Genomic DNA, 144,179 nt, shown 5'->3' with positions numbered 1-144,179 from the left:
CTGCAGCCTAGTATACAGAAGACAGTGTCCAATTTGCAACATGTCCAGCATAGGTCAGTGGCATGGCTAAGCCTTGGAAAGTGCCTTTTATACAAGCAATAAAGATCTTTGGGAAAAAATATCACTATAGCAAAACCCAAAAACAAACAGAAAAAAAAGAAAGATGGTAGATTTACAAGTTTTCTCTTCACCCCTTGATCTGCAACTCTTTAAGCAGGAGTACTTAGTAGAAAGAGTACATGTCACCAAAGGAAAATAGTAGTAGCTCAGCAGCTTAGGTATCCTGAGCAGCAGCGGTGTTTTGTAGTTTACACTCAAACTGTTCAGAAAAGCCTGGTTTATGTCCTCATCCATGCCTTCCCTAGTGCCAGATCAACAGTTCCTGTCAGATCCTTGCCTGAGAAGAGCAGAGATGCATAAAAGTTCTTGAATTAATAAGTCACATTACAGAACTGGGAGAACATGCCTGGTTTATGCTTCTTGTACTTTGCATGTGAGGGCAAGTTCCAGGAATGGCAGTTCCCTGTGACCTGCAGCTGCTCTGGCCTCTGGTACCACTGCCTCCTCCTTAAGGCAAACTTCACAACAGCACAGCAGGATAACTTGACTTTCTAGCCAAACAAAAGAAGGACTTGCCCCTCCCTCCTCCACACTGAGTATTTCTCTTTGGTCACACTGAAGGTCTCCTATGTGTTTGGGATAAGCACCAGCCAGGTCATGTACAACTGCACAGACACATCCTTTGCTCAGCAGTTGTCTTTATGTGCACATACTCTACTTGCTTCCACTGCCTTTTGCTAACCATCTTTAGTCCTTTAGAGCAAGTGCTATGAAACATATGACAAGTAACCTGTCTACACATTTCCTGCTTAAGCCTTCCTTTTAAAACACATCCACAGCAGAAATTATGAGTGAAAGAGAAGCAGATTACACAGATTTAGGTAAAGCAAAAATAGAAGTTTAGCAAAACATGAGGGTCATTCAACTGAGTGACCCTTTTAGCTTGTGTTTTTTATCTTTACTATCTAATAGCAAGACTGGAGACCTACAGCACACACATCATGCTGTTTTACATTTATTTTCCTTTGGTGTTTCTCAGCTGTATAATTTAAAACTTCTTTCTTTTGCTATATCTGTAACTACAACACATTCTAATATTTACAAATGGAGAGTGACTTGGCACCATATTGGGTGCAGTCTGTCTGCCATCAGAGAGACATTCTTCAAATGGACCTGCCCACTGCAAGAGCTGGGAGATCTGAACTGTTTGTTTAAAACCTAACTTCCTCTGAAAATAGCCATGCACAGCTGTAGGTCTATTGAAAACTGTTAAACAACTGGAGATTCAGACCAAAACATTGGTTAGAACCCTCTTAGGGAACAGCTAGATATGCCATAAGTGGGAGCAAAGGGTGCTCAAGGTGTGCAGAAACAGGCAGCCAGAAAGCAGAGCACTGTGCTAGGCAGCAAGCCTTAATCCTGCCGTGGAAAAGAGGTAGGAACCCAATTCTTGGGACTTAGAAATAAACATGGATTTCAGCTTTTTTCAGGGGTTAGAAATGCAGATGCTCAGTCACCAACAAACTTTGCCTAAGATATTTTTATCTCCTCTGGGATATAAATTATCCAAAGGGATAATTACAAAGACCTATGTTTAAGACTGAGAACATCCTAGCTGACTGAGAATTCTAGCTGAAAAGCACCTCTGAGACAAAGAATGGGGTATGGTGAAGAGTAGCTACAAACACCCAGTTCCCTCCAGATGCTCCTGCATCAGGGATTTATTGACAGGAAAGCACTTTTAGTACCGGTTCTTGCAGTGCAAGCACATAGTGCTGCCTGCTGCCATGGGCAGAGGTGGCCAGAAGCTTCCAGCAAGAAGCTCTAAGCCAGGACAACCACTTCCATTCAGCACCACAAAGATGGGAGGGAGAACCCACATGCTGGCCCTCCTTGCTCCACACTTCCTCTCTCATCACAAATCTGTGCCTTTCTTCCCATGCTGGAGCTCTGCAAATGAGCCTTGCAAGCAGTGTGAGAATAACAGGATGACACTGAGGAAATTGTTCTTGAGCATGAGCTCTGACCCTTCGGGCAGTGAATATGAACCACATGGGCTGGACAAGTCCCTGGCACATTAGCTGCCTTTGTGAAGTTATTTGCTGATTCAGAGGTGCGAAACTCTAAAAAACACTGTGGAAGCAATGGCACTGCTTGTGGTACTGAAACAGCATGGATTCCTCCTGGGCTGTTATGACTTCATAAATATTGACTTTGGATAAACCTTCTAACAATATTCTGGTTGAGGTGTTTTTGTTTTTTTTTTTTCCTCCCAATTGGATGCCCAGAGCTAATTTACTTAAGGCAACATACATGACACAAGAATAAGCCCTTTGAATAGTGATGCAATTGCTTGGTCATGAAATGAAAAAAATCTGGATTTTGATTGATAGTTGGACTTCACGCTGTTTGTTTGATTTACTCTGGATTCTTTGTCACCTCAGTGCTATTCCTGCCACCACATGTCAGAATACTACTGATTTTGGGTTGAAATACTGTTTTAAAGGGGTTTTTTTTTAAATATTAGACTTATCAGTTTTTATTTCCCTTCCACAGGAGCAATGCAATTTAGCCATGATTTTTTTTCTTCAAGAAATCTCAGCTACAACTAGCCTCATGCTATGCCTCTCTGTTTTCTTATCTGCAGCACCATGAAAATGAAAACAGCATAATTTATTTCCATGAAATCATTCCTATGCAGTACATCAGAAGTTGGTCTAATACACTTTAGGAAAGTTCTATTATTTATCACTCTGTGGCATGGTTGCTATTGCTTTAGTACACTGCTATACTGGTTGGCGTCACAACTGTCACCAAATGAGCATCAGCACACATTTCTCTCAGTGTTATGCACAGGAGAGCCCTGATCCAGTACAAAAGTGTCAGGATGCTGCAGTGAAGTGCATGGAGGAAGTGATTGTTTCCTTGCTTTGGAGACAAAATCATACATTTCTTCTGCTAGAAAAGCTCTTCAGTGTTAAATGTTCCTATGTGTTAGCCTGAATTAGGCCCAAGTTTATGTCCTTTATTCTCAACAGAACAGGTTGGGAGAAGAATCAAGAAAATAATGAGGGTAGACTGTAACTACATCTGAGAAGACAGGAGCTGAAATATGATTTAAGGCACTTCGATATCCTTTCCCTTGGCAATGGCAGGTAGAGCTTGGTAGACTACAGCAATATTTCCAGGAATGCAAATCAAGTATCAATGTCATTATTTTTGACCATTTACTCGAGTATGCACCACTGCTCCTATATCAGACACATGCATGGACTGAACTCACCCATAGATTGGAATAGAGATTGTTTCCAGACAGTTTTTCTCTTTAACATTACCTTCCTTCCTGATTTACTGATCCTTGGCTGAACTTAAAATCACCTGAAAACCATTGCCCCTGAGAAAATCTTTTTTCAAGTACTTGCTGAAAGTGTAACCTGAAGAACAACATGCAGAGATCCAGACTATGTGCTGTGGCTCTGATCAGACACTTGAAAGCAAGTCATTGGCAGGAACACTCATATCAGCTTCTTGTCATGCTGTCTGCTGGCAGCTTGATGTTCATAGCATAACATTTATATCAACAACTCAATCAGGATATTAATTTGAAGCAGAAGAGAGTTGTTTACCAAAAATAAATAAAGGACCTATGGATTATCTAAGTAGTGAGCTATGAGGTTTGGCTTTTTGTACAGTGAATGTGCTTAGATGCTTTTCCCCTGATTCACAGAAACAGTTGGACCACAGGCAACCTGTGTGCTGACCTGCAGGCAAATCTTGTGTCAAAACATTGGTCCGTACTGAAAATATTCCCAGTGCACGAGGAACAGCATGAAAAAAACCATTGTGGTGGCCCCCTCTCCTGTACCCCATGAAAATTATTACAAATGCATCATCTTTTACTCTCACTGGAGGGTGTGAGCCCTCATAGAGTAAAGATTTCCATTTTGCACTGAGAGGAATAAAAGTGCTACTGAACATCGTATACTGACTGAATTATTAGGTTATTAAAGAGAGAAAAAGACAGGACAGTGGAAAATGGGCATGTTCAATTTCTCCTTCTGAAAAGAAGGGAGGTTGGATGAGGCATATGCAGGCAGCATTTCAGGAGGGGTGTGTACAAGTTAGCCTTTTACATAAATGGTCATGGACAAGACTATCCAGCTGCTCTGTAACACACTTTCTACACCATGAAAAGTCATCTTTACAGCCAAATCCCTATGAGCACAATGTGAGCAAGATTTTACCCTGTCCTCTGCAGAAACAAGGAGTCATTCTGGGGCAAGAAACCAAGACATATTCTATATAACTCAGGAACAATTCCCTCATCTAATAAGCCTAGCCTAAGGTTTGTTCTTGAAAAGTTAATTAGCAGAGTGATGAGAAAAAATCTTAACAGAACTGAATATCAATTCTATGCTAGATATTCCACTATAAGTTAAGCAATATATAGTCTAACAACTACAGGATGCACAATTTCTAACTGTCTAATAGTGAACAGTTTAATTTGGTCTGATTAACCACAACTGCCAAAGACCTGCTGTACAAAACACACTCTTCCTTTTATTTCATTTTGGTCTCTTAAAAATCATTAAGATGCAGTGAATTTTTTAAATCCTGTCTTTTTTATGCCCCTTTATTTATCCCTACTTACAGTTATAAAATAAATTATCAGTATAGTCCTCTTCCTGCCTTCCTCCAAACACCTGACACCAGTAACAGGTATTTCATAGCAGGAGGAGTCTTTTCCCTGGGGTGGTGCAGCACTGAGCGTTGCTGCGCTGCTTTAGGAGCCTCCCTGTGCTCCTCTCCCAGGCTGTGCAGAGCCAGCTCTCTCCAGGCTGCTCCCTGGCCAGGCTCAGCACCAGGACAAGCTGTCAGCAATGAGCCTGGCCCAGGCAGAGCTGGAATCCCCACAGCCAAAAGCTGAGCCCTTTTGGCAATCCCTCCCACCAGGGTTTGTGTTGCAGCTCCTCAGCCGCCCGTTCTCTGCCTGCCCTCGGAAGTAGCACACTCTGGCCTCTCAAAAAAGATGTTGATTCTAAAACTTGAATCATATTTAACTTATTTGTTACAGTGAAATAAAGGGAGGAACAAAGTAGGTCGAGAGAAGAGGGCAGATAGTCAATTTAGAGATTAGCATGAGGACAGTATAGTAAACTAGAGTTCATATGTTGCATTTCTTTGTGCATGGTATAAGCAGAGCTCAGGTCACTTTGAGCAGATGGCCCACAGGCTCCAAGCACTTAAAATAAGGGACAAGCACAAAAGGATGAAGAGGACAAGGGTTTTTGAAACATCCCAGTATAGTTACTCTAACGCACATACATACTGCACAGCAAACCCAAACTCTGCTTCACTGATCTACCTTCCTATAAAACAAAATCCACATAACATTAGCATCTGTCCAGCAGGACAATTAGACATGTAATGGTGTATTATAGATACACACACACACAGAGCCTCAGATTGGGTAGTTTATCACATTCTGTAAAGAAGTAAACAGAAGTGCTGTCACAGAAAGCACTTTTCTCATGTGGAAAAGCAACCTAGAGACATTTAAAGAGTGAATATGCTCCTCACTATCTAAATATCTCTAATTCCCAAATTCTTTGAAGTAGGCACAGCTAATTTTTTTTCATGAAAAATATTCCTTATGCCTTTCAGCTGCACAAAGAAGTGTTGAGCAGATGTGTTTACAGGCACAAAAGAACAAAAACATAACCTTATAGCTCTGTAGCAATTTTTCTATCTGCAGTGTTTCTGGATATTCACTTTACAATTCCTGTAGTTTATTGCAGTTCTGTGGGGCTAATTAAAATCCTTCTACAAAATCAGATAAACAAGAGCAATGAGGGAGGGAATGTGTGTATTTTATGTTCTGTCTATTCATCTCTAATGAAGTCTGCCCCATGTGTACAATCAAACATCTGCAGAAAGCCTGCACTTCAACCAGAGCAATCACTACTTACATTCCAGCTCGAGTAGCTGGTTCTTTTCCTGAATTTTGTGTGCATGTATCCATGCAGATCCATGGTTTCAGCACATGTTTCACAAATGAAAGAAAAAAGTGAGAATTTACATGGCCTTTTATTAAGGTAAAAGCCAAAAACATCTTCAGGCCTTAAATTGTAAACAGATAATATCTTTGATACTTCTACTCTGAGATTTTATGGGAATGAAGAAATAGACTTTTTAAGTCATATGTAACAGTCATGTATTGATGTGAGAGCAATCAATATAATCAAATAAATCAATCTAGGTAACATTTGCCCTCTGTGTATGTATAGGATCTTTCAATAGATGAGATGACCTAAGCTGGAATCAAATCAGTGATGAAATACCATGTGGATTTTAGGCAGCTGGGTCAGAGCCTTACACCACAAGCAAGGAACAGCTTATATTCAGCTCTCAAGTACTCATTTTATGCAGAAATGGGCTTGTGATTGTATAAGAGCTCCTATTCCCCAGGGCTCAAAAGAGCAGTTTGTTTCCTAGTTCTGGTATCTCCACCTGTCAAGTCATTCATTTTGGTAACCAAGTGTTTCTCCTTCTGATGGAATCTGGAATTTTACTCTCCTCAGACAAGCTCTGAATGAAATTTCTTTAGTCACACCAAGAGCCTTGCCTCAGGACCTTGAGAGCTGTGAGATAATGTTTTATGCCAATGTCACCCCTGAGTTAAGAGAATCATACCAATAGGAAAGGCACATGTACTTTTGTCTGAAAAAAAAGGATCTGCCCAGTTCTCCATCCACCTTTAAGAGACCAGTGCAAAGAGCTATAATGAATGCTGTCTCTTCTGGTCTTATCTGTCAAGTCTGAGCTGCATCCATGGATGGCAAGAGTTCTGCACCCATGGGACATCACAGTGCTGTGGTTAGCACAGAACAGAGTAAAACTTCTTTATTGAAACAGCGTTGGTGGGCACATCAGCTGTGCAGCTTAAAAGGCAGGCTGTGTGTAAAGGAACAGAAAAAACTACAGTCACATAAAAGTAGCTCTTTTGTAAGAAATTATTAGATACTTTTATCTGAAGTTAAAATAGATTTTTCTTGTTGTGTGAATTTTGAACACTACTTTTAATAAAGTGTGATAAGGTGCTGCGATTCCCTTCATGCAGCAGGATATTACCATATTCTAAAATGACACAACAACCAGTGTGAGTTGTCTCTGCTTAATGCCTGAGCTAACAGTCTCTGTTTCTACAAAGCAACTGTTCTCCAGTCCAGTGTCTCAGGTAATACACAGTGATTTAGGTGCTTACATAACTACCAGGCAGCCTGGAGCAAAAGGAGATCTTTTCCTACGAGCTATCAAAACTGTTCCAGGTCACTTGGTCATTACTTTCCGTATTTTTATGTAGTTTAATTCCAGTATTTCTTTAGCAATCACTGCATCTTTTGCAGCATTTTGCAGCTCCAATCCAGAGACAGCTTAACCAACTCCCTAAATTCCATCTTGCACACTGAAGCAATTGGACATCTTGCCTACCTTATGTCATCTTTGCCCTGGATTCAATATCCATCTTTAAAAAAACCCAATATAGATCCATTTATTTTTCTTCAGTGGCCTTCCTCTTGTAAGTTTAGTTCAATTTTCTCTTGGAATTAGGGATGTAACTTCAACTCTGAGGAAACTGGAAAGAAGCCCCCTTTTTCTATGTTATATGGACACTGTGTGTACAGTCAGTGTCTAAGCACAGTTTGTCAGCACAAGTACTGAGAGCCAAATCATAACCTCCACTTGAAGGTGTGGACTAGATGAAAGGAACAGAAAATGCATTACAATGTCCAGAAATCTGTCAGAGGATGAGAGAGATTTGAAATCTTAACTAGCACAATGCTCTGCTTCCCATGCTCCGGGGCTCTGTGTGTTTGGGGATTCCAGGTTCCAGTGGGTGCTGCTGCTGCAGAGGCAGTGAAGCCAGAGCAGCCTGGCCCTGCAGAGCTGAGCCTTCTGACACGTCCTCCAGGTGATCTGCAGAAGGAACCCTGAGTCAACTACAACTGTTGTTCTTCTACCTGCACAAACTCATAATTCCCCAGTATGTGCAAGGAAGAATATGAAGCTGCTCAGCCAGGGCATTTGGGTTTGGATGAGACAATCCTCTGCACACTTGGAGATCTAGAGAATTTCCTGACAGATTATGAAATAATTAGTTGGCCAGAGATCCACTTCTGGGCCCATTCAGTAGGAAGACAAATTTTATTCCTTTACAATCTTTGACTGGAGCTGGACAGAAAAGCTGGGGGTTTTAATCCCTAGGGCAAAGCTGATAGGCTTGAGATAATGGATTTTCCAAAGATGTTAAAGTTACGGTGAAAAATTATAAGTTTCCTGTTTGGTTTTTTCCTATACTTTCCTGGTTTTCTCACTTTTGTCCTAATATTTCCTCTAAAAAGAAAGGAGCTGGGGGGAAAGGAGGTTGGGGAAGGAAGAGAGAATGAAAGTGATCCTCTCCTTCACTAGTTTTCATACATTTAGCACAACCCATTTAATAGAAGATAGTGACGATTGAGAAAATATGTAAGTGAAAAGCCAGTCTCTTTCTAATTGCTAAGAAGATAACCCAAACGTAACCCAGAGAAGTATCAAGATTCAAACTGTAAAGCACAATTCGTCAAAGTAATGAAATGCAAATAATCAGAGTTTTTAGAATTCCAAGATTACTGTTGGCACAAGGTAAAACCTAGTCTACAAGAACTCCTTCAGCAGCAAGCAGAAGAAAACCTACAAACTTTTGATAACCCAAAAAATAATGAGGCCTTTTGAACTTTGCTGACATCAGATAGAAATCTCTGGGGGAAAAAAAGGAAAAGAAGGAAGAAACCAAACCTAAAGAAAACCTAAATACACGATTCAGAAATATTTCTGCTTGATAGTCACAGTAGAGTGATGTACACCATATGAAAGAGTTTAGCGCTCTTCATTTGCTAAGAAAACTGCATCCTCCTCAGTTGTTTTACTGTGAAGATACAGGACAACCCAGCAAAGATCATCTGTGGAGCCTGGCACAGGGCGGGGCAGGATTAATGGTCATGTGCAGAAATCTTCCTGAGATTTTGCTTAGCTGAGTAGGAAAAAGATAAAACATGGAACTCAAGCTGCTCTAACAGCCTGCTCTCAGCCTGCTGCTGAGACTCCTCAGCAGCATATATGTAACCTGGAATAGCTTAAAAAATACACACTCTTCACAAATTTACTGGCCTGCACTTTATCAAACAAGGTTTGGAATATGTATTCATCAGAAGCTATGTCATTTCCCAAGGACAGCTTTTCACCCAAGGTCTGATGCTGTCTACAAGCTTCTGCCAGCTCAGCTTGAACAAACACTAGTCTGCTTGAAATAGAAAAAAAAAAAAAAATAGAAGGTCCTAGTTGAAAGCTTTCCAGGGTACCAACATCATCTGCCAGCTCTTGTTTAGTAGTCCCCATTATTTACTCCTGTGACACTTTTTCCTTTTTCACAACCTTCTCTCTCACATAAGGGCAAATGCTCAAAGAAAAATAAAATAGACATGTACAAACACACATATAAACACAGAAACAGAGGCTGCTCTTAATCTTGATGTTGCTGCAACCCTGGTAGTTTTGGAGAAAGGAGCCCAGACATATTTTGATCAGGAAAAGCTGATTAGATAAATTTGGCCTGATTTGATATGATAAGTTGTTCTAACAGTTTCACCTGCTATGGCACATGGCCAGTACTGGCCCAGGGTGGGTGTGAGTGTCACCTCTGGTTTGCTCACACTCCCTCCTCAGTATTTATTCCAACAGTCATTCCTTCACTCTCCCTGTTCTTCCAGGACTGTGGACACTCGCTGTGACAGGATCACAAACATATAAATGTGTGAGGCTTTAATTTTGGGGATTTTTTTACAGCATTGTTGTTGATATTTGTTTTGTTTTAAAACCCCAACCAACCAATCAAACAAAGAACCCAGCCGCCACCAAAAAACCACTGCTGTTGTCAGTCCATACATTTCAGCAGGTTTGTGTCCAACTCCCACACATGGCTTGATGCCAGTGCTCATTCACCCCTAAGGAAGGGTCACAGAAATGTTCAGCAATCAAGGGGGAAATAGCATCACTTATCCCCTCCTCACAGCTGCCAGGCCAGAGATGTGGAACTTGTTGTCAGGTCACACCATTTGAATAAGGCTTTCAAAACCAAACCACTTCTCAGCACTGGCCAAGCAAGCATCTGACCCATTTCTCCTGTACTCTGAGTTGTTATCAAAGTTATGATGTGTGAAGATAAAGCTGATCAAAAATTAGCATAGATTTTATGTTCAAGCCAAAAGTTATTTCTCAAGGTCTGTAGTAAAAAAATAATGCTAAATATCAGTTGAAGATTATTATATAATAAACTACATTCTGAAATATGACTTGAGAAATTTGATACATATTTTGCAGTCTCCCTAAAGAAAAATATGCTATAGGAGCTTAAGTCATCAAGTCAGCCCCTCAGTACCATTGTAAATTGTGCAGCATTATGCCCTACTCAGACATATAATAAAAGCCACTGACAGAAAACACTGATGGAGATGGGCCATTCCTCTGTCCACCTGAACTGTTCCTATACTACATACTGGTAGTACATTTTAGCTTTTAAGTTTCAAGGAACAGGAGCAACAGTTTAATTTTGCCAGTAAAACTACCCTGCATTTTAGGCTAACTCTTCTCCTTGTCTTCAACAGATACTAAATTCACTTCCAAATGATCCCCTTTCCTGGAACTGGCCTAGATATCATTAATCTAAGGAGAGAATTTTGTCACAGCTGGAGTTAGTAAGCATCAGCTATGGACAGCAAAAAGAAGTAATTCCTAAAAGCTCATGTGCAGACATTCTGGCACCTAAATGCAGACTAAACTATTTCTATACTGTCCTTTCAATCTCACTGCATTTCTTAGATTTCATCAAAATACCCATAATTTTCTTAATATTTTGATTTATAGGACTACTTGTGTTATTAAGTTGTCCAATAATTCTACTTCAAAGAATAACCAAACTCACAGAAGCTATGAATCCTGTAATCTCAGAACCATAGAAAATGCTCATGCCAGGGACTCTAGGGACTTCTGTCCCACAGCAGGGTCACATCTACCTGGCAATTGCCTGTTAGAGCTGTACTTAAAAGCCTAAGTGACAAAGATATTACACACTTCCAAAGAAATAATACATTATCCCTAAGGAAGCATTCAAGCTCTTTATTTATTTTCGTATCAAAACTGAAACCACACACATCATTCTTTCTACTTTGCAGTAGTTTTCTTGCTATTAAGGACCAAACTTTTGTTCTCTCAGTCAGACAATTTAGCTTTTTGAAAGAGCACTGTCACTATTGAAGATGAAAGAAACATATTTAGACCTTCTGGGAGCTCCAAAATACTGCTTTCTATCCTAGCACATTTGACACAGCTGTTTCTACAGCAAGCATTGTGTAGTGACCAAGTACAAATGACATAATTCATCTGGACCATGCCAGAATTTCAGAAGTGAATCACTGGCCCTTTTCCTTCTATGCAATTTAGAAGTGAAGATCTTCCAGTCTGTTCTTAGTTAGGGTTACTCGTGCACTGGTCCTTTGGTACAAGTCAGAAAAGCATATTGTATGACAGCACAGGGTTCTGAGGAGCAGCTGGAACACCTACGAGCTGCAGTTATATCTCCTTTCATTTAACTCCTACCCTTTTTCATTCTGGTCAGTACAAGGATCAGGACAGAGAAATCATGGGAACTTTGTGCTGGCCACCAGAGCACAAAAAGAATTGTTTGGACAGAAGTACAACAATGTATTTGTACACCCTGCAGTTAAAATTACATGTACATGAGTGAATCCCTCTAATTTTCCTATGTCATGATTTATGATACATGTCATCCTAAGAATGTTAATGATTTCAAGCCTTTCAAGAACCTAAACAACAAAGAATCATTACCCTGACTGTTTGTAATTGAACCCAACAGATGACAACTTCCCAACAATAAAATGCTCTCTCCGTAGCTATGAATATGTACAGCAAAAAGGGAGGAAAACTGTTCTCAAACCCTGTCCAGTGTTGAAACAAGCCAAAGTCACAGACAATATTCTGTAAGACCCAAAAACCAGTCACTGGCTTCCATTCCACTCCAGCAAGAATAAACCTTCTCACAGAAACAAGTCAACAATACAGTACAATACAGTAAAACTCTATCTCAACTGCATCTCAAGGAATTGCAACAAAGCACCCATATTGATCACTAAAGATTGCAATAGCACCAGGGAATCAAATTCTATTGCCCTGAAATTAGTGAGTAACTCACCTGCAGCACCAGGTTGCAATCCTTATTTATAATCTTTTAAAAACTGACCATCTATAACTCACTGCCCTAAAATACAGTGAAGCTTTAGTGTATTAATGAGATGAGTAGTGAGATGAACAGTGAGAACTGGCAGTATACTGAAAGGGCTGGGAAATACCCCTAAAACAAATGCTTGATATGTGCACTAAATTTAGGGAAGTTTCACCAGGAGTACTATTTGTATATAACATAAATAGAAATACCACCATGTTTCACTTCAAATGGGATTTTGAAATACAGGAATTGCTATTGTAAATCAGGCTATTAGTCCAGCCAGCCAGATCTGCTATTATTTTTCCTCCTACTGTGACTAATGATACTGCTTTGGAGAGGGGCACAAGAATCCAGCAGTTCTTTTGGCCTCGCTGACATCTGACAGTGACAAGTTTTACTGTTCATTGCTTTATTGCTCTGGCACAAAAAAAAAAAAGCCATTCTACGAGCAATGCTTTCCAATCTACAAGAAAGTTCTCGCCTGTGTGTTATAGAAAAGGTGAAAAGAAACACAGGTGGGCTATTTCAGAGCACACCAGGCAGGCCTATTCTCCTCAGCAGTCACAATCCTATTTCCCTCTTACGTGTGTCTTTCTGCAACCCGAGATCCCTTTGGTCCCTTTTCATTTCCTCATAATGCATGAGTGTGGCTGCAGCAAACTTAAAACTTTACACGCTCAGTATTACTTTCTGGCCCTTTCTTTAAACTCCAACACAGGTAGTTTGTTTCTCTGATTGTTGCTTAATATTGAACAAATAATTTCATTATTTTCATTGAGTCAATGATACTTCACCTTTTTCCTGTTTTCCAGCCAGTTTACACAACTGACTAAAATTATTCCTTCCACTGCATGTTATTGAGCATTTGACAATTGTTCCAATGTTATCATGGTGCCTGTGACTTCACATTGTGCATGCAAGTCTTATGCAGCTTTCTCTAGTGCTGTGCATTTCAGAAAGCATTTTGAAACTTCTATGCCAGCCCTCTGCCCCATTCAACTTTCTTCCCTGAGTTTCTTCAAAATGTCAAGTTTACAAGAGCCTTCTACACTAATCTTAAGACAGTCTTTTAAACACCAGCTTCAGTTCACTGCCAGCTGTCTTCATCCTTTTCCCTAGAGGATCTTCATTCTGTCTCTCATACTATGCAGCATTTATGGAAAATATAATGAGCTGTGCTACAGTTTGCATTCAAATTGTCAAAATATAGCACCATTCCTCACAACTTCAAAACTCAGAGGAAGTTTGAATATGAGCATTTTAACAGCTCAGAAAACTACACATAGTGATCTTTTATTCACAGCACTCCAGAATGTGTAAAGGTGTCTGCAGACTCCCAAAAAGCTCTGTGAGGGCAATCACTCCCTCTTGGCAGCTGCTTCACTGCTTTGTTATTAAGCAACTGGACTCTGCATCAACACCTCTCCAGTTATTTCTGTAACTTCAGATATTTTTCTTCTCTTTATCCTTGTTTACATCAGAGAAATTCCTTATTGCTGGTTCGGATGAATGCGACTGCAAACTAAGTGCAGACTGTGCCAGACTGATGCCAGTTCCCAAAATGGGTCTGAACATTTTGTCCTTGTATATGCTGGCAGCAAACCCACATTCATCTGGGATTCTGCTGCAATACTGCTGACATTTAATATCAGCAAGAGATAATTTTCCTAGTATAAACATGTATTTTTTCTTGCCAGATATTAAACTTGTGTCATTCATAATAGTAGGGAAAGCCACTTTGCCACAGAACCCATGGGAATATTTTTGACTTGAACTCATTTTGCCTCCCACTGTTGAAAGGCTTGAAAAGAAGTCAATGAAAGCCAAATTTCTCAATGGTTTTAATCCGTGCATTTCTGTTGATGGTGTTGATAAGGCCATACGTGAGCATGAAACATATTTTAAATTCACATTTCTCCTTTCATTAATGCAATATGTTATGGTCATCTTAATTCTAAAATCATACATAAATTCCTTTGGATTAGAAGTCAAAGCCCTATGAGTGCACAAAACCTCTGAAAATGCACTTGGGTGTAAAAGCCAATCCATGTTCACATCCTCAACCACAGAAATTTTTCAAGAAAACCCCTACACTTTTAAGACTTGTGATGTGATTCTGTAAGCAAAACTAAAATCACCACTGCAGACAATGATTCTACAACTACAGTAATTATTAATTCCATCTCACTTGTCCTAGCAGATGCTGAACAGGTTGGAAAACAGCCACTGCAATAAAAGCCTTTCTTCTTAGGTTCACAGTACTGATGTGGGGATAGTTTTAGCAGAATCAGGCATCATGTGAAGATGAGGTTGTAGTTTGCACCTGAAATGAATGTGTTGCTGTGTCCCATAGTTACTCTCCTCCTCCTCTGATATTTTAGCTCTGCAAACACACTGATTGGCATTTATCAAAAATGACTGCTTTGCACCAGTCTGAAACCTATGAGCAACCCTAAGTTATCAGTGGAAGGCCTGTATACAGTAGCCAGAAAACCTGAAGCCTGTCAAGCTTTGAGCTTGATCTGGAAATTCTCTTATAAACCTTTCTTTCTTTCTTCAGTACACAGCATTGTATTAGGAAAAACATGAGAGATTTAAAAAAAAAGTTAAAAAAATAAAATCAATGCACAGTTAAAACCTGCAAAGGAGAACAAAGGAATGTTGAGTTAATTTCCTTACCCAAATTTGTCACAGCTGCTTGGCTATTTTCAGCTACAAACAAGAATAAATAATCATGGTGAAATTAAAGCAACTGAGTTAATGATGACGTATACATTTTCAAAATCCATTACTAATAGATAAGTAAGTGTTATTTCAGGGAAACACAGACAAAAAGATTGTTTGTTTCAAGACAAAAAACCCCAACTTAGAATTGCCTAAACACTTTAAAAATTTGAAAGTATTTTTTTGTTGAAGAGGACTAATGAGAGGAACTATAAGACAGGACAATACAACTGGAAATCTAACAGGTCTCAGGAATTCCCCAGGTGCAACACTTGTTCAAAGCCCAGCTGACTGACACCTGATCAGGTTGTTCAGGGACCTGTTCCCCAGGCTACAGAAAAACCACCAGAATCCACTGTTCACGTGAGTTCTGGGAATGAGCTCAGTTCAAGGAAGTTCTTTCCAGCTTTACTACCACACATGAATGACTGCTTCCCCAGAATGGGAGAACTACCATTATCTAGCTGATCTGCAGTGGAAATACAAATATATATACATATATAAAGTCTAAAATTATTTTCTTCTTCCAACAAAGTATCACCACATCCTTGGGAACTGCACCAAGAGTACAAAATACTGGTACCTCTATAAAAGGTCTCCAAGTATAACTCTACGTGAGGAACAGCCTGCTTTGATAAACATGAAGATTTGGTAATGGTAATGACTGAAGTGGCAAGTACAGTGTAAAGATCAGAGGAGGTTAATGAGCCAAAATACTCCTCCAGTCTTGGTCAGGTAATTAGTGTGTAATCCTAATCAAGATATTAAAATACTTAGTTCACTGATTTTGGAATTGAGAGTCTAAATACTTTGAAACTTCAGGTGTGGAAGAACTGGCAATGTAGGAGAATGAAGCACAATGATACTGCCCCACAGCCAAGCCCCAAATATGCCATTAACAGAGTTTCTGGAATGCCTCACAGTAGTACCTGCAACAGTCAAGAATGTTGGTATGTTCATAAGAGTTCCTGCCTTACAGTCTCCACATGTTCACAGTTATTCCTTTAAAACTGCTGGGAGACTATCAAGAATATTAGAGATGTTTAAAGAACAAGTTTCACCATTATGGATTTGGCTCTTAATCTCTAGGACACTTGAAATGGAAGAAAAAATTCTTTACCTTCTTGTGGATCACTTTGAGTGGAATGCCAAACAGAATCAAATAATTTTTTTGTCTCTCTCCATTTCTTCTCTAAGGCTTGTCCAGTCTGATCCTGTCTAAGCAACAACAGAAGTAGTTGCAAAAGGACTGTTGGTGTTACAAAGAACTGTCACTATGCTTGAGAATACAATAATAACCTACTGCCCAGTGCCAAGATAAATGCTCTGTAAATCTTTAGCAGTTACCTGAACTATTGCTTGGCTCTAAGAACAATGGTTTTTTGGGAAAAAAAAAAAGAAATTATCACTAAAATTTTAATTACCCATTAGTCTCCCACATAATTTATTTTCCATTTCCTTGATTCTTACTGAGATCAGTGCTCTGAGTCATATTTCATCCACAAGTCTGGCATTTGGAGTATGCAAGCCCTTCCAAGGGAGAGTTTCAAAAGCTTGCTGATGTTTTGGTCCTGTGTGCTGTGCTCACAGGCTGCCTTTAGAGCTGCTCCCAGTGCTCTTGGACAGCCTCCTCCTGAAGAGAACCACGGTTCTCAGAGTACCCTGCCCTTGCCCAGGCAGCAGAAATCGCACAGACGTGCCTGATGCTGGACAAAACGTTCCAAGTGTAACAAAAAAACCCACCAGCATCTAGCATGCTTTTCATTCTGCTTCTTACTCCCCCATCCTGTAAAATATCAGGTTTTATAAGATAGCAGAACTACCGTGGAAGGACATGGAAAAGACATTACTATATAGAATTAAACAGAGCGGTGTCTGTGCACACGTATTTGTGCTTTTAAAGAAAATAGCTAAAATAATTCTTTGAGAGTTAAGAGAAAAACATTCTAACTTCTTAAAAACAGATTCCTTTACACTCCACTTTTCTTCTTTCACACCTTTCCTTCTTTTTTCACATCATTAAAACAACCAAATCAAACCAAACCAAACCAAACCAACAAAAAACCACAACCACAAAACCCCAAAGAATTCTCTGTAGGTTCCCTGAGGCAGAGAATAAGAAAATAGAGCAAACCTTTTCTTCAAATCCTGCAAGGTAAGAGGATTGAATCTTTGTTTTTGTAAGTGACAGCAGTCACATGAGCTTTTTTTGAAAGGGGGCAAAATAAATAGATTTATCTGGTATAAATATTATATAGTGATTTTCATGTCCTGTAAGAGGGAAAAATGCAACACAGTGTCCCTGAAACTTGCTGTTGCAGGGAAAAACAAAACTAACAAACAGAATTTTAAAAATCTGTGGAACCAGCCTCAGAATTTCAGGACTGGCTTTGCCTTTTTTTCTTTGCACTTCCAATACCCAATCTTATTGTCTTTGCAAAATAAAGGTAATTCTGTTAGTTTTGGGACAGGACCCTTATGAAGATACAGGTTCTCACACATACATTCAGATAAAGGCTTTAGGGTTACTGTGATTCTACTTTACCTTTTCTTATCTCCTGGAACTGGCCCCATTTACTCATTTTCTCATTTAGTTGTCCAAATGGGACAATAAATCCTTCTCGTTCATTTCTTGAAGCCTCCTGAGAAGCTACATATAAGTATTTAACAGTTATATATAGTTATTATTATATTTATCAGTTATATTTAACAGCTATATATAAGTATTTAACAGTTCTTGAAACTTTGCTTGGAACTTTTCAGGTAGAAGCTCTGGAGTGAAGAATTTGGAAACAGATGAAAATCAACAGTAAACTCACGGGAACGCTGCTAACCAAATCATCCTCAAGACAAACGCTGCAGTCCTGCCTTTTCCATCCAGTAGCCAGGCTCAAACAACTATTGCACAATAACTGCAGGTTTTAGGTGTATAAACCCAAAGGGGGTTTTCTGTCATTAGTTATTTCACTGAAGACGTAGCTTCAAATCTGGTTGTGGATTAAAAAAAAAGAGATTTATAAATCACACTGAGGTAAAAAGAGGTGGCAAAGAGGACGATTTATAATCCAATGAAAGAACTGTAAAGTAGTGGAAGTCTATGCATCAGAGTCCTCATATTTGCCTGAAAGAAAATTGCAATGGCTTCCAAGTGACGTGTCGCAGTCATTTGCCTATTGTGTGGTCTAACATCCCAAAACCAGTTTTCCTCTTTCTTTCACTAGGTTTTCTGAGTTTGTTCCACTGTCCTAAATGGCCTATATGTCTGTTTAATAACCGTCTCGGGTTATAAACTCTGCAACTGCTTGGCCCTGCTTCTAAACAAAACAAAACAAAACAAAACAAATCATTTTCTCAAGCACTGACAATAAATTTAAGGAAATAAGCTCTTCTCCAATCCCACCACAGAAGAAAATATTCTCTCTCTTGTGGTTTCAAATCTGAAAAGAGTAGAATAAATTTATATCATCCATGTTTACCATGTATATCAGAAAGTGGTTCCGCTTTGCTATTTTTTGGTGTTGTTTCTTCTTATTCTTGCAAAGACAAGTCTGAATGCAGGACTGGTTTTGAGTTTTAAGAAAGTGCTTACAATCCATTCTACAGTTAAAATGTCTTTGCTGAATGCCAGACTCTGCTTTGGTAATCAGTTTTACAGAACACATACCTGATGTGTGCATACAACATAGTAGTGCCCTGACCTGCTACATGCTTTTTTTTTTTAAGCATATCAATAGGAAAGAACTTTTCCAGCATAGAAAAGTTGCATACTGTAAAAAATGAACAATTGCAGCAAGTTATCCAGTGATTCATTAACTTAATTAAGCTAAAGAATCAACTGCAACACAGAACCCAAACAAGGAGAAGTGGATGTAAGTTTTTCCTTCCTCACCTTTCATGTCCACAGATTCATACATATAGATGGTCCTGTTTGATCAGGTTATTGAAGCAAAAAGGATTGCAAGTGATAGGCACCAGGGGAAAAAAACCCAACCCAATCAACCAGTCCAGAATTTAGGACTCCTGCAAGAAGTGTCTCATTTCAGACTTGGAAGTGTTGTAACGGTTTTCTGTTTAATGTTACAGCAGGAATGTAGATGAAGTGTGACAGGTTTTCTACCTACAGAATAAAATATACCTCAGAGATACTAAAAATCTAAAATCCCCACTCTTTGGTTCCTATCCTGATGAAGTTTAATGTTGGACTTCTCCTTTATAACACCAACAAGCAGAAGCAGTTCCCAAACACCACTAGCTTGAGCCATCAACGTAACATGCCTCCCACCACACATCAAGCTCTGCTGTGTCTAATATTTTCATTCTTTCTAGGGAATTAAATACTCAATATAGACAATTAGACAATTCTGCTAAATACCTGAGCTAACACTCAGTAGAGGTAAAGGCAGTAGTTCACACCTCCCACTATTGTTACAAGCTCTGTGCAAACTTCTGTCTGCATCACCTACATCCAACTTTACATACTTGAGGGTTTTTTTGATACTAGAACAGCTACAGTCTTAGTTTCTTTAAAGAAAGAATATCAAAGCTGAAACTGAGGCGAACATAGAAATCTCAAAGATTTATGTGGAAACCTCCTGGCCCTTTTCAATTCCAGATATAGATCAAGCAAATGAGACACAGACAGAAAGGAGCTCTCTGCAGCATTGTCTGTGCTTAGATTCTCATGAAAGCAAGACATATTTTTAGCTCTTGCACCTCCACTAATAATAAAAACAGAGCACTAGCAGTGCTGTATTTTTATCATAGTGTCCAAAAAGGCCTGGATGTTGTTGCAGAGTCAGCCAAATTTCAGCAATGTTAAAACCAGCTGCATTCTCCAGCTGTACAGTTTTAAGAACAAAATTATGGAGTATCAAACCCAGCAGCAACATACTTTAAGTAACTACATGTAATCCCACATTAAGATTGCTTCATGTTGATCACTGATTTTAATTGTAGCACCAGAGAAAAAGAGCTCAAACAGACCTCAATGCCAATGAAGTAGCACTTAAATACTTATTTAGTCTAGAAACTTCTGAAAATCTTGAGACAAACCCCCTGTACTGTATTGCAAGGACAATCCCCCACTTCAGGATGAAAATACAGCTTCCTTACCAGCTTGGTTAAACAAGACTAAAGATTTCTGTCTCCATATCAAGACTGTTGGCCAGACCACACTGAAATGCAATATGAGTAGATGTTGATGAGAATACAAAGAAATCAATCAAAAAATTTAGAAAAAAAAGAGGCCAGAAAAATGTATCAACCTGTTTGATCTATAGCCTAAAGCTCAAGTCCTGCCAGAGAAAATATCTTTTTATTTTTAATATTTGGAAGAGGCATAACGGAGTAACAGAAATATTTTCTATAAAGTAATTGGTCTGTTCAAGAAACATTTTAGGCTGGTTTGAAGATTCTTTGCATGTTTGTCCCTGATTTTCCAAGCCTCCACATCACTCAGTCTTTTCAGCTAGGATGCCTTTGATCTGCACAGATTTGACTGAAGGTCAGCAACGTAACAGTCTTGGCAAACCCTGAAATAACAGACTATCCTCTAAAATCCCATGTATGAGGAAGACCCTGAGCAATGCTGGCACATTAGGGAATGATCTCTTAGTCACCATGAAGAGATGAGTAGTCCTGTTCTGTCCTTGGACACTAATGTAAGCCAGCTCAAACCATGAATTTTCCCACCAAAGGGGAATAGGTGTCTCAGCTGGACCCTGTCCTGCCACGTATGTGGAAAGGGAAGAGTTGAGCAGATTTACATGTGCATGGCATTTACCAATAGAACGTTTTCTGCTCATATCTGAAGAGCACCAAGGAAGGATGTCTGCTGACAGCCAGCTGCTGTCACAACTTCTCAGCCACTTGCACTGCTTTTCAAATTAGGGCTAGGGGGACTCTATCCACTACACCGCCTTTTATCACTGCAGAAAAGATCTGCCAACTTTTCAGCAAAAGCAGCAGATGGGAACAAGCTGCTGCCCCAACAGAACAATTGATCTAGCCTGAATTTCTCTTGAGCTTATCCACTTATTTCACGTATATGAAAATGCTTTTCAATAAATGTATTAACCCCTTAAAAGCAGTGAGAAAATAACGACTCCTCTAGAAAGATGATGAGTGCCACAGACTTGCATGAAAAGTTCAAGCAGTTACTGGTTTTCATAAGAGGCAATGCTGGGAATGTCTGAGAACATCTCTGGTGGAGGACCAGGAAAAAGATCTGACATTGCAAGGATTATCGACACTGCTCATAAAGGATCTGTAACGGGCCTACCCGTTCTAAACTGAGACAGGTATTCATATGATACAGCTATTGTGTGTCCTTTTATACACTGATCACTGGGCATTCCTAAAGTAAATAAAGGAGTACCAAATACTCAATGGTGATGTAAATCCCTGAGCTGACACAGGCCAGAGGCATCCTCTTTTAACACAGCCTGCAGAAAGCTGTCTTCTTGGAATGCACTGGGAGAGCAACCAAAGAGAACAGTTAAAGAATGTTACGAGAAAAAGACAAATGTTCACTGAGGTTGGGGTGCACATATTTCTCACTCAGAATTACAGAGACCTGCCAAGCTCTACAGACTTGAAATCAAAGTTGCAATCCTGGCTCCCAGCTCACTCCTGCTCGTGTCCAGCTCTCCTTCACTTGCTCTGCAGGACTGTGGGCCTCCCTCCACTCCCTCCACTGTGCCCAGAGCCAGCTGGTTTGACAAATTCCCCATCTTCTAGAAGAGCCCTTCAAAAAAGCTGATTTCTGAATTTCACACTGCCACTACAGTCCCTCCCTATCTCATAGCCCAAACTCCTTTACTCTTGGCCACCTACCCATTCTTCCTCCCCTTTGCAACAGTTTCAGAAAGGTAAAAATAGGAAAACCAAAATTACAAATTTTGAGCTAGTTTGCTCCTTTATCTCCATTGCAGCCTCAAAAATAACCAGTTCCTCCATCTCTGTATGATAAGAATGTATCTAAACTTTGAAAGACAGCTGTAAGAATCCATGGCCTTTCCAAGCTCCTTCTAGGAAAGAAATACAATTTGCTACCAATGCAGGCAATCATTTCTCAGATCTGAAAGTAGATACAAATTTTCCAAGAACCACAATTTTCCAAGAAACACTTCCAGGAGATCACTCTGGAGTTTGCCCTTGCCAAAACCTTGATCCCAGTACCACAACTCCTGCCAAGAACGTGTTGTACCACTAAGGTCTAATAGTCTCTGATGTGAAGACTGATGTCACCACACAATGCTTGAACAAAGGAAAGTCCACTAGCATCTGACATCATACTACTTTAATCCAGAATTAAAACAAAAGAAGCAGTTATAGTCACCAAGCTCATCTCTACAACATTCCATAAATCCTTCTGAAAAAATGTACTTCATGAAAGAAGCAGTCTTGAGCACATCACAAAACTGTCTTTTGAACACTTGAGGAAAAATAAACCTTTGAAAGCTTTCTCCAAAATCGATAAAATATTTCATCCAAAATTTTGAAATAAATTTTACTGGAAGTGCTAAAGACAATTTCCAAGAACCCACTTAAAGTTTTGCAAGATTTTTAGCTGTAATGTAAACTGTCATTTTAAAAAAAGGAACATGCTGCAAGATCAAAAGCAAAAACTTGGCAACCTTGTAGATTTTCAAATGCTTCTGATTAGGAATCACTGAACTGATAACATTCTGAAACAAATGTGTATGAAGAAATCAAGAATATGAGACTCCTCTAAATCAACAAATATTTCAAAGAGATATTAAATATTTAGCACATAGGCTCACACAAAAATATGTACTTTCAGTGCATTTTATCTATCATAAATTCCATCCATTGGTGTAATGACCAATAAAAAACACCCCAAAACAGTGGCATGATTTCTCCCTAGGACATAAACTAGTGTAAAAAATAAAAGCAAATAAACATGACCTGGTGAGTGTGCTGGTTAATGAAATATGTGTTAGTGGCAGACAAGTTAGCGATTCTCTCATCTGCTGGTTCAATTGAAACGAGAGCAAGAAAAAAATCTTTTAAAAGAGCTGGAGCTGGAAAAAAAAATTCCACTGAATTTCACATCCCACGTGCTAGAAGTGTTTTCCTCCAGACTGACAGGTGCCTGTACCTCCAGCACACTTCCCAGCCTCTCCACAAAACACAGCGATGCCACTTCTGCTCTACACCCATGAGTAACACCCCTTGAGTCACAGCTTCCCTGGGCTCTTCCCCGCTGCAGAGGCTGGGAAAGGCCAAAGCTGCCTGTGCCTGCCTTCTGTGGGCCAAACACTGGAGCCACAAGCAATGGCTGGTGACAGTATTGTCCTTAAATTACAACAGAATGCACTGCAGCTTGGAAACAAAGGGTGGCTAAAGTGAGAGTCTCCTAAGTGGAGTATGGGAGGGGAAAATTAAGAAGTATTTGGCTTCTCATAACAGTTCTCACACCTCTAAAAATACACGAGACTGCTCACTCTGTGTAGGTGCCCCACACTTAATACACAGTACAGATGAGATAAACAGCACCTGGCTGGCCTAACGCCTCCGTCAGCTCATTACCAGCTATCTAATGCAACAAAGTGTTTTTCTTTCAATTTTACTCCTGTTAAAATGTAGGTCATGAGGGGATGATCCTCTTCAAGGCATGGCGTTTTATTTTATGGTCTCCTCTGAATACCAGTTTGGAGGAATTTGACCAGTGTAGTTAATAAGGAGGAGTCTCTGGAAAAAAAAATGAGAGCTAGTCAGTAGTAAAGGTCCACAGATGTCTTACACTAAATATTCTTAGCATGAGAATCTTTACAATTGACACTCATCTGCTCCACAGAAAGACATCAAACACATTCACAGGTCACATATTGAGATGCATATTATCAAAAGGCTAGTTTTTCCCTGCAACAGGACAAAGTTTGTAGAAGGGAGGTGCTGATGGAAGGTGTGAAAATGTGCAAAATTACTAATCTCAGATTGCAATGTATGTTGACTGCTCTGGAAACTGCCCTGAGCACACCTACATCTATTACTTTCCTGACACAGACTATAGTTAATCCCTGAGTGAGCTACAGCCAGCATCATCAAACACAGGCAAAAGTTCAGCACCAACAAAGAAGAAAGAGCAAATAATACAACTTTCTCAGACCACCTATGCTTCTTTTTTGATTTCTTCTTCTCTTCTTCAATGAGACACATATTCACACAAATTAAAAAACAATCTTAAAGCTAAAGGATCCTTCACATCTCTGAAGAAATTTTTCTTTTAAATAAATCTGAAAATACTGAGAATGCTACTCTGCAGAATGTATCAGAAGAATCTGCTCAACAAGTTGAACACCCATATTATCTGCAAATGACCTACTTTCTTCACAGTTGCCAGCACGTAACAATCTCTGTACAAGAGACAGCAGCTGCCTTGCAACCAGCGAGCTCAGCACCAGGGAAATGGCTGTGTCTAACAAATGAGATATCTTGGTTATTTTGACGTGTTTAACACATGCATTTCTGGCTTGTCACCCAGAACATTTAACATATTTTGCAACACTTTACTACTCACAGACATATGCTATTGCACTGCTTTGAGTGAAAAAGCAGTTATCTACTGTCTAACAATGTCTAGTCCAGTTCAGTCTCCTGCCCTATCCACATGGCACTCTCCTGCTTTGGTAAAAAATGCATTCAAATCAGCAAAGGAGAGAACCTGTGTGCCAGCCCTCCAGGTCACTTTGAATGTGACAAAAGGACTTAGTGATCTACATTTCACTGAAGTCTAGCATGACTTCAGGCATGCAGTTCTCATTTTGGAAGTCTAGGACACTCAGATTTGCCCCCAGTCCAACTAGAACCCATGCCTGTTCATCTTCAAGTGGGCTGCTTCTGTGGGCTCTGGCTGGCTCAGAACACGCTGGTTTGGGTCACACGAGAGGGAAGCAGACAACACGTGGGAAGGATGGAACTTGTCAGTACAAACCCAAGCTTTTGCAGACAACGCTTGGAAGATTATCTTCACAATCTTAACAGGGAAAGAAAAAAAACCCAACAACTTCACTTAACTGAAAATATGGAGATCTAAAACAAAGCAGATGTTTTACACTGTAGAAGTGTCTATTTTCCTCCAGCCAGTACAGGATCTAGATGAACTTCGAATCTATTCAAGATTCTAATCTGAGACCCAAGACACAACTGTCATTATCATATATATATTAAAAAATCCTCACTCAAATTACTGGGAATATTGCAACAATTTCAACAGCATCAAGGTTTTAGTTCACACAAGGTTTTAGTTCACACAGGTTATCTAGTTTGGATTTTCTTGTTTTGATCATGCATCCTGATAAAGAGCATAAATTAATGCAAATACCTTGGAGAGTCTTCAGCAGCGTGTCACCTTGCATTAGTACATCTGCAGAGGGGACTCAGCTTCACAGTCAGATGGCTGAGAGCTCCGACATGAGTATTTTACTCAGGATACAAGAGTTGTATGAAGCCTAATATACTCTATTGTCACTGCTGAATTAGAAACTGAGTAAAGCTGTACTCTGTGCTTCTTTCATCACTCTTCAGAATGAGTTCTTTATTTTATGAAGAAGTAGAGATCATTGAAGCCTAATGCAAATAAGCAGCAAATGTGCTACATATCCAAATAGAACACAAACCACAACACATATTGTATCACAGTATAATTTCTAAGAGTCGTATAATAGCTAATCAATGAACTCAGCATTTTTTATCACTGTAAAGTCACAGCTTCTCTACATATTGCAATGATTTCTTTTATTGAGTGTGACCACTGCTATTTGCATGAACAAGTAAGATGTCTGGACTGTGTGAGAATGTAGAGCAAACATCACATTCACAGTCACAATTTCTTCACCACTGTAGTCAGAATTAATTTTACAGTCTCTTGTCTAATGATACACTTATAAATAGATGGAAGCCATTATCATTCCAGGATATCTTCTTCTGTGCTGAAGCGTTAAGCTTTCAATACTACCTCCAGAAAGGTTTTGCATTATTACCTGTACTCTTGAAAGATTTCATTCTTGCTGTTTTGAAAAGGTTAATGCTGTTTATGTCATCCATGTCTAGAATTCCAGAAGGAATGAACTTATTTATGACCTGCTCAGGGTTCATTAAAAGTTCCAGTTTCAAGTGTAAAATGGAGTATTGCTAATTGCAGCTTTTAACCTCTGGAATACCCATATTACTCAAACAGAAGTGAAAGGAATAATTTGATGGGAAAATGTCCAAGTTGTGGATGTAGTGACATACCAGATGCCAAGCAATATATAAGAATGAAGATTGCACACAAGATTTTCCTTAGTATGCAAGTGCCTACCTAACTGGGAAGATTGCAACAAAAGATGGGATTAAGCATAGTCATGCCATTAACCAACACAATTCATCACCAAGAAATCTGATTCTGCTGTCTTGATTACATTATTTTATAGTGTACCAACCAAGCAAAGTCCACAGCAACCAGGAAGCCATCAGTCTGGATTTTCCAAAAAGCTGGATAGAACTACCATCCATGAGGGTCTCCTCAAGCCAGTGTGAGGTTCCCCTGTACAAACACATCTCCTGGGCATGCTGGATGCTTCTAGTGCTGGCTTTGGTATAAATATTCTAACTTTCAGTTTTCTACTTTTTCATAATCTCCGTGAACTTACATCAGTCAAATTTATTCCTGCTTGTAACACATCTATCCATAATTGTAAAAAAATCCCCACCAAACCCACACATTTTACAATTTGAGAAGAGTCACTTTTTCCCCATTAAGACTTTTCAGTTCCTCACCAGTGTTTCCTGATGTTTGATACAACAGGCAGAAGTGTCTGTCCACTCCATCTGTACAGAAGTATGGCATATAAGGCTCAACACACAGCCTGTAAAGAAATGCTGTTTTCTCCACAGCAGAGACAAGAGTTCCTCCAGATGAGCTTTTCCTTCCTCCCCTGAGAGCAAAAGCCTAGCCAAGCTTGCCAACAAAGTTAATACTTTGGTTGAATAAACAGTCCCTTGGATTCAAGTTTTAGCTCATGCTCAAGAAAATCCAGCTCGGAGGTGTGTGTAAGCAGATATCCCTCAGATTTCTGTAAGATTGTCTCAAGTCAGCGTAGCCCACACTAACTCTTTTTTTTATGCAAAAAATAAAGCAGTTCATATTTACTTTGGAGTAAAAGCCACCTTATCAGGCAGTAGAACGAAGCGATAACCAATCTCTTCTTTCCCACTCCTTGTTCTATACATAAGTAGCAAAACACCAAGACTTAACAAATCTCAAAAAATCTGATGCCTCCAATTAAAAAATAATTTCACTGGAACTGGGCTTCAAGATGTAGCAAAGTTTGTGTGATGTGGAAACAGAAAAACATCCAAGGAGTCTGTTTTCCCAATCAAACCAAATAGCTGCTATTGTGATTTTGACTCCTAATCTAAATCACGTATTTATGACTATTACTTAATAAGAAGAAATACCAAATATTTGCCTTAGCTTCTTCAAATAAATCAGCTAACAAAACCCAATTCATCCTGATGTGTCACTATGATAAAAAGTAGAAACTGGAAGCATCATTGTCACTTTTACAGCCCATAGCTCTGGTTTAAAAAGAGCATCCACCTGTCCTGAAATTATGAAATGTATGCACAGATTGTGGAGTCACTACGGTTCCCACAATAGCCTAACATAATGTGCAGATCTTTAAGACATTAGCCTTTTTATTACTGCCATTATTTTAAGTAGTTTACATGATAGAATACATTTGTAGTGGTGGAACAAGATAATTCACTTTTCTATAATGGAAAAGAGTTTTCAGCTCTTTCTGGATTCTGATTTATCCTTTGGTCCCAGGCAGTGTGGCAGTGTTACCTCTATGCTCAGTTAAAACCTTTTTCTTCCTCATAACTGACAGCATCAGCTTTTGGTTTGCATCAAGTGAATTTGTGCTCCCTGCTCCACTGTGGCAGCAAATATGCAGCTCTATTACTTTTTCAGATCCAGTATTAAAAGGAATGTATGAAATACAGCTCCTCATCAGTCTCCTTACTCAAGATCAAATTTCAGTTGCATAACAAACAGTGACTCTGCATGACATAATGGGGCCTTCGTGCGTGAGACAGCTAAACTGAAACTGAAAAAAATATCATACATCATTATCTGCTTTTGTCTGGACATGGAAGAAATTTGTCTCAGGAAATAAGTAAATTGCAGAAAGAATCCAAAAATCAATCCAAAAAGTTTATAAAATACTTAAAACAGTATCTTTTTAACCCTCAAGGTGATTTCTAGTTAACATATTTTAAAGTAATAGTTCATATCCTGTGCAGAAATCAGGCTACATGAGATGATCGCAGTCTACTTTGGATGAGATATAAGTGAAATATGAACAACATCAAAATTTGGTTTTATGCAGCATTTAAAGGCTTTTGAATAAGAAAAAAAATAACTGCTTTCAGACTGGAAAGTTTTATTAAAAGGTCCCCAACTTCAGTATCATTGCTATTTTAACTCATCAATTTACACCTGTAGCCACAGAAAGTTCATATACATGGCACATAAGTTGCAGAACATCTAAGAATTTGCTGCTTGTATGACCTTCACATTTTTAGGTACTTGGGAACTCCCAAATAAGCAGCTACAGGAATATATCTCATGAGTCTGTAAGATTTAAGAAATAATTTGTGTAACCACAAAAACAATGTATAGCATGCTAACAATTTCAAGATCCTCCATCTGCTAAAAATTTTATGTATTCTTAGGTCTAACATCACTTTAATCCATCACTTGTTCCCTAAAAAGAATTACTGAAAATGTAAGTTCCTTTTTTTTCCTACTGGTTTTATGTGAAAAGAACATATGAGCTCAACATTAACCTTTCCTTCATTTATAATAGCTGCCTACCTACCCTCACTTCAGCCATTTAGCAATCCTGTTATGAAACAGCTGCTATTAGTGAAAAAAGTCCAAACTGGCAGCATTCACACGCCACTGGGAATACAGAGCATTTTAAGATGTTTCTACAACTCCCCATCAATACCCTCTGATTCATTTTTTAAGAGCCTACCTTAAAGCCTCAAAGCAGGATTATGCTTCTAAAGCCTCAATATCAGAAAGTCTGGCTTTTCTCTTGATTTTCCCATGAAGGACTTCCTGTTCCTCTAGACCAATGCAACTTTCTTAAAACATTTTTTTTTCCACTCTTTTACTGCTGCTGAATCTGATTCAAAAGGGGCCCAACTGTTCCAGCTATATCATCAGGAGAGTTCTGCACTTTCACACAGCTGCTGAGCTTTCTGTCCCCATGCAGAAGCTGGAATTGCTCCACGCACCCCCTTGGCACTGAAATTATGTAAATGATAGATCCAAAAACCTATTGCATGTACATTTCTATACTGGCTCTTTCTCTAATGTAAACTCTCTTTTCCTCACATTTTGCAGAGCACTAATTTGTTCCTTTAATAAAATGCACCATAAAACTTGAGAGTGCAATTTTCCAATGGAAAGGAAACAGAAATCCCACCAAATAAACTAATCTTATTATAAATTCCGTGAAACAGGTCAAAAAGCCCAGATAGGTGATTGTTTCCATTAAATTCTATCAACTGCTGGAGCAGTTTCTTCAGGAATTCTAACACTTCCTTAGAATTTAAGTGACTTAACCTCCACCACATTCTGCAGACTGAAAGCAACTACCTGCAAGTCCAACAGGAACCCAATGGGAAATGGCATTGAACAGTTCCATCACTGTTAACCTGGCACATGCTCTGAAATGGGATTCTCTCAGACAACATCAATGCACCAGCTTGACCTGAATGCTGGAGATTGTACTCTCCAAAATACCTGGGACATTTCATTCCTGCTACTCAGTCAAGGCTCAGGGAGCTTGGTGTGTTCAGCCTGGACAAGAGTCAGCTCCCAGTGCCTGTGAGGGCTCCAGGAGAGCTGCAGAGGGCATTGAACATGGGCTGACAGGACAAGGGGGAATGGCTTTAAATGAAAGAGGGAAGATTTACATTGGACAAACGGATGAAATTCTTCCTGTGAGGGTGGTGAGGCTGTGGCATGGGTTACCCACAGAAGCTGTGGCTACCCTCAAGTGTTGAAGGCCAGGCTGGACAGGGCTTTGGGCAATCTGCTCTAGTGGAAAATGTCCCTGCCCCTGGCAGAGCATTGCAATTAGATGGCCTTTAAAGTCTATCCAACCCAGACCTTCCATGATTTTCTGGGCATAAAAGCTCATTAAACTGTATCTGCATCTCTGCTTTGACAGAAAATATGTTCTAGGCAGAGTTTAAAAATAAATTTACTTTTGAGTCATAGAAACCCTTACAGAAAGTTGTCTTTAATTTCTTTTTTATAAATGAGCCTCAGTAAAATAAGAACAATTTTATTAAAGTAAAAAAAGTGTACAAAAGTTTTGGATTGTTTTAGTTAAGATAAAATGGAACTAAAAAATCAATTTAAACTGCACAACTTTCTATCTGCATCTGAATGCTTGTACAACGTCTGAATGCTTACCCATGGCAATCAGCTGGATTTGCTAACGCTTCCTAAATTCAATTTCTGGACAGAAGCTGGCAAGCTGTTCCTTGTGGCAGTTACTGTATTATGGAATGGGTTTTTTTCACCTATTCAGCTGATTATGGGGCAAGTGCCTCATCTCTTCACGCAGCATTAAGGAGAAGTCTTTTCTTTGCACACACTACTCTAAAGTACTTCTTTACAGTATCTGTGAAAGGTAAAAGTGAAGAATTTATTTTTATTGATAATATGAAATTTTCACACAGTCACAAAAATGAATTACAACTGAATAGTAGTTATCAGTCTCCCTACCAAATGTAATACATGCATTTTAGCTCATTTGATCTTGGCAAACCTCAGAATAAGTTAATAATCACGAAACAAAATAAAATATATTAACATATTTTAGCAAAACAAAAATAAAGCTCAAGTGAGTATACCTTGGAATCACATTTTACCTATAACAATTCACACAACCTTATTAATGAAACTAATGAAAAAATTCGAAATTCACTTTGGGCAATTTGTTCAGTTGAGAATTAGGCCGATTAAATGTCAATATTCTGAGCACTCTCATGTGTTCTATAATCTGACAAACAAGAATAATAAGTCTTCATTGAGTTCAGGGTGTAAAAATAATTTATTGGCTTCCGGTCATAAAAAAATTAGCTACTATTCTTGGGTTTTTTAAACAGCAGCAGTCAAAAAAGTGACAATTGAAAAGTGTTCAATAAAAATAAGGCAAGCTTTGTAAATTTGTTCTTTAAAAATCAATGCTGTAGCACTACAGAATCAAGGGTAGCAGAAAAAAATAAATGAGAACTTCAGAAAACAATCACCAAGTCATTTCTGTGGTATCACTTTAGTTAGCCAAGCAAGCATTGGTAAAGCAGTACGAAAGTAAACTTTGACTTCAAAACTATTAAGAGTTAATTAAGATTTAAAGGCATCCCTTTGGGGGAGGAAGTGAAGCGTGCCCCAATGACGATAACTTTATATTCCATTGGTTTATGTTTGTAAAACAGGAGAGAACAGTGACCCAAGAGCTGCAAGACAACACGGCGACTCTACTGTTTGTGGTCAGCGATCCGCTGCAGGCAGAGCTTCATGGAGGAGTTTTTATTGCGGATTTCCACCACTGCGTCTCTGACAAGTTCAATGAACATCTGAGGCCAGAGCTTCTGCAACAACTCATTTTTCATATTGATGTCAGCTGCTTCTTTCACCAAGTTCTCAACGTATGTCTGGCAAAATGTTTTTCTTTCTTTGATTTCCTGCATGAGAGAAAAATTACACAATGGGTAAGAAAAAGGAAAAAAAGGTTAAACAAGAGCAAATCCAAAAAACCCTTTCAAAACTTGAATGAATTAAAGAACACAGCAATTAGCAGGCAGATGTTATCATGTACTTTCTCCCCTTGGTTTTAAGTTGCATGGCCCCAGTCTATGTCCAGCTTTTATAAGTGTGGCCACAGAATCTTAATGTATTCATAATATTCATACTATATTAAGTCTTTAATTTATCCAAAATTAGCTTTCAAGTAATTATATGAGGATCTGTTAACAGCATTACAATTTGTGTTGCTTTCTAGCATAGCAGTGAAAATACAGAAATTATTAAGCAATAAACTGCTTTTCCTTCTCTCCCTTCCCAGAATTTCATCCTTATAGTACACAGTTGAAAAGGATATGTTTCTCTACCTGCCCTAACAAGAACATTGTTGTAGAAAAACATGCCAGTACTCATTTTTTTCCACAGGCACTCTGGCAAGTGCTGGTTCCTAATGTCTATTACATTAGATACTGAAGTAAGCTGAACCTTTAAAAATAATAAAAAGATACTGTTATTTGTGCAACTACTAGCTCTGCATTTTAGTAACTCAAACTGTGTTAATCCCTGCTTCTACAAAGTTTCTATAAAATGCTTTAAGCTTTGAACAGTAAGTTATATTGGAGCTAAATATCTAACTAGTTTGGATGATGGCATTGTTAAAAATGTTAGATCACTCTTCAGGCCACCAGAACAAAAGTTTTCTTCAATGAATAATAAAGGTGAGAATATGCCTTCCAGCAGTTTCAGCTAAAACCCCAAATTATTAATTAAAGACCCACGACTGTCATCTTTAGCATCACACTTCTTCAGTCACATTTGTGATGTTACTTTACTGCTGCTGGGGAGCTGGATGAAGACCTTTTTGCCAGGATGTACTCCTGTGATACCCTGAACAATGCTACAGCAGAGGACAAGATGGAATTGCTGCACTGGTAAGAGAAAATAACGTATTTATTTAATGAACTGCACAAATACTAACCTTATTTTTATTTTATTTTATTATAGGGCTGATTCCATGGTAAAGGACAGGAATACTTCACTCTCTTACTCCATGCCATGCAAAGATTTAAGAGCTACTATCACAGCTTTTGAGCCTAAAATGTTTTCTTAATTTAATCTCTCCACACATGCAGTCACTGTCTCCTTTTTATGCTGTGGATCTGAGATAACAAAACCACAATGGAATAAGAGAATTCAGTGATTACTGAACCTGATTTAATTTCTTGCTCTAGAGGATTTATGTATTTCCACATAATCAAAAAGCAAACAATGGGACAAACACAAGAAGCAGAGTACCTACAGTTAGAACTCAGGATGATTGCTCAGAAGGGAGACTGTGGCTGAAAAAATCATATTCTCCCTGGGAACAATTTCCGTCTGTCCAAGCAAAAGAGTGAACAGATCAGAAACACAAACTAAAACAAGCGTGACTGATGCCCTTGTCTGAAACAAGCCAGCTTGCAATTTTATTAATAATTAAACCTAATACATTGCCTATATATTTTTTTTCTGTAGCTCACTTAAGAGCTAGGAAGCAGCTTTTTGTTACTACAGCCTGCACTATCTCACATGTTGTCTGAAAGGGTTCTTCGCCAATTCTTTCAGGGAAAATCTAACATGTGCAACATACATTCTTCTTCCTAAAAAATTTGTGCTCACTCCATATGGCTTGTAGGTGAGAATGTATTTCTGAGACTGTGGCACTGTTCAGGAATCACTTCACCAAAGACAGAAACTGAGCATTTTCCATTATTCTGAGAAAAAGATCAGTTAGATAAAATGTTTGATCAGACATGTAAGTGTGTTAAGCAGTGATCTTTTAAAACCACCATTCTCAATAGCACTACTGAAACTTGATGTACAGATCAATTCAATGAGCAGTAGCCTAAGGTTACCTAACAGAAAATGGAAGTATTTTGTAATGATATATTTTACCTCAAGCTTTTCCATGTGAAAATCCTTTGTCATGTAGTTCAACGTTGCTCGAGCTGTGCTTTCCCCTCCACTTCTTCTGTTATCACTACTTTCCTCACTCCCAACCCCAGATTTCTTCCCCTTTCCCTCCAGCAGATAATGGAATTGTTTCCTCCTGTGAAATGAGATTTACAATCCTAATTACCAAAAACTTTTAAGTGCAGATGTTTCTAGCTATTGTGAGGGGGGGGGTCTCCTTTTGAACATACACTTTAGAGCTTTGAAGTATATTGTATCCTCAAGTTATTCAAAATACATACGACTCTAGATGTTCCTTCATTAATTTGTCTCTAAACAATTGACTTTGATATCTATCACACAGCACTTCCTAAATAGGAAGTCTTGCAGTTTTGACTTTTATTAAGTATTTGTCTATAGAAGACTAAAAAGAGGGGGGTTTGGCACCCTTCTTTACAGTACAATTCCTAAATCTGTGAACCGTTAATTACCCACTATAAAATACCCACTAAAAATAACCAGTTCTCATCATGAAGATCCACAAGTGTTCAGCAATCCCAGTAAAAAAGGAGAACTGAACATGCAGTTCATTTGTGTGCACGTTCATCTCTTCAGCAGACTTCATACAAGTTCTGGGAAAACCTCCGGCTCCATGGACCAGGAGATGGTAACAGCTGTGCATTATGCAGAGGACCTATCTTCTAGAAGATGGTATTTGTCAAGTTATTATCTTTTTACCTAAAAACAATTTATCATAACAGTGTGCAAAAGAGTTAACCAACATGTTCTGGACAAGCTGCAGTTGTGTTCTTGTATTTCACCTGGATTCTCCAAACAATGAAAGCATGCGGGAATGCGGCAGCTCCGAAGATGCCACGTACGCCAGGATGCCAAAGAGCCTTTCTGCCTTTACAACATCACTTTCAGTAACCTGGGGGAGAGTGGGAAGGGAAGGAAAAAGAAAAACTTACATTTCAAAATTAGCACATTCATATTTCATTACATATGTACACTGAGAATTAACTGAAATTTATTATATAGAACACTGATCACAGATCTGTTGTGGGCACATCTCCAAAACATAGACTTGATTTTACTGGCACTTGAAATATATTTTAGAATAAACTAAATGAGGTACCAGTGCTTATTTTATTTTCTGTTATTCTGGATATTTTAATGTAGATACATGATGACCTGTGCTTCATGATAGTCTTTGTGAAATGAGGAATTTTATAAAGGTTTCTTACATTTATTTTCTGAAGGCCAGACATATTAATTCTGCTCCATACTGCATGCACTTACAAAAGGTCTACTGGAAAATTTCTGATTAAATTATGCTGGAGAAACAGAAAGATTCTGGGCATGCATATGTGAAAAGATAACTTACAGACTCTCTTATTTTGGCAGCATCATGGAAAAGGCTTTATAAAATAGAGGCTTTAGAGGGAAAAATTTTTCTCTGCATTTTTCAGCTCCTGAAAATAATTGTTAACTCACTGTATTTTTCTAAATGTCTACCATACTGTTGTTTCAATATTAAGTTCCAGCTGTCTCTTTAAACTAACTTGCAATGGTTGAAAATTTCTCAGGATTCATTTTATGTAAAATTGAAAAGTGTAAAGAAAGGGGAAGAGATTCATTCTTTGGTGGTGGTTACTATCTTTTGTTTGTCTTGGCTTGTAACCTCTGGAGACCATGGCCTGTGTTTCTCCTGCCCTGATGGCCAGACTATGAACTGACTTCTACTGCCAAAAGTTTGTTGGCACAGTTTCTGCACTCCTGGCTTTGTGCTGAGGGCAGAAGCAATCTTTATGACCACTAAATGTGACCTGGATAACACTGGACAATGAAACTTACTGACTTCTTAACTTCTGGATGAAATTTAACTTCCATTCATCCTATAACATATTTTGGGAACGCAACCCATTATTAAATCCACTTTCATACTCACAATATTTACTAAGCACTTCTAGACAAACTTTGTATTTTGCTCTATTGAAATGTGTGAATAAAATGGAATTTTGATCCACATTAATAGATCTTTGTTGTATTCTTGCTCAATGTTTAAAGACTAAACAATCTACACTTGCCTGAAGTATACTGCAATACCATAATGCAGGGGTAAATTCCGTGAAAACACAGATCAGGGAATTAGAACTGTAAAGATAATTCCATTTTTACAGTGAAATTGTTCACTTTCACTAAATTTTAAGTCTTACTTAGTAGCCTAGGAGTAGATGACCTTGCTGAACAGTCTGTAACAGAAGCAAGGTCTAAAACAAAGAGCACAGAAGGCAGCTAGGGAAACAAAGCCCAGTGCAGGCAGAAATGCCTGCTGGAGAAATAAGTGATTTTAATGTATTTATTTATGTTAAGAGAAGCATAAGGACCAGGTCAACAGAGACAGCAATGCTGAATACGCTCCCCAGCTCACACAAACTCATGCTCTCTATCTTCGTGCAGTGCATTGTTTGCTCCATTAATCACAAAAAGATTTAACGGTAGTATCACACAAATGTAAGGCTTTATGCCTGCTCCTTGCCAAGTGCACAGAACAGGCACCGACTGCCGCAGGGAAAGGGACGCATCTGTCACACTCTGTTCCACGCCACTGCGTGGACAGCAGGCTGGAGGGCCTGGTAACTTCAACTTGACAAATTAGAATTAATCTGAGATTACTACCACTGGGACAAACTTCAAGCAGTATCTCAAGACAATTTGCTTCTTCACAGTTTGTAAATGTAACAATTGGACAAGGACACACAATCATTGTTAGGGGGAGACCAACACTCAGCTTCTAGCCTGGAATATTAACTGGAATGGAGGGGGAAGGCTGGGGAGAAAATAATAATTTATTTAGTTTTCTACAGTATAAAAGTCAGAGTGATGCATTTTATTTAGTTAATTCAGTTAGTATATATTGTCTTTACTTTGCAGCTCTGCGTACCTCAGAGCTGACAGCACAATAGTCTCCACAAACATTGCACACAAGTGGTAATCAGAAGAGCAGAATAGGCACATTTCCCTTCCTGTCATCTGAAACTGCTACTTGGGGCTGACCTAAGGTCTGAGAATCACTTCAGGGGTTGTGTTCTTTACACTGAAATAGAATTTTCTATTACTCATGTTAATCCAATAGGTAACACACATCTGCAAAGCTGGATATCATGACTTCTGCTGCAGGGTAATGAAAACCAGGAATCAGAGCTCATCTCTTTCTTCTGCTTAGCAAAGACACTTTTCAAATGATTAATGACACTAGAAAAAACTTCCTGTATGCACATCTTTATGTAGTGTGGTCTGGCTGAAAAAGTTTGTTGAGGACAAAAGTGTTCTTGTCATACATATTTAAGATCTGATATGTCCTACATAAAATCATGCTGCGCTACATGTGCTCCATTTACTAAATTAGTCCCCATTTAATTTGTATTAAATACAAAATTTTCCCTCAGAGACTGAACTTGTTGACCTTGAGATTGTAACAAAAAGTCTACTTAAACGGTTGTGTTAGCTTCTTTCTTTCTCTTTAAAGATCAAACATGCAAGATTTAGCTTCTATTTGCTTTTCATCTGAATCACTAGTGTTGATTTTGAAAATATGATACAGTAAAAAAGAAACAAACTTTATATTTTTAAAATCAATTTTGAAAAGTATTTTTCCAGCAAAGTACTACATTTGAAGTTATTCCATATTTTTCATGGGATTACTAATTATCACTATATTTTTTTCCTTTTCAAGATACTGTGCTGTTGGAGTAAATCCTATTTGCATGCATCCTTTCCTTGTGAGCTAATTCATCTAAGCTCTTCACCCACTCTTATTCTTCTGAGCAACTAATATATGCTTTATACAACTAAAACCAAGTAAACCACAATATCCAGCTTCAGCTGGATCAGATAACAAGTATATCTAATCCAAAACATATGATGATGACCAAATTAAAATACCAGATCTAAATGCTAAAGCTGTGTATTATTTTTGCTCTAATTAACTTCCATAACATCTCTTAAACTTACTTAGCATTTAAAATTGAATGTGCATTCAAACATTGTGTTGCATTGTAACTATTTTCACCCCCTTTATGATCAAAGTCCAAGTATAAAATAGCTGTTTTATATGCTTGAATAAATTTACCTTCAATTAATGTAAAGGGGAACACAAAATACAAAGAACAACAATATTGAGTACTAACTTTATTTAAACCTAAAATGCAAACCCAACAACAAAAAAATCCCCACCCTAATGATCTTGTACATAGAAAGCAGAAAAAAATTTTAAAAAATCTATTTGACGGACTTTTTCTGTGACAGGATTAAAGCAGAAAATATGATTCCATGGTATTTTGTAAACTGGCAATTATAAATAATCATATATAGTAAACTACTAAGGAGACTGTCAAATACATTTTTGCATAAGTATTCAATGTCAGCGATGTGATTTTCTCAAAAACAATTAAAAAGTGCTTCTTAAAATCAAGTGAAATTGTGCAGTTCTTTAATAATAATTTGACATAATTTTATTAAATAACATTAATTTTAATATTAATTACACAAGAAATTACACGGTGAAGTCTACTTATAGCTTTCCCCTCTTAATACTGAGAAGACACTGACAGGCTTTTGCTCATTTCATTAGGAATTCATCTGCTCTTTCAAAAACAACACTAATTTATCCTGTAAGACCAATTATAAGAAGCAACGCCATCCTACCTTCACTCCATTTATCTTCTGCAGATTAAAATGGTTCAGTCTGAACAGAACATAGTATTTCCACAAAGTGAAGCTGACAACTGGATTTCCCTGAGGATCGACTGTCAACTGCTCCATGCGATGCATCTCAGCCAATGCATTGAACTGCTGCAGCGCCACCAGATTGGTCTCCTTAAACTTCAGGTGCTAAAAAACAGCCAAACCCCCATAAATCAAATAAGGAAACAAAGAGTGAACGCAGTGATTCCTATTCTGTGCCACTCAGATTTCAAACTGTAACAGTCATGTGTCTGATGAAGCAACTGAGCTCGTTTCATCTTAGCAGAACCCATCAAACCGAGTGCCATATTACATGTACTAAGAGATGCCAACGTTACATGCCCCACACAATTTATAAATTCTTTACTTAAAGCAGGAACATTTTCAATATTACAAAAAGCAATGATACTACTTAAACAATGTCTACTTTAATTCTGCAAGTAAACCACCTGCAATATCTACACATAAAAGTAAGCACAATACATGCTTTTAAAATATTCTGCCCTTTTTGGGCAAGGGTGCTGGCCTAATTCATACTCTGCCCTACACTAATGTTCCTATGACCATGGTGTATACTAACAGTAGCATTACTGTGGGAAGAGGAAGGAGGAAAAATGGGTGGTGAATATAAAAATTTAGTTGGGATTCTGCCATCACCCACAAGTTTTGCCCCACCCACAGTGAAACTATAGTTTCATTAAAACAGATAAATTTGTCTTAAGCTCCACACAAATTTATCAGTCCCAATTAAACCATTAAGTTCTGTTACACTCAAAATCTTGAGAAGCAGCAGGGAGCTCCAGAGCAAATCAATCTGAGCTACAAGTTGCTTATGTTTGTTACCTCTATTTTAATATTTGCATCAAAATTACTGATTTGAATGACTAAGAAAAAAAAGAGACATAGTGAAGAGACTTCTCATTCATGTTGCTTTTTTTGATCAAGAACTGAGGAATTTCATGGACTGTGCTGATTTAGTTAGCTATTCTAATTTTCATCTTTTTATCCTGTCAGCAATTTGCTCTTTGAACTCACGACACAAATCAGGTCTTCCTGATACCATAGATCCATAATAGTGCAGAACAACAATACTGTATTTACACACAAGTTTTGCAACTTAAAAACAATTAGGTAGGTCAAAGGAATTAAAAGAAATAAAAAGCAGACTGAAAAGAGATCTAAATTTAAATTATTGATTTTTAAGTATCAAGGTTAGTATTATAGCATAAGGAAATATGCAATTCTTAACAGCCTCTATTTCCATGAAGGCACTTAGTGAGGGTGCTATTAGACAATCCATATTCCACAGCTGTTCAGAGCTGAAACATGAGGCATGCTCACCACACAGTTAGGAAATTTTGTCTTCAGTTTTCCTAACACTTGAACAATTTCATCGAATTCTATGAACATAAAGGAGACTGTGGCAATAATTCCAGCTGTTTGAACACTCCAGCTTCGATCCAGGCACTCCAGTGCCCCAGCACCATACAAGCCAAGAGTATCTCCTTCCACTTCCACCAAATGAGACTCCAGAACAGACAAGCCTTGTACTGCACTGCTCAGGATTGTATCAAGAGATCTGTAGAGGAAAAAAAAGTACAGTGATGTGAATGAGATGATTTTGAAATAATATCACTCTACTGAATAACAGTCCTTTCTCTTACCAAAACTCAACTGTCAAATACAATGGCATTTCTCAGCATTCATTCATTTTCAGTTCCACATCTGGTTCAAATACACTAAAGGCTGGAAAACCCTTCTTCCATTAAGTAACACTGTTTTTGTTCTACTTCTTCAGCAGAAAGGCTCGGGGTGTACTTGAGCTGGTGGTGGGGTCGAATTAAATAAAGTGTCCATTCATATTTAATAATCAGCTTTAAAATTTTAGCTCAGAATGCTAACCTGGCATGTTTTGTGCTGCTTTGGATATCTAAACAAAACTTGAAACAATGTAATTGTTTAAGCAATGTCTCCTTCATTCTGTCTGCTATATGAAATATAAAAGTGGACATAAGCAATAACTCAATTATTTCTTTCAAATAATGTGGCCTTCCCAATTAATAAGAGCAATTTTAAAATTGAGCAATAAATCCAGGGATTCCTGACTCCTATCTCTTTTTATCCTACTTCCAACATGACATACTCAGCTGGCTGGACCTAAAGTGTACAGAGAACTCAAGATAAGCACAAATTACAGGTTTAGAAAGTTATGTCATGATTGTTATTATTTTATTGTTTTACTGCATTCCTAGTCTCTTCAATCTATTTTGACTAGTAGCAATCATTTGACTGATGTTCTTTTCACAATAACAATCACAACTCTAAAATTTCTCTCAACTCAAAATGCTGAGAGCCCACCACTTCATATGTGAAGCTCTAATTACTAAACTATGCTGACTTTGACCTGCAATTTTATTGCTTAGTAGCTCATCTTGAAATTCTTCACTATGATAAAACACATACATCAAAACAGCATCATTTCTCAAGCAAGGAGAATTTTTTAATTAACAGAACAACAGTCAAACTACCATAGTTACACTGACTTGGTCATGGGGGAGGGATTACCAACACTGAACTAAATGGCAAAGAAATCAAGCAGCCAAGAAAGCAGTGGGTAAATGCATTCACAGGAAAGCTTTGGAAGCACAAGAAGATGATGGCAATTTAAAAATGCTAAGGAAAAGGTGTTTCAAAAAGATGTAACACTTGACTGGAGATAAGAACCAGTTCTCATCATAACAGAGTGAAACTCAGATGGGTTTTACTTGTAGAGAGACAAAGACTTCCTGAGCATCCCTGACAGTTCCAGCACTGATCAGGGACAGCGGGAAGCTGGACTTGCTGTTCAATTTGTGCAGACTATTTTTTTAGGTGTTTGCCTGAGCTAACCAAGGTTGAAGTGTGACTTTGGTTTTAGCCAGTCCAAGGCATGTAGTGTTCATTAAGTGGGTTCTGCAGTGGGTTCTGGCCACGTTATCACCATTTTAGATGCAAATAAGCAAAAATAACATCTCTTAAACTAAGAATACTAAAATTATCTTGAGAATAAAACTAAGTCTGGTAACTGCTACTGTTAAAATAGCATGAGTGTGAAAGCAGTCCCATAAAGATGCTGCAGTTCAAACTAAGAGCTTGAATACAACTATGAAACTTCTTGATACACAAAGATATTACAAATCTTCATAATGCTCATATATCTTCATTTTATTCATTTAAACTGAAGGCAACAATCTAAGCTGCTAAGGAAATGAACAGCCTCAAGAAGGCTCAGGAATTCACATTTAACATTTCTTGTAAACATGAAGTTGTCCTTTATTTAGCAAAGTCACATAATAATTTAGCTTGCACTTCTTTAGGCAAGCTGTTCTACTTCTTTTTAAACATGTTACATATCACTACTGGTCAAAAGCAAAGTAAATGATCTCTTCAGGGTTGATTTGCACGTATAGTACTTTTGATAATGAAACACAGTGAGATCTCAGAGGTGAGAAGCAGTAACCTGGAACTTAAGACATGAACAGTGAAAAGTACCACGCAATGAAAATACCTGCTTTCTTCAGGAAATACATATGCAGCACTGCCATTGATCTGGCAAGGCTCATTCTCTTTATCTTTGTTTAAGGAAGCCTCAAGAGCAGTTCTGTTCTGCTGGATCTCCCACTGCCGAGCAATGTTACCAATCGTGAGCCGCTTCTTTTCCTGAAACAAGACACACAAATCATCACGAGGCTGACAGGGCAGGATCAACACACGTGTTTGTTCTGAAATATGCTGCTTAACCAAAACATTGCAAATGTTCCAGATTGAAGGAACTGTACTAGTGGTTGGTGGTTATGCATTAGCATCTATGCATCATTCTAGTGTTATTTTGCATAAGCGCCAGCAAATCATTTCACAAAATTTCTAATAAAGAAACAAGAAGAGTAACATAACAAATCCATAACTTACGAAAGCATGATGTTAAGCTACTTAGGACATGGAACTGCTACTTCTGCAAGAGTTTCCATTTTAAAGAGCTCAAAACTCTATTTCATGTTCCATTTGCCCAGGAAGTTTTGATGCTTTCTGGTTAGAGAGCACTAGTAGCTCAACACTTACAGACTTCCACCATGGCTGAGCTCATTGTCACAGAAAGGAGGGGAAGTTGGAATCATCAGTGGTTTTTATCAGAACAATCTTTAGAAAATGCTGTTTGTTCTTATGGGTTAGGGTCTCAACCTCAATTACTGTACAGCTCTACTGCTTTGTTAGCCCTCAGATGTGGGCTGCTGGATTCTTACAGAACTTCAAAAACTTCCACGTACTCCTTTTACAAAAAGCAAATTTTACAAGTGTGAAGATTCTGCTAGCAGTAACTTTCTCTTGTTCCAGTAAATACTAAATCCAACCACTGCTGGAAAGGAACTACATGCTCTATACATTTCAAAGTACATCTCAATCTCTCCCAGAAGAGAAGTCTGGAAAAAGAGATGAAGAAATTCTGCTGTTTGGGCAGACAAGTATCAGCAAGGGAAAAAGAAGAGATGACATTACTGAAATGAACATTTCCAGTGCAGTGCATACAGGAAAACAACAATTGTTTGCTACTGAACGAGTGCCTATAATTTCATTTACACTTCATGTAGCGTAAGAAATGTTGGAGAAACGTGATGGTAAAAGAGAGTTGCAGGACATAGTTCTCTAAATACTTTTTTCAGATTTAACTACGAAGAAAACATGTAGTTCCCAGGTTTTTTTGCTGGACATTGTATCTATGAGCATATTTATTCCTTCAATTCAAATGTGTGGAACAGGAAAAAAGCCTGAATCCTAAGAACCCATTTACAAAGGGAAGATCTATAGAATCATCAAGTCATAAGAAAAATATTGGTATTTGTCTGTTATGCCACTTAACTATTTGAAGATAAGAAATATACTTTGATTAAATTAAAGCCAAAAATGTAATGTTGAAATTGAGTAATGATGGCACAAGGCTTTAAAAATATTTTTTCTTCTAAGGGAATTTTCCACTAGCAAAAAGCACCTCAAAATCTAGGCCACCAAGACAAACAATCCCTCTGCTACAAGGAAACATTACATCAATGGTTAAGAACATGAACTACAAATAAATACCTACTTGGTTTATTTCTGGTCACTTCCAGAGACATTTCCAATACCATGAGACAATGCCATGTGTGAAAATTAGTTATTAATTTTCCACTTCTTTATGCTACTAAGATCTGGCACCAACACTTCCAAATCTGAAGACACTTTAAATACATCAATATCTTATAAGGAATGAAGAAATACCAAAACCAAACAACAACACTGCTTTAAAAAATCCCCCAAATTGTATATAAGTATTTTTTCTATTATATCAATATTTTTTAATGAAATAGAAATATACAATGATACAAATATAAAGAAAATCAAAACATATTCTTAGTCACTGGACATGAAATTTTTCCCCCATTCATATGTTTAGGTTCTTGGGGGGGGGTTGATATACTTAAAACATCTTTCAGCATAGTGTTAACATTCTGTTTGTGTCTTTTTATTTTTCAGTTATATATGTTTGCTACACTTCTTATGGCCTCCTGCACTAACTCAGTCTAATCCCCATCATGAAATATGATTTTACCTAGGAAACTTAAATATGGATATGAACATTTTTTGTTTAATTGACTTCCAAATTGAAAGAGATTGCTTCTATAGGCACTACTGGCTGACAAAAAAAAGTAGGCATCGTTTTTCTCCAAAAAAAAAAAAAAAAAAAAAAAAAGGATTTGGAGATACATGGTGATATTCACACAGGAAATGGAATTTAGATACTCTTAGATTCTTGGAGTTTAGTCTCCTGTAAGGAGCACAGCTCATGGAGTCAGCAGCCCCATGAAGAGCACTCTGGAGGGCTGTCATGGGTTAACACTGGCCAGATGTTAATGCACCCATGAATATGTTTTTTTCCCTAACAGCTACTGTGGGATGTGATCAGGAACAGAGCAGAGCAGGCTTAAATCTTGAAAACAAAAACAAAAAAAAAAAAACCAAAACCTTATTACATTACATAAGAACAGAGACAGAAATACTCTTAAACACACACAGAGACAGAAATAAAAACTTCTCAGAACATTTCTTCTCTTCCCCTAGTTTCCACCCCCCACACATTACTCTTCCCAGACCAAACCTTTGGGTTTTAGATCAAACAATCACCACTCAAAAAAACCAATCTTCAATTCAGCAAGGGAGAGAGGAGTCTCTCTGGCACCACAGACTGTTCTCCAGAATACACGGGTCCACCCCTTATGTGTTTCCATGTCACCCCTGGCACTGCCTGGAGAAGTCTGCCAGGGTGACACTCTCTTTTTCCTATGTCCAGCGCTCTCACCGCTGTCCATAGGCTGAAGCTGCATACAGGGCTCTTTTAAGGATGCTTGCATGCCGAGCTCTCCCCGTTTTTCCCCTTGGGGCCGAGGGTTTCTTCTCTGAGGGCAGAGGGCACCACCACACCCTCTTCCTCTCTTCTCTGTTCGCTCCACTGCAGCAAGTCGAGCTGGCCACATCCACCCCAAAATGCAGTTTATGTTCAAAAGAGACTCAAGTTCAGTCTATGGCTAACATTATGCAAGAAAAGTCCAGCTCAGAAAGCTACTCCTCTCATTCTTTGCCCATCCAGGATTTTTCATCTTCCTTTATCATCTCGGTCTCAGGCTGTTTCTCTCTCTCTTCTGAAACTACCAGTCATGAGAATCAATGTCTAAGAAAAGTTTCTTTCTGCCAAGCAAGGGTTAACAGTTTCTGGTTCTCGGCAGGGTGCAGGCTCAGGCACTCCCAGGCTGGGCAACCCCCACCTGGATGGGCACCTTCTCCCGGAGTTTAGGGGGGAGGAGGGGGGTGAGCACACACAGAAGGCACTTCCACAGTTTTCCACCCCTCCATCCTGGACGGGGCAGCTCAGTTCCAGTCCTGTCCCCTCTCTTCTCCCCACCCCCGGGGCTCCGGCTTACCTGAGCCCGACCACGTGTTTCCCCTCCCCCCCCAGCCTCGTGGCTGGGCAGGTGAAGGAGGCCTGACACCTCTCTCTGCTGAAACTGGGATCTAAAAGAGGCCGAGCCCCCCTGGAGTCCTGCTTTCAACTCTTCGTGTCCTCAGAGGCGTGTCCAAACCTCCGAGTGACCAATCCAGGTGCCAGCAGAAAAGCTGATCCAGGATTTTGGATTGGCCTGCCCACATTCCCCTGGAAAAATTCACCTCCCCCCACAACCACGACAAGGGCACCTGGGTCTCCCTGGTGGGGCGCTTCTGTCTCGTGTGTCAGCCCAGCCCGGCCAGCTGGGCTGGGAGATAAGGGGGATCAGAGTTCTGCTGGCACAGACAACAGCTGGAGCCTGGCTGGGGCCTCAGGGCCCTTCACTCCATCCACAGAAAGGAACAACTTCAACAGGAAAGAAAGGAGGGAAAACTACTTTAGAACACCCTGCACGGCTGCAGTCAGAGTGTTCATCTGAAAGGGGAGACCAAGGAATGTGAATCACTGCAGAGGTCCTTTACTTGAACCTGTATTTATGAGAATGAAGTTTGCCATGCACTGACAGGTACCACACTTGTGTTCGAAGTGGGCTTTCTGCACCCTTGACTGAACAGAGTTTCAGTCATGGAGTGCACTGCTGAAGCTGTAAAATAGATGGAGGCATATTGGGATATATAATATAATATATCTGCAGCAAAACCCCTTGGCTGTAAGTTATTGCTGTAAACTGGTTTGCAGTACCCTTAGAACAGCCGCAGACAATACCTTAAGCAAGGTCTGTCTATGGCTTTCACGCTTCCTTTCCTCCTCTTTCCTTGCTGCAATAGATGCCATACGTCTTTCTTCTTCCTGGATGAAAAAGACAAAAACAAATTCTTAAAGGGAGGAACTAAACCGGTTCTGAAAAGTATTACTGATAAATAATGTTCTTGTGTTGGTATTTGAAATGTAAATTTCCATTTTAACATGATTTTAGAATTTTTATCATCCTAATGTTTCAAAATATTATTAAAACAATTGGAATTGTTCATTATAAATAAGTCAAGAAAACCAGAATAAATAACTAATCAGATATAAATGCTGAAGATAATGCTAGTTAAAAGTAATATATGTAAGAGTCTTTGAAAAAGTACAAAGCATATGGTGAGTACAACCACGAAAAAGATTTTCAGATACAACAGTGCAATACATCTTTGTACCTTTATAGTAGTTTTTGCAATTAGCAGGATTTTTTGTAAAAAAACACACAGAGCAAAAAAGCTGGGTTCTATTTATGCTTGAATCATAATCCAGGATTAATTTTCATCATTATAAACTGTTTCCAGAGCCTGGCTTTTCTCAATCAACAACAGAACTTGAGAAGAACAATACATTTTCAAAGTTAGCTATTCCCTGACCCTTCTGTCTCATCAATATTATTGCCTAATGATGAAGTCTCAAGAAGAAAGCCATTGATTTCTAAACAATGAAAGTGAAGTTGCTTCATTTTGCTGGTACAGCAATTTGATAGTGCAATACACCCATATTAGGTTGGATGCCCCTTGTTTACAGAAGTCTAAACATTCTCAAAGCACAGTATTTTTAGAACATATATTTTCCAACAAAAGAAATGTTCACTATGAAGTAAAAAGTGTAGAGTCCTTCCAACACAAATATTTGGGAAGCATACTTTAACTTATTTTGATTTACTTCACATGCCATTTGGGCTTTTCTATTGAAGTGTCTTCCCAGAACATATGAAAAGTGTTTTCATTTCCTCAAAACAGAAAGCTCCTGTCCAAACCTTTTCATTTTGTGGAAAAGTTATATGTTAACAAAATTAACAAACAAAAATGAACAGAAAGCACCATCAACCAGTAAGACATATTGACATGTCAGAATTTCTACATAAATAAAACATGCTGTGTTTAGAGCATTGTAAGAACCCCTAAGCACATGGCTGAGTGCTTACTGGAAGATAAAATAAAACAGGAACTTCACACTTAGCATGGCCATTATGTTTTTAAGAAAACAATTTCCAAAGCATAAGAAGTTCAGTGCATGTAACAGACTTACTCTGATCTGTGTACAGTCCCCCTGAAACCCACTGACACACCAGGGACTTTGGCATCGGTCTCAAAAGGGGTTAAACAACAAATTTTCAAGCTGTCCCTCCCTCGTGACTTTTTCCTGATATCTTATATTAAACAAGAAGAGTACCTCAATGCACAGTAAGGCATGAGGCTTTGACAGAGTAAGCTTCTCTAACACAATTGTATGCAAGAATTTCCTTGGAACACTAACTGGAAAGCCCCTAACTTCTTTTTTGAAATTATTATTATTAATTTATTCTCAAAGCAACTTGTCTTTTGCCAGTGAAGTTGTGTTGGCAGCATCCTCTGCTACTTTTAAGGTATTCCTAAACAGGGTATTTCCAAGAGGCTAGTGCCATGGAATTACAGCATAATCCAGGTTAGGAGGACTTCCATAGTGCTGTTAAAGGAGATCACCAGTAACTGAGTAACAAAATAAAAGCCTTCTAGATGCCACTGTAACAAAATACCACACAATGAAATCCAGCACATGAACAGCATGGTTCAGAGGCAGGCTGTGAAAATCATTAAATAAACTCCATGCAGGTAATAGGTCACAAATATGAATGCATTGTTAATAATGCAAAGTAAAAATGTACTGTTCCTCAAGATATGATTCAGAATTTTAAGAACAGCAAACATTATTCTCATTATAGCTGTTTATCCCAATTATGTATTACATTATTCTGTTAGTGTTTTGTGTAAAAAACACAAGTCTTAAAATAAAAGGTAAACACTAGCAAATTACATTAGTTATATCTTTCTTTAGAGAGCAGGTTAGATTTGTTTCAGGGAATTTTCATTTTTTAATTAAACCACTTCATCTGACTGTGTAGCTATGCTTTTAAACTAGGCTTCCTAAGAAACAAGCTTTTTACAATTTTTGTCTTCGTCTTCTTTAATGACTTTTCAACACATTGAACATATCAAATAACAAAGTATGTTTAGAAGTCTTAAATTAAGGGATTTTTCTTGTTCCCTAGAAGTTTGATTATATTAAATTGGTATGTAGAAAGAAGAGAAATGTAAGCTAGTTTTACCACCAAGGAAGAGGAAGCAGAAACTATCCATTCTGTTTGGCAGAAAACATCTGGCCATTCATCAGAGATTCAGTTTCAAGCTAACTGAGCTGGTGTTGTGTTTCGCACTTGGGGAGGTGAGAACTAGATAACAAAATTGCATGGATAGAAAATTAGCCTTCATTAATTTTATTTGTTCTACAACAGCTTGCTGTGGTTTTTTTCCCCCTAGCTTTAAAGTAACCATCCATAAAGTTCCCTAAATCAGTTTTCTCTCAGCTTCTACAGATCTTTCTGACTCTATTTTGCTTCCCAAAGCCTTTCCCTAATCCAGCCCAGACTGTAACCTTATGGCACTGGGCCTGCTGCCCCACTGAGGTCAGTCCTGGACCATCCCTGCCAAAGGTCTCCATACAAAGATCAATGTCAACTAATGCAAACTACGCTCTGACAAGAGTATTAACTGGATGAGGCTTTTGTCCATTAGCAAGAGTTTATCCTAATTACAGACACTTGGAAAACACTAATCCTTTTCTAAAAGAAATTCACTCAGCCAAAAAATAAACTACATCCTTAGCTTTACTCAGTATTCATAAAAGCAGAGTGACAGAGAAAATCTCTGAATAAAGTTCACAGGTCACATCTACGTATACATTTCTTGATTAATCTCACACAACACATGGAAGCAATCTTTAAAAACACATATCCCAGGAATCTACAAAAAACCCCTCAGAGTACCAAAGAAGTTCGGAACAAACCCCTGCGCAACCTTGCCACAATTCACTTTTGCTATCACCCCTTCTCTTGAAGAAAGGATTTGGGAGGAGCTGGAGCCCCCGCCCCGCCCCGCTTGTTTGCTGTGCCGCTGTTTTTGTCTGTTTTTGTCTGTTTTTGTCGCTGTGTCCCTTGTGTCCCTCTCTGCGGACACCCCGGGGCTGCTCCCACCACGGCCCGAGGGCTCCCCGTGCCCGTGGCGCCCCCTTCCGCCCGCCGCGCGCCCCTGCAGCAGCGCCGGCCCCGCTCCCAGGGGAGGCTCCGCAAAGGCGCCCGGAGCGGAGACACCGCACCGCGGGCACACCGCACCGCGGGCACACCGCACCGCACCGCACCGCACCGCGGGCACACTGCGGAGACACCGCACTGCGGGCACACCGCACCGCACCGCGGGCACACCGCACCGCGGGCACACTGCGGGCACACCGCACCGCACCGCGGGCACACCGCACCGCACCGCGGGCACACCGCACCGCGGGCACACACACCGCACTGCGGACACACCGCACCGCGGGCACACCGCACCGCACCGCGGGCACACCGCACCGCGGGCACACACACCGCACTGCGGACACACCGCACCGCACCGCGGGCACACTGCGGGCACACACACCGCACTGCGGACACACCGCACCGCGGGCACACACACCGCAGACACACCGCACCGCGGGCACGCACACCGCACCGCGGGCACACACACCGCACCGCGGGCACACCGCACCGCACCGCGGGCACACCGCACCGCACCGCGGGCACGCACACCGCACCGCGGGCACACACACCGCCCCGCGGGCACACCGCACCGCACCGCGGGCACACACACCGCACCGCGGGCACACACACCGCACCGCGGGCACACCGCACCGCGGGCACACCGCACCGCACTGCGGGCACACCGCACCGCGGGCACACACACCGCACCGCGGGCACACCGCACCGCGGGCACACACACCGCACCGCGGGCACACCGCACCGCGGGCACACACACCGCACCGCGGGCACACCGCACCGCACCGCGGGCACACCGCACCGCACCGCGGGCACACCGCACCGCGGGCACACTGCGGGCACACCGCACCGCGGGCACACTGCGGGCACACCGCACCGCGGGCACACCGCACCGCACCGCACCGCGGGCACACCGCACCGCACTGTGGGCACACCGCACTGCGGGCACGTCCTGCACACAAGGGCCTTCCAACTAATGAGGCACACTGAAGTGTCTTATTTTGAAATAAATGCCCCTGTAGCCCCTCCAATGTTCCAATGCTAGCTCAGACCTTACAGGGCTTTGGAGGAATATTTCAGGGACAGGACAAAGGATTCCAAAAGAGGCTCTGACCCCCAGATGTAGTTCAAGACGTTTATTCCGCGTGGTTACCAGAGGGGAAAGAGGATGAGTGCGGAAGAAGAGGGTCTGATCTAGGCCTCTGCCAGGGAGGGATAATTGGGACACAGCCAATAGGGTCAGAAAGGGGAGGAAGGGTTAAACTACATGGTTACAGGCTTTAGGGTTCTCTGAGGGGGAAGAAACCATTCCCCAGGGGAATGCAACATTATTTCCCAGTGGAAAAAAAAACCCAAAAAAACCAACATTAGGGATACCTCCTTAAAAAACAAAAAACAGCCTCAGAACACTTCATGGTAATGACAGAATACAGTAATGAATTCTATGCTGGATAAAGCAGTAGAACCCATTCCATGATCAGCAATGAGATGTCTAAGCAAGTAATCAAAACCAAACACAGGCCTCTTACTTTAGGCTTCCAAAATATATAAAACCTCAATGAAAATTGCAAAGCTTTACTTCTAAAAAGACAGAGCTTGTCTTTCGATCTGGTAACATTTAAAAGAATTTGCATTACATATCATATTTACACACACATATAGGAATACATGCACATTTAGTAAATTCTCTTGAGGAAGTCTGTTTAAAGTGATAGATAGCAAATGTTCCTAGTTATGTAACTCCTAAGTAAGGAATATGTACATATTTCAACGATATTTAAATACTTTATTACATATCTGCAGACAATATCTGCTTACTATTACAAAAGAGTGGAAGAAAAGAAACAGGTCCCAGTCAAACTCTAAGCACCACTGGGCAGGCCCACTTTTGAAAAAGTTCAAACTACAAGACAGGAAAAAGCTTCAATGCCCAGAAAAACAACCATTATGCTCAGTTAACCAAAGTAAATAATCACAAATGCAGCCTGAGCCTGCTCTGAGTGTCAGGCTCTGCACAAGCCCAGTTCACCCAGTGCCATCACCCTGCAGCTAAGGGAGGCAGAGGTGTAACTGTGAGTTACTGACAGGAGCACAAGTGAGCACAGGAGTCCACCCAGCACGGTAGTTCAGCCTCCTGCCCAGTCACTAAGCCTTTAGACTGAGCTGCCAAGGGTCAAGAAAGAAAAAGATTTCCACTGAGCTCATGTTTTAGATACACAACACCAAGTGGTTGGGTTTTCAGCTGAAAATCACCTTGTGAGGACAGTAAGAGTGTTACAGGTGCTTAACCTTCACTGATTTCAGCACAACTGGGTGTATGCTTCAATGGTTCAAGAGCTTGAATCTAATGTTCAAAAGTGCCTTAGAAATGAGGTGGCCAAGAAAACACCAGCTTCCACACAGGTCAGGAGTTGTCATAAGGTTTAAGAGTTGTCAAGTTGTCATAATACAATAGAATTGCTTGCCTAAAGGCAAATCTACCCCAATTTAAGTGTTATTAGGACAACTACAATGCACAAATGTTTTATTCCAAGTACAGTGGCTTTGGTTTTCATGGCAGCTCTATGTTTCTGAATGGTGCCCTAAGGCAGAGAGTTGTCATTAAATTTTTGCACCAGGGTTCCTTTCTCCAGGGAATCCTATGGAAAAAGCCTGGCACCAAAGAGCATGTGTCTTCTTGAAACCAAACATGAATAAAAAGCTTCCAAGTCTCATACAAACTTTTGAAAATATCCTTCAGTAAAGGAAAAGTTACTATCAGAGCTAACAATTGTGTAAAACTCAGTTCTTGAGCAGAAAAACTTCTGAACAAGTTACTGAAGGATTCCAAGTCAGAAAAAAACCCAACAATCATCCAGCTCTCAGTCTGTTATGAGACAAAGCAATGCTAAAGTTCAAAATGGTCTAAATGTTCTTCAGGCTGATGAAGAAAAGAACCTATAAACGTAATTAGAGTTTAGTTTATTTTCTTACCCTGATCAAGAGTGCAAATCACATACTCAACACTGCAAGTCCATTCCCCCACCAGGTTAGATCTACCTTTACAGCTGATGGCAACAGCATGTTGCAGTGCTGGGCAGAATGGCTGGATTTGGGATCGCCAGCTCTTTCATTTTACCACAAATCTCATGACACTTGTTATTTTCCTTTAAATCCTAGTTTCTTAAGTCATACTTAAGTCAGATTATCTGGGTAACAGTTTTTATTGGAGAAAACACAGCACCCTCTACATGGAGAAAAATGTTAAAAGACTCAAAAAACAGAAGGCAGATAAAGAGTGTAAAACACACTATTTTTACAAGCAGGTTTATGAGCAGTACAACTGGTGAAGCCTGGTTTTCTATGGCTTTTTGTCTTTGTGGTTGATTCTCTGATGTTTAACAAGGTGCAAACCCAGATTAAGTTTTCCCATGGCTGTGCATTTCTGACAACTTTTCCCCTGACAAATCTCACAGAGACTAAAAAGGAATTTGAGCTCTTCCTACAGTTTTTCCCATCACTGATATTTTCACCAGGATCCATTCCCTCTTGACAAAGGTAAAGGTGGGGAGATGGAGAGAGACTTTCCTTATGCAACTCAAGTTTCTGAAATAATACTGATAAAACAAGTTTTTAAAAGCAAAGTAATTAGCATTATTAAGTCAGTATAAAGTCAAAATATAGAACCCCCTGAAGCTTAGAATATTTGTGACCAAACAAGTATTTAGTATTTTCAATGACAGGAGCAAAATTCTCATGTCCCAAAGCACTTTCTTTCTAAAATGAAAGTTTTCCACGTACAAATTACACTTTTCAGCTTAACTGGATCTATAAAAAAGAATCAATGCAATGCACAATGCTGTACAGCCTTTGCACAAAGCAAATGAGCATTTAAAATGTGTGTGTACCAGCACCTGGTACAAAAGTTACCACTGTATTAGTGCTGCTTGCTGCTGGTTTTCTCTGGTAAGAAATCATGTTTACACATCACTTTGGAGTAAGCACAGAAGAATTAGCAAGACTATTCCTATATTAAAAGACAAAATAAGGTGGCATTATGGTAAGACCCTGGTGATTGTCCTTCATCCCATGAAGTGGATTTTCAAGAAGCCTGTAGGAGACTGAGTTATGTGCAAGACCTCTCTCCCTTGTTGAGGTTACTTTAACCTGAGTAGCAGAAACAGAAATTATCAGGGAAAGTAGGTTAGGAAGAGAGGAATACAGACACACAAACTGTGTGATCACCAGATCTCCCTAGGGATGCTGATTAAAGAAACCAATTAAATTCTTAAGCAAAAGATACCAATTACAGCAGTTTTAGGGCAAACAGACCATTCCTTTGGAAGAAGTGTGCTGTTCCTTCTCAGCCAGACAACAAATCAGCCAAGGCTGTTAGGAAAACTCTAACCAAAAGCTCTGCAGGCTCTCTCATGTCACATGGGAACTGAACATACAGCATTTGCTGCTGAAGAGTTCTAGCATTTCAAAATAAACAGGTTAAATGAAGTAAAAATGCAAACCCTTACTTTATATTCAACTAAAGAAAAGGATTAAAGTTTTAAATATTGTCATGTCTACTCACCATCCCATTCCATACTAAATTAAGAAAAATGTTTCTATTTTTAATACACACACATACACAGAAAACTCTGCATTTTACTTCTGATTTAAAGTATCTATTAAACTTGATGAAAACAGAAATTTCTTACTGTGATTCTCTTCATATCTAGCTGTCGGAGCTGCATCATATGATGGAGAACAGTGTGTTTGTACCATGTCTCCTGAGCTATTGGATTGCCATCAAGGGTGATATCTGACAAGGATGAGGAATCAGCAAGGCACAGAATATCCTCAAAACTGTAACCAAAAGAGTTTAAAGTTTTAATGTCATGGAGTAGGAATAATTTTGAGATGGAAGATGTTATTTTTTAAGGACAGAACATAAATATTTAACTGTACTGAAACACTTCCACCCATCAATACTGCATATGAAAAATACAAATATTCTGAAATACCAGCAGCTGAGCTGGTAAACTTTTTAGTCCCTTCAGATACAGGTAAAAAGAGATGCAGAGTAAAGAGAACTATTTGAATCAAACTCCCAGCAAAACTATGATACATATAAATGCATAATCGGAAATATAAATAGGCGTATTTGCCATCAAAGGCAGCATGAAAGACTTGGACAGTACAAGGAAAGAAAGTCAAGCACAAATATCACAGAATGATCCTAGGTGTTTGCAGCATCATTAATATTGGAAGTAAAACAACTACAAAAGCACCATGATCATCACAACAGATTAGTCCATTACTTTGAGTTTAGTCTACAAACTCTAACCTGCTGGCTTCTTTGAATACATCAGATTTGGTTACCTGCCAAAAAAATAGCTGACCTGTGTAAAATACATTTAGAGATGTATAACCTCTAGTGTTCCTTTAATTGAAAATGAAATGTGAAAAGAAAGCAGCTCAGATATTTGGTATTTTTAAGCAACACAGAACTATTTGACCGGATTTTAATAAAAAAAGCTGAAGAGTTATGGTAATAAGACTCCATAATATGTTTGTAATGTATGTGCGACATTGCACCCATCCTTATGTCCTCTGGCCTTCAAAAGTCTGCCTGAAGCCAAGTCAAACCTTAAGTATGCCCTGAATTCAGTGATCAGAAATCATATGCAGTACAGATGCTCATTTCTAACACTGTCATTGCATAAAGTCGCAATAACTCTTTTTGTGCCATTGGTAGCTCCTGCACTGCACAAAGGGCACGGCAGAAAAATGACCGTAAAGGGGAAGATATTACTGCTTTTGTGCTTAGTGCATGAAAACAACCTAAAAACCAATGGAACATGAACTGTGGGTAGATTGTGAAAAAGACAAAGTTCTTAGGATATCTGACAATTGGCTGTTTGGTACATGTAGCTAAAGCTCAATTTTCTGCCTTTTTTATGATCCTGTTTCCCTTCCAGAAAACAGCTTATGAAGCACATTTTCGGAAGATCAGCCTGACATATTATTTAAAATACATATTCAATATGTCCTAAAGATAAAAGATACTCTTCTCAAGTGACACAGAAGTTAGTAAGACAAACTGAAACATGTTAGAACAAAAAACCCCAGAGTCTGAATTTCCATTGAGCTAGAACACATTTTGCTTGAAAAATATGGAAACCTTTGGTCTTCAAAACTATTTTTCAGTGCAAATATATTTAAAAGCATTAAATATATTTAATTCAAGTACTTACTACTACACATTTAACCAAACAGTACTTCTTTCATTACCTATGATTTACAGATTTTTAATAGAAACAATTTCTTCAGGAAATGATAGAAAAGTTGAAAGCTTGCTAGTGTGTTTTCAAGACCTTCCACTTACACATACTGCTGTGCTTTGAAATTCTCACTGCTTCAGCATGCCAGAACATTCACTCTGGACCTAAAAACAGATGTGCTTGCTTTATCCTGCTTTTAGCTGCTATTAGCAGCTCAATTTTAGAAAGAAACAGTAGTGCAAAAAACAGTTTTCACATCTTTGTATACATATAAAAACCCCAGAGCTTTAGAAATTCCACATAGAAAAGTTTATATGCTGTACTTGTCACACTGGTATCCCAACTCTAAACTAAGTAAAGCCTTAATGTGCTGCATTCCCAAACAGATTGCAGAGTTTACAACCAAGCTTCTGTCGGCTTCCCAGCGTGCTGACTGCTGGGACAGAGCCCCCAGCAGGAATCAGAGGCCACGTCTCAAGGCTCCCTCTCCCCAGCCTCTGCTCACCACAAAGGAGGCTTTAACCTGCTCAGGAAATGCAGAGCAGCTCTGGATGGTCTGTGTCACACTGCCCCAGGCAATCTTCTCGAGTGGAATGTCTGATTCCCCTTCCAAAAGATCTGCTCCTGCAGGAGACAACCACTTCTCATTCAATTCCTCTTCTTCTTACATAAACCATCTTTGCTAAAATTGTAATTTCAGCAACACAGAAAGAAGTTGTGAATTTGGGCCAAATTATCAGAAAGTGTTTTCTGAAAATCTTTTCAGAATAGATCTGGTTTCCATCTTGTGTTCATGTGTCCTGCATCCAGTTTTCCCCTCTGCCCAAGGGAGACAAACCCACCTCTCCTGCCTCATATCAGAATGGGGCAATTACTTCACAGCAGAGCACTCTGGAGCTCACCCTGCACCAGTGACACACATTCACAGGACACAGGAATATTTATCTTCTGTTCTAACCTGCCTCTTTAGGGAGACAATTGTTCCTTCTCTACACATTTGCATCAATTTTTTAAAGCATGTTGCACAAAGGGAAAGAATAGAGAAGGAAGGCAACATATTTACTATAGTCTGAAAGAATACCCAAGAGTGAACATACAGTTCAAAAACACCCAATGAAGAAAATTTGTGTTTTTCCATGTTTCTAACTAGTAAACTCCTATGAAAACAGATGTAACTATCATCAACCTTTCATTCCCCTTTACCTGCTTTGGTTCAAGCATTTCACAATGCATTTATAAATTTTCATCTTGCTGAGTAAAAAAGTACTTTCTTGTTTTCATTAGGCTAAGAACATTGCTTCTCTCAGGTTTCTAATTCAGCAACCAAACAAAGAACAAGAATTACATGAGCTTGTATCCAATTTATTCCGTATGCTGAGACTAAATGAAAAGGCCAACATAAAGCTGACCTGGACAGCATTTTAACACTAAAAATATGTATTTTGTTTCCAAGATCAAAAAATGGTCTTCCCTGGTTTCACATGTTCAAATATGAGCAACAACTTTCTTTCTGAATCTTTGTGGCAAATCTTTCCTGCAAATGTTACTGCAATCTCTTCCCTGTGCCACATGACAAATTAAAAATGGGATTGCTCCCATTTTCTCCTATAACCAGTTCTAAATATAGACATTGCCTTCAGCCATCAGGTATAAACACCTTCAGTGTGTAACTGCTAAGATTTTTTTGGACTGAAGCCAGAAACAGGACTTCCTTTGTTTCCTATCAGCATCAAGTTCAGATTTAGATTACATTATCTTGCCAATATATCCTTTTATACTAAAAATTCTGCAGAGAAGCAGCAGCATTCTGAGCTTTTCTCTGAAGTATGAGGTAAAAAGAACATAGCGATTAAACCCGTGGTAGATCCTCATGCCTAAAATAGTGACAATTTCTAATGGCATTCCTGAGTCTTCTACTGAAATATTAATTCAATGTCATTTGTGTCAATTTAAGACTCAAGGATTTTCACACAAAAATAGAAACAAGAAAATCTTTCCACGGAAGCATTGCCTCCAAAATGCTATTTTAAAAAATGAACATTAATAAAATATTGCAATGAAATGGTAACAAATACATTCAAGTTCTGGCAATTTTGTTGTTTGTTTTCATTCATGGGGGCGGTTATGCACCTACAACAAAATTCAGGTATATAGACAGAGCTGTTTTTAGGAAAAATCAGTTTTCAAATTACCCTGTGGCCCAGGGTAAACAGGGTAAGTGACTCAAATGCATTTAAAACCATTCTAAAGGGTGTAGGAATGGTCAGATAGAGCACAGCAGTTCATTGGTGTTATGGTTGCATGGAACTCTCTCAGTCAGTTCAAAAAGTATCAAGCCAAGCATCAGAACACAGATGGTCAAGAATATACTTGTAATATTGAATTACTTCCCTGATAGAAAACATCTACTACATAATTCTAAAAAAGGAATTACAGGGGGTTTTAGCCTTCTGCTATATATTGTAAAAGTTCATTATTGAAAAAAATCCAAGCTGAATGTGATTAAAAGAAATTTTTCATTTGTGAGTTTTAAAATAATGACAGGTAAATAGAGAGTTTAAGTTATTCATCCATCTGTCTACCCATTTGCATATACAAAATTTGTAGAAGAGCAATATCTTTTGTTTAACATTAGCATTTTTTATACCTTTTCCAACTGCAAACTCAAACCAAATTATATATTTCCATATATGTTCTAGATAAGTTTTGTAGCTTACATGAAACCTAAGACTAGATCTAGCAACAGACCAACTAAAGCCGCCATGAAGAAAGGACAAAAATTTTGACATAGTACCAAGAAGCAAGCTACTGATCACAAACTTTGAGAAATCTATCAAAAGCTCACAGAAATTCCCAAACATTTTTCCTTTTTTGAACACTGTAAAAATAACATGAATTTGCATAAAACAATATGAGAAAGCAGTCAGATAGCTACACAAACCACACCAAGTCCATAAAAAGACACAGCAGTTTCCCTGACTGCAGTGATGCTCCCTGACAGCGAGAGCCAAGCTGCTGCAGTCCCCTCCTTGCTCCTGCCAACCTGAGACTTTTTTTAGAAAGCCAGAAACAAAGGCGAGTCTCAGTTCTGGAAATGATTCAACAGAAGCGAAATCTCTCCACTATGACAATTTAAACAAAATAAGAAGACTAGCAATTAACTAAGGGAAGAGCATAAGAAAGACTCCTGCATTCACCTCTGAATTGTTTTTAAATGTTTAACAGCCATGAGTATTTAAGATGTACTGCATTTGTACTTTAAGGACCTAAGGAACACAGACAAGTAGGTTGGAGCTGCCTGCAAATAACATAATGCAGGTCAATATAAAATGTTTGAGTAGCTCTTACAATAAAAGCTCCTACTAAGTACATTTTACAGAGAAAGCAGATACCACAATAATAGCATGGCATTTCCAGTAATTAGAACATGAAGCATCTTTCCCTATCCCACATTTAATTATTTGATTCTAAACAAAGAAAGCTGCTGGTGATCAAGGGATTAAAAAAAGGACATACCAAACTGAAGATAATGCAGGCACTTGGCTTTTTTTTCAAATACTGGCACGAGTATAAAGGCAAACTTCAAAAATGCATTAATATGAAAAGCCACAGAAGACAAACATTTCTATTTATAACAAAATGCTCTTAGTTACTTGAAACTATAGAAGCCCAGCTTTGTGAGTTGAGCTATTTTGCTTCTGCCATCTGGTCTGAAAGAGAACCATGAATATACCTTTCGGACTTTATTAATGCATGGACAAGTAAAATGCAAGCATGAAATAATTTACCCATAGCAAGCAGAATCTGACTCAGCAGTTTGCATAACTCCAGAAATACAGTGATGGAATGTTAAATATAGTTTGTACCTTGCATAATACTTCTTTAACAGACAACTAGGTTAACAGCAAAACAACATATTTACAAATCCACTTTTAATTTTGACCACTATAAACAGTATAACAATCAATTTAAAATATGTTTCTTGGTAGAATACTCATAGTACAACTACATTTAAATGCAAAGGGTTTCAAGAATTTTTATACTTAAAGTAGAAAAATACACAATGGCTTGATTGTGTTTTTATCTGACATGTTAGGGAAGGAAAAAGAGATCTCTACTCACAGAGTCTGAATTCAAATTTTCATGAAACACAGCTCCAGTAGGATACTTCAAATAACTGATAGGAAGCAAACTACTATTCCCCTTACCTAGATATATTGTTGAAGCTGAGGAAGAGACGCTGGAGACAGGGCAAAGTATCCACATCTTTCTAGAAAAAAAAAGACAGGCATAAATTCAGCAGCTGAAACTGTCTTTTGAGCCTCTTTACTCGGCCTGATGAAATGCCTTCATCTCTAAATGCTGTAACCTTGCTGCAACATTGATTTCTGCTGGACGTGCAGCTCCATCTCTCCCTAATGCAGACTGCAAGGGAGTGTTCCCGTGCAGATCCCACTCTGCAGAACACGCTGCATCACTTGCAAAGCAAATGATGTTAAAGAAAAGGAGGGTATGGCTGCTGCTGCTTTCTGAACAGGCTTTTGGGATATAAGCCAAGATGCTGTCTCAGCATTTAAGCTGCAGGATAAACATGCTTTAAAAAAAAAAAAAGCCTTGCTGAAATAAGGTTTTTAAAGTGCAATACAGCATTGCAATTAGCACTGCCAAACAGCAGTGACTCTCCAGCCAGAGAATGATCTAAAGGACTCTGTCACCTTTACAACCTTTACAGTTCACATTTAAAAGAAGGTACGAGTTTACCAAATAGGAAACTCTAAATTTAATATTGACACTAAAAGCCTTTGCAGAAAACTTCTAAATAGCAAATAGCTCGAATATTAGTAAGATGAAACGTAACAAGTAAGATAAAACTTCATTTATGAAATATAAATCCATATCAGACAGCACAGTCTGCAGGGATTCACACCTAAGCCCTCCGCTCTAAGTCTGCATCTCCTTACCCTAACAATGGCCACAGCCCAACTTGAAACCAGAGCACACAAACCTGGGAAAGGGAAAGGAGCATCAGAGCTCAGGATCTTGATTTTAGCCTACAATTCTTCCTCCCTCCATCAGATTTCTGACATGTCCACACAGCAGTCCAGAACAGTTCATTCCACACAGGTAAACAAAGGCAGCTCAAACAAACCCTGCAGCTCCTGTCAATGAAACACTAAACCTAAGCCAACAAAGCTGCTGAGAGCCACTGCTGGATCCCCTGAGCAGAGCTTGTGTGATCTGGTCTGCAGTGCCAATCCTGGTTCAGAGCTCTCCTGAGCGCCCCCAGATCAGACCATGGAAAGACTGAGTCCCCAGCAGAGGCACATTTGGGTACCCCTCTGTCCCCAAGGCTGCTTGGGGGCGTGCATGACCCAGGTGGACACACAGGCACTACAGGGCTGGGCAGTGATGCTTAAGCAGCAATGATTTCACCTCATCACCGGGAAACACAAAGTCATTACCCTTCAAGACAAATTTCCTAGCATGATGTGTTGCTGTCTTGTAAAACATGTTTCAAGTCTCATCGGTGTGGCACGAAACAATAGAGAGGAATGTTTAAAAAAAAAAAAACAAAACCAAAACCCTCCAGCTACTTCAATTTTGATACAAAGTCTTATAGTGAGGTGGACAGAGGGCAGGAACTCTTTCCTGAAAAAATGGTGAACACCTTGACCAGTCCTCCTTCAAGCCTAAGATCAAGCTGCAGATGACAAACCCCAAAATGCTAAATTTTTAATACCTCAAAGCAAACAAGCAGGTTAGTCTTTCAAAGAAAAATACAGATAATCTTCCTAACAGAGGCTCTAACTCACAACTGGATAGAAATTAAGTAGATATTTCATAACTCATGGTACATATAGATCTGTGCTTTAGATGCCATACCAGACTCTTTGTAATCTTTTATTCTGTTTGCTATTCTCCTGAGTGTCAGACTCTCTGAATGCCCTTCAATCCTGTGACATGCTTCTGCTGTAAACCAAGCCCCAGGACTGCCTCTGCAAGTGCTACAGCTTTCAATCAGCTACAGTTCATCCTTACAAAAATAACTTCTTATGATTCAAGGATTTTCAGTCTGTAGTGAAAAGCTCAAAAACAAAAACCAGTCCCTAAACTGGTAGTCCAAAGCCAGTGGATTGTAAAGGATGATTGCAGATTTAATTCCTCAAACCAACTACAACCCAGCTGGATAACTTCAGTTATTCAATACAGTAAACTGCAAAGGGCAGAGACTTCAATACGGAACATTATTTTGTTTGACAAATAAGATCATCATCCTTCCTACACAAAAATAATACACTCAGGGCAGGTTGAAGGGAGGTATGTGAAAAATAAGGAAGGTTCACCCAAAAACGCAAAGTCATCTAAATCAAATTTTAAAAAAATATTTTAGAACAGTAATTATTTTTAAAATTGTGTTTAGATTCTTTCATTTGAAGGAATGATCAAGTTTTAAAAGGTTGATTCATAATGAGCATTGTCACAGTAACTGAGTAACTAAAGCATAGTAACCAAATTCTTTTCATGAGCTTAGGAGTGAATATTTTGCAGCTAAGAGCTACATCATAACAATATCATGATTATAATATCTCCTCCACCTGCAACCACATGAACTTAAACTTCATCCTAAAGAAAAAGAGCCCCCCTCCCTCAGCTGCTCGAGTGCTCCAGAAATAAGCTATTGAATATTTGGATATTCTTGGATATCCAAATATTTGGATATTTGAATATCTTGGATATTCTTTCCATAGAATGATATCTTTCTTTCCATAATTTTGCATTTTTAGTAATTTCTTATTGCAGCAGAATCTGAATTTCCATACAAAAGGAATGTATTTTCATTTAAAAAAATAAAGCAAATGTAAGTAAATAAATACATGCGCATCATTGTACACACAGAAAAAGACAATGCCTATAATTAACATAAGAAAAAAATATTTTCTTTTATAAGCCATATTTACTTAAGGGTTTGAGACAGTATAACGTGTCCAAAACTTAAACACAGAGTTAGTGCCATAGTTGCTTACATTACCATTCAATGAAAAATAAAACAATTCACACTCACAAAATGATATTTCATTGGAATTTAATCAGAGTAAAAACCCAAAAAGATGGCAACAACAACAACACTTAAATAAAACCCCACAGGCCAACAAGCAAAAGAAATATTTCCCTGAAGAGAACATCATCTTCTGAAGCACTGTCTGCCAGGAAACACTAAAACATTGAGACACAGCACAGAGTCCAAGTCTGTCAGTCACTAATTGACATTTCATGCTGACTCTCAACGTGTGATAGCAGAAAGTACAGGTTGCACCTGAGAGGACTGAAAAGGCAGAAGCTACAAGCAAAGAGAATTCCAGGTAACATCACTGACACAGGGGAAGGCACAGTGACAGAACCAGCAATGAGCAGAAAATTCTTATTTTTGAGATGCAAAAACAATTCCTACTTGGCAAATAGCAGAAACTGAAGAAAAGAAAGGCTGAGCAGCAAAAGGGGACCAGGAACAGAAAAAACTACGCAGGCCAGAAAAAGGTAGCCTATCTAAGTAAAGAGTTTTATTTCAAAAAGTTCTTGTTTGAATAATCCATTTGCCATACCTGAACTATAACTCAAATTGCAAAGTGAAAAGCTTAACTTTTAGCATATGAAGACTTAAAATGCTGGGTTAAAGCTTCCATTAGAAAACTCTGCTCTTACAATCAATACCTGCTGGGGCTTTTGCCCCAGCAACTTTCTAAAATTGAAGTTTAAGATGGTCTTATGGCTTAACTAACCTACAGAAATCCAGATGATCTGTTTCTAGAACATGAACGTGAATGGAAGAAGAGTATTTAAATTTGCATGTTAGAACCACAAAGCTTTTTCAACATCTCTTCCCCCCTCCCCAGGGAACATCATGAGCTTTCAAGATCTGAAACACCACAAGTGATCATAGAATCACAGCATCCTTTGGGTTGGAAGGGACCTCCAAAGGTCATCTAAGTCCAGTCTCCCTGACAACATTTAAAGAAAATAATACCAAAAGTGACCATGTTTGTTTCACCTTTATGTTGTAGAATTAAGTATTGCAGCAGAACAATATAAGCAACACAAGACAAGGACAGATGTCAAAAATCTTAAACACTGATATAGTTTAAACAAGTTAGACTTACGTATTTCTCAAAAACAAAGAAAATGAAAAGAAAAAGAAAAATGAGAAGGACAAGAGTTTTGCTCCTTACTATAGCAGAGACTTGGTTATGACGGAGGTTGAGCTCTGTGAGTGAATCCAGTCCATTCAGGTTTTCTACAACAGTTAGGAGGTTTCTGGCAAGGTTTAGCACTCTCAGTTCACTTAAATGCCCGATGTTTTCTATTTTAGCAATCTGTCAGAGATACAATAAACATGCACACTGTGTTTCATATGCATATAAATTAATACATATATGTGGCACACGTGTTTTCTAAAAGCATACATGACCTATCAGCTTCAACATATGCCTGTGTTTGTCTAAACCATGATACTCAGAGATCCACAACAATATTCACCTGCATTTTTCTTGCCATCCTGCAGTAAAATTCAGTCAACATTTCCTTCTATCCCATCCCAAATCAGGTTACTTCAGCTGTGCTGCTCTGTAGCAGTAACCTCAAAGACATAAAGCCAAGACACCACTGATGGTACTGTAGTATGCCAAAAACGGGGGAAATTGTGCTCGGCTGAGCCTTAATTTGTCTGCAAAGACACTCAATTATCCTCCTGGGATTAGAAAAGGGAGCAACCTAACAAAGACCAAACTGCAGTAAATAGGCAGCTGGCAAATGCTTGTTTTTCTACTTAATACCTTATTTAAAAGACTCAGGTGATAATGACAAAGCAAAAAAAAAAAAAAAAAAAAAAGAGCATAAAAGGAGCAATAATAGCTAATGATCCTTAATTTGAGTTTTTATTTCTAGAAATACTACTGTATTTTAAAGAGGCGTTGATTATTGCTCTGATGATCCAGTATGGGTTCATTTCCTGTTGTTAATATTTCCCAGTGATCCACACAAGGCTCTCTATCCAGATAATTGTTTCTCCTGGCTGTGTGGGATCTGTCCTCCAGCACCTTTGCAGAATTTATGCCTGACAGGGAGAAGCAGGACTGCCACTGCACAAGGGACATGCCTATGGTCATCTCAGTGAAACCCACGCCGGGTGGCAGAAGGAGGACAGCAGGATGTCCTGTGGAAAATACCTCAGCAGCCACAAGGTTTTGGCAGTGCCAAGAGCTCCCAACACATCATTCCCTGTCAGTGAGAATTAGCATCTCTGCAGCTCTGTAAGGCCCTTTAGCACCCAGCAGTGCCAAGGGGCAGAGCACTAAAGCAGAGCCTGGTGTCTCACACAGGGAACCTCTGCTGCTTCCACCAGTGCAAGTCTGGCCATGCCAGCCTGCAGAAAGTGCCTGGCACCTCTTGGAACACAAGGGGTAAGTGAGGTGGCCATTATTGAACAGTTTAGGAAGGTAATTTCCATATATCCTTACACATCTATGTGTATATTTAAAGTCTGTGACTGGAATATGCTGCTGTAAGAAATACTTCAGCAATTCCTCAATTAAAAAGCAGACAAAAGCAAGGCCAAAATTAAATGACATCTTTGATTCGAAGTGCTTAAACTTTTGATTCAACTGCTAATTAAACTATCCATTTATGTGCATTTTATACAAAAATATTACAGCAAGAGGAACAGAAAATATCATGATTTAAAAGAACATATTTATACAGAGAGACTTTTAAAAGCAACCCCAAGAGCAGACAGTTGGTATGAAGAGCACAGACCTCTGCTGATGTCTGCCCAGCTAGAATTACAGGCTAGAATATTAATCCTGGTATTTCACTACTATTGCAAAGATAATGACTTCATCAGCAACATATAGAGATACTCTTTACCACTTTGCTAAGCTCTGCTGAATTGCCTGTTTCAATTATGCATGCACACATGAAGGTACACCAGCTTTTCATGTGGACTATTAGGTAAGAAATAATACAAGCTGTTATCACTTCTTTTTGGATGTTTCAAATAACACTTAGATAATACCAAAAAGAAAGTAGTACACAAGTCAAAGTCTACTTGTAAACACTGAACAAAAATACTATTTTCTCATTTGCTTGTATCTTTGAATATCTCAGTATGAAATAGAATTCAGAAATAGGTTGCTATGCATCAAATAATCACCCATCAATAATTACATTACACAAATGAAAGCTGTATCATTTAAAAAAAAAATCTGAGATGAATGAAAAGAAGATCATGCATAAAAAATCAAGCTGCATAATTTTACTTATGTCTTGAACTTTTGGAAGGAAAAATGATTCACAGAATTAAACAGGACACAGGAAATTACTCCAACGACATTTCATATTTAAAGCATTCTGGAATAAAATGCATGTGTAGAGTCCCTGAATGATGCAAGTCTATGTGTCTATATTAGTGTTAGGGGGTTTTTTTAGCATTTCTTCCCTTCATTTCTTCATTAATCCTTCAAAAATAACTAATACTATGGATGGCAGATTGGTGTTTTAAATTTTGAATTCCTCAAAGACAGGGGGAAAAGAAGAACTTAAACAGGAACACTTCCTTATCTTTGAACTAGAAAGGAAGAGAAAGATAATTTATTTATGGACAATAAGTTCATAGCTTTTATTTGGTCTTTACATGAAAAATACACTAAACCTACAAAAAAGGAAATAATTGACTCCATTTCCAAACACTTGTGCCCTTCGCATGTACATCTATGGTGAAAACCTTTTGAATTCCAAAATAACTTACTGAACCCCAAGATTTAATGTTAGTTCTTGACACAGGGTAATTTGTTACAGTCTCTGGATCAAAGTAATCCTGTCATTATGAAGGTGATCCAGCAACAACCAGCCCAAAACTCCTAGTAAAGGTCCAGCTAATAAAAAGAGTTATACAGATACTTGAAGATTAAAAAAAAGTCAGATCTACATTCCAATCACTTGTAAGAATTGTGCAAGCTGAGCTTCATTTTCATTAGTGATTCCTTCATTTGAGCTGGGAAAATCTGTTGAATTCCACAGCTGCATTGTTAGTCTGCAAGTATTTTTATCAAAAACAAATTTCCAGCAGCAATACAAAAAGGATTGTGTTGTTCAAGCAGACACGAGTGAATGAGTTTGTCTGGAGATGGCCAAGGCTCCAAGGGCAATGCCATCACTGCTCCTGCACTGCCCCTGCCACTGCACAATGTGCACATTGTTTAACCAATGGGACTCAAAGCAGCCACAAACTTATTGCATCACTTAGAACAACAAGTCCCTACAGTGCTAACTTGTCTTTTTCTTCTCTTTTACAGATATGTAGGGAATCAGTTTTTGTCAGCCCACCAGCAGTAGAAGCAGCCATCAATCATACCTAAAAATTTTATAGCATTTCTAAGGCTGTGTTACTTTACCCACACCGCAACCACTTGTGCTAGGTGTGAGTGCCATTACACTCAGCTAACTCAGCATTTTAATCACTGTAGCCTTCCTGAAGCACAAGAGACTGGTACATACATTCAAAATAAATATCACGGCAACTTTTATTAACTTACTGATTTCTATGACCTCAAGAACTGCAAAACTTGCCACCAGTTCCCTCTCACAAAAAAATACTTTGGTAAAAGACACAGCAAATACATGATGTCTACACAACAAACATAAGCCATCAAGTTATTGTACTGTACCTGATTTCCATGAAGATCTAAAACATCAAGGTTTTTTAGGTTCTCCAGATTTGAGATCTTCTTTATTCTGCAATATTTCAATTATGACAATTATTTTCAATATTAGATTTAAAGTATCTTTCATTTTCAAGCCAAGACAAAATTAAGCCTCTTTTTCCTGACCAACAAAAGTAGTAGAAAAATAACAAAATTTTGAACCATGAAAAGAAAATTGATAGATAAATGAATATGATTTTAAGGCTATCACCTTCCTTTCTCACTGTCAATAATTCAATCGCAGCAGAATTTATGTGGCTCTTCTAGAAAGAAGAAAAGGATGGAATACTTGCTTCACTAGAAACCAAAGTCAACAACTGCATTGTCTTAAAACTTCTCTGTCCTGTCCTATTTTGTCAGACTCCAGACCTAGGCTATTATACACCCAACAGCATCATCTACTGGCTGATGACATTAAACATGTGTATTAAGCATTTGCTTCAAGAGTAATCAAAGATACACACAGACCAAGCCAAAAACAAGCTGGTAACAACGGTGTCTAAACACTCACTCACAGGTTAGGCAAAGTCCTAACTACCTCAGCACCTCACATCTAAGGTAAACTGCACTCAGCGTGGTTATGATGAGGAAATAATTCCTCAAAGCACTTTAAAACTGTAGTACCCACATTTTACTATAAACAAATTTGATTTCTACAGGCGAGGTTTTGAATACAAAAACCTCTTAGCTCTAGTAACATACTGCACTACTGAAACTTGTCAGTTTTGAATACAGGCTGAACTAGGAGGGACATTCTTTATAACCTGCACATAGCTGAAATCTGCTCACCAGTTCTCACTTTACTGAATATATGGAAATGAGGAAAATTTAAAAAGACAGAGCACAACCTTTAGATGTGTGAGCAATTCCACAGATACATGTATTAAATTATTACAATTAAAGGCTACAGGACTAGAAGCAATAAATAAGCATTAAAATCCATGAGTCATTATCTGGTATTTTTCCCCAGCTAAATACATCAGGTAGAAATATTTTGAATAGGTTATAAATAATTAATGAATACTACATTTGATCTGAAAAGACATTCCACAACATGCCACACAAATCTAGAAACACATAATTAATAACTGTTCAGATTAAAAGATTAGATGTGAAGTACTTTGGAAATGATGCTTAAATTTACCAAGAAAGGAAGTTTTGAATAACACGACACACAAAATCTGTGTGCTTGCTCAGTGGGATCCCTGACACTTAGCTAATCTTAGGGCTGGTCCCACTGGTATGACAGCAACATCACAAACTGAAAACTGAACAGAAACAATGGGAAATCACAATTGTTACACCATAGGAGGTAGAGTGCCTTAATTAGGTTTCATTATTTTTACCTGTTCTTTCCCAACAGAAGGACTCTCAGGGATCTCAGAGTTGAAACCCCACTTATCTCTTCAATCTGATTATCATATAAATCTAAGAAAACAAGATGATGAAGATTAGAAATATTTTGGATTCGAGTTATAAAGTTATGCTGGAAATTCAAAAGACGAAGGTGATCTTCCCCATCAATAATTGGGCACACTGTCAGTTTTTGCCTGGAAGAAAAAAGAAAAAACAGAACACACAAGTAAGTAACAAATCAGTAACCCACCTTCTGCTCACTCACTCTGCACAGAGAAAAGTGTATTATCTTGATTGAGGTAGCACTAATTAGGTTTGCTAATTAAATTCTGTACATAAAGCAGAAACTCCTACCTATTAAAAAATTAGCCTGAAAACATGGCAGAAACACTTCTAAAACTTTCTGAACATCTCTCCTCTCAGAGATTTGCTTGTTACATGGAAACTACATGGAAGTTTTGTGTTGTGACCACAATAAAACTCCAACAGATGCAGCTTCCCAATCTGTTAAGTTTTTCTTCAGCTATCACATGAACAGCCTGTTCAGATCAGAAATCTGCCTGCCTTGGATGACTGCTGGATGGATAACTCATCACAAGGACACTCACAGAGAATTTCTCCATGGGACACAGTTCTTCTCTCAGAAACACACACACACACAAAACCCAACCACCCAAGGCCAGCACTGAGTGCAGCCATTAGTGGGGCACTGGTCACTGTGGTCACTCTGGGGCAGGGCCCTGAGTGTGCTCTGTCACCCTCTCACCTTTCCAGGGTAAGTCTGTCAGAGTTCAGAATTTTCTCTTCAGCAGTACGTTGCAATACAGGAAATGTTATTGATGAACTGCTCCCAAAGTTCGTGTTATCTATGCGAAAATCACACAGAGAATATATGAATATGAATATACTTCTCTGTAGATGCATGTCATGAACTACAGGTGATAAAAGCAAAATTTGCTTTCTTATAAAAAGTAAAGCATGAAAGTGCCTTTTGCCTCCATTCAGGACTATGATTTATCAAGTCCCTTTCCTGATATTATTTATGACTATATCCCTCTACATCCTCTTTCCAAAGTACATTCATTTCTTTACTTTGAGGTTTTTTTCAACAATTTGTTGTAAGCAGATATTTTGTAAATGCCTTTATTTTGATTAGAATTACCCAATGATATTTTAACATAAGACTGTAAAATTGTTTCACCGTTTCAGTATCTGAACTTAAAGAAGACATTATCCAACTTCAGATAAATTTAAAGACACAGATCAAATAGATGTTGATAGAACTAGAAAATAGAGCACCAAAATATTGAAACACTCCCACTGAACTACAAATAAATGCAAAGTCTCTCAAAGGTAAGTGCACACAATACCTAGTGATCATTAATATTTCACTCCATTATCAAGAAACAGGCAGCCTTTGAAAATATATTTATAAAGTTACTCATCCTTATGTATTTCATTAATATAAGAGGAAAAAAGGGAAGACATCTAAAAATACCCGCAAAATTTATCAACAAATGTGTTCTGTGAGCTTTTGGAAAATGATCCACTGAAAAATATTGGTCAAAATAGATCATTATTGTCAGGCTCTGGATTTTGTAGGGGTGTAAATAAAAGCCTCCCCAAGTCCAGATAAAGAACCTGTACTCTGCTTCAATGCCAAACCAGGAAATTCTGTCAGACTGGATGGAACTGGGAGATAGAGCTGCTTATTAAGCCCCAAAGGACTTATTACTCTTTGGTCTCCTGTGCAGAGAACAAAAACCAAACTTACATTCACTCCATAAGTTGTAGAGTATCCCTAAAAGTCAGCCCATTCTGAATTGCTACTGGCCTTCATTTCCTACCAGAATGAATAAAGAGTTGCCACGATAACTAAAGTGATCTTCTGTTCATGCCAATCACAGGCAAGCAGCAGCAACACTGGCAAGAAATGTTTCAAGTTTCTTCCAGTCCTCACCACAGTCAGCAGTGATTTCACCAATATCTTGCTTTGCAAAGCCAAGAGCACTCGAGCACAACAGAAAAATTATCTCTTAATATCACAGTTCTAAATTAGAAATTAATTTTGTCTCAATATATTAAGATGCTAAACATCCAGTAAAATGTTACTTTAGACAGTTGCATGGCTACTGAGGGAACAGTAGGGCACTTCATAGGTTGTGGCTTTGTAGGTAGAAGAAAAAATGCTCTTCCATGAGGGGGAAAAAAAAGGAAAAGGGGGAAAAAAGCCAGGCAGCAGCATAGTGGGTTCAGGACATCATGCAACAGTAATTACACTGAATTACTGTAGCCAAGTAGGAAACACTGTGACTCTTACATTTTCTAATCATGATACCATCTTTCTTTACTTTTCAAATAATAAAACAGATACAAAAGACAAACAAACCAAACCCTATTGAATATTACCTTGTCTTCCTGAGTAGTTTTTTTCCAGATCATGCTGCAGAAGTCTATTGTGAAAAGATGACTGCTCTTTATTTATCCTGAATTCAAACTGTAACACAATATTATAGACAAATGTTTGAGTTTTCAAATGCAAATAATGTCTTTACACAAACACAGCCTTAGTACTAACAGCAGTTCTCAGGAATTTCTACAATGCTTTGGAAAAAAAAAAAAGAGCTGAAATAATTTCTCTGGTGAAAGGTGTATTCATTCTTTTGAGACATCACAACTAAAAAGCTTCACTGTTGGAAACCAAAATGAAAATATGGAAGTTACCAGTATATTTATATGCAGTTGACTGAATAAATAAAAAACAAACCCCACCCTGTGAGGGATGCTGCAATTACAGGAGAGAGATACAGATAGAAGATCAAGAAATCACACACACATATCTATATCTATATATATTAAGCTTATGGCACGCTATAGTACAACCCCATGTTTTTATTGTATATGATTTTAATAGGATGAAATAAATTAACAAAACACTGTCAGGTACATTAGATATTGAGATACTATAAGTCAACAGATGACTATTGCAAAGATCTTTCCTATCTGAAAGCAGTCAAATTTGTATCATACAACTACATTAGTTAATATAAGTATCCAAGAAAAGGTAATAATTACTGGTTTGGTTTTTTCTGGTACTGACGAGGTCTGGATGACCAGCTGGAGACCACAATTATTAACCTGCAGATTGGAAGAAAATGAAATTAAACGCTAGATTTCTCAGAAATATCAAACAATTGTTGCTTATCAATATCAATTGCTTATTGCATATAAATACAATTGCTCTTTAAACAATAACACTATTTTCAACAGTAAAATCTGCCAAGAAAGGTACTATTTTGCAAAATATTATGAAGTAGACATCACAGCTCTAAGTAACACCAAATTTTTAGTTTACAAAAATCATACTGGTTTTAACATAAAAAATATACTGAAAGGGTGACTTCCGAGGGGATACAACTCAGTATGAATAAAACGAGTGTTCACGTTTAAATATGCCTTGTATTTTAAAAAGGCACAACATGCTGGTCCTTGACACCTATGTGGCAAACCCGAAGCGACTGACAGGAGCACTGAACCGAAGGGCTCATCCCAGCACCTCCCAGCACCTCCCAGCACCTCCCAGCACCTCCCAGCACCTCCCAGCACAGCACAAACGATGTCGGGGGAGCCGCCACCGCCCGGCAGCCGCAGCCCCGGCAGCACCTACCGCTGCGGGCGCGGCCCGCGGGCCCCGGCCGGGCCGCCCTTTGCTGGGCACCATGGCCCGCCGCCCCTCGGCCCCGCACGGCCCCGCACGGCCCCGCGCAGCCCCTCAGCTCCCCGCGGCTCCGGGCGGCTCCCCGCGGCTCCGGGCGGCTCCCCGCGGCTCCTCCGCCCCGCGCAGCCCCTCGGCCCCAGGCGGCCGCTCAGAGCCCCGCAGCCTCGAGCGGTCCCTCGGGGCTCCGCGGCCCCACAGAACCCCGCGGCCCCGCACGGCCCCGCGCCGCCGCCGCCCTGTCGGAAATGGCTCCGCCGTTACCGCGGCGACCGCGGCTTCCGCCCCGCCCGGCGTGTGGGGCGGTGCCGGGCGGCGGGAAACCGCGCGGGGCGGGAAACCGCGCGGGGCGGGAAACCGCGCGGGGCGGGAAACCGCGCGGGGCGGGAAACCGCGCGGGGCGGGAAACCGCGCGGGGCGGGAAACCGCGCGGGGCGGGAAACCGCGCGGGGCGGGAAACCGCGCGGGGCGGGAAACCGCGCGGGGCGGGAAACCGCGCGGGGCGGGAAACCGCGCGGGGCGGGAAACCGCGCGGGGACCGATGGACGGGCGAAGCGCTCTGTGGTTGTTCTGCTGTGCCTGGTCGCTCCCACCCCGCTGCCCCATAGTAAAAAGCCGCTATTATATTGTATTTTTCTCAATTCTACAAGCAAGAGGCTGCGTGTGAAAACCCATGACAGGGCGAGAAGCTGGATGCTTTCTGTGGGCACAGGCTGGTCACAAAATGTGACCGTCACTGAGGTGACACTCAACCTGTGCGAGCTCCTGGTGCTGATCCCTCAGCAGGGAACCCAGGAGCTCCCCTGATGCATAGTGGATGCTTTTAGATACACACCTCAAGAAATTAGTGGTTAAAGAAGCAACGGTGTGGCTGTCAAGATGGGTGGAAGGCCTGTGAATTGCCTCACGGCGGCTTCCCCAGTCAGAATCATGGACTCATCAAGGTTGGAAGAGACGTTTAAAACCATCAAGTCCAAATGCCAGCCCTGCAACTGTTCCTAAACCATAACCACATGATCCAGTGCAGATCCAGATGCTCTTAAACCCCTCCCTGGGCAACCTATTCCAATGGCCACACAAACAAATAAATATTCTAGGTTTAGCTTCTTGTATTGTCATTTTAGTTTCTATCTGCTGAAAGGTTAACAGAAGAGTAATTACAGCATATTTTGTGAGAAATGCAAAATATGTGAGGGGTTGTTCTTTTTGCTTGGGTTGTTTGGTTTTTTATGTTATGTAGACAATGCTGTACCAACAATAAATGCACCATAAGAAATCTGTGCAGATTGTGGTCATGCAGTTGAGGTTTACAATGTTTACTGGGTACCATCGAGCCATGGGTTTCCCTCCAAGGGACTTGTCTACGTTAATACATTTAGTTTTAAGTTTTGCTATGGTTACAAATACTGCTTTATCTCTACTGGAAGTTAAGCATTATAGAGCACTGTTATATTAAAAGGAAAATAAAACCAACCAAACGAACCAAAAAAACCATTAGTCTGGTAATTTCAATGGAGATCTAATCAACACAGTGTTTGTAATTACATCAGTCTTCATCTGGCCAAAGGCCAGTTCTATGCTGCGACCACTGGGAGAACAAATAAACACATCTAGTGTGCTTTGCTATAAAATCAAGTTCCCTTAACCTTGACAAAAAGATACATCAGATAAACTGAAAGGGCTCTCTCAATCATCATTTGGGTTAGCTGTAGCACAAAATAGTTCTTTGTTCATACTCCTGACCTTGTTCATGCCCAGGGAGGCAAACAGCTTCCATGAACTCGTACAAAATCTGACCCACAGTCCCTGTCTATATTCTTGCCTAGAATGTGTAATTTGTGTTTGTACCTCTGCATCCACTGAAATAAATAGCCAAGTGATGCCTTACCCAAGACATATTACAGAATGTTCCATTAGCAGAGAACTAGAGATCTGGCTAGCGATGCTTGTAAGCATATTTCATAAACAAAATATTTTATTGCTTAAGGCACATTTAAAAACCAGCCGCAGCCTGAGGCAGGGCGGTCTCCAAATGTGTCCATGCCAGCAAACCTGACTCATGAGGACTGTTTGCCACAGTGATGAGAAGAACTGGCCCTGAGTGCAGTCTCACTTTTTGTCCATCCAAATTTTTAAGAAGAAAATATTGAAGCAATGGATGCCACAAATGAAGTTGTGACTTAAAGACAGTTTGGGTAGAGACTTAAAGACAGTTTGGGTAGAGACAGTATTGAAAAAAAGATCTTCCTTAAGTGAAGAATGAGTATTTACGTGATAAATTGAAAAGTTTTTGATTCTAATATTTGGCACATGAATGTTATTTTCAGTTTAGTAGCTGAAACAGTCCACTGAAATATAGTGCAATAGTCTTAAGAACAAAATAATCATGGCCTAAGTGTCTCAGAAGAGACTCTATTTTAATTAGTTCTTAAGGGGGAATGTTTTTATTCTCTCTAAGTGCCATGCAGGACTATAGAGAAGACTCCTCTGCATAACCAACACGTATCCAGCCATGTCCTTGCTCACTCGTGTATCTTATTCCCAAATGTCACTTTCGGCATTTAAGCCACACTTACCCCAGCGAAACCTTTGTGACTCTCATAAACGCAGCGCTCTGGTCAGGCAGCAGCGGCGGAGCGCCAGGGCTGTACCAGGAGAAGCCGAGACGCTGCTTTCCGGCGAGGAGCCCGTTGTTGTGTGATGGAACAAAAGCAGTCCCCGTTCAGCCGTCAAGGACAAGGACTCCCCCGCTGCCCGGCGGGCCCGGGGGCGGCATGGCTGGAGGAGGGTCGGACCCTCCCGCTGCCGTGCGGGCGCGCCGGGGGAGTGGAGATGGGAGCGCCGCCCCGGCGGGAGGGGACACGGGGGGACAGCCGGGGAGGCGGCCGGGCGGCTGTCGCAACCCGGGGCATCGCTGCTGTCGCGGCGGGCTGAGCCCGGCCGGGGAGCGCCATGGCCCAGCCGCAGCCGGCCGAGCCCGGGGCAGCGCCCGCGGGGCCGGAGCTGCCGGCGGGGAGCGGCCCCGTGCAGATCCGAGTGGCCGTCCAGGCGGCCGCCGAGGAGGAGGAGGAGGAGGAAGAGGAGGAAGGGGGCGGCGGGGCGCCGTGCCCCAGCTGCAGCGAGGAGGACTCGGGGCGGTGCGGGCGCTCCAGGTGAGCCCCCGGGCAGGGGTCCGGCCGCGGTGCGGGCGGGGCGAGCGGCGGGGCCGCCGCGGGCACCCCCGGAACGGAGCGGGCCCGGCTGATGCAACGCCGGGGGCGGGTGGGAGACGCTGGAAGCCCTCCAGCACGGACAGCCCGCGGCAGCAGGGAGCGAGCCGCACCGATGGCCCCGCCCGGGCCGCGTCCCGGCCGCCCCCGGCGGGATTGCCGGGGCTCCCCCACAGCGACCAGCGCCGGGCTGCGATGCCCGCGACATTGCCAATTCACTGCGTTTTACAGAAAGACTTCGGAGGTTACTTGGAGCTGTGTTTTGGAGTCTTGTTTTGAGGTTTGATGTTTTGGCTTGGTGGCCTGAAATAGTTTTGATGCTTACCAGAATCTCTTACTTGTAAAAGGAACATGCAGAATTTTTGTGCCAGCAAACTGCAGAGAGACAAAGCTCTACTAGCTGTAGTTTATCTTGTGGTTTGTACTAAAGCTGCAGATGGAGTCATGAATTGTCACATAAAGATTTTGCTACAGTAGCAAGGAATGCACTATTCTGTTTGAACGTTTATTGTTTCTAATTGATTTTCTAACTTCATACCCAGCATTGACTCAGAATGAACTGTAATGTATTATTTTAAATTACAGAGGGGTAATAGGGGAGTGAGAAATTTTCTGTAGCTGCCAAAATTGTCAACTGTGGACTACAGGAATAGGAGTTGAACATAGCTAGCACAGTTAAGGTTTTTAAACTGAGCCAGCTTAGTTATCCCACAATCATACGTGACTCGTATTTTTATAAATATGTACAGCAGCCTACAGTATTGCATTCCAATTTCTGATTTCTTAAAATCGGGATATTATTTACATTTATCTCCGATAGTATTCTCTGTGAAGAGCTTCTAGCCCTGGCCTAGACTAGGAAAAAAAAGGTTATTTTTTCAAGCTTTGAGAGACAATAGCTACTCTTAAATGTCACTTATTTAATCCTCTGCGGTAGGTGCTGTCTTCAGAAATGTGCTGATGTATATTCAGTTCTTGTGGAGGTTGCCTTTTTGTAAATGGCCTCTTCCTGATCCAAGAAAGGCCAGAGGTGTTGCCATGGAGAGAACTGTAAAGACTCCACATCAAAAGTAGGTGAATGGAGTTTACACATACTTCTGCTATTTACATATAACCTTACCTAAGGATTTCCATCTGGGGAATGCAGCATCCCTTAGGAAATTATTTACAAACATTTGGAAAATTACTAGGCATGGTCTAAAACTGCTGGGAATGAGCCATCTCACTCTCCAGCTGAAGCTTGCAGACAGCTTGCCATCAGTAGGCACCCAGTACTGTATTCATGTTTTTGTTGACAAACGTGGGCTGCCCTTGAGTGATTGTACTCTTCCACTTGTAAATTAGATTGCCACATAGTGCTTATTAATACAATACTTTATTCATTTGGAAACTCAGCTAAAATCTTCAGAAGGTTAGACACTATCCAAACAATTTAATATATTATTTGTGAGTCTTGATATTTAAAATTCCAAATCTGCTCTCTCTGTAGATATGTTTAGTTTCTTGTGTGACTAATGGCCAGATGAGTCACCATGGTAAAAGATTGCTTTTCATTCTGTTTACAAGCATATAATCACAAAGCTCTGAATAAAAAAAATAAAGCTGTGAATAACTACTAGGGTTTGGTTATTTGTCAAAGTTGACTGAATTATTTGTCAACTATTTTTGTAATACAGTTGATACCCTAGAGGTGCTAACAGTTGATCATTATCACAAATTAATATGGAGCTAGTTACAAATTTCTGCATTTATTGTAGGTAGGTGCTATTTCCATAGGATTTAGTGAGGGCTATTGTAAGAGCCCATAAGATTTTGTAAAAGCTGACTTGTCTGCCACACACAGAAACAGAGTATAGGTCAAACTGTGACCAATATTTGAGAGGTGAAATGAGGCCTGTTTCACCCTGATTCAGTATGTTAATGCTGTAGGTAAGGATGGTGCCAATCTCTGCAATCTCATTTGCAAACATGCAATTCCTTTTTATTGTTTTCCAAAGCACAATACCCCCTTTTTGTCTCTAAATAAACACCTGCAAAGATCTGTGCTAATAAACCCCTAAAACAAATATAAGCCCCATCCTGAACTAAAGGCAAGCTTTTCCTAGCAGAGTGTGGATTTGTAAAAAGGATGAAATGTTCCAAGCTTCTTGTACCCAGACTAATTCTGAATTGGTAGTAAATGAAATAGTGGGAAGGGATTATCATGAATTAAGAATACCATTGGTTTTGGCTTCCTTCTGAAACCAGCAGCCACAGCTGGGCATTAGATATTTTTTACCATCATACTCATAACTCCATCTATTATCTTCCACTTCTGCCTTTGCCAAATAACATAAATTCTTTGTCTTGCTCTCTCACTCTTGTCATTCCTTTGAACCACACCCTATTAAAGGCTAGGGAGATTTTTAACAGGGAGACTTCTAGGGTTGTGCAAGTGAGTATCCCCATATATCTGATGTGTTACCCTATCATCAGAACCATAAAATAGCTAAGGGTACTGCAAGCTTCAAAAAGCCAGGTCCCAGAGAGGTGCTGTTACCTGGTCCCAGCAGCAGGCACAGTTCTGTGCAGAGCCCACTGCCCCAGACACTCTCTGGAGAGAGCAGCACAGAACTGTCCAGAGCAGGCTGCATCCCTCCTGCACTCATCCCTCACAGCACTCCAGTGGGATGCCCGCTCCTTTTCCTAAGGATTTCAGAGCCTGCAAAAACCACTTGAGACAATTTTGGACAAATGCATGGTTCCTTCTATTTTGCTAACTTAGCTGGGAGACCAAACTAATACATGATTTATGGGGTACTTAGTGGATGATTTTATGTTTTTAATAGAAACTTTCATGATGATCCCACAACAAAACTAGACCACTAACAGCTTGAAAAAATGACTCTAATTAAGATGGACTTGTCCATTATAGTCACCTGTAAATGGACATTTCTGTTTCAGCAACAAATATGTTGCTGTAACTGCACATGGCAAGATTACCTTGAATCCACGGCTGCAGTATTTTTTGAGGATTGGGATGCTCAACAGTGCGCCATGGTGCCCAAGTACCCAGACAATATGATGGGAGGCAAAGAGAAGAAATGAGAATGACTTCTTAGGAACCTGCATGTGTGCATATAAACCTATTTCTGAGCTGGCAAGTTTAGCTCCTGTGGTAGACTGCTGGTTATGTTACTCTCACTCTGGCAGTGACCTGTAAAATGTGCAACAGTCCTGTCAGTCCTTCTTACTCCCTAGATATCAGCTCCTGCATTCATGCAATGAAGAGGCTTAAGAAACCATGACTGCATCAAGACAGAATATTCATTCTCTAGTATGTGACACTATTCACGAAGCACATAAAGGTCAGGCCGATGTTTAATAGCTTCATACTGAAAAATATAACACTGTCACTAGAGGAACTTTGTATAGTATCAAGTGCCAGTGGACCTTCATTTCATGTTTTGGTGGAGGATTTGAGTTGGCAGTGCTTTCAAGCCATTAGTGTAGATGTCTCATTGTTCTGCACTGAGATCAGCTCTTGGAATGAGCTCAAGGACTTGGCTCCCTTTGCTGACTGGAAAGCCTCATCCTCTGAGCTGGCTCAGCTGGGTGGGTGATACCTGCCCAGTGCCCACATCTAAAGTCAGTTGGAACCAGCCTAATGGTTATGCCTTTTCATTCTGAAAGGCTATTTGAATCCACTAATAGAAGATGAAGATCTGTTGATAAAATGATTTAACTGTTTTCCAGTGGTGGGGAAAATGATGATGACTCTGACCAGAACTGGAAACCACCAGAAAATGACCTGATCCAGAAGTTAATAGCACAGATTGAGTATTACTTCTCAGATGAGAACCTTGAGAAAGACGCCTTCCTTCTGAAGCATGTGAGAAGAAATAAGATGGGCTATGTCAGTGTTAAACTCCTCACTTCATTTAAGAAGGTAAGCTAACTTCTTAAGACTTGAAGGGTCTCATGCAAGCCTGATGAATCTAAAAACAATAGAAGAGATTAAAGAAACATTTTACACAGGCAACTTTATAGTCTTTCTCTTTATCTGCCTGGTTTTGCTATGATGGTTAGGTTTGTACTTATCCAGAATTTTAACTACTGAACTCATTGATGACTGGCTAGCAAAATCATTGACTTAAAAGCCTGTATGCTTTTAAATTATCATTCTTGGAGACAGGAGGGCATTAGATGAAATCAATTTCCACAGTAACTACTCATGAACAGCTGGGTAGTCCTGGTAAAGTTACATTCCTGTCTCTGAGGAGCAACAGTGAATCTGACTTTTGGACAGAGAATCAAAAATGAAGAGTAGTATAAAGTATCTGGTAACAAAAGTCCCTCAAACTTGAAGTGAGTTGTCTTCTTTTTTCTTTTGTTTTCTCCTTACATTTGAAAGACCAGTGTACATCTGTATGTAACCGATTTCTAGAATTACACCAGAAACACTTCGTCAAGATTCTAAATCTCATCATTTTGCAGAGTTATTCTATCTAGAAGTTAAGGCACTCTCAATTTCTTCAGACCACTTCAAACAGATTATATTGGTAACAGATAAACTCTTTATGAACATTTAATGAAAATGGAAAAGACTGGGATGGTTTTTAGACTGAGATTTTTGAGGGAGGAAAGATCAGTTTAATAAAATGAAGACCTAAACTTAACAAAACTTCTTGTTTGGCAAATGTAGCCTCCCTAGAACATGCATTTTGATCATGGTTCAGGCCTAGATGTGGAATGACCAAGCACTACTTGAGCAGGCTTTCAGATGTAGTAATGATTTCCAGTTTGAGCTTTGGTGCCAGTTCCTGTTCTCATTCGATTCAACAGGACATGAGCTTTAGAGGAGCTCACGGATGCCCATTACAGCATGAAAACTGTTTACTTTCTCACTAAGTCTGCTACATGAAACTTAAATCCAGGGTTCTGTTTGTAGACTGAAACCTGCATCTGTCTTAAAATTCAGTGATTATTTTGATGGGGTTTGCTCAGTTGTGGTGCTTCACCTGTGTCTGTCCCGAAGGTAAAACACCTCACCCGTGACTGGAGAACCACAGCCTACGCACTGAAGTACTCCAGCACTCTGGAGCTCAACGATGATAACAAAAAGGTTCGAAGAAATACTCCAGTTCCAGTGTTCCCAAGTGAAAATGTCCCTACCAGGATGCTACTGGTGTATGATATCCACACGATTTCTGAGCTGCAGGCCCTTAACAAAGAGGAAAATGGATGCATGCAAGAAAGGATAATGGAGCACCTCCTCAAAGCCTTTGTAACCTTTGGTGTAATTTCATCAGTCCGTATTCTCAAGCCTGGCAGGGATCTCCCACCTGATATCAGGCGGGTCAGCAGTCGGTACACCCAGCTGGGAACCCAGGAATGTGCAATTGTAGAATTTGAAGAAGTAGAAGCCGCCGTGCGTGCCCATGATTTCATGTGTGCTCAAAACAAAGAGATCAGCATGAAGGTTGTCCTAATAGGCATGAAACCACCAAAGAAAAAAGTTCCCAAAGACAAGAACCGTGATGAAGACACCAGCAAGAGCCTTAAGAAGTCTCGATCCCTTAACAAGAGAGTTGAGGAACTTCAGTTTGCTGGTGATGAATCTTCAGCAAACAGCTCCTCTGACCCCGAGAGCAATCCTACATCACCGCTGTCGGGACGCAAACGTACCACAGCAAATACTGGCAGCAATTTGAGCCCCGTCATCCACCCAAACAACCATTTGAGTCCTAATATGTCACCCAGATCAAGTCCTTGGAACAGCCCATCTTCACTAAGAAAAGTAACCAAAAAATCTCCGCTGGCTGAAGACAGCAAGCTTAACCCAAGCACTAGCCCTGAAATTCCAAGGAAATACACTGATTATTCCTCAGATAGCAGCATCACTCCCTCTGGGAGCCCCTGGGTGCAGAGAAGAAAAGCCCAAACTCTGACACAAGAGAAGAGTCCTGTCAGCAGTCCCATGTTGGTTGGGAAAATACAGAACGCAGATGGTCTCCCTGTAGGGGTGCTGCGGCTGCCTAAAGGTCCTGATGGCACCAAAGGATTCCACAACGGCTGTGAAAGAAGGAAGGCGATGAAAGGGGAATAGACTGTTCTTTAAAAACAGTTTCACAAATCAGCCAGCTGCTGCTGACCAAGCCTGGTGAAAAACTGTCGCTTGAGTGACTCAGTTAAGTCAGTATTTAATTTTAAAAGCTTTTGTATTTATATAGAGACTTTATCATTTGTATATTTGTATATTTTCTTCACAGAACAGATGAGGCTGGAAGGCATCTCTGGAGATTGCCCAGTCCACCTCCTTTGCTGAAGCTACAAGTCACTGATAGGTTTGAGTGTCTGCAAGGCCAGACTCCCCAGCCTGTCTGGGTGATGTGTTCCCATGTTCAACCACCCACACAGAACCAGTCTGTGCCCCTTTTCCCGTGACTGGGTAATGCTGAGAAGTGCCTGGCTCCATCTTCTTTACTTCTTCTCATCAGGTATTTATAAACCTTGATGAGATCCTCCCCCAGAGCCCTCTCCACTCCAATCTAACCAGTGCCCGCTCTCTAGGCCTCGCAGGAGGGACATGCCAGCCTTTTAATCAGCTGAATCACTTAGCTAATTAATGCAGGGCCCTTACCTGCATCCATTCTTCTTAATGTATTATTTTGAAACACCTAAATACTCAAGCAGGCATATAAATCATTGATGTAAGTACATCATTTGCCAGGCTGGGATCCTGAGGAGCAGTGTGTACTTACAGGTTGTATTATGAAAAGCTGTGGAATGTTACCAGTCTCATCATAAGGAACTGAGGTTTGGAAGACTTCCTGTGTTTGCCTCAGAAGAAACTGAGAAACCAGTGAATGCCACAGTGAGCAGTTGTTCTCACACACATCACCAAAGCAGTATTGTTCAAAAGGACCAGTGTGCATTTTTATGACTAAAGACTGAGCACTGGAGACTGCTCTGGAAGTGTTCTGTTGTATAATCAGATGGAAATAAAAATATTAACTCTAGATCTATTTTGTTTACTTTAAAAATAAGTTGAGCTGCACATAAATAGAAAACTTAAATTTCATCTTATACCACATGAAATTCTGGTAGCAGTTACTCAAAATTTCCATTGCATTCAGAGAAAAAAAAAATCTTCTCTGCCCCATTACTGATGGTTAATTCTGTGGTGATGCTTCACTCTGTGTCTCACAGTCATTTCTATACAATATTATAAACTAAACAGTGGTTATGTCACTGCTAACCGAGAATTTGACAAGCAGGCTCAGCAAGGAGTGCTTAAATTAAAATTAACTATAATGCTACATGAAGTCAAAGAAGGAAACTGCAGTTTACCTATAAAAGTGAAACTCTGGAAAGCTAGCCCAGGGATAGTAAGAATGTTTCAAGTTGCAATGGTCATCTTGGGAACTGTGCACAACAAAGGTCTCATCAGATGGTGATTCTTCATTCCAGAAGTGCACATCCTGTCCTGAGTGTAACCTTTCTCCTGTGTAAATAACTGCAGTAACACACGGTTAGACTCCTGTATACAGAAATGCCAGTTCTGTGGGCTGCTCTTCAGCCACCCTTGTACATTCCTGGTTCTTTTAGTGCACTCAGATGGGATCCTCCAGGTGACCTCCCCACTCCCATGACACAAACTGCAGCATGTGCACACTCAGAGAGCTGGTGAGCTCTCAGCACCAGCACACAGGCAGAGGGAGCCCTGCAAGGGCAAGGAGAGCCGGGGCTGCCACAGCAGCAGGGAGAGGCTGCCCCAGGACCTCACCCCACAGAGCCCTGCTTCTCTTCTGCAGAGCTCAAACACACACATGCACACCTTCAAGTGGTGGTTTCAAAAACATGGAGCTTGAGGCGATTTTTATTGCTTTTTTTACACAACAAACAGCAACTCTAAAAAGCATTTTAAGAATGAGACCGCTTTGCCAAGTAGCTCAGTTACTGGAGGTGTTCAAGGTTCTTAAGTGCCTGCACACCACCAGTGCCCAGGGCACCAGCAGAGACCCCCATGTGCTACTCAACCCACAGCAGTTTCAGTCATACATGTACAGCAATAAAAACAGATACAATATTAATTCCTTGGGATAAATATTTCCTTCTCCCTGAGTTTGTTTCTGTCTTCACATTCAATCAACAGCTCAAAATCTAAAAACAATACAAACCCCAAAAACACACACCACACATTCAAACTGCTTGGCGGAATGCTGCCAACAGAGATGTTTTAAACACCAACTGCTCTGCCTTCATTTTGTTCCAGCTCTCAAATGTTTATATAGTGATGACAAACTTCAACTAAGTATTTTTTAAATGTCATATCAGCTCAAGAGAAACAAGACGGCAACATTTGGCATTTTAGCCACTGGTTGAGAGCCCTTCCCAACTACCAAAACAACATTTAATTCTGTCCCCAGTAACAAGGGATGCATTCCAGTTGCCTTCATTTGACACAGGCAGTTTGTGGCTGGGTTTAAAACCCTGAGGTCTGAAAAAAGCCCAGGACTTCAGTAAAAAACAGCTTATTAACTCAGCTAATACACCTGAGCTATTTAGAACAACAGTTTAATTAATCAAACAGAGCTGGCTTCAGCTTACACCATTGTTCCCTTAGCTTGGATTTTACTGAATTTGAAGCAAAAATATAGTTGATTGATTCATAGGACAGATCCCACATCTGTGACCGAGTCAGGTTAAATGTTTTTGCAACCAGCTCGTATTCTTGCGATAGATCGGTTGCAAAGACGCCTTTATCATCAGTCTGGAGGTAAATTGAGAGAAATAAAAAAGCTTAAATTAGTTCTTCTTTATCAAAAGGGGATTTTTTTATACATAGAAACCAGTCTTATCTTGCTGTCCCACATTTTATTCCACTGTTCTTTCATCTGTGCATGGTTATTTCATTCTTTATTTGCCCTATTATCACTAAAAATTAATGAATTATTCAAACCTCTTTAAATGATGGCACAATTTATCAAGAAAATAGGATTTCCTCTATAATTGGTAGAAAGATGGCTATCAAATGCTGCATCTATTCAGGATATGTCAGTATGTGCAGGTCTCCTTTTTTCCCTTCTCCTTTTCCCCAGATAAGCACTGTGCTATAAAAAATATATATATACACACACACACTTGGACAATGCTGTGGATTATGGGGGTTAAACTAACAGGACAATAGTAAAACCCTGCCAGTGGCAGCACAAGTGCTTTGGACCTTCAATGCTTAAAGACCTTCATGAGCTGTCAGGAGCTCTCACCCCACAGAGTGAACACCCAGGTAAGCAGAGGTGCAGATGCATGCACTGGAGCCACGGCTCTCAAGAGAAATCTGTCACTGTGCAACGAGCTATGAAGTTCACTGCTTGTATAGCTGATGATCTTATCCCACAGCAAAAAGGCTTGGCTTTACAATAGAATCAAGTTAAGTACTACCAATTCCCATTGAAATTAAAAGCTTTTCTCAAACAGAACATTATGATTCCTAAAAGCAAATTCTTTGCTACAAGGTCAGAAAGCGTAAGTCAGTTCTGATCCATAAACAGAGAAAGACTTCTCCAACTTCACAAGTTTAGCCCTTTGCCTAAATACATGCTTAAAAATAAAAAAACTTACACAAAGCACTGCAGGATGGCCCATGCTGTACCAGTATCCAAAATGGTGTTTGTCACAGGAAGGCACTGTCTGAGATTTTACGTTTGATGTCACGCAAAATTCTAAGGGAAAAAAAGAAATGAGGGCATATATTAAAACAAGAGACATGTTAATTGACTTAGAAAGGTCCTGAATAAAAATTAAAATCAGCTACTGTTGTTTCCTTGATTTTCTACACTTCTTGGGTAATTTCTTTTGAGAAAAGCTTGCTAATCAATTTCTTTGGGATATAAAATTTAGGTAGCTTGCAAACCAGATACAGAACCACCACACAGTCTTGTACAGTAATGATAAATTATGATTTGGTTTTTCTTCCATGTGAGACATCAGCTGTTGTCTGCTGCCACAGAGGTGCCAAAGCCCCCAGAAGTGTCATGAGTGCACCTTTATGGGCAAGTCTCACTGCCACATTTGTCCAAGTCACCTCTGGTCAGAGAAAAACTGGTGTCACTAGACCAGCAGTGCAGAACCTGTTCTGATACCCAGAAATCAAGTCATGGTAAATATTTTTTCCCTTACCAATAGGTATATGATTCTGCTGAACCAGTGACACGATCTCTTCAGAACCAGCTGCTGTGGAGTTGAGAAATGTTCCATGCCCAATTCTGTCAGGAGGCAGACCCAGGAGAATCTTGGTCTCCTCTTCTTGATTTGGAATCTAGAGAGGATATATTTCACATTCTGTCAAGGCAGCATAAAACAGCACATTATATCATTACAATGGACTTTCAGTTCTACTTTCACAGCATCTCTTATCCAAAAGAAAGTGTTAGTGAAATAGAAACAAGTATAAATATGCTGATAACATCATATGTCCTGCTTAATTTCCTGAAAAAATAACTATCTTCAGTATTTACTGGACTTCTCAGAGCTAGTTCCAGCCTTTTGAGCAGAAACCCAACTCCTTCTACTGATACCAGTGGAACTAACAGAGCTCACAGCTCATGAAATTGTGTGGATTTCACTACACGTGGTAATACCAGGCAGAAAGCAGTGGATCTCTTAGAAAGCTCCTCATTTCAGTTTCACACCTAAACCCACAATAGCTATAATACAGGAAACAATAATCTGGCTGATCAGATTCAGAACAAAAGGCTGAAGACTTCTCCTTGCTTTCTTGTCTCTTGTCAAACACCCCAAACCATGAATACTTTGGCCTGAGAAGTTCAAAATGCACAGAAGGTCATTTCATCGAGATTTTTACAAAATTATAATTACAGAGAAGCACCAAAATAAAAAAACCTTTTACCTCAGCAAGATGCAGAGCCAACTTCAGACCTGCGTTTTTTGCTTCTGAGAGCGGTTCCAAAAAATCTTGACCCCGTCCTGCCTGGAAAACAGGGACACATCACTATTCTACAGCTTGTTTGACAAAATCCCCATCATTACCATAATTAAGAAGTCTAGCAATATCCAAACACTACATTCAAATACAGTTACATTTGACTATTCCACTTTTCCCATGACTTCACTTTGGAATGCACCAAGTCAAACAACCCTCTGCCATCTGGTTTAGCCCAAGGGATCAAACACCAGGAGCTCAGATGATGCCTAAGACTTGGAGCCACTTGTCTTGATTTTGGTACCTCTTACACAGCTACCCCCTACAGCTATTTCACTTCAGCTTGACAGCTGTCCTCAAACATTTTTGCTTTCTTAATACAAAATGAGCATTTGGTGCAGCTAAACAAAATTTAAACTACTGATGACTTGCCTCCACCCACTTAATCTGACTGGGACAACTTCAAGTTCCCACATGAACTCTGCTTTTCAATGGTTCTTTTCTCAGTCACATACTAATCTAAGGATTCTTTGTTAAAGTATCTGCCTCTTAACAGCAACAGGGATTAACCCAGTATCAATCCATTCCTGCTAGGCACAAAAATTGGACAAAAACTTGTGAGAAAAAGCTATGGTTAACACCTGCTGTTACACATTATACACTTGCCTTCAAGAACATAGTAAAATAAACCAAAGACTTACACTGGGATCACCACTGAGGTCAAGTCCTACTACAACCCCATCACTGGAAAGCAGGAACTCCTCAGCAAGTTTAACAGTCTGCTTAGCAACTTCTGGGCCATCTCTTCTGTTTATTGCTATTAACAGCCTTGGACAGAAATGTATTAAATTATTAAATTATATACAAGTTGTAATAGCAGCTCAACAGATCTAATACCAACAAAAAATAGCACTTCATATCCTTCAAGGCTCTGTATAAAGAGTATTTGTCTAGGAACTGTTCTAGGAATGAAGGTACCAAAGTGCAGAGGGACTCAAACAGAGAAATAAATTGGTCCATGATATGTAATACCACACATGAAGGATAAAAATTCTTCAGTTTTCACAAATCCAGTAAAGGTTGCTACTGAGGCTAAAAAAGACAGGAGAGCAAATTGTCTCCAAACAACCACTGACACCTTCTGAAACTTCTCTGTTGCTCAGGACCAGCTCTTCTTTACAGCAGGCTGCTTGTACAGTTACTCAAACAAAATTTTTGCAACGAAGCTAAGCTGTGAAAAAGGAGCCAAGTCTATGAAAAACACTTCTTTTCCTGAAAGTGTTGCAAAGAATGGACAGTCTTAGAGATGAGAGGTTTTACCCAGTTTTCTTCTTTAGCAGTAAAAAAGAAGATAAAAAGTCAGGTTTCCATATGAATTACCTGTTTCCACTCCATGTAATCCGGTTTAAAACCAATTCTCATTCCTATACTGATGCCTTGTAAACCTCTCTGCAAACACAACTAAGCATCAGACTACGCAGAACCTTGAAGCAGAGGTATTCCACATGCTTTATTTACCTTACATCTATATCCAAGCCTTCTTCTTGGCTCTGCTTGATACCCTCAAGTACAGTTTCAACATACGTCCTTTTGGTCATACCTGCAAACACACACACGTTTGGAACAAACATATTTTAAATTATTTTTATTATATTGCAGACCCAGCTCTCTAGTCTCCTAAGTTTCATGTTGCACCTTTGATTTTAGACCATACAGTCTTCTAAGCCATGTAATTCTATTTCTGTCTGTAAATATAGCTTTACTGTGAAGCACACTTTTCAATTAAACCTCCTCCTAATCATGTGGAAAAATTAAAATGAGTTTGTGTGAACCAGAGAATTGCAATAGGACTTCTATTATGTGTTTCTACAAAACCACTCCAGGATGAAAAAAACCAAAGTAACAAAAGTAAAATATATCAGCTATTAAAAATACTAGCTGACTCAGATGCCGTACTCAAGTGCATAACCCAATCTCGAGGGTTGTAGAGTTGTGATAAAAACATTTTTGTCCTGAAGAATCTAATAGGAAAGTGATATGCTTTTACATGGTTAAATCTTAGCTTTCACATTTAAAGAATATTTTTATTGAGCCAACTAAATTTGACTGTACTTGTTATTAACATAGTCTTTAACTAAGTTCTATAGTGCAAGAAGATCACAAATTGAAAACCACCACAGACTGTACCTGTGGAATTTTCTTCTCTTGGAGTGCTTCTCAATTCCAGATACCTGACACCATCATCAGCAAATTCTTTAATGACATCTTTAGTTATCTGGTAAAGTAAAAGTGTATCCAACATCATAAAAGTGATACTTATAATTAGTTATGTTTTCCTTTACAACTAAAAGACCCAGTTATATTTTGTTTTGAAACCCTTGCAGTGTTTTCAGGCTCAATGTGTTTTTAGTGGTTCCCATGTCTGTGGAAATATTACCACACAGGAGGCACCTTTGATTCCTTCAGGGATAGTGAAGAGAGTTCAAGTGTTTTACAATAATTATTCTGACCTTGAACTGATATTGTTACTTGGAACCCAATGCTCTTAATCCAGCTGATTGTGACTGTGTGTATTGCTTGCTTGTTTTAAGTGAACTTTTAATTAATTTACCAGTAAAATATCTTCAGTCCTCGTGGTAACCTGATAGATGATCTGAAACATCTGAAAACATCTAAAATAAAATTTAAATGATTAATTACTGAATGAGTATTTAGGAAAAAAAAATCTACATTCACAACAAAAGTTGTCACTACCACAAAGCTTTTTGAAGGGAAAGGAAAACAAGAAGTTTCCAAAAAAAGGAAACCATGTGAGTCAATTTTCTCTGAAAAGTGTGGTCTCAATGAAAAATTTCAATCCTTTAAAGAAGGAATTAATCAACAAGAGTTTTCCTTTTAGTTTGCAAGCACCTAAGAAATTACCCTGTAGATACAAAAATCAAAAAAGATCTATGAGATTATGTTGTAAAACTTAAAAACATAGTTTCTGCAGTTAGTGTGTAAAGCTATATTTTCTGCAGTTAGTGTGTAAACACATTTCTGTTTTCAACTTAATTAAAAAACCTTTGGTAAACGTTCATCACACACATGCATATACTCACTCATCTAAGGTTCTTTTCTTTCCTTTGTCGATCACAGTCATGCCATTCTGGATCTGAAGGTTTGGCTTCTGGGCCATCAGTTTCTTCATAGTAGCAGAACTGATACAGCCATTCAAATGGGCATGGAGTTCCTACAGAAATAAAAATCCTATGGACTTAGGAAAAGGATGGCTTCTGCACCTTGTTTGTACCACTGTTCTCATACCCACATCATGGTTTCACTCTGAGTTTGAAATAACAGTTATCTGTATTTTGGCTGACAATAACTTCCTTAGGTTTTCGCAGGCACTGGTTCAGCTGGGAACTGCCCTGTTTCTCTCCTCTCACGTGCTGGCTGCTGTTGGCACTGGGAACACAGCTGGCCCAGCAGAGCTCTGCAGACAGCTCTTGGTGGGATCCAACATGAGGAGGAAGCCAACAGCTGCCTCAGAGTTACAAATAGTACAGTAAGGACTCTCCCATCCCCTGCAAGTTAAATGTACATGGTCATCTTTCAAAAATAGCAACAGGTGTCTGCCCACTCCTTCCTTTTGTTCATATTCTGAAGTTTAAACTCAGAAATGTGGCACGACTCTGCCATGAACAGCAGCTGCAGTAACTGCACTCCTTTTCCTGAGGCCTCTTTCTGCCTGACTTCCTACGGCCACCCTGACTTTGGGCTCCAAACCTCTGATCCTCAGCTCCATTCCTCACTTCACCTTCACTCCTTCTTATCACCTGGCTCCTGACTTTATGGAATAGGTCTCTAGTGCCCCCCCAACTCATTCAAAATGTATCTACAAAGCATCTACTTTGTTAACTACCTCTCCTCTCTCTCTACACATCCACTCTCAATAAGAAAAGAAAAAGTCAATAAATACCTCTCTTCAAGCCTTACATTGGGAAACGTGTTAAAATTGTAACTCCAACTACGCCCCAGGAGCTGTGGCTGCTTACACCTTCTGGTGACTGAGCCAGATACACAGTGCTACAACTGCCTGATATTACAATTACCTCACGGAATTCTGTCAGATATTAGATATACACCCTGAAAAGCAACTTAGCGAAAAGGAGCACTGGAATGCAAGGATGGCGTGGCTGAAGTGGTTTGCCGGTGCCCGGGCAGTGCCTGTGCGGGCTCTGTGCCGGGGTACGAGCCCCGGGGTTTGCCAGGACCCGATAAATCCGCACCAGCCCTCCGGGAGGCTCGCACTGATACGCCACAAGGAAGGCACACCCTTGGGACATGCACAGAAAGCCTTATCTGGGCCAGACTTCTTGGCTACACTGAGGGGAAATAGGACAAAGAGAGAAAATTAAAATCGCGCTCAACTGATTTAACTGCAATTAGATTAGCCACTAGGGTCTGTAAACAAACCGGACAGGCAAACACCCGACTGCATCTTGCGGTGGGGTAAGGCCCTCGGAAACGCGCGTTTGGAAGAACTGTGAGCGGCAGCAGCGTCTGTCGCTCTGTCTGTCTGTCCGTCTGCAGCCCGCTGCCGCCAGAGGAGGGTCTCGCCCGCCGCCCCCGCCGCTCACCGCTTTGGGCAGCCGCCGGTAGAAGCAAAGCTCCCGCTCGCGGTCCCGCTCCGCCGCCATTGCGCCTCCTGTGCCGCCAGGGGCGGGGCCAGCACAGGCACCGCCCCCTCATCGGCACCGCCCCCTCCTCGGCACCGCCCCCTCCTCGGCACCGCCCCCTCCCCGGCACCGCCCCCTCCTCGGCACCGCCCCCTCCTCGGCACCGCCCCCTCCTCGGCACCGCCCCCTCCTCGGCACCGCCCCCTCCTCGGCACCGCCCCCCTCGGCACCGCCCCCTCGGCACCGCCCCCTCCTCTGCACCGCCCCCGGCACCGCCCCCTCCCCGGCACCGCCCCCTCCCCGGCACCGCCCCCTCCCCGGCACCGCCCCCTCCCCGGCACCGCCCCCTCCCCGGCACCGCCCCCTCCCCGGCACCGCCCCCTCCTCGGCACCTGCACAGCAGCGCGGGGCCGCGCCCGCCGCTCCGCCCGCCCCACACAAACACTGTCACTGCTAAGGCCAGGAAAGCCGCACGGCGCACTTTATTCAAGCGATTGCATTTCCAGCCCGACCGCACCGCAGCGCTACAGCAGCGGCCGCTCCAGCCCCGCGAGAGGCCCGGCACGCACGGCCCGGCAGTTACCGCCACTGCACAAAGTGGTTGTCCTGTAATGGCACCGGTCCGCTACATTACCGCGTCACAAAGTCCTAAGTGGATAAACTTATATTGCCAACCCTTTTTTAAAGTAATTTGGCAAGCTTGCTAGCACAAGAATAGGAACTATGACTTTCACTGATATGCAGGGCAAATCCAACCAAAACAAAGTTATTCCAGAACAATCAAAAAATATATTAAATAATATTTAACCTTTAGAGTTACTGCAGTCTCATTCTAAACCCCACAATTTAAAGTTGAGTCCCTAAGCGGATATTAGCTCTTGCTCTGTTCCAAACCAAAAAGTTAATGTCATTAACATCATAAAACATGGTGATTTACATACTACCCACATAACTCAGGCAAATAAATTATCCTCCCACAAACTGAAAAAAAAAAATTTAGGAAGGTTAGCTTTACAGCTAAATTCAAGCACAGAAATATGAAGTAAACAGTTCAATATTCAAGCTAGTTTGCAGCTCTTTGGGGGCCTGACAGATCATCCAAGCTCAAGCACAGCGGAGAGTTTGGTTAGCTGCTCAACTTTTTTTCATAGAAAAATACCATGTCCATAGATGAAATAAAATAAATTTCAACTTACTCAGTGATCCACTCTTTTATTTGACCTTAGTTAAAGGCAAACCAAGTACAGATACTGTACATTAAAATATATGCACACAGAACAGTTGTTCCTCATTCTACGTTGAAGGCTCAAACCTCCCCACTCGTTTATCTAAGAGCCCTCTGCAGGCAACGACTCCTCTCTGAAACACCTTGGGCCCACATTTAAATATAGAGAGATCCATCTGCAGGTCCCACATAGCCAACACCTATTAGCAGCACATCAATTAGTGTCCATATTCCAAGTCCACCGAAGCTGAAGAGTTTTCCCAGACCTTCCCGCCACTGACCCAAATAGAAACGATCGGCACCAAATCCACCAAGGGTGATGCTGTAAGAATAAAAATATGACTAATTATTATTTTTAGAGGTACTGAGTGTGGGTGTCCAAGTGTTTTCCTCCAGCTGTGTTTGCTGAAGTCAGCCAGCTTTGTTTTATGTGAACCCTTCATGCATTCTATGCCCATCATTTCAAGCTAGACTATCTGAAATACTTGTTATTTGGCACACCTTTAAAAAATACCCAGCAGGAAACCACAGAACCTGATCATTTTAAAGAAAACAAATCTGTTTTAGCTTAACATTATCCAATAGTTCCTGCTTACCTTAGTGCCAGGGCAGTAGACCACTTATAACCTCCAGTCCAGTTGCAATAGAGCATCTTAGGAAAGACACGGTTACCTAAACATTGAAAAATATTGACACCTTAATGCCATAAACAAAGACCATACAATAAGGAAAAAAATGTCAAGGAAGATGATAGTATACTTTTCCAAAATGTGTCCAAAAGGGTTGACACTAACTGAGAAACAACTGCCAACACAAAAGCTCATTTATACCCTACAGTTCTCTGTTCCATCAATCTTGGCCCCATATCAGGAAAGTCAATGAACAGAGGGAAAAAGCCTAGTTGGATGGAACCAGCATAATTTTCTTTAATTTGCCTATGGAGACATCTGATATTGATTCTATTAGTGGTCCGAGAATCAGACAACTAGTAGGTTCAAGTAAGTTTAACTCATAGAAGTTGACAAAAATAAAAAGAACTGTTTTCTCTGGTGTGACAGTATACAAGAATATAATAAGCCAATGTTTGCAGTCAGATGTCACTATTATGCTAAAAAATATAATGTAATAATAAAAAAATTCAGTCAATTGATCAAGGTGCAGACAGACATGAACAATCCTTGTATTCACCCATTACAAAGTATGTGAAAAATGTAGAGAAATCCGGCTTTGCCCACCTCACCTAGACAATGGATGTGATCCCGGACTGTGCAAGTTGCATTGTATCGTTGTCGAGGGCAGGAAACTGTCATGCAGTTTGTGGAATTGGTACAGACATAATCACTTGTGGCAAGCTGCCAGCAAAACTGGCACGTCATGTTAATTGTGAAGTTCTCCTGCTCGTGGTTATTCTCATCCTGTAAAAGGACAGCACTATCACTTAAATAGTATTAAAACAAAACAAAACAAAACAAAAAAATCAATGTGCAGTATCAAATTAGATTTCCTGAGTAGACATTTTGGGCAAAAGAACCATTGTTCTGTTTGCTACCTCTTATAGAGCAGAACAGAAAACCACCAATGAGGTATCAAAGTCACATTTAACTTTGCTGATTCCTCCAATCTAAGGCTCCTGCCAAAAGGACTGATTTAGTCTCACCTTTAAGGTCAGTTCGTAGCTCTGACAGATATTTAGCCACCCCATTCTCCAAATGTTTAGAGTAGTTTAACTCAAAGGCATGGCCAGGTAATGAAAAGATGTAATGGAAGAAAGGCAAACCAGGGAAGGGCAGGCCTGCCTCTTCAACAGCCCACAGTGAGTAACCAAACTCATCACAGAACTGCAAACCTGCCTACATCAGAACCTGGGAATCAATACTCTGCATTTTAAGACATGATGCCACAGTTTAATTACTTAAATCTGGGGTTAAGAGTAACAGGTTACTTACAACACAATGAACATGTGGCTTGACTTTGCAGTCAAAAGTTGCTGTCTTCCCATATATACAGGAATAGTTTGTGTTACATGTCATGCAGTCTGGTGGCAATCTACTGCAAAGCCCGTTGCTGGGACAGTTAGTCACGTAAGGTGGAATTTCTGTACTTTCTGCAAGGTGCAATAAGTGAATTAAGAACCCAAGGAAAAAAAAAGCTAAATAGTCTAAATATACATATACATTTTTTATACATAGACAAACACATGCACTGATGCTGTATTAAAGGCTTTCCTCATTATACGTGGAGCAACATTCCCAGCCTGTGCTGTGAGAGCCCGAGGAGCCACAGGGCTCCATAGAGGAGCCAACAGTTCAGCACAGCCCCAGGACTGAGCTCACAGGGATTAGGGCTGCCTCAGCCAGCGCTCCTCAGCAGAAGTAATCAGTTCAGGAATAGCAGCGGGGTGACACAGGTAACCTACTTTGAGCTGAGCTCTAATCAGGGCTACAGCTACCTCAGCCATTTGCCGTTTGCATGTGTACAGAATCACCAAACTGCCAACAACAACAGCATTTCTGCCAGTCCTGATGTACCCTCAGCGAGCTACAAAGCTGAACTGATGGTGGACAGGGAACAAGTTCTTGCAGGATGCTGGAGTCTTTCAAGAACTTCCACCACCCTGAGGGGTACAAACCACATATACCACAATGGTACTTTAACCTACCATTTTCTAGTTCTTATACGGCCCAGCAGTCTCATTGTTATGGTTATTGAAGAGTAATTCATAATGTGTTACACTGCAATGCTTCTTACCACTGTGAGAGCAGTAAGACCCAGTTCGAGAACTTTTGGACTCAAGACTGAGAAGGGTCCACAGATAACAAACAAAAGAAGCAACATAATACCTTACCTAATGCTTTAAAATAGGGAGCATTTGTACTTGTTGAAGTTAGGCTTTTTGCCAGTGTAGACTGCGGCTGTGAAAGCTTTGTCGTCATCAAAGATCCCACTACAAGACAATAACATGGAGAAGGTGAAATTTTTAGAACAAAATTCATCTTCAGAAACAGTTTGATTTCAGCACTTTGATATGAAAACGCAAGTAGAAAGCGTAATGAGATTAGGAAAAAAAAATCTGTTTCCCAGTTCTACTAATAGCGGGACATATATGTTAAACATTAGAAAGAGCATTAGAATGGAATTGTTCCTTTAAGACAAGGAACTACATTTATTTCCACTCAGTCTTATTTTTTGATTCACGAGAATTAAAAGCACTGCTCAGAATGCAGGTCTTACACAGCGTTTTCTATGGAACAGTACCATTCAGTAAAGCAAAGCAAGCAGCTCTTTGATGGGGAGATGGAGCAGCCGCTCGGGGGCACGGCTGTGTCGGTGCAGGCGCTGCCCGCGGTGTGCCAGCCCTGCCGAGCCCTCACGGCAGCCACCGGGCACGGGGGGAAGGAGAGGCCGCTGTGTCACACCACGCACCCTGACCGCGCCGAGGAGCCCCAGGACGCGTTCAGTCACACACGTTCGCGACAAAGAGCGGGCACAAAAGCTGCTGTGTAACAGAGCAGCACACGAGCCGGCCGGCGGGGCCTGGCCCGTGTTTTGCCCTGACACCGAGCACCTCAGCCCCAACCCCACAGAGCCGGCACAATGAAATGCGGCCATGCCCGAAACACCCGCTTAGCCTCCAGCCAGGGCAGCGGCAGCGCATCCTCACCCCTCAGCGGTCACCGCCACCTCCGCAGCCGGACCCGCGCTCAGCCCCGGCAGCGGGGAGCGGCCGCTACGGCTCGGGGCAGCCGTCCCCACCCAAGCCCCAGCCGGAGCCTCTGCCCCTTCTCCCACCCCCGCCGCTCGCGCTCACCGCGGCCCGAGAGGACGGAGAGCTGTGACAGGAACAGCGCGGCCCCGCAGAGCCCGCGCAGGGCGCGCCGCCACCACCGCGCCGCCATCTTGGAGCGCCGGGCGGGGGCGGGGCCGGCGCGGCCCAGGGGAGGCGGGAAACGGCGGCGCCACAGCGGCCCCGCACGGGCACGGCCACGGGCCCCAGAGCGGGCACGGGCACGGGCACGGGCACGGGCCCCTCAGGGGAATGGGCCCACAGCGGGCACAGCTCCGCACGGGCACGACCACGGGCCCCACAGCGGGCACAGCTCCGCACGGGCACGGCCACGGGCCCCACAGCGGGCACGGCCACGGGCCCCTCAGGGGAATGGGCCCGCACACGGGCACGGCCCCGCACGGGCACGGCCACGGGCCCCTCAGGGGAATGGGCCCACACCGGGCACAGCTCCGCACGGGCACGGCCACGGGCCCCTCAGAGCGGGCACAGCTCCGCACGGGCACGGCCACGGGCCCCAGAGCGGGCACGGCCACGGGCCCCAAAGCGGGCACGGCCACGGGCCCCACAGGGGCATGGGCCCACAACGGGCACAGCTCCGCACGGGCACGGCCACGGGCCCCACAGGGGCATGGGCCCACAACGGGCACAGCTCCGCACGGGCACGGCCACGGGCCCCACAGGGGCATGGGCCCACAACGGGCACAGCTCCGCACGGGCACGGCCACGGGCCCCACAGCGGGCACGGCCACGGGCCCCTCAGGGGAATGGGCCCACAGCGGCCCCGCACGGGCACGGCCACGGGCCCGCAGGGGGCACGGGCCCGCTGGGAAAAACCCTCGGAACCTGAACGCTGCAGGCTGAAAGCGTCACGCGTGGAGCACGAAAGCGATAGTCCACCAAAATTTAATGTACGTATAAAATACAGAAATAGTAATAAAAATCACCTGCCACTCGCCGTGGTAATTGTCAAGTGGAACAGAAAGCTGTCCCAGCACTTGCTCCTTCAATGTGTTTTTTCCCTTTTCTTTTAGAAGCAGGATCCAAAAACAGATCCACAAACCCAAGCAGACCAATTAAACACAGGTCTGTACGAGTGGTGGCAGAGTAAAACATCAGGTTTGTATTTGTGTTAATATTCATGCACCAAACTGTAGTTTCTGCTTCACGGCTGTGATACTTAAATCACAACTAGAGCTGTATAGCTTAGATAATTGAGCAATACACTTAATACGATCTAAGCCTGTTAATTAAATAACAGCATATTAACATGAAAAAAGGTAAAAATTAATCTCAAAAAATCCAGTTCAATTGCCTGCAACAGCAACTTTAAAAATAATTTCTAAATGATGAAAATACCGTGTTCTGTTCTAAACAGAAATACAGACAATTTCAAGTACAACATACTGTTTTAAAATTAAAACTGTCCTTTCCTCTTTTCCAGCATTTTAACTACTCCCAGCAAATAAATTACACACAGAAAGGTTTTTCAAAGTTGTTTTTAGTTTTAGTTAAAAGTCAAAACAATAGCAAACAGAGGAAAAAAATGAAACACTTCACACACAGTTATAGTAATTCCACTGCATTCTTGGCAAGCACCATTACAGCAGCCAGTCATCACACCAACTCCACGAGTGCCGTGTTACACTGAGACTTCCAGCAAAGACTCCAGTGCGTTCACAGTTTGTGAACACACGTTCTGAAACAACCCAGCTACTCACACCAGCCCACCCCAATTTTTCTTACTGTCTGGTGCTAGAAAATAAACGAATCCAAACTGCTGAGGCACCTAGGCACTGCCAGGTCACAGTCAGGGACCTGCTGTGTGACTCAGGAGCTCAGCACTGCCAGCAGCATCCCCACCCTCGTACTGCCCTGACCTCCACAGCAAACCAGCCCCCATCAGAGGTGTGGGACTCTCTGAACAAGCATTCTGCCACTCGGGCAGATTGGAAACCCATGCGATTGTTAAAGGAGCTGGCAGGTGCATCTGTCCTTCATGCTTTTCCTGGAGCACCAACAGTGCTACATTTGCTTATTTTGTGTATCCATTAACTGAAAATTCTCTCAGATGAGCATCACTGCTGTGCAGGAAGAAAGAAACATTTCACATAGGCAGCTAATAATTTTTTTCCTAGTAGCAACATCAGAATTCTTCTTCTGCATTTGGAATTTGTGAAGTCTTAAATTTTTTGAGTTTTTCAATAGCAGAAGATACTGAAATCTCTCCATGAACTTTGTTGTCTCTTGTTCTCACATTGACAGCATTGTTTGCTTTCTCCTTTTCTCCAACCACTGCAAGACACAGCACAAAATATTACACAATCTGCATTAGCAAATGAGCCTAGAACAAACTTTGTCCATCATTAGAACTTAAGTGATATTCAGAAATGTAAGAAGCTGCAATTACCTAAAATGAAGTTATACTGTGCCAGCTGTGCATTTCTAATTTTCTTGTTTAATGTGCAACTTTGATCTAGGTCCACATCTGACATAAATCCTGCTTCAAAAAATTGGTTGCAAACCTAAAAAAAACCCAAAGAAACCAAAACCCTCTTAGTATTACTATATATTTTACAACATATATTTGTAAGTGCTGCAGTTATTTATCTCTCCCAATAATTAATTCATGCATATGCATAATTTTGTTCTTGAGGATGATTATAAGGAATTTAGTGAAGTTATCTGAAAAAACCTGCACACAGAGCAGCACCTCAGCTGGGAGACAATACAAGATAACATCTATATCACACGTGCTGCTCTGCTGCTGCATGACAAAAACATGTTCTAGTCTGAGAAAGGAGAACGAGGAGAAGGAATAAACACACTTATTCTGGCATTAATAGCAAAGCATGGGACAGGGGGAAAACCAACCATGGTTCAAAAGTGGTGTAATCAAGAATACACATGGTTGGAAATGGAAGAAACTGGCTCTGCCTACTTCGAGCTAGAGAGTACTGTAACGAAGCATTAGTTATATAAGGCTTGTCATCCAGGATGCTTTGTTCTTTAATAATTACAGAAGTATGTACATAATTAAAGAACCCAAATTACTTGAAGTTACATGCCCCTTACTAACACATACACAAATTTTGGACCGAAACTTTTCTATTGAAAAATGTACCTCTCCCCCCAGCCATGTTTCCAGAGTTATTGAGCATTGATTCCCTGTTCCAGGACAAGGACTCCAGGCTCTGCTGCCCCAGGGAGGCAGGCTCTCCTCTCACCTGCTGCGCGTACTGTTCCGAGGCGGGGCCCACGGGCACGACCATCACCTGCCGTGGAGACAGCCACAACGGCCTGGCCAGACAGCACAAACAGCAAACAAAGGTGCATTTTACACTTCCACTCACAGCCAGTGTTATGTTCCACAGTAACAATGTCTGTACAGAATTATTTACATTAGCTAAGGATGCTGGATAGTGTATTGTCTCCCTCTTTTCAAGCTCACATAAAATAGCAAATTGATTGATTCCAGTAAAATGTCATATAGGGAAGGTGAACCTTCTGTTTTCTTCCCAGCTAACTTCACAACTTTAAATAGAATTTTTCTGCATAATTTTCACTTTTATCTATAACTTTACAGCAAAAGGTGGGCAGTCAGACAGCTGACTGAAACTAAGAATTAACTCTTCCTTAGTACTTTAAATACATTCATGAAGAAATATTTCCAGATCTTATCCAAGATAAAATGATCAATCTTAGAAGTATAAAAATATTTCACATATTGAGATTAACTGATGTCTGTGTATACACAATTAATTGCTTTACACATGTCTGACATCCTCCTGGTATAAAAGCATGAGTTTTAAGAAAAAAGGAACAATAGTGCAAGACTTACACATTCAATTACAATTCCTATTTCTGCATTACTTTTCTTTTTTTCTGCAGTCTCATGAAATTGTATGGATATTGCGCAACTCAGACCAGAAAACTGGACTTTTCTTGTAATCTAAATTATCCCTAGAATTCTCACTAATTTTGTGAGAATTTCAGGGATATTATTTTTGCATTATAATATATGGGACAATAGGAAGGATATGCAGTTTCTAGGCTGTTAAAGCCTTCTTAGAATTCCACTTGTGCTACATACCATTTTCCTCCATAATTTTCTGCTAGAATAGCTATCATTCTCTCCACAGATCCCAAAATAGCTCTGTGAATAATCACTGGCCTTTTCTTGTCATCACCATCCTTACTGAAAAAAAAAAATCAATGTTTTTTTTTAAAAATAAAGTTATCTTAGCTCACACACATGTAATTCTACTAATATTTTTGATTCTACTTTCAGCAGAAAGACAAAATTTAGTTAGTTATGAAAAATCTGGTTTTATTAAAAATGTACTTCAAGTCAGCTGGGCTTTTAAAGGAATTCTAATTTAAAATAATTATGCCTATAGCTAGTGGCAGAGACACTTAAATTTGAGAAGACACTTGACTGACTCAGCACCATTTTTGGGCATTTTAATATTTTATCTTTCACTCCCTTTACATTAGGACTTGTTTCTATTTTGTTGCACAGGATCTTACCTGCCTATACTGTTCATTACTTCACTTAAATTACAACTCTGATATTTAAAAAACCTGGATTTTTCAAAAAAAGCCAGCTCATAACAATATTATCACCTATCACAAAAGCTGTGACATCTACTGTAGAATATGCAAGAATAAAAAATAACAAATATTCTTATTCTATCTTCCCCAGCTTCATAATATGCAAAATCTAACACAGCAAGAAATACAACCCAGAAAATGAGTACTCAGGTCAACGTGGCACTAACATTAATTCACTCAGTAGGCCTAGCTAGAAACCAGCCAGATTTTCACTAAAGGCTGTTTGCACTTGGTGTATGTTCCAAGTTAACTAATTTAATCTGATAAAAATAAAGAACCACTTAGTACAAACATACTTGCTCCTTAGGGCATGTTTGAATTTGTGTGCCATGGCTTCCAAGGTGACACAATGACTAGGCTGAAAATGAAAACTGACTCAGCTGAGGAGTTTTCAGCAGAACTTTTGATCAATTGTCTTCAGAACTGGCAGACAAGACAGACAATGAGACTCTCCTGCATTTACTATTAAAGTGAATTATCATTATATTGAGAAAGTATCTCCAAGTTCGTAACTCTCTTTTCTACCCCCTATTAGAGGGTGTTTGCTTTCCCTACCAGCTGATTTACAAGCTAATCCTTTATTAAATGAGCAATACAGCATTAGTACTTAATGGGAATTACAGATAATGAAAGCTATTGTTTAATTGCATTTTTAAAAGGAAGATACTTAGCTTAATCACTCACCCAACATAAGTAAGATTAAAGCGAATGGGTAGCTGGAAGTCAAGTTGGATGGTAGCACATTGATGGTACCTACCAATTGCATCTTTGATTTTAATATCAATCTGGGAAGCAAAATAACACAGTTACTAAATATAGTTTGCCTGCAGTACATCTGCATTTCTGTCCATCCCAAAGTTACACTGAAATGCCGAGTCACTAACCTTAGGTCCATAAAATGCTCCATCTCCTGGATTCAAACTCCATTGCTCTCCAAAGTTATTCAAGCTGTTTTGAAGTTGCTAATCATGAGAGAATAATTAAAAGAGGTATAGAATGGCCTCTCATTACTGGAAGTCAAAGTATTTGCCTTTGAAGTTCAAAAGGAGTCAAAAGGCAGCACAACTCCTACTGTTCAAGCATTTGCTCATTTATGATAAACAATCTGGACACAGTAGTTCATTGTATAAATATTATGAATAATCAGAAAAAAAAAATCAATAGAAATCTAATTAGTTCAAGGAAACGGGCTAAGTAAGAATCTGAAAGTTTTGGTTTTCTATAGAAACTTCAGATTTAATGTGATGTTTTCCTACAAGAATTTCCACTAAGGGCAGTATTTAGCATCTGATTTAAGCAATTTCACCATGCAGCATGGAAGAACTCAGTTAGATATTTAACTCTGCAAATACAAATATCAATTAATTGTTTGTTTGCTTTTAAATTAATTACCTTTTCTGCATGATCCCAGATCTCTAGATCTCCAAGATAATTTTCTGGTCTTGTAGAAAGATGTAGTTGAAAGGTAAAGCCAAAGACAGCATACACTGACTTCAAGAAATCAAGACAGCCCTTAATTTCTTCTTCAATCTTAAACATAAAACATATTAAAAGAGGTTAAAATTTACTTACAGAAAAATGTAATCTACTTAATTCCTCATAACCAGAACATAAGAGTCCATTACATAAGAAATAATTCAAAATCACTCAAAAATTATATCCAATGAATCCAAATCCATTTAATGTGCAAAGAGAGATCTGAGGTGTTGGGGCTTCAAAGCATGGCAACAAAAGTAGTATTTCTGTTAAGCATGAGGTTCTGGAACCAAATTGTATCCTGAAGTACATCAATTTATACATATAATTCCACTACAATTTATGGCATTACTAACAAAATAAAGTTTTTATTCAGCATTTCTATAGAGAACAATGGGATCAACTGCTTTTTTTTTTGCAGAGGGAGATGGAAAATGCAACAAATCTTACTTTCTGGGATTTAGGTGCTAAATGCATCTTTCTAAATAAAAGGAAGCACCTAGAAAACACTCATTAAAAGCAGCATTACCCTACACAGTGGAAGAAACAGGAGTGAAATAACTTCAGGGATTTTTTTTCTTGTTCACTTTTAGTTTGCACTGGGAGAGGGAAGGGTTTTCTGGTTCACTGGTGGGGACGTGGGAGGTGCCTTTTTTTATTTTTTACCTGTTCCATCGTGCAAAAGATGTGAGCATCATCTTGTTGGAAGCGCCTTACACGAGTCAAGCCACTCAAAGTGCCCGAGAGCTCATTTCTGTGAAGAACTCCAAAATCTGCAAGTCTGAGAGGCAATTCCCTCCAGGATCGGGGACGATGGGCAAACATCAAGCTAAAGGAACATGGAAGAACCTTCCTCTCATCCTTCTTGCAGGAGATTTGAGACAACACAGAAAATGAAGCTCAGAACACACAGGCAAACAAAGCACACCACTCAGTGAACTGCTAAAGACCACTGAGGAAAAAAGGACTGCATGAGCAAATCAAGACTGGCTCATCCTTACTCTTCTTGGAACACCACATCTGATGGGCACCTCTACCCAACAGAACTGGTATTTACCAGCATACAGAGCAGTATTAGCAGGAAAAACCCGGCTCAGTGCACACTTACTGCCAGGGTCTGCTTTGGGACACTGTCAGAGAAGCCCTCTGGACACACTGGCTTAGGGGTCCATCACAGGCACACATCACAGCATGCATTAATGCTCCTTTCACTTCTCAGCCCCACAAAGCATAAGCCATGTAAAATAAGACATTTTCCAGTTGACAGTACAAACCAATGTCCTGGACAATTCATGGGTTTAAGGGCAAACGTTTCCTTCTCAATCTCAAAAGAGAACATATTTTCACTGTAGTGCTGCCAGTGTCCTGAAGCTTCCCAGAGTTTACTGTTGAAGACGTTCGGAGACACAACTTCAGTAAAATTACGCCTGCGATACTCCCCCTATGGAACAAACACAACATTTAAAAGGTGAGAGAGCTTTTGACAAGCAAAAGCTTGATTTTTTTACCTGTGGTATTATGATGGCAATATACAGGGACATGGTAGGACCACTGCAAATGTAGATTTTGCACAATTGGAAAAACACAGCTTCACTCTGCCTTATTTCCAAAAGGTTAAATTTGCATAATCCTTGTGAAAATCTTGTAAGTGTTTACATACATAGATACTTCTCTCTTTGTGGATAGCTCAGTGCTATGAATGGCCTATCATTTAAGATCAACAAATGACAGTCAAGTTGTTAGGACTTGTATCAATAACATCAGTCGATACTCACCCGTATGAAATCCATGAGCGTGTTATAAAGAAAGGCACCTCTAGGGAGGAAAAAGCAGCTTCCAGGACTCAAATCATGAAAGAAGAAGAGTTCTTGCTCCTAGGAATATGAAAACCAGAATGCTCTAATAATAATTCAGAGAGGATTGCAGAATGTAACTGCTTCACACACATCAAGGCACTGTTTGCAGAAATGGGATATTACGGCAACAAGATGATTTACGAGTTCTCAGCAAGACCGATTAATTGATCTGCAGCTCTGACTCTTGGAAATCTGTAACAACACTGAATCCATTTGATCCTTTGACCATGTCAGTTTTGACGTTTCCCCAAATTTGCACTTATTATAAAGAATGACCAAATCAATTCACATAATTTCCAAATAAATTCTCTTCTGTGAAAAGTAGAGTGGTTTAGGTAGGATTTGCAAAGACTCTACATTAATAGGTCTAAGATTTATATCCCTAAACTAAGGGACTAAAGCAATTAACGTCTTCCCAACATTAGTTTAACATTCATATGCAAGTGACAAATTGAGTTTGTAGAATTAAAATTTTAAAATGTAAGCAACATCAAGAAGCACACAGAAATGGCATCCCTTAAAACTGTCAAAAAATAACAACAAAAAAATCAAACCAAAACTAAAATACAAGGGAACAGAATTAATTCTATAATAGAAGTATAAAAGAAGTAGACAGTGGAATAGTGTACCTTTCCAATTTTCCTATGATCCCGGTTTTTGGCTTCTTCCTGGACCTTTTCCCATTCCTTCATCATTTTGTTATCAGGAAAGGATATTCCATATATTCTCTGCAGACTTTCCATATCGGATTTTCCTTCCCAATATGTAGAGGAACTCTGATACACAAAACCCATACTTTAACATAATATTATATAATATGAGGGAAAGAAGGATAAACACTAACCCATTTGAGCACTATTATATTTTTCCTTGGGAAAAGAATTATATGCAGTCTTTCAGCATTTGTTTGTAATACAAAGAGACTTGCAGTGCCTTTTAGTCAGCATACTAATAAAGAAGACAAACAAAAGTGACAAGTCAAATCGTTTTATTCTGCTTAGGTACCTTGTTTTAACTCACATCATGGCATATTTTATTATTTCCTGTTATGGCTTCTAAAAAGGCAGGACTTGTTTACATTGAAGACATAATGAAGTAGGGAAACATGAAAGGCAAAACAAACCTAGCTCTCACAGTTAAATCTTAGCAGTTTTAACCCTCTAGCCACTTAATCCCTAGAACTCAAGAGTTCCATACACTTCAGTTAGGAAGCCAGCAAAAGCCACAATAATGAATGTTCTAAAGAGCTCAGTCTAATAAGGTTACCAAAATTAGCATTTGTGAGTAACTTAAACTACACTATAAATGCAGAGGCCTCTGCAAACACTGTCTCTGGCTTTCCTGGAAGCAATGCCATTTTTTAACAGCAGCACTTGCAGACCTGCCAAGGTCCACTTTCTCTCCTGTACCTGAAAGATACCACCTGACAAGGTCAAAATCCCATTTTCTGACCCAGTGAGTATCTTGACATTCACCTAGTGCAGAACAGAGCACACACACCCCCTGCACTCAGATGTCCCTTGTCCTGTGAAGTGCAGTGCTGCTGGGAGATGGCAGCACGGTCCTGCCACAAGAGCTCAGCACTGCGCTTCTCTCCTGTGCACAGCAGCATCGCCCCCACAGCCCCTCTGCTCGCCACCAGCTAGGGCAGTTCTGCAGTGCTCTTCATCAGTCTAAATGTGCAGGTTACTGCACTAATGCTCTGATAAAAATACAGGCTGCTAACTTTCACTGAGGTGCTACTGTCTTAGTCAAGAACCAGTTAATGTTAGACACAGATCAACAATCAATGTCTGTAGTGCTACTTGTACAACGGGAGCTGGGAGAGAAATGAAGAACTATTGTACAGAAAGCAAAGGAAAGAATACAAAGGACCAATTCCAGTATAATCAGCTCAGGAAAAATAAATATGTAAATAAATCAACTGACATTTTATTTCAGTTTCAATGCACAGTTAGTTTAAACTTACCTTAATTATTTTAAGGACCTTAATTTTTCCAGTGTGTCTCACATGTGGACCTCTGCAGAGATCAATCAATGGACCACATCTATATGCCAAAACAAAGAGAGTGCTGACTTCCAAGCAATCCAACATTTTTCAATACAGTCACTAATGGCACACAAGTTCATGTTTGACACATTCAAACATGCCAGTAAATATAAATATGCAGCAAATTCAGCGCACCTTAAATGTAACTGTGCCTTCTACCCAAGGTGGAATATTCACTCAGTAAACGCTCAGCACACTTCATCCATTTTCAAGAACATCTTAACACATTTGCCAATTCATATAGTTCCATATGTGAACTTGTTCAAGTTGGCCAGGAAATTTTAAACGATGCACATCAAACAGCAAATGGTTGTGCCATTTTCCAACCAACTAACAAGTAACTGAATGAGCAGGTTCCTCACCCCACACTGAGCTAGAGCTGGCTTTAACATTATGCAGCAAGCCAATGTAAGAGATGGCAACTTATTTTAATCAGTCTACTGAAACCAGAGGTAATAAATAAAAACTGAATTTGATATCTGTCCATAAATTGAGACCTAATCTGTCCCAGCAGAAAAAGAAAATATCTCACTTTACCTAAATAGCAATATTAATTGCAAACGTAAGTCCCAATCACACAAGAACTCAGAACTTGGAATAAAAAAACCTCCAAATTATTCTCTCAAATTAAATTAATTAGCTATAAAAATACTTCACAATATCTTTCAAGTATATTTCTTTACCTGTATACTGTGGTAGTTGGTGTCTTCACTTTCTCATTAAGGATACGACACTTAAACTTGTTATACTGCATGTGGAAACATGAATAACCAGAAACATCAATAAAATCGATATTAAAATTCTCTTTAAAATTAAATAATACACAACACAACAACAACAAAAAAACCTCCACATATATTTCTCAGAAGAGCTGCAAAAGCAGAGGGGAAGAGACAGAAACAACTCCCGTGAGGGTGTGTCGAGGGTGTGATTACCCCAAAGCACCTGTGAAAAGCAACTGCACACTCCAGTGAGACTGGCCACAGTCACTGAATGAAACAGGACTAGAGCTGAGGGCTTTTCTGACTTGTCTTCACAAGTGAGCCAGAAGAAATGTATGCCTTTCATTTGCTTATTTGTTCTTTCATTGAGCTTGAGGTGTGTTTCTGTGGAATAAGGAATTGTTTTTGTAAGTGCTTGAAAACATCCTGAGCACTTGAGAGGCATATGGAGAGGGGGAAACAGATGATGTTGTTCTCCTTTGTTTTATTAGACAGGTGCTATTCTGACGAGTCAGTCACATGCAATATTTCATAAAAGTTACATTTTAAAAGACCACTGTACCAGATCCACAGCTACTCTAAAGATTTACCTTGAACATGTCTAACAGGATCTCCTTTTTGACTTCCAGCCTTTCAAAAGCCTGTTTCTCTTTTATGATACTTCTACAACGGTTCTCTAGTAGTGGGAATTCAGTACTAGATACATTTCTAGATAAAAAGACACAGGCAAAAGAAATAAAAATGAATTTTTTGATACTCCCATTTTTTCAAGTGACCACTTTCTAATGGTCTAATTTGAAAAACATGGAATGTGTTGTGATTTGTTACAGTATTTTTTTTCTTAGTTACTTAAAATCAGATGTCTTTTCAGACACTAAACCCAGAAACACAGATAGTACCACCTTGAACAAACCCATTGCAATCATTCCTGGAACAGTCTTTGACATGATTAAATGTCTGGAAGACCGATAGCTCAAAAAAACCATATGATCTAAGAAAAAAAACAAACCCAGGGGAAAAAATGCTCAACTCAGCCATATGAGCCAGTTTATCAGCTCATGCAGATTCAGTATTCTCCCTGCCTACAGAAAGATAAACAAGGAAAAACCAGAATTGTAAAGCTGTGCAAAAGGATTAGAAAAGTAGTAAACACCTAGACAAGTTACAAGCATTTGTGCCCTCTCTGCAAGTGACTATGGCCCCTGGAAACCAAACTTGCATGACTCCTCAAGGAAGGAGGACTCCTCAAGTCCCCTTTGCCTCACAGGAACTTCAGAAAGTTCAACCCTAACGCTCTGCACTTTTTCCACAGAAAAGCTTCAGCTCTTACAGAGCAGGTGTCTGAACACTGCTTCTGAATTTAAATATATACACAAACTCAACTGGCCTGTATACATAGAGGAATATGCTTCAAATCATATTAGAGACACAATTCTACTTTTAACATGCAGAATCAAACAAAATAATTCTAGTTCTGAGCTTTAATATGGAGTAATAAGATTCTAAGACACTGTAATTTTACCTGTCTTCAATATACATGTCATAATGAAATCCATTCTCAATTGGTGGTCCATAGCATAAGCAACCCCCAAAATATCCTTCCATGGCCTCTCCAAGAATGTGAGCACTAGAATGCCAGTAAACCTGGAAATGAAGTCAGGTGAGCAAACCATGAGGTCAATGGCATTGTGGAACTAAAAAGAAGAAAAAACAAACTAGAGATGTATCTGCAGATAGGACACAGACTGGAACCAATGTTGTTCAGATTTTGAGACAAGTAAAACAACTTCATCTTTTCATTTTGAAGCACTCGAAATTACTAATATAATGACAAATATAGCACTAAAGGCCCACCATACTTCAGTCTGAAAGAGGATGACTATACCTCTGCACAGCTCCTTCAGCTTAGTACTTACTGTACCTTGTTCATTTTTAAGTTAATTTCAGTCAAAATCTATGCACCACTAATCACATCTCAAGCAATGTAGCCAATTAAGTTGCCATTGCTCAGACTCAGTACTTTTATTAATGGGTCTGTAAACTACATTACCTGAAATGTCAGCAGAGGGAAGCCAACAACACAGTAGATCAATACCAGTCTGATGTTCTGAGTTCTTATTAATTCAGACTACTTCAGAGCTACTGCTACAAGACAAAACCTTTACAGGCTCCTGAAATGTCTCCAACAAGCTTAATCACATGAATAATTCTTTGACAAAACTCAAGTCCAATCCTAGCACATAAAAATAACATAAGCTTCAGACTGCATACCATTTAAAGAAAAATCTTGGTCACGTTACTAAGCATATATATAGTTTAACTGACTAAGTTTTATGTCTACTTAAGGATCTAATAAGCAATGCCAGTTCAAGGAGGTGTAGATTTCATTTATGACTCAAGTCTAATATTGAAGAGTTTTTAGAAAACAGTAGAGACTGCCTCATTTTGCTTTCACTGTCTGATCTTCAAATGCACTGAGCCAAACCAAAGACTGTTTCAAGTTAACATACAAATCAAGGCCTTCTGTACAAACTCCTCTGAGAAATAACTTGTTAAAGAGAAAGGTGAAAAGAACACAAAGATTTCACTCACAGACTACAGGCACTTAGTATCTAATCTTCTTTGGTGAATCATAGGAAATACATTACTTGAGTCGTTTTCTGGGGTTTTTTTAATTCAAGATTTTAAAAGCTTAATGCTGCAATCAATTTTATGTCGTTTCTTTAATCAAGAAGAAACCAAAGAGTGTTTACTCACAGTTTTGGCTTCTTCATTATCAAAGGTGAGCAGCTCTAGAGTACAATCTCCCTCCAGTGGACGGTCCAGGTCCCAGAGTTCACCATTCACTTTGGCTATGACTGCATTTGAAGCCAACATTTTGCTAAAGAAACAGAAGAGATAACAAGAGACAAGAATATTTAGGTTCAGATTTGTGAAAGACTTTAGATTTCTAAACCCCATGAGACCACATCCACATTTTGTAGCACCTTATGACCTAAAACTTCTGTTTCTGTGGTCTTCTTAAACACTTGCCTACTGTTAAGGTATAGAATCTTAAGGTCTTGAGAGGTTTTGTTCAGCAGTTTTCAGTGCTGGGGATCCGGAGGAAAGGCTGCTCCTTCCAACAGGTTCTACTGCATCTGCTGACTCAAAACTTCTGATGTCCTTCAGTTCCTAGCAGTGTCACAGATCTAACTGCAAGCAAGCATTATGATCCCAGCACAGAAGCCCAAGCATCACCCAGAACTGTAACCAGCTGTTTCTGCTACATGAAGCTGAGGTGCCAATGCTTTCCAAGAGAACCCGTGTGAGGGAGCCACCACCCACTGACCGTGACGTGTATTTTATACAAGGTCAGACACAAATGATAGTAACAGCTTTATCACTACAAAAGTAGAACTCCTTGAATGTGCAGGTTACCTGATTCCTACAGCTAATTGATATGGCGTGGTTTTCCAAGATTCCCCTTCAAGCGTCTCTCCATCTGTCAGAGTAATTTTGATAGATTTGCTCTGGTTGGCTGCTCTGTAAGCTAGCAAAGCATCATGTTCTTTTTTCAAGGCTTCATAAAGCTTCAGTCTGTCTTCTATGAAGCTTGGCACACACTGGAGCTGTAACACATGAATTCAATCATACACACACATATTTGTGAGACAAAGAGGATAAAAGGATTCACAGTGCTGGTGCAAGCCCAGAGGTTTCAACCTGTACCTATTCAACGGTACTAGAATTTATACTAATATACAGTAAAGTATTTATAAATAATTATATACAGGATACTTCCACCCCATTACTGACTATTTTATAGTGTTTTTCCAATTTTTCATGCACTTTCATCAGTCTGGACCTACATGGGTCTGTGAGCTGGACCTCAGAAAGCAGCTTATGTTCCTGACCCAAAATTTGCATTTGGCAGATGTCCTGGAGAAATTTGGATCACTCCAACAAGCCCTCGCTTCTCCTCTACATTCAAAGCACCAGACTGAAACCAGACAGTTCACATGAAGGTTCCTGTATTTTAGCTGAAGATGAGTTGTTAAGCTCTGTGGTACTGGAGCAGTGCTGCTAACATCCCTTCAGCCATCGAATGCTGTTTAACTGTGCAGGAACCATCACTCTCCTCAGGCACACAAAACCATGACCTTTATTGTCCAATAACCCAAACCCTTTTGTTACATAAAAAGTAGAGATCTAAGAATGTATCAATAACCCTGCTAATGCAAGATGAAGCTCTTGAATAGTGTGAGGTTTTTTCTCTGTAGCAAGTCTTCTTCCCAAAAGATGGGATTTCAAAATAAAGCGAAGTTTTCTGGATTTTGAGCACCTCTTCTGAACATGGCCAAAAACCACTCCAATTATCATGTGGTATCAAAGAACCACTTACATCATTTTGGTGTTGGTTCACAGCTTCATTTTCTTTTTTCTTTTCCTCTTTAATTTGATTCACTGCATCAGTTGGGATTGCACTGGAGACTTCCTGAAAACAGTGATAATACAAAGTACATCCCTACTATACCTTTAAGATTTTTTCCAGCAACCATCAAAACAAACCAAACCAATATAATATTGGGCTAAAAAGGCAATTGCAAGGAATAAAGTACATCTTTAGTACAAAGACTTCTCATAGCACATCCAAACTGCATCCTTTTGATGTTCTGCAGCACAGCAATGCTGCTCACCAAGCAAAGTCCTCTCGACACAATTTCCCAAATTTTACTACTACAACTATCACCAGCAAAATCGTCCTAGCAAGGCCGTTGGAAATCAAACCGGAGCAGTGAGCAGTCACAGCAACTTTCAGTCTGTGATACCTCGAACACGTTGCCCAGTGATGCTGTGGATGCCCTATCCCTGGCGGTGTTCAAGGCCAGGCTGGATGGGGCTCTAATCAATCTGGTCAAGTGGAAGATGTCCCTGCCCATGGCAAGGCGGCTGAAAAGAGATGATCTTTAGGGTCCTTCCCAACTCAAACCGTTCTATGAACCCGCCGCCTTGGCGCAAAGGCAGCGACCACTGCCCGGTGCTACGGGCAGACCCTGTGACACGCGTCTGCTCCCGGGGCTGGGCGCAGGCGGCTCGGCCCCGTGCGTGTCCCTGTCCCGCCCCGTCCCTTCCGGCCCGCCCGGGGTCACCGCCCCGGCCCCGCTCCGAGCGGCCCCGGCGCTACCTCTCCGCCGGCCGGGGGCAGCGCCGGCGCCGCCCGGCCCAGCTCGGCCGCCAGGCTGCGGCGCAGGTGCAGCAGGCGGTAGCGCAGCTTCTCGTTCTCGGCCCGCAGCCGCTGCAGCTCGGGGCTGGCGCTGCCGGGGCAGGGCAGCTCCTGCGGCTCCTTCAGCCGGCCGACCTCCGCCGCCAGCCAGCGCAGCTCCCGCTCCTGCCGCGCCAGCCGCAGCTCGGCCGCCTCGGCGGCCCCCGCCGCCATCTTGGCCCCGCACGGCCCCGCCCCGCGCGGCCCCGCCCGCTGCCGCCCCTCCGGCCGTGCGGGGCCGTGCGGGGCCGTGCGGGGCCGTGCGGGGCCGTGCGGGGCCGGGCGGGGCCGGGCGGGGCCGTGCGGGGCCGTGCGGGGCCCACCGCCGCCCACCGCCCTGCGAATGGAGCCGGCGGCGCTGCGCGACCCGGCCGCTGCCGCCCCTCCTGCCCCTCCCGCCGTGCGGGGCCGTGCTGGGCCGTGCGGGGCCGTGCGGGGCTCACCGCCCTGCGAATGGAGCCAGCGCGCCCCGCCCGCTGCCGCCCCTCCGGCCGTGCGGGGGCCGTGCGGGGCCCACCGCCCTGCGAATGGAGCCAGCGGCGCTGCGCGACCCGGCCGCTGTGCCGGTGACTGAGCAGCGCACCCGGGCCCGTGAGCAGCTGGGAAGTGTCGATATCCACAGAGTCAGTGAGGGTGGAAAAGACCTCTGAGATCATCGAGTCCAGCCTGTGACCGAGGACCCCCGCATCAACTGGACCGTGGCATCGTGTGCCACATTCAGTCTTCCCTGGAGTGCTTTATGAAACAATGTCAGTGTTAAAACGTGTTGGTCAGATCGCATCCTCATTGACTTCAATGGCAAATAAACACTGCCAGAGCTTATTCGTAGTCCATGCTTCCTGGCTGACACCATCTCTTGTGAAATTAGTCTGACTGAAACTATTCAGCATCTTAGCACAAACTGTAGAATTTAGCACAAAGGTAAATCATTTGAAGAGGTTTGTGTTGCCAGGTGATAGGACTCAGAGCTTGGGAGGGTTGTACACCTCCTACAGCACAGCCCAACAGTTTTGCTGCATCATTTACAGGTCATTGCAGTTAAATACCTCAGTTCCTTGACCCTGGGAATACAAGAGCTCTCCATCACAAATCTTTTATACCCACCATGTACTTCCATGTAGCCTTTTGTCTCAAACACCTCCTGGGCATCTTCACTTTATCTAGTTTCCTCCCTTGATTGTACTTCACACTCACTTTTCCCTGTTCAGTTTCTCAACACACACTTTCAAATTTTTGCCTTTAACCTATATTCAGACTTTAAAAGGTGTGGATTTTTATTACCAAATTGGCGATTAACAAATCAGAATTTTAGCATTTTGTTCTTCTATTAACACAATGGAAAACAACTATATGGTATGTGAGAAGGCAGAGACAAATTTTGTAATTGTCTGCAACGTGATAGATTTCCTGTATCACCCATTCTTCTTTGTGATTTTAAGATTTTATAAGAACACATTTGAGGTTATAAGAACATAATCTTTTACCAACAAAAATAATGGGGCATTTCTGGCTCAAAACACTGTACTCCTTCAGAAGGAAAAAGTCAATTATTCAGTGCTTCAAGTCCAAAGACACTCCTACAGTGTATGCTCACAAATTTTAAGTTAATATACCTCACCAAACTGATACCAATGCATTTTTTTCATTTGCACCAATTCTTCCTTCCTTTCTGAAGAGATGCAGCTTGACAACACCTATGTCTGTCCCTCACTATAGCAAGGTCATGAAGCTTTGAGGCTGGATTGGCAGGTGTGAAAGCAAAGCATAATCTATAGCTTCGTTTAGAAATCATGTCATTATTAATTTGATAGGCTAACTGTTCTTTTAATTTTTAAATTCACTACTGCGCAGAATTAATTGCTCTGCTTAGGATACTGATGACGAGCAGTGTTGGCAGCACAACAAAATAAACACAAATTTGTTTTTTAAATTAAACTCTGAGAAACGTATTCAGGTTACATCCTCTGTATGTCATGTTTGGATAGTGCCTTCTGAACCCACAAACATATAACCTGGGACTTGCTCTAGTGAAGCAACAGAAGAACTTCCCCCCGAAGCTGTAGAGGCTGAGAAGGCAGATTCAGAGGATGCTGTCTAATGAATATAAAGTACCACTATCCATCCGGATCTTTTGTCTGCTGAGATAATGTGGTGTTAATTAGTAGAATTTCTGAGACAGGAACAATTTGAAGAGAAAAAAAATAATTGTACTACCTCTACTGCTATTCAAAACCAGAGGGAATTTTGCAAATTAAACACCCTTCCTTTCAAAGGCTACCTACAAGGCGTGCCAGAGAGGTTTGCTGCGTTCTCTGCCCTCTGCAGATGAGCCCGGTTCAGCTGTGCTCCCTGGCTCCTGGGTAGGATGGCTCCTGGCTGGGACAGCAGCTGCTTTGAACCATCTCTCTCCCCGCACGAGGGTCCTCTCTGGTGTGTGATGCCGGGCAGAGCACAGGGAGCTCTACCTGAGGTGATCACAGGAGCGTGAGAATCGCACTGCTATGGCCAATAAGCCATAACATTGTAAACTGGGACAATATTGCCTCAAAAACCACGCAGTCCCGCGGTCCTTGCCCGGCTGATGTGGCACACTGAGGCTTGTTGTTTCTGCAAACAACCACAAGGTGACAGGCGATGCTGCCCAACAATTCCGTGAAGCCTCGCTGCCTAACTGGATGCTCACATACACAATTAAATTCCTGCATTATGCTATGGTCAGTAGTCAACTTTAATCTTAACTGATAAATACTTGAAATTTTGGAAACCGAAGAAGCCTGACAGGGGGATACAGTGGTTGCAACTTAAGATCACAAGAACAGAAAATATTCTAAAACTCATTGGACTAAAAGCTTGGCAAGGTGTTTTTGTTTGCTCCACAACAGATAAACAACCCTTTAGAAAAGTGCAGGTAAGGCCACACGAGCAAGGCCATGGACGCATTAACAGTTGGAAGCAATAGAAATAGGAAAAATAGATCAAGAAACAGGAGGAGGAGGCAGGAAGTACTCATAGCTTTTCTATACAGGGAATTTATGTTGACAGAAAGTATGAAAACAAGAGCGAGGAGTCCTCGTAGGAAGGAGCATTTGCATAAGGGAGGTTATGTAATGTGTGATCCTCAATGAATGATTATCAGTGGCAGAACACCTCCACTGGGATTGCAGTAATCTCCACTGTTAAACCTGGCTCAGGACATGGACGCTATGTGGTTTATTTTGCTTGGAAATGGCATAAAAATCTAGACATCATCACAACAGAAATGTTGTTATTCTTAGTGGTTAAGTATTTACTTTCACAAAAAAGGTTACTCTGTAACCTTTTTTTTTTTATCCTTTTGCCTGTATGTTTACAAAAGATATATCTAAATATGCCTTTCTAAATGTGTAATTCCATTGCATATTAAAGCTAATATTTTATGGAAGAACAAGAAGTGGAGGGCATTAATGTTGTGGTTTGGGTATGGCCTCTGAGGAATATAAAATCAAAGTGTACCAAGGATGCTTTATTTTATGTCCTGTACCAGCTTGTACAGATTATTTCAGTTTGATCAGCTGTCTTCTAGAATGAATTATTTTTTGCAAAGGGATATCTTTGAAGATCAGTTACAGAATTAAAAAGTAACAGTAACTAAGCAATTCTCAGTCTCATCATTACGGTTCAGAAGCTGTTAACAGTTGTAAAGGGCTAATTAGTGTAATGTAATCCTCTTAGGAGGCTGCAGGCATTGAGCTAGATTTCTTTATAATTTGTATGTAGGCCTTCTTTATTCCATTGGAATTACAATAATCACAGACAGCAGTATGTATTTGCATTCTAGCCATCCACATTATGTTTATTTTGCATACTGAATACTGCACAATAAATGCAGAAGTAGAATTTTCTATTTTCTATTTTAATATCAAAATGTTTGGAAGAACAGCCAAGTCTTGGTTTTACAACTGTGCAAAATCTACCAGAAGAGAAAATGAAAACACGAGTAAGTGGCTTTCTGAAATCCCAAGCAATCAGAGAGAGAAAATACTGGAAGAGCTGGATGTGAGCAAAGTGCTGTCATATTTGGTTTACAAGAGAGTATTTTCCTTGGAGGAATACAAAGACATTTGGTCCCAGGAGAGCTACAAGAAGAGAACTGAATATTTTCTAGATAAACTCTATTTAAAAGGCCCAGGTGCTTTCTCTGCCTTTTGTTCCATTTTGGAGGAGGTCTCTCCTAACTTGCTGACACGCTTTCTCCTTGGCTATGAAGGTAAGGTCACTGTCTGCTCTGAAATGCTTAAGTGTATATTGGTAATGTCTTGCAATCCTTTGACACTAATAGTTATGTGCTATAATTAGTGTTTACTTTCTCTCTTGCACTAAACCAGAGATAGTATTTGCTGCCTTTGTGGTTCTTTGTTATAAAAGAGAAAATAATCACGGGAAAAATATATTAATTATATCTTTTGTTATGCTTAGAATATTTAAACTGCTAAAATGCTAAATACTCAAATTGTTGGTACTATTAAATAAAAGTCAGGCTAGGGGAAAGGATTTCTAAGTATTACTGATAACGCTTAGATAAGAAATGTAACACTGATCATTTACGTTCCTTCCCCTTCTGAAATATTTAAAAATAGATTGAGAAGTTCTGTAGGCATAATACCGGAGTATGTGATCCCTTTCACATTTTTCATGTAAGCCACATTATTCATTGTATCTTTCTGTAAATAACTGCATGAAAAAGGATTGTATTACTAAATATCAACCATACAAGTGAAGTTAATCTAAAGGTTATTTGGGCATCAGGCACTATCTGTACTTATTTACGGAACAACATTTTGCTAGATATTAGCGAAGATAATGCGGAAAACGTGTAGAGTGCTTACAATTATATCTCACTGACCTATTTTTATTTTTTATGTCCGTTATATTCTAAATTTCAGTCTATCAAGTCAGTTAGAGTTTTTCTCAGCAATGACTGCAGGGTTGTGCTCAAAGGTTATATAGAGAATGTCCTTTTAGAATGCAATGAAAATAGTCACATCTTTCACCGATCTGTTTAGTACCAGGTTTAAACATATTAAAATTACAAATGTTTACAAATAAAAAGGTAAGTCTGAGTCCTGTAAAAATATTAATAAACTAAATATGAAAACCTGAAATATAAAACCATTTTGACCTTTAAAATAACTAGATCGTGCCCTCTTTTGACAACCTGATTACTTTTAAAATTGACAGTTGGAGTTCTAATTACATGAGAAGGCAACAGACATTTTACCCTAATTTAATTATGAAAAGATGCCCATTTAATGTAACTTTTCAAGATCAATTTACAGTAAGGTTTTATGGCAGTAACAAGAAAATCAAAGGAGGTTCACAAATGTTGTTGGGGAATTTAATACATGTACAAGGTACTTCACAGACAACTATGTTATACAAAGGCTACCTAGGGCCTCTTTATGCCATCATTTTTTCTTAAAAAGCATATAAATATAAATACAATTGATTATAAGTACATCATAAAGTCAGATCTTTTGGAATGCACTCTTTGGAATGAAGTCTGGGCTTCCTCTGAATTAACTGAAGAGACTGCACGGGGAGATTTTTATTCAGTGCCACCCAAACAGATCGTGCAGGGGCCTGTCACAGAACAGATTTCAGTCTTCCAGGGTTTGGGGGTAACCCTGCTCTAAAGGGGATGGCCTCAGCACAGGGGTGCAAGTCAAGGTCTCTGTCTCCCCGACAGCATCACAGGAGATACAGAGAGAAAGGAGAAAGCAAATGCCGCACATTTCCAAAGGAGTGAAGGATACTGTTGGAACAGCGTCCCCAATCCATTCTGTCTGTCTGTGCCTTGTGCAGGCAGAAAAATGCCTCAGGCTGCCTTAGCTCAGCCACTATTACACTCTTTCCTCCTACCCCTCCCCCAGGAGCGCTTATCAAACGTGCAAATCTAGTTTTATAATCTGTTTTTGCTAGTAATAATTGACTGGATAACAGGCAAAGCAAAACACATGCTATATATTCACATTAATTCATGCAAATAATCTGTTTAAATTCATGCACGCATATGTTGTAGATTTAATTAACGTGCATTATGTGTTATGGCATTGTGGATTTTAATAGATTGATTTTGATAAACCACGTTACAAGGTGCACAGAAAGATATGATGAAAAAGAACATCGTTCATTATTTCCATTACAATAATTTTCTTCTCCACCCTCTACAAGCTGACTGACAGGGCAAAGGAATCAAAAGGAAGGCACACAGTGTAGATGCACAACGAGAAGCTGCTGTGCCTGTGCTGTGTGGCATCGACACCCAGCTGGCAGAGCAGTGCCAGCCTGCCCACAGCACTTGTTAAAGACACTCTTTATGCCAGGCTGACTGAGCACACAGAACAGAATCAATCCCTGGTATTGATCAGCTGCATGTACAATGGGGGCCAATTTCTGTTCTCTGGACCTGCCCCTGTTGGCAGATATGGTTATTTAAATGTGTTTCCATTGTCTGCATGCCCTACAGAAAGAAGCATTTGACAGGTGCTGGAAATGTGGCACGACTCCAAGAGGTCACTCAGGCTCTGCTCTGATGTAGCTCACTGCACAAACTGTGAACTGTGCTGGTGGAATGTGGCCACTGCAGGATGTACTGTTCCTGCACATAATTGTTTTAACACCACTTTCAACTCTTTCACCTCATTCTTTGAAAGAATCACCGTCACAGTAACTTCAGGGGTGTTACAGCACCACTGATGCCTCAGGATTACTGACTTGATTTCTTTACTTACAATTCTCACTGTAATATAAAACAAAGCCCCTATTGATTTCATGGGGAGAAACAGTTGGTTACTGCTTGCCCATATGAAACAATAGAAAGTCAGTTCTTCATTGACCAGACAGAATTTTTAATGGAGTAAGACTTTTTATTTCCAAATTTCTATAAATTATATGACTTGTATACCTCAGGTCTATTGGGAATATGAATAGGTAAAAAACTATGTATAAAAGGTCAAAAGAGATTGTGTTTAGCTAAACCAGCCACTTATGCAAATGTAACATCAGTGCCTGAATTACATCACACTGTAGATGTTATTTTGAATTATGCATCAGCTATTAGAGAAATTTCTTTATTGTTATGCAGACCGTATGCATTTCCCACCATTACCAGAGCAAACAAAACTGAGAGCTGCAGCAGAGATGGAGCTCCATGAAACCTGTCAGATGAGTGACCAAGAAGGAAGCCTTTCTGCTGAGGAGCAACTGAACCAATCATTCTACAGATACAGGTTAAATTATCACTGTCATGATGTCTTTAATAATTACAACATATCCCACATCTTAGTTTCTGTATAAGTGAAGTACCACTGAAGCTTTCAAGGTTTGAACTGCACTTGATTTTACCTGGCATTTGTAAAGTACAATTCTGCTTTCTATAAAGAACCTTTTTGGATGTTGATTTTTGGATGCTGTTGAATGCTGGGGATCTACCCTGGTCTTTGCCACAGATACTCAGTAGTGATGAAATGCATTGATGACACTGCTAGTTTTCAGTGTACAAGTGCTAAGTACATATATAGAAGTATATTTTACTTATTTTTTTCCTTGGAGTGTGGCAGACAGCCTAAGTTAATATCACAGTTTCTGTTATTTTTATTTACTTTCAAATGAATAGAAACTGAAGAAGACCTGTGTAACAACAGCATGTAAGCTTATACATGCTGGGATACTGGGATTTAAGTCCATTCTTCAGAGATTTGAACATTAAAAGAGGAGAAATAAAACCTTGGAAAAATCCTAAAATGCTTCATTTTTCCAATGAAGTATTTCAGTATTCAATGAAGTTCCAGTATTTGCAGTTGTGTGTTTGGAGTCATGCTTTGTCTAATTCAATAAGGAATCTAGCTGAGAATGGACTACAGCTCACAACAGCTCATTAGCTGTTAAGAAATTCTGTCCAACTAAGACAGAAACATTCTGAAAAAGAGTATTGAAAAGTAATTAAAAGCTGTCCTGTTTGTATGTGTCAGTAGCATATAAAGAGTAAATGATGAAGGCTTTAATACCTTTGCATGTCTAGTTTAGACTGGATTACACTAGTTTTTAGAAATGTAATAAAAAATAATGATTGTGAAATGATTGTGGAAAAATTGCAGTTGTATGAGGTTGAGTTCATCCTGAGTAGCAGTGAAACATGAAATGGTGATAGAGTATGAAGACACTTGGTACAATCCAGTATGGGCCCAAATGGTGCAGTATGGCTGATCCATACCCACAACTAATGAAACCCGAGTCCAAACTCATCTCCAAAAACATTCACAGGAGTTCCAGGAGACTTGTAGCCACTCACTATCTGAATAGGTGCCAGTTTTTGGATTTTAAAAGATTCATGTTGTAGCACTGGTCCTCTACCTACCCAAAGCAATTAATTTATAAAACCAAACAAATTAAGAAGTGCCTGCAGCTAGAGAATCACATTAGGGAAGTAATAGACAAACAGGAAAGCTTTCCTTGAAGTCAGCTTATGCTGGAAATACCTGATAACTCAAACCCCCCAAGCAGATCTAAAAGATGGCAGTGTCAGTATTTGCAGAGCCAGGAAGTGTCACTGGAAGATTGTTACACACATTCTGCCGTACAAGAAGTGTGTGGTCCATCAGTTCTGCACACACCCTGGAAGAACAAAAACCCCTGTGCTGGGGCTGTGCTCCCTCTGTGGTGTATCAGTGTTAGGTGTGGAAGTTGATGGAGCCCCAGAACCCACACAGCAAGAAAGGAAAAGTCCCCTGTATTAGGGGACAGTGACAAGACAAACTGGTGTGCAATTAGCACTCAATTTACTTCAACAGCAGTTCCTGTGAAAAAACCACACCTGGATACCAGGTTAAAAACACACCAGGCTTTCCACAGCTTCAGTTCTATGCTGACACTCATCTCCTCCATCCAAGAGAAAAATTCATTGTGTAACTGTTCTGTCTCAGTTTTTTCTTAAGTGCCATACCTGTATCAAACACCATCAGCAGGGGATTTGTGGAGATGAGAGTCTAAAGTGCTTGTAACAGTTTGTGGAAAAGGCAATCTGACTTCTGAAGACAAAAAAACTGCCAGCAAAGCAAATTTCCTGCACATATTATGCAGAAACTCACACATTACAAACCACAGTTGCAGAGTCCTTATTAACAAGGGAACCTGTTAGAGACAGAAAGTATCACTCACAAAGAAAACAGGAGGCATAAAGACAACTAGAAATATGTAGCAGTAGTTAGAAAAGATAAGATCAGTAATAGACAGAAAATGGAAAATAACTTCACTGCTCTTGCCCCAGTATTTGTAAATATTCTCAATCCTTTGCATTTTTTTTTCTAAATGATTAAAAGAAGTCAGACACACAGTCTAAGAACAAGAAAATCCTGTCTCTGAAGTAAATAGCACAGTTCCATATGATGTTAGTGAGAGCATAATGTGATCTAGAGTACTTTGATAATACAGATAATAATAGAGGTTCCACAATTATAAAGCAATTGCAAAGCAATGTTTTTATATCTATGTTTGGACAAGTATCAAAATCTTATTACTGCAGAATAGACAGGAAGAGCAATATCCCCTCAGTTCTAAACAACAGGATGACCTTGTTCGTTAAGAACCAACCAACTACATTACACTGTCAGCCAGTAAAGCAACTCGGGCAAAAAGAAAATAAAACTAAGGGTGCAAAAGGTGTGCACAATTTTCCATTTAAAGGTGAAACCCCTAATAAGGACACCCCACTCTATATTCAGAATTTCCCCTCTTGAGACAGCTCCACAATTTCCAATCAGTACAATAAAAATGTGGTTTATAACACAAGTGCAATTAGGTTTGAGGTTTGCCTATTTTGATTTGGCTTACAACTTTTCAGGGCAAGCAGCTTATCTACAAATAACCTGACAAAAATACCAGCCAGAAGTACCATATTGCATGATTTCTGCAAGTCAGTGCTAAGGATATGTTCTTGGTCTTATTTTGGGCCAGAAAATATTGTCCCTGGTTCTGTTTATTGTCCTCTCTCTACCTTCTTTCCCAGAAGATCCTCTCCAAAACAAGACAATCTCTATTAGACTAATGGATGGAATTATAAGTTGAGTCAGTAATTGCCTGAATAGAACCTCAAATTAGTACTGCTTTCAATACGTTCTTGGTGTGGGTTATTGTTGCTGTTGTCGTTTGGGGTTTTTGGTTGGTTTGTTGTTGGGATTTTTCCTATTTACTTTATCATTCAAGCATCACTGGACAGTTGGTGCTGGTCCTATGAAAATCTTGCAGATAACATAAAGAAAATAATTAATTATTTTCCTTGGACTTTCTGTTTTCTTCTCCAACAGCAGTTTTTATTCTCCTGTTGACTGAGAACTAAAATGCTGAACCTGGAAAATCTCAGTAGCATTAGTAGTACATATAGATGTTTCTTTCCCATGTATCAAGAAGAGATGTTCTACAAAGGCTGTCAAATAAATTATCAGAATAAGTAATATCCAAACTGTGAAAATCAGATACTATTTTTGTACTTGTTATAAAACAAGCCATCTATTTTCACACTGTGAGCACCAAGAGATTATTGCATGCAGCTTTTCTATTTTCATAGAACTAGATTATTATTGTGTGATACATGCTTTATGGTGCATGTAATTAATTCATGCTTGAAGTCTGTTTTATGGATTTCCCACTTTTGAAATAATTTGAGAATGGCTGAGCTCCATTGTAGAATATACCTTTCTGAATCTGTTGGAATTGTGTTTTACAGCTCCTAATTGAGTTTCAACATTAGCTTGTTTGGTTAGAATATGGTGCTGAAATCCAACCAAGGCTGTGGGTTCAATCTCTGTATGTGACTGCCCTAAGTCACTTAAGAGTTGGACTTGATGGTCCTTGTGGGTCCTTTCAACTCAGAATATTCTGTCATCTGACATTTGAAAATGGACATTTTGCACAGGGAAACAATGGTTATGTGTGGCAAAACTTCACTGCTAATTATAAGTTCTATTGTAAAGGTGACAGTCTCTGCCTTGCTTTAAATAACAAAAAAATAATGTGTACACATCATGTAAACAGCATTTATTCAGCAAGAAGTGCAGAGTTAATCCACAGTACCAGATTTTTATGGTTTATTTGGACATCCCTATATTGGCATCTGACACCTCTAAATATCTTTACTGATTTAGGTAGTAGACAGTTTATGTAATCTTTTGCATGTGTTTTGTGTTCCTTCAGGAACTAAATAACAATAAAAATAACAAAAAGCATCAATAAAGGCAGCATTTGGCAGTTAATACCGACCACCAGCACTTGTCTGCAGTAAAGCCCTGTTCAGTGGGGCCACTAGATGGTACTGCACCACAGTACAATGCCTTGGCTTCCTATTTGAAATTATAACTGTGAATGATTATTGAGAATTGTAACAATAACATTTTCCTGTGACAGAGATGCCGAGGATGCACACAGGATGTTTAGAAGCATCTCTTGGTTTGATTTGCTAGCATCAATAATGAGCCTATGTTCCCTATCAATCCAGACAAATGTAACTGATGTTTCAAAGGCATTAGAGGTAAATACTTCCTTTTCTTCACTGAATGTGGCAAACAGAATTCAGAGACTGTATTCCCCTGAGAGGCATAAATGGCACCCAAACACAAACCAGTGAAGAGTATGAGCCCAAATTCAGAGACAGGACAATTTTCACACTTCAGGAATTTGGATTTTCTAACAGATTTGGAGACCTTCATATCCACGTTCTATATGCAAACAGCAAAATTAAATGCCCTGTAGTGGCAAATAAAGCCCGTGAAGTCCAAACCAAATCAAAAAGCCATAGCTATTCAAATATTTAAGTTTTATTTGTATGGCTATACTCATTCACTTCCAACAGATTAATATACAACTCCTTCTTTTGCATATGTTTATGAAAACAAATTGTATTACCATGGACTTTCTGCTCATCTTCTACAGTTTCCCTACTGAACTGCTGTATTGGGTCCTGACTACTGGGTCACAAGGCTGTGTACTGTTAAACGTCCTTTGCTCCAAAACCATTTTCTATGCCCCCCAACATTCCTTTAGCAAAGGCTATTAGTGTCCTACCTTCTGTGTGAAATTAGACTTCTGAAATTCATGTTTCCTACGTGTGTCTGATCACATGAAAAGGGGTATGTAACACAGGGGTCAAATCACATGAGAAAGAACAAGTCTGGACTGCATATAGAAAAAATCCCTTTTGAGAAGATCTCAGTTAATGCAGAACCTTGATGGAAATCACAGAGTCCTCCACTGCTGGGAAATGCCAAATAATCCCCTCACTCCCTGCCCAGCATGTCAGGCACAGAGGAAGGCACAGATCAGGCTGATCATCTCTTGCTGGTGTGCAGCTCGCAGAGCACAGCACAGAAGTGCAAATGATTCTGACCCAGGAAATCCCAGCCAAGGGAGCACGCAGCTCCCAGCACCTTTAGAGACCCCTGCTGAATGCCCCATTCCCCAGCACCAAGGCTCCAGCCACGTGAGCACAGGGACAACAGAGAGAAGTCACCAGCAGAATTCTGCAGGGGATTGATTTTTCCTAACAAACTCAAAAATTGATTGGAAGATGATCTTAGCAGTGAAGTGGAAAGATTTGCTGGGGATATACATTTACTCAATGTAGGTTGTGTGAGAGCTGTGCATGGAACTGTAAATGGGCCTCAAGATTAAGTAATTGGTTAAGAAAATGGCAGAGGAAATGTAGTGTAGATAAATGTGAAATTATATTTTTGGCTAGTGTTCTTGGCTTTGTGAATAAAGTGATGAACTCTGAGTTGCCTGTTACCACTCACAGTGAAAGTTTTGGATTGTGACAGATAGACATTTTCATAAAAATGTCACTTCAGTGCACGGCACCAATCCAAAAATGCAAATGTTTGTTAGGAAAGGGAAAAAGAACAAGGAAATATAATTATGCCCATCTATAATGCCAAAATTTGCTCACACCTGGAATACTGTGTGCTGTTCTGGTGCTTGCACCTACCTCGTATTTTCCTACTTCCAGTGATTACTTAGAGTAGTAGTTAGTCCTCAAAGAGGTTTTAGGATGTGCTTGGAGTACAGAACTCCTTAATGAACGGTCAAGTTTTTCTGCACACCTGAATGATTTGAAGGGGCATTGGAAATAGATAAACCCCCCTGCTCTCCTAATGAAATTTATGTGGGAAGAATCTATAAGTGAAAATTCTCATGGATTATGCACCTCCTCATGGATGGTGTTGTGCAAGACAGGATGCATTGAGCCAGTGCAATCAAGGATCAAGAAAAACAGCCACTTCTTGCCAGCAAATACTGAGACTAAACCTTGACTGGCTTCCTCCAAACACCTGCTACTTGGCATGCCCAAGTCACTGCCAGTATTCCTGCCTTGAGGGTGCCATCCCTGATTTTGCAGGCATTTTCAGAGCAAATGTGTTTTGCAAAGTGGGAGGTAATACTGCAGGTAACATACATATGGAAAGGTTTTATTCAGATTATGCCTGATCACAAATGTTTCGTGAGGTTTGAGAGATTAGATTTTGATGAACCAAGGGACTGCACTCCTTTGTGTCTTTACCACCTGGTATTTTTGTGACATGCATCAACAATACAAGTCAGCCGTGACAATCTGTAACAATTGTCACCATTGGCTCGTGGCTTTTGGCATCACAGCAGCCACGTCAAGGTCAATTTGTCCAGCAGCTTTGGCTTATTTGACAGGAAGCTGCTTATCTCCGTTTGGAACCTGGAACAGATAAGCCATGGCTATAGACACAGGAGAAAGAAGTGTAAAAGAGAAGGGAAGGAGGAGAAGAGAAAAGGAAATAAAGAGCTGAGAACAAGTCTTTCCCAGGTATCATGGATAGTTCTACTTTAGAAATACCATTTTAAGTAGTTTCTTATTGCAACTCTTAGTGTAACTTCTTGCAACTGTTGGCATATTAGCAGCTATCAGACCCTGTAGTTAATTGTACTGTAACTACAGAATGTCACAATAAAGACCACACTCTTCCTTTAGTAGCCTGCCCAGCTCAGGGTAATCTACATTTCCCTATATAAATTGTCACTGGAGTAAACTGCTCCCCTTGCTACACCAAATGTCAAATATGAGAAGTTTTGTGATATTATAGATAACTAAATGGCTCTTGTGACTCAAATAGCAGTTGCTTATGTAACTATACTCTTACAAAATTTTTTTTTTCCACAAAAGATACCAACAAAGATACCAACTGTGGCAACCATTACCATAGCAATGCATTATGTATGCTTCCTCACACAATATCCCATGTCTCAAAATATCCAGACCTCACTTATCTATTCTCCCTGTATTTTGCTTTCAACAGGACCTGAAAGCAAGCTTTTGACCTTGAAAACATTTTTTTCTGATCTTTGAATTTCCCTAATTTTTGGCTTTTACATTTAATTACTGCAGTCTCTAACTTATTTTTGGCTATTCTTGGCAAGGAATGCCCAAAAGATTGTTCTTTGCATCAGAAAACGTCAGAGTACAGTGGTATTCCAGCTAAATCCCACACTCTGGGAGCTGTGATGGGGCTTCTGTGTGCATCTGAGGCCATCTGGTCAGTCTCCAGGGAGACCTCTTCAATTCCTTGTGCTTCCCAGGTACAGCTGGCACTGTTAGAGCAGACCAGACACACACGGGGCAGCTCTTGCAGCTGCATTTGCAGCCACTCAACAGCCTCGTTCAAGAGAGCTCCTCCCTGCTCTGATGGGTTCCTAAGGGTTTCGAAATGGAAGCCTCAGGTTTGAGAAGGGCTGTGGGAGGGATGAGCTGGAGCTGGCAGTGCATCCCCACTGTCACTGCTCATCCATCTCTTGGGGGATGTACATATCCCTGCTGTAATTTAATTTACATTTAAACCAGTCTTTGAGTAAGAGATCAGAACACAATGACTGCATCTTAGTAAACCTTCTCACAGAAGCCTTCTGTCTTAAGACTTGGCTAGACTTAGGAAGACTACCTCTGCAATATTAATAACACATTCTTTGCAACTGCCCAGGCCCAACAGCACTGCATCATAAAATTGCCATAAAAATATTTCTTCTATGAGTACTGTTGGCATATGCTCTGCTTGCATACTGAGGAAAAAATGAATTAAAGTATATTTAATAACATAATTTTGACCTTTTTGTCATAGCAATACTTCCATAAAGACATATTTAGATTGTAAACACTTTTAGTCCAGAATAAATCTCTGTCAGTGCCACCAGGGAACTCCAGGCATTGAAGTCCTGAAGTAATAAGAGCACCAAGAAACAGATACTCAGTTTATGAGAGGGGGAAAAAATCATTATTGCTTTTGGTGTAATTTCCAATATATGTATTAAGTACATAATACTTAATTGGGAAAAATTGTGTTGTATACAGCATGAATAGTCTTGCAAAGGTCAGCGCAAAGTTTTTCGAGTTCCTGCAGTGAGAGTATATGTAGCTGTTTGCTGTGCAAGCTAATGATTTCTCAAGAGGCAGAGAGCTATATACACAATCACTTAAAGCAGCATTTCAATTAATCAAATTTCTTTTTGCATGTCTTTTAAGACTGAGCTGGGAATAAAGCAAAGCATTAAACTGAGAACACTTTTATACAAGTAGATTGACCCCGATGACCATTCTTCACTTTGCTTTTAAACATAAGTGGAATGTTGAACAAACCTCCACAAAATTGCAGAAGAGGCACTGCGATCTTCAGCTTGTTTCATAATGCCAGAAGAAAACTGATAAATACAGAAACAGAATTATGAACTGATTTTAGAAGGGATAACAATAATTTGTAACCAATGTTCAATTTCATGATGCATTTAGTGATTTTTGAGACAGCTATACTTTACTCTATATTGGCAAAGCAATGTTTGAACAGAAATGGCCCAAATAAATTTTCATTAATAGATCAAAAAGATTCTTATCTTCTACTTACACTTTTTAATTAACGGTGTATGTGTCACAGCCAAAGAAATGATCTTAAATGTTTAGATTCAAGATGGTTTCTTTGTACAATAAAGTTTGCATCATAGCTTGGTTTCACTGATGTACATTGAAGAAGATTTTACCTCCTGTTTAACCTCATTTATTGACCTAAGTAAACGCTTGGGAAAAAGTCCTAGGGCAATAACATTCAAGTTTGGGGTTTTCATTAAGGATTTTAACATCAAAAGTACTGCTTGTATTTTAGAAGTCTGACTTTGCTGGAGTAGTAACCATGATGTCTTTATTCATTGGTTTGCATGTTCGTTTATGGACACAGTTATAAATGAGATGAATGGAATTGCCTGCAAGTTAATTTGGCCTATTATCTTTATCTCTAAATTTATAGGTACCATGGGAGGAAAAAAAAAGAAAAGTACTTGCCAGTAATACAGAAAGTTTAGTAAGAACTGGTGGTTGGTGCTCTAGAGCAGCCAAAGTATTGTGATGCAGAAAGAATCTATTGGAAAACTCTCTAATATTGTTTACTGTTCTTTATGCTCTACCCTGGAAAAGAAGAAAAGAAATCTGTAAGAACCAAATTAAAAATATTAGGCAAAATATATTATTAGTTTAATAAGCAAAGATATCTTTTTATCTGAGCCTGGAAAAGGCACTGTTTGATTTAGACTAGAGATTAGGATAAGGCAAAAAGTAGGGAAAAGTGGAGATGAATGAAACAATTAGAAATATTTTTTTCTTTTTGATCTATGACAAGGCAAAATGAAGTCTGGAAGAACCGAACAATTAAGTATTTATTATCTTAGCAAAATCATAAGTAATATGTAGAATTAATTGCCACCATATATGAGCAAACCCATTAATTTAGTGGGATTCAGAACTGGATTTTATTTTGCATGAGTAACAGGCACTTCTATAATCTTGCTAACAGTAAATTTCATTTCCCTACCATATTGTAAATGCACATCCATCAGAAGAGTGTTTAGAAGAAACATCTTCTAGGAAGAGTTTACTCTTACTGAAGTCCAAAGCTAAGGCAGCTGTGCTAAAACAGGTAGTACACCCCACAAATTCTACAGGGCTGATGCAGGAAAATAAAATCTGTGCTACTCTGCAACATTTGCACCACTCTACAAAACGACTAAAACCAAAAATGCAGATTAAAATGACAGCATATGAATGACCAGAGCCTACACCATATTTGCCAACATAACCCTGCAGCGTTACCTGAAGAATTTCAGAGTTCAGTGAATCCTTGTCTGCTGGTTCTGCCTCCTATCAAGATTTATGTTCCACTGTGCCAAATACTCCCATGGCTTTAGTGAGACACAATCCATCAGCTGGTCCAGGAACCATTTGGTCCTTTATGGGCACTGGGTCTGATCTCCTTCTTTCTTCTCAAGATCTCCTTCTTTCTTCTCAAGGCTGCTTTCTCAACTCTAAAATAAAGGGGTAAAGTGAAAACACTGATTGGAAGTTTCTGTATGTTTCTTAAATTTATAATGTCCCTAGAAACCAATTCTGTGATCTTGTAAAGAAAATAAAAACAATTTGACTTTTCACCAGATTATATTTCAAGATAATGTAGTAAGGTTTAAATTAGTTATTTAATTTTAAAAATTAAACACTTTTTCTCCTAGCATTACTGAATAAGGTTGGGGTTTTTTTATGATTTAAATACCACAGAATATCTTAAATATGTTTTCTGATAGATCTGGGGCAGCAAAGCCCTTCTGGACATTTATCTCTGAAATTACATTGAGAGGAATAAACAGCTGTCGGGAATATAAATGCTAACTCATCAGAATGCTGACTCAGTGCTGTAGAAATCAAAATATGTTCATCTATTGCAGAGGTAACATGTCATATACCAACTAGTCATGTTTTATCTTGGCCAGCTATAAAACCAGTTGAACAAAATGCTGCAACAAGGGAGTGGAAATCAAATTATAAATGGGAATAATTTTAAGGTCCTTGTAAAGATCTGCCATATGACTGTAAAATAGAATCCTAGAAGAGTTTGGGTTGGAAGGGACTTTTTAAAGGTCATCTAGCCCAAACCTCACTGCAGATCAGGTTGCTCAGAGCCCCATCCTGCCTGACCTTGACTGTTTGCAGGGACGGGGCATCTACCAGCTCACCTGGCAGCCTGTGCCAGTGTTTCACCACCCTCACTGGAAAAAATTCCTTTCTTCTATGTACTCCTTCAGTTAAAACTATTGCCCCTTGTCCTATCACAACAGACCTTGCCAAAATGCTTGTCCCCAGCTAATGACCTCCAAAATAACCATCACAGTCAGGATTTGTTGGTCACCTTCAGTGGTAAAACCCCCTATTCTTCTAGGACTGAAGAGATAATTCAAGAGACAAGGATTGTCTGTTGAATTACCGTGTGATTTAAGGTCCACTTCTGCTTTCTCTGCAAGTAATAGAATTTGTTTGTTTAGTTGAAGCAGGACTTAGCAATGAAGGACCTGAATCCTCTGCAATGCCATATTAATGCTTAATGTCCCATTAGAGATATTGGTCCAATTTTGACACTAAGAATGAGCTGAATGCTAGTGACTTTTTATACTAAGATTTATTAAGGGTGGAAATCTGTTACAGGAGAAAATGATTGTATTTTACTAAATATACTGATGATTTGCCAACAGAGGTGAGAAGGTTGGAGGTTTTTTTCAAGTTTTGTTCTGGTAATAAATTCTATTAGGAAAATAACTGCTATTTAGGCATTATTTCAGGACTTTTTATCCAGACTAATTTTATCTTTGATACTTTGGGTCAACTCTCTTGACTTCAGTTGAAGCTCTCTGTACTCTGTGGTGAAGATTTTGGCTCAGTCTGGAGTTTTATCCAAGCAAATAATGACCTGGACTAGTACAGAGACAAATTACATTTAATGCATTTCTTGCTTAATAATTCAGAATTATATATGTATGTGAATGAATGTCTATATATTCCTAAAACCATTTCTACAGTTGCTGACATTCCCTTTTGTATTTCTTCAGGGATCTGCATCTGGCACTCTTCTGCCAGATATCAGGGTTGATCTAAGGCATCAACCTCTATCTTATAGAAGAATGAGCACCTGGTTCTCAGATATACACTCTGCCATAGGTCCTGCAGCAATGCTGCAAAGGAAGAATTTGCTTTTCAAAAGTATGACCCTGGGCATTACTCAGCAATGATGGCTGTCAAAGGGAAAGAGCAAAACACAGCAAAAAAAAAAAAAGAAAAAAAAAAAAAAAAGAAAAAAAAATCTTCTGAAATACGACACTAAGGCTGGAAAGTCTTTCCATTGAAAAACCCCACTCCTCTGCAAAAAGAGAATCTAAAAGCAGAAAATCTTAAGTACTTCATGCAATGAAATCTTTCTAAAGATAAAAATGTCAGAATACAGCTCTATTACTTAAAGAAATCAGAATCTTCATAAAGACCCACTGCAGCACAGAAGTATAGACTTCCATTTTAAATTTTGTAACCTCAAGCTTAATTCCTTTATTTGTTTCAACTCTTCAAGCAATCAAAATTTCTCAAGTCAGAATCTTTCCAGGCAGCTGAATTTCTCTGCTGGGCTCCCTGATCCTGTGACATCTTTGTCATGCCCAAGTTATCGTGCAGTTTCACAAGGGAGCCCCAGGTTCTGCAAAACCCAATCCAGAGGCATAGTTTTATTGCCCTAGGTAAAGTAGTCTTGTTTCATAAACTGAGTGAAATTTTCCCTGTACTGGCATGTTAGGCCTCCTGGTTCCAAATCATCCAGCTGTTACTAATCTGTTATGTAGCTAGTATCTCTTCCTGCTGTATGATCTATGAGCAGCCAACATTTCTGCATATTTTTATACACCAACATGCTTGATAACCTGTAACATTATAAAATACACATGCAGATATTATAGAACAAGACTGCAGCTTGGATCTACTCAAGACCACAGTGTATCTACTTTTGGTTTGAGAAATTAGTCAAGGTATTCAGTTCCTGGACATATTTTGTTAAAAATCTGTGACGCAACTTCTGGTTACTTTAAAATAATTACCATACCTCACAATTTTTACTTGTCCTTAAAATATTTAATTTCTTCATAAAAAAAAAAAGAAAAAAAAAAAGAGAGAGAGAGAGAAATATGAATCTCCCTTCAATCTCCCTTCATATAATTTTCTTTTCCATTTTTTTATTGCTATAACCTTACATGAGAAGGTTAAAAGGAACTTTTTCATATTATACTCACAGGTACAATATCTCTGATCTTGCCTCCCAAGTTTCCTGACTTATGAAAGATTTGGTGGTTTCAAAGATGGTTATCTCACCCAGACTTTCACATCTGGCCCCAGTATCAGCACAGATAGAAATAATCTGAAGCAATTTAACCTCGCATTCTAATTCCAGCTTCTGTTAACAGCCTTTCTTCAGCTGTTCTACTTCCAAATTAGCTTAGGATTTCTTATGTCATGGTAGTTCTAATCCTTCTAGTTAGGGGCATGTTATCCAGTGGCAGCCCCAGGACTAGATTTGTACCTTATCTGCAAACATTATTGCTGCAGAATTCAGGAAAAATGATAGATCCTTGTTTATTTTTTATTAGCAACTTCATTTTCATTGCTGCTGTAAATATAGATGTGATAATGGTTTATTTCTGAAATAGATTTTTACCTTGAGCAGTCCTGCAAAATATAACTTCATTTATGCAGAACTGGCCCACGGCTTCTGATCCCATAGTTCAGCTTCCTTGTTTGTAATTGGCAGTAAGCTGTGGATTTGCTACCAATCTCGGCGAGACAAGGCTCCTCTTCTCAGAGCACTGCCTGGATTACACAATTCTCTTCCATCTTTCCTCTTGGCTTTCTACTGCTTCTTTAATTTACCTTTTGCAGTCGTGAAACTATAGGAGTTTCATAAATTTTCCAGGCTCCCTCAACCTTCTGTTGTGAACTTTTTGTTCTGAATTTCACATTCTCTATATCAAGTTTATTCTCTATCCCTTTGGCAGTCTGGCCTCTCCTGGGAACATACACCTTGGGAAATTTTAGCCTGCACAAAAGCAGTTAATGACTACACAGCCTCAGCTCTTGCACTTCCATTTGGGACTCTGGAGCATGCAGAAATGAAGCTTGATTAAGTATGGTTGGAACTATGTGATACTTCTGTACAATAAAAATACAGATCAAACATCATTACATGGGATCAGCTCCTCAAATAAATCTGTTGCCTTAGATCTTTCCTTCTTTAAAAAGTTATTTTTCTTTAAATCAAATGAGTCTTTTGAATAGGAAACAAGGTTGATACTCACTAAGGTCTGACTCTAATCTTTCTGTGATAGCTGTCTTTAAATCCAGCAAACAAAACTCTGTTTTAAATCAATGTAAACTCTCTAAGCCATAGGAGTGCCAGTGCCGCAGGATAATAAAAACCTGGCGCAGAGACATTGCTGTCATGGAGAAGTGTTCGGTTGTTGCATTAACTAATAACAATAGGTGAATTCATCAGTTTGCTTTTCTTCGTTGCCAACCTGGTAGACTGATTAAGTTTCTTACTGCTGGCCATGTTGAGGGGGTTATTTTTGTCTTATTTTCTTATATGTTTTTCTTTTGCCAATACAATCCTCAGTCTATTCTTAGGTGTCCATAGACATCTTCCTGTAGGGGTTACATTTGTTATAAAGAACTGTGTCAGAACAGCCACAGGCTCCCTTTGGAGACACTTGATCATTCTTTTTATCTAGATCACTTAAAATCTTTAAAGACCAGCTGTACCTGGGTATTAATGCTCTTTCAGAACCATATGTTTCCCTTCTGCACAAAACCCATGTAAGGGGGACACTTACATAAAAATCTTGCTGCAAATTATTGCTACTTGTTCCTTCTGTAGGGGATAAAGGATAAGGGACATGCGGGAACACATGATTTTAATCAACCCAAGGAGGACATGAGAAAGCCTATAGGACATTTAAACATAGCGAGATTTTTTCCTCCCCTTCTCAAATCCTGCCCCAAAGGAATGGTAAACACTGCCTGCAAATAACCCGTCTATTTAGCTAAGAAGAAATACAGATAGTACTTTTAGAACCAGGCACATGTTTTTTGCTTGATGCGTTTCTCATTTACAGAATCCAGAATGTTTTGTTACTGTGCTATCTGTTGCTACAGGCAGCACACAGACATATGATGGCTGCCTGATAAAGAAAACATTAGATTACACATTTAGCCCACTCTGCAGAAGTTTGACACATATTTTACATATGGCTTTGGCCCACTACTTTTAGTTTCTTCTACTTTTCACAAGCAAATATGCCATTGTTATTAGTAGAGACACAGCAAAATAAAGGCAATATGCAGCAGGCAGGCACAAGAGGATCATTTAAGTTCAATTTCAAAGTTGTCTCCTGGGTTTGTTCATCCCTCTAGTATCATTCTCCTATTCTTCATGTGAATTTCCTTAAAACTTTACGAAGTTATTACAAAAACATAGGTGAGAGGATATGTATTCCTTCTACAAACAAATGCAAAAAAGGAAGAGTCTTTACAAACCACATACAGAGCTCACTGATATGATTCCATTAATTATTCAGAAGATTACATAAAACAGGCATGTGCAGATCAGGTCACGGTTCTTTTCTCCGAGTTGACGAGGGTAAGTAAGAATAATTATATGTGCCACAGTAACTAGCAGAGACTGGTAAATAAAGTGAAATTATAGAATGAAGAACAATACCTGGGGAGGGGTGAGTTTGCTTCTTCCAGTTGTTGGCTGTATGTCAAATGCACAGCACAATTTATGAGTAACTTCAGCACTGCTGCTGCAAAAAAATGGAAGACAGCATTGTCACGGTGTAGGTGATACAAGATGAATTTGTTCTTTGTAAAACACTTGCAACAGACTGCAAAGAAAAAAATAGCTTATGATAGTGGATAGGGAAACATCAAAAAAGAAAGCACATCACCAGCTAGCAACAAACTCCATGAAAATGTCTCAAGATATCTCAATGTTGGGCCTGCAGAAGAAGTTAAGATGAAATCTGTAGTGCTTTTACATGAGTTGTTTTCTTACCAGTCTCCTTCTATCCAATGCTAGCCAGAAAATATGTGAGGAACCAGAACTTCTCTTCAAGGTCTCTTGACTGAAAATTGCAGAAAATAGTCCTCTCTTATACCATCTAGTGAAGGCCAATGGAATTCAAAGGGCAATAGCTGGCTGCTAGACTAAAGCATGCTAATGACCTTTGGAGAAACACAAACTGAGACAGGAGGTGATAAGATTAGGTACTGTGGGGTAGGAGAGGACGTGGAGTCATTTTAAATAATGCTGTATACCAGAGCAGGAATGTTTGTCACTGGTGTGTGTTTGGTGTGTGAACAGATAAACATTATTTGTACAGTAGTATGACAATGCCTTTGTAAGAGAAAAGCAGGGTCAGTTAACTTTGCACTGTAAAAGACCTATGGAAAAGAAAGTGGAAAATGCAATTTCAATCTGAAGATTATATGAAGATTCAGACAACTTTTGTAGCCAACTCCCCCAGAAATTCATCACTCTTGAGGCTGGAGCTATTCACCATTATACTCCTTCAGAGATGCTCATATAAGAGATGACAGAAATGCAAATGAGATTCTATGGATTATATTTAGTTTTATCTTATCATATTCACTTAGAATCTTAGCTATGACCTTGAATTTGGTTGTATTTGCAATGCAGTTCACCAGAGAGAAGCTGAGCTTCAACAGCATCAGATTTGTCATGAGATGTCAGATGTCTGCACCAAGTAGGATGACAAGTAGCTGAGAAATGACATTGGTGCTACCCTAATCTTAAATCCATCTCAAGAATAAAATTCCTTGCAACCAGAACAGCATCGGGATACTTATGTAGAACTTTTTTTCTTTCCTACTGGACAACTCTATTCCACTGCTATGCTGAATGATTCTTCTTAGTGTGTTTTCCAGCCATTAGAAAATTTTCAGATTTGAGTTGTATAAGAGAGTTTAATGTTTTATTGTGGTGGAATAGCATTATTTTGTCAACGTTTACAGAACTCAGTAGGAATTACATAGATAAATACCTTTGATCAGGTGACCAGGTAAAAGGTGCAATGTAATGCTGACAGCAATGCTTTCAGATGTTGCAGTAGAAGAGACAATTTAAAAATAATGCATCTTACTGAGAGATGTGATCATATGAAAATAAAGGAAAGCAAGAGTAGAGTCTATTTCTGTTTTGTTCACAGTGTAGATATCACAGTAGTAACATTTCATAAATGCTCAAGACAGATGGTATGTATGGTTTTTGCATAAGATAACCAGAAACTTATCTATAGAATGGAGTGAATCCAATATCATGTCATCCACCTTAATCTTTGGCTTCACGTTCACAGGAAACCTTCCCTCTGAACAGTTGCAGAGCTTGTGATTTATTGCTGCTGTCACAGTGATGTGCACAGATCTCCAGACTGAATGTGTTTTGTAGTGACTACTTGCAAGTGTTGGTATTTTTGCTTTGTCCCTACAAACACTATGTCTTCTGTCTTCCACAGAGATCTGTGTTTTAGTGTCAGTGTAGTCTGGTACACATTCAAACTGGCAGCACTGCAAAATGCTATCTCCAGCCACTGTGTGTTCCACTCACAATAAGTGGAACATCACCACTTTTGGCTACATGAGCAGATAAGCTTGATTTTGTTAATTCCATTTGAATATTCACTGCTTTTTATTTGTTCTGTTGTGTGCTCACTCCTTAAGGTCCAGTAAAGATTTGGAGGAGGAATGTCACACTACATTAGTGTGAGAAATCAGCTGATTTTCTTTAGAGAAGTTCTCTGGCTTCTATAGTGTTTGTATCTTTCACTTGAAAGTGAGACCAATGAAGAGGTAGGTGCTTTAGCTGCTTGGGCAGTTGTCTGGAAGATAAGTGCAGTTTGAGGATGTCCTTGATCATTATCCATTAAGCAATGGTCTTTTTTCTGTATTCTGGTTTTCAAATCTCAGTAGTGTTGCAGATGGTTCTGAGGAAGAGCTTGCACTACTGCAATAAAATGAACAGATTTGCTGAGATGTTCAGGGTGCCAAGAGAGATCTCTTGTTTATGGCTCTTATAGTTAATCTTCAAAATTTATCATTTGTATATCATCAAAAAAATTTCACAGAGAAAACCCCTGGGGATCTTTAACTAAAAAACCCCAACAAAACACCAGAGCTTTATTTTGATTTTTGTTTACACCAGAGCTTTATTTTGATTTTTGTTTCATCCTCTCTTGCTGCTCCAAAGTCTGGAGAGCCAATGAACAGCTCCCAAGAAACCAGAGTGCTGAGTAAGAACCAGTCCATTTCCCAACTGCTCGGGTGCTCTTTACATGCAGATGCTGGCAAACAGATTAGCTGGCAGGAGAGTCAGTGAGCTCTCAGACCTGCTAGTGTGTAAGGAGAGAAAAAATGTAGTAGGTTATAGAGAGAAAAATAATTATCCTGTAACTGTTAACATGGTGCATGCTGCCATTGCAGCAGTGCAGATCACACTGACGTATCTCAGGACAGACAGGATCCAGGTCACCTTCAGGAAATCCCTCTTTAGAAACACTGTTCCCAACACTCACCAAAATGCATGGATTAGACCATGGCACCAGACCCCATGTGGGATAAACCATCATTTCCATGCGGCCTTGGTTTTTATGCCAGCTGAATACACCTGACCCCAACATGGTCTTTCTTTTTCTTTCAAAACTCCAAGCAAACATGTTAATTAATTAGAGGAAAACAAAGGGAAAGGATGGAGAGTATATTGAAATATAACTCAGTTTCATATCTTTTGCTAATTGTTTTTGAAATATGGTAGGAAATAGAGATTTGCAATATCAGAGAATACTACTGCAATGACCAATTCTAAACTGGACAAATAAAATCTAGTTCAACAATATTGTACAGGCTTCTGTTTTTTTAGTGTCTAAAAACAAGCAAGGGAAATATTATATAAACCAGAAAAATGTTACATAAACTGCCGTAAAAGCAAAAGTCTCTTTTTGTTACCAGACAAAACCTCATTAGTGCATTATTTGTGTGACTGACTCACACCACACCCCACAACTCAAATCCAAACCTTTCTGCTCTCTGCTAAGGGGCCAATGGCAAATTACTTAACTACCCCCATTTTCTCTTTTGCTCTTCATTCTTTCCCCAGGATGGAAGGCCTTATGCAATTTGATAGTGTAACATCAGGAATGCCATGAAGGCAGTTTTATTTTTATACTGGGGCAATTAAAAAAAAAATTGGTTTACTCACAGCAAATTTGGAGCCAGATCATCTACGCCAAAAGTAGCAATAACTGCAGTGTATAAAGGAAGCTAGAATTGATTGTGTCTTCTCTGAAGCAGAGGACAGAAATTTGCTTGTTTGATATAAAAATCTGGTTTGGAGCAAGATTGGTGATCTGCACATGAATTTTTATTGCTTATAAATAACTGACTAGAATCTAGAAAAGTCTTGATGCTGGTTAGTAAAAGATAGATGAATTTTTACTTACGTATTCAATGCAGTAAAAAAACCCCAACTTGCTTGATATTCAAAATTCCCTGTATCTAGAATTAACAGATCTGTTCTTACCCTTTTGTATTAGATAGTCTTGAAAGAAGATAAAAAGTGTTTTATATTCTTCATTTACACACACCTGAAAGAATGACATACCTTAAATTTTTGTCACATTGAAAATATTGGTCCAATTTAATACAAAATATCTTTAATAAAACAAAGTTGAATTGGGATATATATTGTCTGAAGTTAGGCTTTCATAAATTGAATCATTTTCAAAACTTTGGATCAAGAATTCCTTTAAGCTGATTTTTATCTCTCTCATGTCTTTCTTTTTTTAAAATATAACCCTCCCTTCACATGCACATCCTTAATGGGAGAGCTCTATCTCACTGTAATGTTGTAAGTGCTACCTCTGCTGTTTTCTCAAAAATTCAGTGACTAAAAGACCAGATCTTGCAGATTCTTAGCAGCAGGAGTAGCTTTTCTTCTTGAAAATATCCATGGTGGACTTCTGAAAGCTTTGTGGATGCCCACTGTAAGGCAGCAGTGCATTTTGACCCTCCAGCAGGATGGAGTGCCGTGGCACCAGGGATGGCATCAGCAGTTACTGATGGCAGCAAAGGCAACAGCCCAGGAACCAGTCCCTCACCCCGCTGGGTTCAGGCTGATTCCTTCACCACGTGGAGTCCCAGAGACTCACAAAAAATTCCCCCGCAGCATCAAAGATTAGGCTATTACATTTAGCTATATTTTCATTTTTCTTTTCCTAATTTCCACCTCTTAGGCTTCATTTGTGTATCTTATATTTTAGGATCTATGAGAACGTTATGAGAGACAGGTGTAAAATAACAGTATAATCATCTGGGAAACATCTGGAATCTGAACCAAAATTTCATGTAGCTTTCCCTACACTGGAATTGGAATTACAGGAACATTTGGGGTATACTAATACTAATAAATATTGAGCACTAAGTTACTTCATCTCTGTTGTAAAAGTCTTGTTTATCACCATTTTATCATTTTTACTCTTTGTTTTCATTATATCTTTTATTTGGACAGGACAATGAAAAGAGTAGCTTGTAGTCCATCATTTTTTTAAAATTGTTTGTAGATAGTTCCACCTCTTTCCAGGCCAGAAAAGAGTAATACTTGAACAGTAATAACATTTTGGGGTTGAATTGTTTTATTAAAGTTGTGTAAAAAAAATTCTGATTAAAATCAGACTTAGCACGATTTTTAAAACATTTGAATAATTACCATAAACAATATCCCTGTAATGAGCTCCACTGACATTTTTTGTGTTCTTTTCATAGTAGATTACTGTATACTTGCCTCTAATTATAGCAAATCCTATTACATTAATTTTCATTGTACTGCTAATCTGATTAAAATAGTATAACGTTAACAGTCATACACATGATAATGAGAGCAGCTTTATGCACTCTAAGCTTTATGCACTCTAATGAGAACAACTTTCATCTTCAAAGTGAAAAATGGTTTTCATATTTGTGAAAAGTGTGCAAATACACAACTAGAGATATAAAACAGTCTTCAACTCAGATTATAAAGAATTTCAGTACATTCAGAAAACATCCAGCTAACCTTCAGACTCATATCTCATGAATTTGGAAACATTCCTATCAGCATTCAATTAAAGATATTAAAGATGCTAAATAAGGCTCTGAATGTATAAATTTCATATGTATATTACTGTAAATAAGTTATAGTTAGACATTTTTATAATACAATATAAAAATAATTTATAAAATTAGGCATGTTTATAAATCTTGGCAAGAGAAATTCTTTAAATTTTAGTAATACTCTCTGTCATTTTGATCTACTTATCCTGATGTGTACAGGTACCATGCACAATACTCACTATTGAACTGGAAACAAAAGGGACAAAGTAAGCAAGTAGTTTTTCCAAACAACTGAGTAGAACCACATGAATTGGTCCTCGTTCCAGATTTTTCACAGTGGTTCTATAACACAACTACCACAGCAGTTCAGGCAGCCATATTTCTTTCTCAGCCTGCAATATTCTGAATTTTTGTTTTTCAGAATTTCACACCCTTCCTCCAGGGAACAGTAATTATCCCCTGCTTTTCACAGTCCTTTATTTTCTTTTAACTGTTGCGTGCTTGGAGGCTTGCCTATCAGGCACAGCATCTAAAACTGAAACAACTGTACCTCCCAAAATCATAGCAAGGTCTGATCACACCTCACCTCAGAGTTCAGAGCCTTGCAGCTCTACCAATAGGCAGCTAGCAGGATTCAGTAATTGCATCTTTGTGCACTGTGATGTGTTGCAGATGGCAGTCTCTGCCTTAGAATCTTTTCTGGGAAGTGATGTTACTTACGCTTCTCTTTCTTTGCATCTCACATTGGAATTGTATGCTTGGTGATTTCTTCCCTCCAGTAGTTTTCTACATGAATAAGCCGTATCAGAGAGCACTAATGGAATTCATGCATATGCTTATTTTTTTCTACATTAAGCTTATTTTATCCTGTGAGAGGGTCATGCTTGTCAGGCATAATGTGATATTTGGATAATTTTGACTTAGGGTGGTTTTCTATTTTTTTTTTTTAAGAGTAAAATCTTAGCAGTACAAGCTTGCAATGAACATGGATATCTAAAGTCACTGGACAGTGGCTGTACAAGTCCACTTCAGTCTAGCCTGAACTCCTCATTTTAATAGTAGTCTTCTTTTTGCAGTAACTTAAAATTTGCTTGTAATAGTATGAAGCAATTCCCCATCAGACTTGATAGAACAGCACTAACACTATTTGTATGGAAAACCACTTCTAAATGCCCTGACTGTAGTGAAACAGGGATACTTGCTTGCAAGTTTCTTGCATATATTTCAATTTCTTAATCTAGAAAACCCTTTCTTCTTGATAATCCACAGTAAAGTTATTTATTCTGTGAATAAATTCTCTTAAGATAATCTCCTCTTCTGAGAAAACAAGGTAAACATTCTTTCCTTCTGAAGCAAAATTATTTACCTCTTTTTTATTTTGGCAGCCCAAATAAATGACCAGGATGAACAGTTCGAGAAAATGCAAGCTACTTTTAAATGACTGTGTCAGTTCATTACTGTACCCACTTAGACTGACAGTTCTCTGCCACCAGTCAAGCCAGCCTCTCATGAAGGCACTTCAAAGAAATGTGAAAACTTCCCCTTGTGTACATGGTCAATTACACAGTAAAGTGCCATAGGGAAATTCCTTCAAGTGTTTCTGTTTATTTTTATGATGGTACTGTATGTATCTCTCTATATATATATATTTATATAATCCTCACTTAATATGTAGTCTAGGAAAAAATGCAGTAAGAGACTAGAAAAAAACCCTTTGCATTCTATTCAATAAATACATTAATGTGAGTACAAAGAAGCCCTAGTAGATCAGAAAAACTCATAGAATTATGTTTTTAAAATATGGTTAGGAAACGTACAAACACACAACTTTTGCTTACTTTTGAGGTGGGAGAAAATAACCCCCAGAGTCATGGCATCTGACAAACTTGTAGATTCTAAGGAATTGTTTTGTCTCTTTTTCTTTCTGGAAAGAAAATGGAAGCTGTAACAAGTTTACAGATGACAGATTGAAATAGCAAGGAAGTCATTACAGTAGCTTTAATGGAAATCTTTATTAATATTATTACTATAATAGACTACCTATACAAATTCACATTACTAACAACTCCTTAAGGAAAAAACCTTCCTTAGTAAATAGGAACATTTTGATTAAATTAGAGATGGAGATCAGTCAACTAATGTCATGTTTTAATGTCACTACTGTATTCTATCACTCTGGAACTCTGCCACTTTACCAACTGAACTGTGTAATAAAAAGTTCTCAAATCATTTTAAATACCACAGAAGCATAGAACATGACATGTATCAAGATTTTTTTTATCAGTCATTGGAGTAAAAGTCAGTGAGGGGAACAGGCTCATCCTGGAAGTAAACAAAATGTTAATTCTTCAGCATACACGATAGCACAGTCTTGAGAACTCCAGGGAACAGATGATGTCATGTTATGAAAAGTGTCTGTTATAGGCACAGTACAGCTAAAATTAAGACTATCCTAAGATTCAAATAGAAGTTATTTAATATTCCATGAAACCAGCAACAAGTTTATTTAACGTTTGAGTTTGTTCTAATAAATTTTGCAAACCTAAAAATCAATGCGAGTGAATGTTTGAAATGTGTCATTAAGGTCCAATCTGCCCTCAGAAGCTGCTGATGAAACCATTACATTAATAATAAAGATGCCAGTTATTCTGGTAAGATTATTTTTTAAATTTTTGCCAAACAGTAGCTAATACACATTTGTTGAACAAAATAAGCTACATCAGCAAATAAAAAGTATTTTTGCTTGTTCACCAGCACAGCTTTGCCCGTTAGAAGTGCTGTTTGTTTTTCCTCACATTCTTGTAGAAAAACAGTATCTGAAGTAATTTAAGCATAGCCAAAACTTTAAAAAGTGCATTTCTATCGCGTCTCCAAAGAATCTTTTGAGTCAGACCTGAATTTCCCCTTGTCCTGTGAGCACAGTCAAAACTGACAGAGGTGAGAGTTTGAAAAGGATGGTACCTAGTGACAACTGGCACAAAAGGTTGTGTGATGGGCTGATGATAAAGGAAAGCAAGATAAGGTTCTGCAATCCCAGTGACAGGCTTACTGAAGTCAAATCTAATGTCTGCAGTCTGCGTTTAATGCTGCAAAATCTTGCTTTGCACTCTCTGGAATCTCACATTTTTGCGATCAATATAAAGATAGAAAAAATGAGCGGCCCAACTTAGGATGAAAATAATTTTACAGCACAATTACACTTCCTCAGTGTTAGCAGCTGATGGGAGCTCCTGATGTACAACTGCCTCAGTGCCACCCTCTACGTTGCAGCGAGCCAGCCTCCTGCTGCTGACAACAGCCTAAAATCACCATGGCACGGGCCAAGACTGTCACACACTGACATGAAACTTTACCTTCTTGGACTCCTTCCATCAATTTTGTGGATACGCCACTGTCCTGGTGTGAACATACAGTCATGGGTGGAGTTGTGCCGAGAGCACATCCCCTCAGTCATACACAACGTTGCAACTTGTAACTGTGAAA

General features: G+C 39.9%; 5 protein-coding genes and 1 long non-coding RNA gene across 11 annotated transcripts; 1 reads left to right on the top strand and 5 right to left on the bottom strand.

Moving 5' to 3' along the window:
* Window positions 1-30,840: 30,840 nt before the first annotated feature.
* LRRC49 (leucine rich repeat containing 49) lies at window positions 30,841-72,912 on the bottom strand. 4 transcript variants are annotated; one of them, XM_063412964.1, is made up of 17 exons: window positions 72,775-72,912; window positions 72,183-72,245; window positions 71,517-71,604; window positions 69,874-69,973; window positions 69,098-69,301; window positions 67,716-67,782; window positions 64,224-64,367; window positions 60,207-60,268; window positions 54,433-54,580; window positions 46,417-46,500; window positions 42,190-42,341; window positions 39,984-40,221; window positions 38,604-38,789; window positions 34,715-34,824; window positions 33,897-34,050; window positions 33,262-33,338; window positions 31,765-31,903 (listed from the first exon to the last, which is right to left on the bottom strand). In XM_063412964.1, exons 1-16 carry the CDS (start codon window positions 72,826-72,828, stop codon window positions 33,264-33,266), a joined length of 1,929 nt encoding a protein of 642 aa, XP_063269034.1. In that variant the 5' UTR covers window positions 72,829-72,912; the 3' UTR covers window positions 31,765-31,903; window positions 33,262-33,263. The 4 variants fall into 4 exon arrangements, with proteins under 4 accessions (XP_063269033.1, XP_063269036.1, XP_063269034.1 ...); XM_063412963.1 differs by lacking the exon at window positions 33,262-33,338 and having other exon boundaries at window positions 30,841-31,903; XM_063412965.1 differs by lacking the exon at window positions 31,765-31,903 and having other exon boundaries at window positions 33,261-33,338.
* A 2,720-nt stretch (window positions 72,913-75,632) lies between these two features.
* On the top strand, window positions 75,633-83,032 carry LARP6 (La ribonucleoprotein 6, translational regulator). Of its 2 annotated transcripts, none has more exons than XM_063412967.1 (3): window positions 75,633-75,974; window positions 79,767-79,959; window positions 81,049-83,032. In XM_063412967.1, exons 1-3 carry the CDS (start codon window positions 75,775-75,777, stop codon window positions 82,117-82,119), a joined length of 1,464 nt encoding a protein of 487 aa, XP_063269037.1. In that variant the 5' UTR covers window positions 75,633-75,774; the 3' UTR covers window positions 82,120-83,032. The 2 variants fall into 2 exon arrangements, with proteins under 2 accessions (XP_063269037.1, XP_063269038.1); XM_063412968.1 differs by lacking the exon at window positions 75,633-75,974 and adding an exon at window positions 76,977-77,101.
* ADAL (adenosine deaminase like) lies at window positions 83,024-91,718 on the bottom strand. Its single transcript, XM_063412970.1, has 10 exons — window positions 91,581-91,718; window positions 90,060-90,190; window positions 89,570-89,630; window positions 89,146-89,233; window positions 88,477-88,558; window positions 87,660-87,786; window positions 86,926-87,006; window positions 86,196-86,334; window positions 85,638-85,738; window positions 83,024-84,786 (listed from the first exon to the last, which is right to left on the bottom strand). The coding sequence occupies exons 1-10, from the start codon at window positions 91,638-91,640 to the stop codon at window positions 84,595-84,597; spliced, it is 1,062 nt and encodes a 353-aa protein (XP_063269040.1). The 5' UTR covers window positions 91,641-91,718; the 3' UTR covers window positions 83,024-84,594.
* A 1,097-nt stretch (window positions 91,719-92,815) lies between these two features.
* On the bottom strand, window positions 92,816-96,803 carry TM2D3 (TM2 domain containing 3). Its single transcript, XM_063412753.1, has 6 exons — window positions 96,653-96,803; window positions 95,690-95,788; window positions 94,791-94,948; window positions 94,085-94,259; window positions 93,441-93,516; window positions 92,816-93,166 (listed from the first exon to the last, which is right to left on the bottom strand). Exons 1-6 carry the CDS (start codon window positions 96,738-96,740, stop codon window positions 93,001-93,003), a joined length of 762 nt encoding a protein of 253 aa, XP_063268823.1. The 5' UTR covers window positions 96,741-96,803; the 3' UTR covers window positions 92,816-93,000.
* Window positions 96,804-98,111: 1,308 nt separating this feature from the next.
* Window positions 98,112-112,895, bottom strand: TARS3 (threonyl-tRNA synthetase 3). 2 transcript variants are annotated; one of them, XM_063412551.1, is made up of 19 exons: window positions 112,514-112,895; window positions 111,731-111,823; window positions 110,767-110,957; window positions 110,104-110,227; window positions 108,869-108,990; window positions 107,937-108,054; window positions 107,308-107,372; window positions 106,544-106,622; window positions 105,204-105,350; window positions 104,494-104,592; window positions 103,993-104,159; window positions 103,385-103,547; window positions 102,635-102,772; window positions 102,127-102,204; window positions 101,927-102,027; window positions 100,722-100,826; window positions 99,856-99,928; window positions 99,039-99,153; window positions 98,112-98,923 (listed from the first exon to the last, which is right to left on the bottom strand). In XM_063412551.1, exons 1-19 carry the CDS (start codon window positions 112,763-112,765, stop codon window positions 98,775-98,777), a joined length of 2,379 nt encoding a protein of 792 aa, XP_063268621.1. In that variant the 5' UTR covers window positions 112,766-112,895; the 3' UTR covers window positions 98,112-98,774. The 2 variants fall into 2 exon arrangements, with proteins under 2 accessions (XP_063268621.1, XP_063268622.1); XM_063412552.1 differs by lacking the exons at window positions 98,112-98,923; window positions 99,039-99,153 and having other exon boundaries at window positions 99,893-100,011.
* A 16,004-nt stretch (window positions 112,896-128,899) lies between these two features.
* On the bottom strand, window positions 128,900-135,803 carry LOC134558423 (uncharacterized). The gene is made up of 3 exons (XR_010082351.1): window positions 135,253-135,803; window positions 129,771-129,982; window positions 128,900-129,089 (listed from the first exon to the last, which is right to left on the bottom strand). It is a non-coding gene; the product is annotated as an uncharacterized LOC134558423 (long non-coding RNA).
* Between the last annotated feature and the right edge of the window lie 8,376 nt (window positions 135,804-144,179).

The sequence above is a fragment of the Prinia subflava genome, chromosome 15 (assembly GCF_021018805.1).
Source record: "Prinia subflava isolate CZ2003 ecotype Zambia chromosome 15, Cam_Psub_1.2, whole genome shotgun sequence".
NCBI lineage: Eukaryota > Metazoa > Chordata > Aves > Passeriformes > Cisticolidae > Prinia > Prinia subflava.
This window is presented reverse-complemented; position numbering and strand designations above follow the sequence as displayed.

Coding starts and splice junctions, on each gene's coding strand:
- TARS3 (XM_063412551.1), bottom strand. CDS start 112,765: ATGGCGGCGGGGGCCGCCGAGGCGGCCGAGCTGCGGCTGGCGCGGCAG. Junction 102,205..102,634: donor TCTGGGATCATGCAGAAAAG/GTAATTAATTTA, acceptor TCTCATGATTAG/CAACTTCAAAACAGCTTGAA. Junction 99,929..100,721: donor GAAAATTATGGAGGAAAATG/GTATGTAGCACA, acceptor CTGTCTGGCCAG/GCCGTTGTGGCTGTCTCCAC.
- ADAL (XM_063412970.1), bottom strand. CDS start 91,640: ATGGCGGCGGAGCGGGACCGCGAGCGGGAGCTTTGCTTCTACCGGCGG. Junction 89,234..89,569: donor GGACTGAAGATATTTTACTG/GTAAATTAATTA, acceptor TTACTTTACCAG/ATAACTAAAGATGTCATTAA. Junction 87,007..87,659: donor ACCTCAGTGGTGATCCCAGT/GTAAGTCTTTGG, acceptor CCTGTTTTCCAG/GCAGGACGGGGTCAAGATTT.
- TM2D3 (XM_063412753.1), bottom strand. CDS start 96,740: ATGGCGGCGCGGTGGTGGCGGCGCGCCCTGCGCGGGCTCTGCGGGGCC. Junction 95,789..96,652: donor CTCCGTCCTCTCGGGCCGCG/GTGAGCGCGAGC, acceptor ATTGTCTTGTAG/TGGGATCTTTGATGACGACA. Junction 93,517..94,084: donor GGATCACATCCATTGTCTAG/GTGAGGTGGGCA, acceptor TTCAATGTTTAG/GTAACCGTGTCTTTCCTAAG.
- LRRC49 (XM_063412963.1), bottom strand. CDS start 72,828: ATGGTGCCCAGCAAAGGGCGGCCCGGCCGGGGCCCGCGGGCCGCGCCC. Junction 71,605..72,182: donor TACCAGAAAAAACCAAACCA/GTAATTATTACC, acceptor ATTGTGTTACAG/TTTGAATTCAGGATAAATAA. Junction 38,790..39,983: donor CAAAATTTCCTAACTGTGTG/GTGAGCATGCCT, acceptor GCTGTTTTTTAG/CACCTGAAGTTTAAGGAGAC.
- LARP6 (XM_063412967.1), top strand. CDS start 75,775: ATGGCCCAGCCGCAGCCGGCCGAGCCCGGGGCAGCGCCCGCGGGGCCG. Junction 75,975..79,766: donor GGGCGGTGCGGGCGCTCCAG/GTGAGCCCCCGG, acceptor ACTGTTTTCCAG/TGGTGGGGAAAATGATGATG. Junction 79,960..81,048: donor TCCTCACTTCATTTAAGAAG/GTAAGCTAACTT, acceptor TCTGTCCCGAAG/GTAAAACACCTCACCCGTGA.